This window comes from Ricinus communis, chromosome 4, assembly GCF_019578655.1.
Source record: "Ricinus communis isolate WT05 ecotype wild-type chromosome 4, ASM1957865v1, whole genome shotgun sequence".
Taxonomy (NCBI): domain Eukaryota; kingdom Viridiplantae; phylum Streptophyta; class Magnoliopsida; order Malpighiales; family Euphorbiaceae; genus Ricinus; species Ricinus communis.
In genome coordinates, this window is record NC_063259.1 from 23590561 (window position 1) to 23734739 (window position 144179).

Genomic DNA, 144179 nt, shown 5'->3' on the forward strand with positions numbered 1-144179 from the left:
CTTTGTCTTAGTAGGATTAGTTCTATAAGCTGGTCTATTGGGTAAGGAAGCACCAGGAATGAAGTCAATTTGATGTTCTATGCCTCTAATTGGTGGCAAACCATTGGGCATCTCCTATGAAAACAAATCTTCAAATTCCTGCAAAAGATCAACAAACACACTAAGCAAAGATGAGTTATGATCATTAGTGGCCCCATAAGTTCCTTTGCATAAAAGTACAAATATAGGCTGATTGTTGTACAAAGCATGTCTAACCTCACTTGTCTTAGCTATCAAACTCACATTCTTTTCTTTTCTTTTTCAACAGGCTGAATTTGCGTTCCTTTTTCTTTTTCCTCTTTCTTTTTACTCTTTTTATTTATTTTCACTCTCTTTTTCTTTCTTTACAGCCTCAATTCTCATCCTTTCTATTTTACATTGGTCTTCATACACTTCTTTAGAGGAAAGTGGTGTTAGAATGGTCTTTCGCCCATCCTTTATAAATGAATACCTATTGAGGTACCTATCATGCATAGCTCTTCAGTCATATTGCTATGGTCTACCAAGTAGAATATCTCCAGCATGCATTGGAACCACATCGCACAACACTTCATCATGATATTTACCAATGGAAAATGAAATGATAGATTCTCTATTTACTTTAACCTCACCACAATCATTAAGCCACTGAAGTTTGTATGGCCGTGGGTGTGGTGTAGTAGACAACCCCAATCTATCAACCAAGAGTGTACTCACAACATTGGTGCAACTCCCACTATCCACAATCACACTACAAGCCTTGCCTTGAACATGGCATCTTGTATGAAATAAATTATCTCGTTGCTCCTCATGACTATCCTCCTTCAATTGAGTGTTAAGAGCACGCCTAGTGACCAGCAAATCACCTATAATTGGCTCCTTAATGCTTTCGTCACTACAATCCCCCAATTTTGACATCTCACCATCATCACTCTCATTATTGCCTTCTTCTTCATCAGTCACTATCTCACTATTTCTCAAGGTCATAGCCATCTTATTTGGACATTCTTTGCTAATATGACCTACACATTGGCACTTCCAATATTTAAAATCTCTATTTCTCATCTTAGACTCTTTGACTTTGTATTTATCTTTAGAACCTGAATCTGCCTTCCCCTTTCCACCATCATGAACAGCCTTATTTCTATCCTTAAAATCACTCTTTCCATCCATTTTCCAAGAAGAACTAGGATTGGAATAAGGTTTGGAAACATACCTTGCTGCTCCTCTTCCTTAAAGTTCTTTTTCTACCTTGATGGCAATATGCATCATCTCTTCTAACTCCACATAAGGCTGCAAATCAACTTGATCCGCTATGTCCTTGTTCAAACCAGCCAAGAAACGTGCCATAATAATCTCCATATCTTCATCTATATTAGCTCTAGTCACGATCATTTTTATCTCTTTGTAGTAGTCATCAAAACTCCTACTACCTTGTTTAAGAACTTGAAGTCTTTGCACAAGTTCTCTATGAAAATGTCTAGGCACAAATCTCTTTCTCATGACAGATTTAAGATCATGCCAAATCTCAATTGGATACTCTAAATTTCTTCTTTTATTAGTCACCAATTGGTCCCACCAAGCTATAGCATAATCTGAAAATTGAGTAATGGCAAGTTTGACTTTCTTTTTTTCACTAAATTGATGGCAATCAAAGATAAGCTCAACTTGCTTTTCCCATTGCAAATATGCCTCCGAATTTGATTTACCTCGGAAATTAAGGATTTTCAATTTAGTGCTTCTCAAGTTCCTATCTACAAAGTCATCATCACCATGGTTTCTTCCATAGAATGCATTATCATACATCCTTCCTCAACCTCTACCAGCACCACGACCTCCTCTACCTCCTCCTCTAGGTATAACTCCTCCAACAAGAGTTGCATTATCATCCTGAAACTCGTATTCATCATCCAAATTATTAGTTTGAGGTATTTGATTTCTATCATCTCTTTGCCTCTCATTGCACTCCGGTGTGGCTCTTTCAACAGCTTGCAACCTTACATCCATACGCTCTAATGTTTCCCTCACATTCTCTATAGTGCGGTATAAATGTGCAAATCCAGTTTGTTGAGTCTCACGCAACCTAGCCGCATCAACATGGCTAGCTTCTCTACCTTCACTCTGGTCAGACATTGCTGCAATAAAAGGTTAGAAAATAATAAAAAAAATAATGTAAGGACATCACAATACTCCCTCACGTATTTACACTCAAAAGATGGGGTTGGTCACTCGTGTTTCGCTCAAGTAATTTATTTTGCTCACGACTTTCCTCACACCACTCTAACTAATTTCTTTCATGTTCTTAGGTGAATCACACTTTAGAACAATTCAAATAGCTTGTTTTGTGCAGATCTCAGAATCTGAAATTTTCAAAACAAGTTTGAAGCAAATTGGCTAAAACAAGAAATTTAATACTAGAAGCAAAAGACGTATGAAAAAGAAAATGATGAATTTGATTAGGACAAATTCAGAAGGTGATTTTTTTTTAAGACACCCAAACAGCCCCAAAAGTAATTAATCAATGATTAATAACTATAATAAACACACAAATAATGTAGACAACTAAAGTTCAAATCTGATTAGGAAGATCTAAAACCACAATTCTAGATTTTTTTATTTTTTTATCTTTTTTTTTTGTTTTCTTTTTTTTTCTCAGAGTTGTATTTCTTTTTCTCTTCTAGACAATAAGCTTTTTATCCTTTTTTCTGGATGATTATTTTTTCTTTTTAACCGCAAATACCAAACCTGATTTGAAACAATCAAATAAATTCATAATTCAAAGGGACAATAATAACTCAAATGAAGAGAAAATAAGGAAAACACAAGATCAACAAGAGATAGACTTAGAGGAACAAAAGAAAATCAAGAATTCAGAATCAAAAACAAAAAGAATTGTTAAGGATAAAACCTGATCTAGAGCCAAAGCTCTGATACCAAATGATACGGAACCTCCAAGAATAAGCTTGAGAACCCCTTTGATTATTATGGACCCCCACAACATTAACTTGAAAATCCCAATAACAATTCAATCTCAACCCCTAAAAATGCTAGAATTTAGATTGCTTAGAAAGATAATCAAAGAACTAGAGTAAAGAAAACTTGTTTTCTAAATTCCAGATTTGAAACACTCCACAAGAAGGTGATCAGCCTACTTGAATGTTCCTTTAGCATGTATTCAACTCAAGAACACAAAGACAAAAGCAAACAGCCATTTGGTTGTAATTTATTAAAATCCCTAGTGAAATTCGTTCTTGGCCTTTCTATAGTCTTTACAAGACCTAAAAAACTCATACCTTAAAATAAACAAACTCAACTTATGGGCTTTAACATAAACAAGTTTGGACAGCCTATTATCAAAGCAATAAAACTAATTGGCTTCTAAATTGACATGTTTGAACAGCCCATTATGATAAAAATACAAACATTTAATTTCACTCAATTAAGAAGGCTAAAAACTAAAAAAAAAAAACTTAAGTAGGCCCATTTTGAAGTTGAACTTGAATTAAGTTGTAAATAACTTTATTTGATCTTGTCTCCAAGCCTTGGATTCCTTGCAGCCCATTACAAGCAAAATTCATCAAATCTTGTAGATGACTAATTAATGCTTGCTGAATCTTCTTGGCTCGTGATATTGTTATAGGTCCTTGAGGCAGAATAATTGGATTGACAATCTCCTCAATTTTATTCTTGCTTCCTTAGTCATGGTCATCCTCTTGGTGTGTAGGTTGTTCCATAACAACCTCCATTGTCAACACTCTCTGAACCTCTCGTTTCTCGTCTCTGACCTTCTGCTTTGTACTTGCAAATTGTGACATTATGGAACAATGACACTCGACTAGCGAGTAAGGGAGAATGCCGAAGACCCACCATTATATTGTAAGTACAAGTGCGCCGCTAGTTATTCTATGGTTTTTGAAAGTGTATTTTGCATCTTTCAATGCGTAATGCATGCTGCATTTCTTTGGAAGTTAACAATACAGGGGGCTAGGGTTTTCCTTAATTCCTTTTTATTGGTTGAATGTTGATAATGTTTGTTCATTAATACTACCTATATGTTTAATTAATTTATTTTGCAGTGTAATTCTGACTACTTCAGTTTGTATTGGCATGATTATGGAGTTGATGGTAGAGGTCAACCTAAGCTATGGGATATAGGTATAACACCCCAACTCAAACATCCAATTGTATAGCAATATATATGTAATTAACTTTATAAACATAATTTACTACTTAGTTATAATATACATTCATACAATTTAAGTGACATGACATACTTAATATATACAAGAAATATTTATACATTATTTTAATTCACACAAGTTTCCAAAATGCCCCAATGCTTTAGATAACTCCTCTGACCCACCTGATAATATTGACTGATGCAAAGAGAGCAATGCACAGCTAAGGCTATCTACAACTGCACTAACCTGAAAAAAAAAATTGCTAAGGAATGAGCTAGCAACTCAATAAGCATTTAATTTACTAAACTATAGTATATTAGGCTAGAATTATCAAGTCTTTATCAATACAGAAAATTATACCAACACTTAACTAACAATCACAAAATCAACTATTTCAATTATTCTCATAAACAAATAATTTCATCTCACATAATGCAAATAATCTCAAACTCAACCAAGTCAAATAATTCAATTCCACATTATTTCTATCAAATTAGGATCAAATGACTCATCCTTACATTTCCTCACATTTTCAAATTTCAGTAACCACTTGACAAGACTATCCGCCCTACCGGCCTTGCCATCTCACATACTCGGGTAGCTATCCGCCTACCGACTTTCCGATCACACAATATCCATTCAAGAGTCATCAATCCTTAATCACAATCAATTCACTTCACAACACATCACAATCAATTCACTTTATAACAAGCCAAAAACATAACCAATATCAACTCAGTCAACCAAGAAATTATCAAGTAATCAAACAGTAGTTCCTACTCAATATACACAAAGTTTAGTCTATTAAATACTTACCAAAATTTATAGGATAACAAAGTAATCCTATTCTTTTTCTCTTACCACTTCCTTTCCTTTGGATGAACCTATTCACATATTCAATACAAATATAATTCAATCACAAGGCATAAATATACATATCTTTACTATCAATAAAACATCATATTTCAACAAAATAACATATATTCTAGATATTAATATGATACATGAGATGAATGACAACAAATCAACATATTTGTTGATGAAGGCAGCTTGTAGGTACTGACTTAGAAATTACACCAAAACTTATGTACAATTAATAAAAATCTCATCTTTTCCATAATTATAATTCCATTTTTATAGAAACCATAGCAGAAAGAATCACTTCAAAATCATTGGTATAGAAATAGTTCTGGCATTTTCTATACAGCTGCCCCAATTTCCATCTAAACAGAACAGCAAAAAGTTTCTTGTTAAATGTCCAGCCAAAAGAATAAATTTTCTGATGAAACTCTGCAGATATAAAGTTAACATTCTAAAGCTTCTATAGACACTAATTTTACTCAATTGGACTTCTCTAGCTCAAGTTGTGAAACACACAATTAGCAACAAATTTTTGAATTCTAAGTCTGATTTCTGCTTAAAACAGTTTCGAGCAGGCCATATTAAGTTCAACATATCTCACGTTATACTCAACCAAAAATTATGAAATTTTGCAGACATATACTAGATATATAAATGAACAACTTTCATGTTTAATTCTCTGCTTGTTCGGCCTCTAAATGCCTCAAAATGTTAGCACAAAAACCAGGTCACCTGCTGAACCACAAATAGAGTAGCAGCAAAACGAACCTTATAAGTTCATACTCACTCAACGATCTGCAAAACCATTTTACAGAGATATTTCTGAAATATATACCTACAACTTCCATGTTTGGAAATTTTTGAGATTAAGCCTCTAAGGTCACGAAATCAGAGGTGAAAAATCTGCCTAGAGATTTCAGCTTCAAGATCACAAGTAATATGTTCACTCTTGATTAAACAATTTCAAAATACATAATCATCAATAATTTCATATCATTAATCCTAATTTACAGCAAAACCAAGAAATTAAAATTACTCACATTTGTTTCCCTTGATTAAGAAAGCCCAAAACTTTCAAACTTAAAAGAAGAATTAGATTCTCACTTACTAAAAGTTTGTAGAGTTTGATTAGGAAATCAAGGTTTGAAGAAGAAAATGAGAAGAATGAGAGAGATAAAGAAGAAGAGGAAATAGAAAATGCATGCGTAGAAATGAAGAAATGAAAGAGGTGGTAAATTGGTGTAAAAATAGGTAATTTTATAATTTAATCCTCTTTTTTTCTAACTTTCCAATTTAGTCCAAAATTATTACTTTTCAATTAAATCAATATGTAACTAAATAATTTATTTATCTACCACATAATATAATAAAATAGGTCATACATAATCATGATACAAATGACATGTTTAATGACATGCTAATGAATATTAGTTATTTATAAAAAAAATTAAATTTGGTTGTGACAATAGGAGCTGTGGATTTTTATAGTTTAGATAAGATCTCTAGGATAGAAATAGATTCAATGCCTAGAGAGCTAGGACTTAAATTTGAAACAAAGCTTATTATGTGGAAGGATCCTACAAAGAGTATTAGTGATGGGTTGAGAAGCCTTGAAACTAATAGGGATGCTTTAGAAATGACAATGGCTGTGGAGGGTTCTAAATTAATGCATATATTTAGTAGGGATAAGTTTGAAATAAAAGAAGAAGCTGGGGAAGAAGCTGGGGAAGAAGATGGGGAAGAAGATGGGGAAGAAGTTGGGGAAGAAGCTAGGGATGAGGCTGTGAAAAATATGGATGATGACAGCTATAAGGATACTGAGAATAGTGATGCAGATTCAGAGGATAATGAGTTTGTGGACTCTGATTATGACCTGAGGGATGAAGATGTTGATGATGATGATGCCATGTTTGATAAGTTTGTTAATATGGAGCTTGAGAGGGACAGACCATCTGATTCTAAAAGTGCTAGGCAACCTGCTGAGGAGTTGTCTGAAGAAACAGATGCCACAGTATATGCTCCATCAGATGAGTTGTTGTTATGCTCCTCATCTGAAGACAGTGATGCAGATTCAAGGAAGCAAAAGTGGCCTGTGTTTAATGAGGAGACTGACATGGCAAATCCCAGTTTCAAGATTGGAATGCTATTCAGTTCCTTCAAACAAGTCAAGGATGCTGTTAAGAGCTCATCAATCAAAAGTAGAAACCATGTTATATTTGGTTCAAATACAAGACAGAAATGCAAGGCTAGATGCAAGAAAAGATGCCAGTTTTTTATTTGGGTTTACCTGCTGAACTCAGACAAACAAACAGTGATCAAGTCAGTTTCTTTCACTCACAACTGTTTAAGAGAGGCATACAATAGGCATGTTAATGCCAATTGGATAGCTCAACATTATGTTGAAAGGTTTAGAGCTAATTCCAGTTGGGCAATTCAATGGATCATACAAGCTATGAAAGAAGATTATGGTGTTGATGTGTCCAGACTGAAAGCATGGAGAGCAAGAAATGCTGCTTTGAGATTTATCAACGGTGATGAGACAAAACAGATTTCTAGACTTCATGATTACAAGCTAGAACTGTTGAAAAGTAATCCAAGAAGCACAATAGTTTTTGCTTTGGATAAAGGTGTTTTTAAGAGTATGTATGGGTGTTTTACTGTATTGAGGGAATGATTTAAGTTTTGTAGGCCTTTCATATCTTTGGATGGGTGTTGGCTGAAAGGAGTATTTGAAGGACAGCTTCTCACAGCTGTTGCTTTAGATGCAAATGACTGCATCTATCCAGTGGCATGGTGTGTTGTGCAGAAAGAAAACAATGAGAGCTAGAAATGCTTTTTGGAGCTGCTGGCTGAAGATTTGGGGATAACAAACAGTTATCATTGGGGGTTTATGACTGACAGGCAGAGGTAAATACTCTTCACAATTTCCTTTTCTATTCCTTCATATATTATCATGACTAATTGGCATAATGGTATTAATTATGTGTTTTTATTTTGGAATAGGGTCTTATTCCTGCCATTGAAGAACTATTCCCTAATTCTGAACATAGGTTTTGTGTTAGACATGTGCATAATAATTTTAGAAAGAAATTTAATAGTCTAGGGTTAAAGGAACTTGTGTGGGGTGCTGCTAGGGCAAGTTATGTCTAGATATTTCAAAGGATAATGGAGAAGTTTGCATCAGCATCACATCAAGGACATAACTACATGAATAGCATCCCCTCCATTACTCGTCTAGATCTCATTTTAGGACTGATGCTAAGTGTGACATGTTATTAAACAACTTATGTGAGTGTTTTAACAATTTTATCTTAAATGCTAGAAGCAAGGGTGTGATAGCTATGAATGAGGTTATAAGAACAAAATTAATGAAGAGGATACATAAGAACAGGGATGCTATGAAAAGAGTGGCATCTGCTTAGTGCCCTAAGATCTTGAAAAAACTAGAAAAGTCCAAAGAATTTTGCTGGATGTTTACAACAGAGTGGTGTGGAGGTGAGAGATTTCAAGTGGTTGGGCCAGGAGGATAGTTTATAGTTGACAAACAAGAAATGACATGCACATGTAGATGGTGGGATCTAACTGGAATACCTTATTGTCATGTTGTATGTGCAATTTGATATAACAATGAGAACCCTGAATTTTATATACATGACTTCTATAAGGTTGAAACATACCTAAATTGTTATAGCCATTTGATTAACCCAACCACCAGTAAAGAATTTTGGCCCAAGGCAACTGCCCCACCAGTCTTACCTCCCCAACAAATCAAATCTAGAAAAGGCAGACCTGCTAGAAAGAGAAGGTTAGAGGAAGATGAGATGGAGGGTCTGATAAAGAATGGCAAGGTCACCAAGAAGGGCTCTGTGATGACATGCACAGTTTATGGTGCTAAGGGCCATAACAAGAGGTTTCATGGTGTTGGTGCTTCTACAAGGCAACAACAGAGGAGGGAAAAACTACTTGTAAGTATGTCATTCCTCTCATTTACTTCTGCCTCCACTTATATCCAATTGGTACCAAACATTGGTCACTTATTTCCAATTGGTACCAAACATTGTACACTTATATCCAATTGGTATTAACCCTTCAATTTATTTCTTTCTTATACTAGGTGATGAGGAAAAAAAACAGCAAAAGAACAAGGAATCAAATGCTGAAAATAGTGCACAAAATGTGTTTGAAACACATAAAGATGACTAACCTGATCATGTAGCTCCTACAGGCACAGCTCCTTTAGGGATAGCTTCAACATTTGATAATTTATCACCACTAATACCATTGTCACAGGTAAGTAATATGTCACCTCTAACATTTATTGAGTAATGTCAACTGTATGCTAACTTGAGACTTTATTATACAGTTATTCAATGTAACACCATTAGCAAAAGAAGCACAAAAACCTGCAGTTAAGCTTGGCATACTAGCTCATTTAGTTGATTGTGGTGATTATACTTCATAATGGAAAGCACATATATACTCTACTACATCACCTTCAAAAACTACCAGCAAGAAGACTAAAAGCATTAATGATTTTTTGAGTGAGCTGCCACCAGATCTGGGCATTGGAAGACTTTCACAAACACAAAAAGGAAGAACTGAAGCTAATGGAAAAAAAGACTTTTAAATCTCCAAGATTGTTGAGCAAAGATGTTAAGGCTGAAGGAGTTAGCACAATAACAAAGCTTCAAGACAAAGGAAAACAGAAGCTTGATGGAAGTGTTTCAATAAAGAAGAGAGCTTGGGTGCCTCTAGGAAATGCAAAGAACAAAGGCATTAGAATTGGAAACCTAAACAATAATGTTTATTTTGGTTGGTTGTTGTGTTGTTAATATATGTGTAGGGTTCACGTGGACAGAATTTCCACATCCATTCACATTTTGTTTAAAGATTTCATTATTTAAAGTAATCAACAGCCTCACTTATTTATTAAAGTGTCACTCAATTTGTCTATTGCGAGGGTTGCTCTATATGACATGTTTGTGCATATTTATCATAACAGTAACATTCAAATGAAGCAATAATAAGTAAAAACTACTATGTTTATCATTTTATTCATTCATCATCAACTACTGTAAAAACCAAATACTCATTTATCATTTTATTCATTCATCATTAAAATACATAAGTAACAGTAGTTGTAAATACTATTGTATCCAAAGTACATCTTTAAGTTAAGCTAACAAAAGTATATCTTCTAAATAACAATCCTAGCCACACCATAACAACCAAGCTTAGACAAGTCCATTCTACACTTCATGCTCCTCCTTTCTTCTTTCATTTTCTGCAGCTTTGAATTTAGCAAACTAATCTATTCTTGTACGCATTCAGCAGCTCAATTGTAAGGTCAGATTCACCACTGTCCGTTCTTAAGTTAATAAAATGACAAATGAAGAACCTGTACAAGAAGAAACCTTCATTACAACTAAAAACATATCAATGTAAGCTAAAAGAGCATCCCAAAACTTACTATAAGAGAGCATCCCCAAAACTTGCGCCCAGATTTCCTTTCTGTTCGAGAGACGAAGCTTCACCATTCCACATGCACATATAGATCAGTGGCTCAACTCCAATACTAAACACTCTTTCAGTTGTTTCTTGCTTCATTTATTCGATAAGATAAAGAACAAGGAAGCTACAGAATCGATTATTAGAGAAAGTAAATTGATCCAAATAATAAGAACTAGGTTTCATAAATTGGAAATTTTCCTGATTTAGGGTTATTTATTTGGGGTTGAGATGTTGTTAATTGTTGACTAGGATAAAGTAAAAGAGTCAGCAACATATGTGGCAATAGATCTGTGCTCTTTTATAAATCCGGCAGCCACATCAGCAAATAAGTGTCGGATTCCTCATTGGTACTGACGGAAGAAACAGAAATAATAGGAGTGGTACCAAAAATAAACAAATTGAAGGTGTGATACCAATTGGATATAAGTAACCAAGGTTTGGCACCGGCGGGGCATTTAACCCACTTTAGACATAATCAGTTTCACGCAAGAATCTTAATAATTAGTTGTAAGCAACAATACATAAGCTTATCGGCCTAAAATAATTCCAAGATTTTGGATAATTCACTTTAGGAATAAGCACCACGTTTGTCTTGTTGATGGTAGGATTCAAATCCCACAGCACAGAAATTCATACCAATTACATCCCAATGATGTTGAAGAAAGATGACACCCATCCACTCTTGGAGCTTTAGAGGGAGCCATCCCAAAGAAAGCAATGTTAATTTCCATAGTCAAGATCGGACATCGGACACATAAAACCACTAAGATCATCATCAACCAAATATAAAACCTTGAAGTAATCAACACCTTTCTTGAGAGTTTCCTAGCTACCACACCAACTTCCATCAGTAAGCCGCGACAAGGAAAAATTGGACTTCATTTTAAGCCCTTTAGCCCAAGCATGAAAACTCAATCACCAGAAGACTTGTGTCTCCAAAATAATTATTCGTGCGCCAGAACTAATCCTCCAATTAACACAGCTTCCAATTTAACAAGATTGCGATCCAGACCTTGAATTTGTCCCAACAACCTCTTCTTCTCATAAAAAAAAACCCCACAGCTATGTTATTCCAACAATATATATAAAAAAATATATAGTATACATCTTTTCTAAGTGGACTAACCCCAACTGTCCCTGTCTGTTACAGCATCAATGATGCAACATGCAGCATAAGCACAGATACTTGGCAAAAATGTTTGAAACATTAATTTCGGCAATTTAAGGTTTTAGAACAACATTTTTAAAGCTAAGTTGGCATTGCATGCAGCTATTTGATTCCAAGTGTGTATTGCTTTCAACCCTACACTATACAGACAGGCACTTGATCAATTTAAGGAGCAGCACAAATCTACTTTTCTATCCAACAACTATCGATGAGAATCTCAAAGAAGTTTTTTTTTTTGGGGGGGGGGGGGGGGGGGGGGGGGTAAGGGGAAGAGCAATGATGTCAAGAAGCAGGCTTCCCCATTTTTACTTTTTTAGCATTGCTTCTTCCCTCATCAGATATCAACTTCATATTACTACAGTTATCCCAGAAAAAGTCTGCACTTAGGCAATAAAGCTGTATTTTAAACAGCCCCTCGGTAACTTCTATAAGAGGACAGAAGACTCTAATAAAGAAGTGAGATGGCAAAGACTAGTAAGCTGCAAAAACACCTGAATGGTAAAGAGGCAATCCCTCAAATGAAACAAAATGCTTCTTCATTAGCTCCACTAGAACTGTTAAATGAAAAGGGAACACAAATTAAACAAGATGAAAAAAAAAACCTGTGCGCATCCTACCCTTTATTCGCTAGACAAACAGAAAAACACACTGTGAGCATAGCCCTATTTTTGTCTGTTTCTTCCCAGGCAATTGGGCTCTAAGATTACCTCACTAACAATTTAAAATACCACAATGACTGCCTAAGATGAGCGATTAGGCATGCCCCTGCCTCGGCCCCTCCCGCCATAGCCATAGCCATAGCCATAACCATGGCCATAGTTATTATAGCCATACCCCCTTCCATGATAAGATCCACGAGAACGGCCACCACGTGGAGGCCCATGGCCACCTCGACCTCCCCTGTACCTTGGAAAGTCGCCAAAAGTCTGCAACATCAAATGAAAAAAAAATTAAATAATAGTCCCTAACAATCTTACAGTGGTCACAGAACAGGAAATATGTACCTCAGTGTCTATTTTCAGCTGCTCAGAGAATTTAGGCCTCCCATTCTGGGAGTCATGATCAAGTGCATTGCAGGAGAGAGTATCAAAAAAGTCATCCTTGTTATAAACAGGCTGCAGCGACAAAAATTTCAAAATATATTTAGAAAAGAAAAGCAATTGAAAAAAAGTTTCTTATAAACAAAGAGTTCATCATCACCTTGGTATCAATCTTATTTAACTCATCATCATCTTCTTCTTGTGAATCATCTTCATCACTAGCTTTACCATCTTCTCTGTCCTTTTTGTTACTCTTACCTAGATGACCCCACACCTCATCCTTCTTAAATTTCTCATTCATCGCCATAAAATCAAAATCCTCAGTAAATTTTGTAACAGGGTGGGAATTCTGCACAAGATAGTTTCAGATTTCATGTTGTAAATTTTCTTCATTATCTAACACTGTCAATTACAAAAACATTCTGAGCGCAAAAATCCATCAAATCAATCCTATACCTAAGTCAAAAGAAACAATAAATTGCAAATAACTAGAAACTTTACGAGTCAATCGGCATATAACATGCCGTATGAGATCAATCCCAACCATTAAATTCTTTTAAGCAAATTTAGGATAACGAAACCTCAAGGTCTGTCCAGAGCAGTAGAACACAGAAATTCAACAAGATAAGTCAGAGATAGAGTACTGCCCATCCATGCCTTTGTACAAGCATCAGATGAGAAACCTTCCAACTAAGCACCACCCTTCAGGAAAGGTGGAATATGGCCACAATTTAAGGAAAATGAATGTTTTAGAAATTAGAAGATACACATCTAACAGAGAAGAGAGAGCAAGTGCTGGTATGTGCATGGAGGAAAGAATGTTTAGAAAGAAGCGGATTGCTTCTAAAGTGGTGGAGGAAAAGCAGTGATGACCTTTTTCTGAAGTTCAAAATAACAGACGTATCATCCAAATCGAGCGGTGTGGACAATAGAAAGAAAAACTTTCCAGTGAATTTAAATACTACATCCTGTACAGACGTTTATCAGTTCAGCCGCCCGAATTTCCATTATGTATTGGCCAGCATGTATTTAAAGCTCTACAGCCTACCAATTGCCACTAAATACAGAAACTCATGAAACACTCTTTATCAATTCTTGTTGGAACTTCAGGTTCCTATATTGCCTCAAGTCACATTAATAGCATTTGTATCAAGAAAAATGTAAGTAAAGCATTACCCCAGTTCCTCTTCCTCTTTCACGCCCTCTATAACCTTGACGGGAATGGAATGGAGCTCCATTTGGCTAGCAGAAAGAATAGAAAACATGTGTGAGTCCTCCAAAGTATAGTCAAAAACTTGTACGTAACCACTGAAAGGAGGAACAAAAACTCAAATGCCCATCATGCAGTCAAGCAACTCATATCATTGGCTAGCTAACAGAACATCAGATTAACATAACACCTAATTTATGCACCGTTCTCGTAGAATTTTTCCCACATGATCCTGAATTTAAAAAATATTACTAAATTATCATGGCACATCTGGTCATTTCTGCAAGGCAGAATGAAAATGGTGGACAAGTTTACGCATGCAAGATGAAATTAATAATTAGAAGAGGGACAGGAAGCAAATTAAGAAGCCACAAGGGAAAGATCAGAAGTATGAGATCCAACAGTTTCATTACTTCAAAAAGGCGAGGAGTATACATTCCCCAAAACTAGGACCAGACAAAAAAAATGCAGTCAGGCATAATGGTCTGGAGGCCTATATTCTGTGAGATAAACTGATAAATAATTCCCAACTGGAAATGTGAATTAGCAATCTTGTCTTGTAGCATTAGGGAAATCAAACCCTAGCTTGACTGGAACATAGGGACGGTAAAGATAAGATCAAAGAGGAGCTGGTAGCAAGATATTAGGGCAATACAATGCACTAAGAAAGAGTTCAAAGGAGCTGCAACAGTATTCATGATTAATTTTAAACAGTAAATGAGCATGCTACCCAGCATGTGAACTGAAAACCGTCCATAAATTACTAGCACGAGGAGAAGCTATATTTTCACTCCAGAACTGAACTTCCCAAAATAAACTAGTTTTTACAGAGAATAGTTAGAGGACCACCTTCATGCATTACAGCCAACACATCCTAACAATTCTTCCATCAAAAAATAATAAGGGCAATCCAGAGGAAAACATGTTGACTTTGACCAAAACAACAAGCATACTGGAAACTAGCTTAGTTTGGTTCCAAACAATACCGAACCATGCTTACCGAGTAGGCCAACTTTTTTGTGAATAAAAACTCAACCGAACCTAACTTTAGACCAAACCAAATAACCAAATTTGTATAAATACAAATGGTACCAAACCGAATAAGAGGATAAGCCAAAAAAGCTGAACCAAATAAATTACATAAATTTACTTTAAAAAATTAAACATTGTAATATTTTAATATTTTTACTAATAAATAACAGAAATTCAGTGAATTAAAACTGGACTTTAAAACCGCACCGAGCCAAAATAGATTTGGTTTTCAAAAATACAAACTGAATTATTAAAAGAAAAAAAAAAACCGAACCGAATCATCGGTTCACTTCAGTTTTTTTTGCTTTATTCGGCCTATTGGAAACTTTCGAAAACCATGAATTCTGCATCTTCTGAGCTACAGAAAATGCATAAAATTTAAATGCACATGCAAGTAGAAAATGAAAATTTAAGAATCCAAACGTCAATCCATGTCTGTGGAAAGCACACCTTATGACTTGCCCGAGCTGGGACAGGCAATGGGAGTATTGGTGGCTGAGCTTCTGTAACAACAGGCACCGATGGCTCTGTTGAAGATGTAGATGATACTTGAACAACCTCTACATCCTTATGAACTGTTTGCACAGGTTGCAACGTAGTGACTGTGGTAGGTCCCGACTGCAATAGCTGGCCTGGGGTTACCAATGAAGGTGTGGGTGCTTCTGTACGAAGAGAATTTGACGGCACAACCAAGGCTGTAGGTTGTGCAATGCTCTGATATGGCACTGTTGGACCAGAAATTGCATTAGACTTGTTAGATAGTGGTGGTATAATGGTATTTAATTCTGGGCCAGACGAAGTCAAGGGAGATAGTGCCGGCAAGCTAGGACTTAAATTTGCTGCAGGAAGTGTGGAACTAGGAGTCTTATTAGGAACCAGACTTGGTATTGTTTCAGAAGCCAAAGATGCAGAATGCACTGAGGGTAAAGTTGAAGGTAAAGTTGCAGGCAAAGTTGATGGTGCTGAAGAAGTGGATGCTAAATTAAGGGAACCAGTACTAGCAGAAAGCAAAGGAGATGGAATATCGGGTAAGGGAACTGGCAAGTTTGAAGCTAGTAGGTTGGTAGTCGGCAAGTTTGAAGCTGGTAGGTTGGTAGTCGGCAAGTTTGAAGCTGGTAGGTTGGAAGTCGGCAAGTTTGGAACTGGTAGGTTGGAAGTTGGCAAGTTTGGACCTGGCAAGTTCGGAGCTCCAGTATGCAAAGGTGCATTGTAACTGGAATACTGCATTGGTTGCTGTATGGGAGGAGGCATTGATAGCCCAGGTGGCGGTCGAAGCAAAGATTGCTGGTGTAAATGAGGGAGCCCATTTGGAGGGGCATAATAACCTTGCCAATACATTGGCATAGCAAGCCCATTGCCATTTGCACTTGGTGGAGGAGGTGAAGCCCCCCATGTTCCTATATTCCCTCCGGGTTGATATAAAGGCAAGCCACCTTGAAAATTAGACCCAGTTAATCCTATTTGTGCATTATGGGGTCCAATATCACTCAGAGACCCACTAACAGCTGGTGGCAAGCTTGCAGATGTAGCAACTGGGCGGGGATAGTGAGACTGCACAAGACATTAGAATTTTGAAGGATGAGAATGATAGTAATAGGTCTACATCATGTAATTTGAATTCTCCATTCCATTACCTGTATGATAGCAGGATCATTGTTTATAGGTGGTGTGGGTGTAGGTTGAGCAGGGGGAGAAGACTTAACCTGTAAATCCTGCAAAGGGAGGCAAAATAGAAATTCATGACTCGGGCTGATTAAGTACAATAAAAATCAGCAGCTGGATATTTATGTAAAATCAAAGACACTGTTCAGAAAACTGATAAGCTAAATTAATTAGGCCAGAGATATTGGGGCATGACTATCAGAATAACACATCTGACTTAAGTAGTCTTCATAAATATTAATGTCATCAATTATTCTATGGTAGTCTAAGCAAAACACACTGGATTCATTACAGCAATTTAATATCTAAACGTTTTGTTGATCACATCTTAAAAAGTATAGATTCCCGGTTCTGAATGGTTAGATGTAAATTTATTCAAAGTCTTGAAGTGCCAACTTACTGCAAGAGTAAGTTAACCCTACAGATATTCCCACAAGGATGGAGCAATCTGTAAGATGCTCAACTCGCATGGATCATTAAGAAATTCACCATCTAAAAGATGGCGCTTAATTCTGAATTCTCACTTTTAATTAATTTAACTGCCTATTGGTAAACAACATAGCACATCCAAATCTGCATTTTTACAAAAAATTTACTAGTGTCTGCAGATTATAAAATGAACAGTCACCTTTCATATGCATGTTAAGCTTTCATTGTAAAGTTTGTTGAGAAATTAAACTGTAGTATACTTCACAGATCCAGAAAACAAACTTCGAAAAAATAATAAAAAAACAAGAGGGTCGAGGGTTTTACTAACTGGGGGACATTCCAAATAAATTTCAGTTGTACAGAGATATTAAGCATCGAATAATGGATCCAATAAGGATCCATTCTATACCACAATTACGGTTGGAGAAAAATAGTAGCTATGAGTTGGAAAATTGAAAATCAAAAGGTCATCTATTTAAAGAGAAAAGAAAATCCAAGACACTAGCTAGTGCAACTCAAACTCCAGTTGGAAAGCAATAGCAGCAGCTTAATTAACAATCAACATCCAACAAAAAACATGATACCTTGATGTCACTTCCACGAAACAATATGTACTCATAAACTTTGTCACTAGGTGGGATTTGCGGCCCATCTTTCTTCCGCCCTTCTGTTCCAAATGACCGCACTGCCAACATAAGAAAGAAATAACTTTATAACTACTTTACACCATACAGCTCAAGGTAATATCAGGTGCATTATTTTTTACAAACATGCTTGTTTTGTAGTTTCAAAGTCATTGCATTATGAAAAGAAAAAAAAACTTACAAGACTTGAGTTTCAAAAACCTTTTGACCTCTAATCACGAAGCTAAATTAACTCAAGTGCATATTAGTTATAACAGAAAAAAATTGACTTAAATTATGCTAACAGTACAAAGACATCAAACTGTGCATATAATAACAAATAAAAAGTAAAATATATATATATATATATATATATATATATATATAGTAAAAAAAGTTAGATTAAGTAAACCGCAGGCAACAAAATCAAGTAAAATATTTCATGACGACGCATCAAAACTTTAAAAAAAAAAAGAGAAAAAAAAAAACCCAAAATTAGGGCGAAAAGCAGAAACGGTACCGTTTTTCAAACCGATACTGGACTCCTCGGTGTTAATATTGTAGAGAACGCCTTCATATCTGATCTCACTTTTGGAAGTTAAGCTTATCAAGCTTCCTATGTACGAATCTGCCGTCGAATTCGATCTCGAAGTCGACGCCGTATTGGCACTATTCTCCGTAGCCATATTCTACAAATCTCTAAATCTCTCTTTTTTCACATAAACATATACGTATGCAGTGAGATTGAGAGAGGGTTCGAAAATCAAACTGAACTTAAAGTCGATAGAGGAAAGAGAGGGGACTAGGGTTTCGCTTTTGGGTTATCTCTGTTTTGCGATTACAGGGTTGGTTCCTGATTGTGGGAAGCGAAGATCTAATAATGATATCTGTATATATCAGTTTTATTTCGAGTTTTGGTAAATTCACATGGGCTGTTTTGGAATGACCAATGAACGAGCGGCACGTAAGTAAGAATATGAACTTGGTGGTCTTTTATAGTGGAGAAGTTCGGTCTAAAGAGTGAACAGAATTTGGGATTCACGAGTAAAAATAATATCATAACTTTTTCTACCAATTTATTTATAAGACAATCAGAAATTACCCCCATTTAATTACAGTTTAATCGAAATGTCGAATAAAATTATCATCCCAAACTTTGCCTAAATTATGGAGTGGTGAAAGTCATTTTTTCTTCTGTCGTACCAAAACATCATGCTGTCAAAAGAAAAAATAACAAAATTAGGAAGAGAAAAAATAAAAGAAAACCTCAATTTATTAAGTTGAGTGAAAAGAAACTATAAAGCATTTGTAGGTAGCACTGCACTTTATATTTTTTATTTGATGCGGTACTTTATTTTTATATTTATTTTTATGGATAAACTAATTAGATTAGTAACGCGATATTACGGAACGAATTAAATATAATTATATAAATTATAAATATTATTTTATCAAATGATATTTCTAGTAATCCAATAACCATTTATAATAGGCTTTTCTAATATTTCCAAGAAGAACGAAATGGTAAAGCAACATGCGATATACATGGCTCATGTGTCCCACGTGTTTTTATTTCATTATTTCTTTAGATTTTAAATGACACAAATATCCCTCAATGGGCACTGTTAAAGTCTCTTTTCTTCATTTTCGTAACTGCAACCAAGTAAATCATCATCGCATGTAGTAAGTGTTTATTTTTCTTTAGAAACTACTAGCCTTTCTCTCTTTTCCTCATTCTCATTATCTCTCTAATAAATATATCTTTTTGTGCTTCTTTTTGTACCCTATTTTAGATTTTCCGGTAAGGAAAGCTCTAACCATCAGTAGAGAATCCCATTTTTCCTTTCTTTCTATTGTAATAAATTAGGTTTTATGTTTATTTTTGTCTATTACAATTATTTGTGTTACGTTGGTTGTAGTTGGTTTGGTATTTTTTGTGGTGAATATGCTGCTTTTTTTTATGTTTGGCTCTCCTATCTTCTTTAATCTCGTAGAGAGCTGTCTTTTAATGGTTATTAGTGGAAGGGAGAAGAGATTATTGGTGCTGGTGTTGAACATTCTCGGACAGAAACCTTGCAAAGCTATTTTCCTTTTTTGCCGAGCCTCCTCACATTTGGCAGAGGATCTAACTCTGTCCAACTATGGTTGGATCAATTAAGGGTATTAGATCTGTGTCAACTCTGCCCTGTTCTTGGATTGTTATTTCTGTGATGGGTGTGGCTTAAATCTGATCGATACTATGTATGATGGATTAGTCCAGTTGTAAACTCTCTTGTCTTCTTTGTGCTTACTGCTTCTCGGCCACAAACTGGGCTGAGGAGGAGGCAATAAGAAAAGATGATTTTATTTTAGAAGCGATATATTTTAAGATATTTCCGTAATTTCCTTTCTCGTGTAGGGCCGTGGGCCGATAGTTGAATAGGCTTTGGGCATGTTATTTGTATTTTGGACTTGTGTCTAATCTTAAAGTACATTGGAAGATTAGATTTTATTTGGACCTTTGGTTCTTTTAGCCAGATGTTCTTTAGACGTGTGAGCTTGATTTGTATTGATTTGGGTTTAAGGCTTTTTTAATACTAATATTTCTTCTCATTGCAAAAAATAAAAACATCACATCTACAATAAATATATTATAATATATATATATATATATATATATATAAAGATGACCAAGTTTTTTATATTGTTTAAAATAAAAAAATCACATATGAAATATTTATAAAAATATAATATTTATAAATATATTAAATATAATCTTAAATACTAATAATGAATATAGTAAAAATTTATGATTTATTTAAATATAAGACTATTATTATATTCTTAAAAAAATAATTATTATAGCTAATAAAATTTATAATTTATAATAATATATTAAATATATATATAATAGGTCGAATTTTTCTATAAAATTCTACTCGATAACATTCTATAGAATCATTATCGTGTGAAATTTCAGTAAAAGAATATATGTAGTTTTAACGTAGTTATATAATAATTTATTATTAATATTAAATATTAATTAAATAAAATAATAATATTAAATAATATATAATATCAAAAATAATCAAATAATATATGATATTATTAAATATTTATCAAAATAAAATGATATTTAAATAGAATAAAAGAATTAGTGTCTATACAGTACCACTAATTTTTATATATCTATTATGTTTTTATAATTTTCATAATTATTAATTTTTAAAGTTATCAAATTAAAATAATAATATTAAATGTTTATTAAAAATAAATTATAATTAATAGTTTTTATAATATAATATTTTTATAATCAAAAAATTGAAAATTTAAATTAAAAAATTATTAATAGTTATATGTTATCATAAATAAATTACCGGTGTAGTATAGGAAGGATTTTGAGTTGGACGAAAAATACTATAAGTGACGTTGTCTTTTTATGACTTCTCGGTCGCCAGGGAAGAATGACAAAGTAAATCAATTTGCTAAAATTGATTGGAGAACACGTTTCACGGTGTTTTCTCTTTTTATTATATTACAATAAAATTATATTTACCTAAAAATAATTGATGATGTAGAGTATAAGAAGCTCCATGGAATTGATATATCCTGAACCAGGTATATGTATTTGGAATTACCTACGTGCGTGGCTCACGTGTTTTAAAAGAATATTGAGTTTAATCGACGATTTGTACTCACATTTAAAATAAAAAAAAATCGTCAGCTCAATATACAATTTTTTGCTTTAACTAAAACACATATTTATCTTTTCTAATACTAAAAAATTAATTTTTTTATTTTTTATGTATTTTTATTTTACATACACTCTTCTATTTTTAAAATTACAATCTTTACAATTTTATAGGCTTTCGATTTTAATCTTTTAAAGTTTAAAATTTTTACAAATCTTACTATTTTATAAACATATTCATATTCATTTGAAATAGCATTTCAATACAATCACATAAATTATTTGTAAAAACATTAACAAAAATATTAAAGAATCTACAGTTTAAATTTTATAAAACTAAAGTTTATAATTAAAAAAATAATGTATTAAAATTTATAATTAAAAAATAAACATTTTATATAGATTTTGTTATTATGAATACATTGTTTGTAAAACATCTTATGTATGTATGACGAATTTATTGATTATAAATTAATAAATTTTTATTATATATTTTATGAACCTCGAGTGATACGTTGATGAACCTGTCACTAGTAAATGATGAACTTGTTGATTATAACTTACGAATAATAAATCTAAACTGTAAAATTATGTTATAAATTTAATAAACTTAAAGTAATACTTTAATGAATATATTGTTTGTAGATAATAGATCCATTCATTATTAATTCATGAATACTGATTTATTTGTATGCATATATGGTATTGTTTATTATATAAAACTTTTATATTCATATGTTAATGATACAATGTTTATTGTACTACCAAATAAACCTATTATATTTTTTAAATATTTTTTTTTAAATTATGAACAACATAATGAACCAGTAGTTCGTATATAATGAACCTCTATGATACTTAAATGAATCTGTTGTTTGTAGATAATTGATGAATTTTGGTTTCCGCCTGCTCCAGGTCATCCATAACGGCAGCCAGCTCATCCCTTCCGCTAGGCGGTAGAGTCAGATCCAAATCCACCGGGCACTGTGAAGAATCGAAGCCGCTTCCACCCTTTATTATAACTCATAAATACTGATTTATTTTAATGCACAAATGTTATGTTCATTATGTGAAACGTGTATCTTATTCTCTTAATGATATAAGGTTTATCGTACTACAAAGTGAACTTTTGTTCTATTTCAAAAATAAATTTATTTTCAAAATTATGAATAACATGCGTGTAGTTCATATCTATGAACCTCGAGTGCTATTTTTATGAACCTATTCCATTTCAAAAATAAATTTGTGTTCAAAATTATAAACAACATGATAAACATATAGTTCATATATAATGAACCTTAAGTAATACCAGGTTGTTTATAAATAATGAACCGTTTATTATAACTCATAAATACTGATTTATTTTTATGTACATAATGGCATTTACACTGCGTATATTAAAAAAATTAGTTGGTTAATTATGTATGTACTTAGCTCTTACAGTAAATTAGTTAGTATAGATAGCTTAGAAATAACTATCCTGAGTTGTTCCTGGACACCTGGCATTATTGTTTGATGCCCAAGTTGATTCTCTGCTATATAAGGAGAGCGTTATAAATCACAGTACAATACATGAGAATTATTCTTTCTTGCGAAGTAACGACAATATTTACACAACGTTTCTTGATGTAAAATTTTTATATTCATTTTTAATGATATAAGGTTTATTGTACTATAAAATGAACCTATTTCATTTTAAAAATATATGTTTTCAAAATTATAAATAATACGATAAACCTATAGTTCATATATAAGAACCTCAAATGATACTTTAATGAACCTGTTGTTTGTAGATAATGAATATATATATTATAACTCATAAATACTAATTTATTTTTATGCACACATGACATGTTCATCATGTAAAACTTTTATATTAATCTGCTAGTAGTATAAGGTTCATTATACTACGAAATGAATTTATTCCATTCGAAAATAAATATGTTTTCAAAATTATGAACAACATGATGAACCTGTAGTTCATATATAATGAACCTCAATGTTCTATATAATAAATCTATTATTTTATATGAAATCATTATCATATTTTAAAATAAGAAATTAAAACTTGTAGAATCTGATTTAAAGGTCTAAAGAATAGAGAGAAAATAAAAAATTTCAGCTTGTTGAAAATAAATTTTTAAATTCATAAATATATATAATTTATATATGAGAATGAAAAAAGAATAATAATATTATGCAACAGAGAACAAAAAAGAAAGAAAAAAAACAGTTTATAGAATCTAATTTGAGACTTTAAATGATGGAGTATCGATAATGAAAAAGATAAATAAAACTAAATTATTGAAAAAAAATTTGCTATTTTATTTTAAATTTATAATAATAAATATATATTATATTTGAAATAAATTTTTTTTATGTGTGTATATTTTAAAATTTAATTTTCTCATTTAAATAAAACGCCCATCAGTACATAATGCATAATATAGGCGGATGGAGAATATAATTTACCAGCTTTGCGGCGTTTAATATTCAAAATATCCATTACCTATATTTAACCGCTAGGCGAACAAACCCGATAGAGAACAGTGTGTTTGTGTGCGTTTATTCCTTTTCCACCGCCAGTGTCACAGAACAACAGCAAACAAAGCCTTCCATCCGGATAATTTCTTAAAAAGAAAAAGTAATCAATAAATAAATAAAATGCGAGGACCCGAGTTTTCTTCGCTTTACTGAACAAACAAACAGCACACTCGAATTCCACCCGAAAAAAAAAAAAAGAACATTTCCGTTCATTCACTCCGTTAAACAATCTCACTCCGGTGTACTTCCGTTAATAAAACGACCTTAAACGCCGATTTTAGGGTTTAGAATTTTCGATTCTGTTGTCTTCTAATCGGATTGCGTCATGTTCACGCCACAAAGAAGGTCATCTCCAGCGATTACCACGTTAACACCACGAAGCGAGGTGCGTAAAAGCGGTGCCACCGGAAATGTAGGGAAAGGTAAAGCGATGACGTTTATTGATGGCCCTACTTTGCTGCCTCCTCCTCCTCCTCCGCCTGTGGCGTCGCTGAGTGGAAATGCGGAGGCGGAAACTGAAGATATGGAAGATTGGAGGCGGTTTAAGGAAGCTGGTTTATTAGATGAAGCGGTTATGGAGAGGAAGGACCGACAGGCGCTTATAGAGAAGGCTTCAAGGCTCGAAAAGGAGGTTAGCATTTTTAATTAGTGAATTTTGTGGTTTACATTTCTGTTTTGGGTTTGTTATTTCTTAATGGAAAAGCTAGGGTTTCTAGGTTAGGTATTTGTGTTGATTGCGCTTGTGCTGCAATTTGTTTTATAAATGACGGTTATAATTGCAACTTTTGAGTATATTCTGAGCTTATAATTTAAATTTATGAAGTTCTGCTGTGTTAGATATGATACCTTCTCTCTTCCTTTCCTTTTTTTTTTTCCTGGCACAGCTTTTTGATTATCAGTATAATATGGGGCTTTTACTGATTGAGAAAAAAGAATGGACATCGAAATTTGATGAATTAAGGCAAGCGTTAGCAGAAGCAGAGGAGATTCTCAGGCGAGAGCAGTCAGCGAACATAATTACATTTTCCGAAGCTGAGAAGCGGGAGGAAAATTTAAGGAAAGCTTTGGGTGTCGAGAAACAGTGCGTGATTGATGTATGCCATATTTCCTCTCCTTCTTATTTAGCTTATTGTTATTTATTATTAACAGTGACTGGTGTATGTTATTGCCTACTCTTCATCTGCTTTGCATACACTCTGCAATAGGACTTTCTTCCTTCACCCTTCTTTTTAATGAATATTGGTTATGCATCTGTGGAGCTGTAGCTTGAAAAGGCTTTACGTGACTTGCAAGAGGAGCGTGCACAGATCAAGCATGCTTCTGAATCAAAATTGGCTGATGCAAAAGCTCTATCTGTTGGAATAGAAGAGAAATCGCTGGAGGTAGAAGAAAAGATGCATGCTGCTGAAGCCAAGCTTACAGAAATTAACAGAAGGAGTTTAGAGGTGGATATGAAATTGCAAGAGGTGGAAGCTCGAGACAGCATGCTTCAGAGGGAGCGCCTCTCCTTAAATACTGAGTATTCACTATTTCCAAGTGTTATCTACTGATTGTATTTGCTTGTAAAAGATATGAGGCATATCACTCATAATGTAAAGTATCTTTTACTGATTGCTTTTAGGAGAGAAGCACACCAGGCAACCTTTTACAAACAGAGAGAAGATTTACTTGAGTGGGAGAAAATACTAAAGAAAGGGGAAGAGAGGCTATGTGAGCTTCAGAAAACCCTCAACCAGAGAGAAAATGAAGTTAATGAAAGTGACAGGATTCTTGAGCAGAAAGAAAGGGATCTAGAGAACACTGAAAAGAAGATTGATATTTCATCTGCGAAGTTGAAGGAGAGGGAGGATGATATAAATAATCGGCTATCAGATTTGGCTGCAAAAGAAAAGGTGGACTATTTCTCCAGTTGTATAGCTAATAAAGTGTGTGTACATCTATATATGATGTGATGATTTTTTTTTGGTTTACTTTTTCAGAAAGCTGACTGTACACAAAGCATTTTAGAGGTGAAGGAGAAGAACTTACTTGCACTGGAAGAAAAGCTTAATGCTAGAGAAAAAGTGAGTTTCAGAACTAGTTTTCTTTTTTCTTACTTTTTAAAGTGCAATATAATATTACAATTAATGCAATACATATTTTATTGGATCATGCCATTTTCTGTTGGTGAATGTGTTATTGGTCCTTAAAATGCCTTAAAATGTCTGACTTCTTGTAGCTTTTTTTTCTAATAAGGCAGCCTAAAACCTTACTTCTTTGCGAAATAATATGAATTGAACTTTGGACTAGAGGAGTCTTCAGGGTTCCTCTTGCATCTGTAGAAGCACTACACAGTGTAAATGATGTTGATCGTCAAACTTGTACACCTGTAAGTAATTGGAGTTGAGGTTGTGGGGTTCAACATGTAATTCCTCCTCTTAAAGGACCAAAAAAGGAGTTCATTTTCCGAATCAGTAATGTGATTTTGTAAATTTGAAACCAATAGGAGAAAAAAAGGGAAAAATACTTTATTTTGTTTATATTGAACTACCCAAAGTGAAATTATAAAAGAGAGTTAGTGCAACTCACTTGGTTAATGCTTTCTTTGTTAATCTAAGGTTACATGATCTCATTCTGAACTTGAGCCTCATTACATTTTTTACGCATTCCTACTAGTTAAGAATAGAATTGCTGTCCATGAATAAATGGCCTTGAAGTCATTTACTTATGGACTAGTCACCGAAGTGGGGTTCTAGGTAGATGAAAGTGGAGATAGTTCTTCACTTAACAGTCTTGCGTAAATTGACCACTCTAAAGATTTGAATATGAATCCTTGCAGTTGCAAGAATGAGGCTTCTATTGTATCAAAACTTCAATCTGGCAAACAACTTGTAGCATAGTTATAATTGTACGATTCAAGAGAAGGCAATGAGAGAAAATTCCATTCAAAGTTGAACACGCTAGTAATTAATTGGGTATATGCTCTCTCTCTCTCTCTCTCTCTCATATCAACTTTAGGTGCATTATTGTTATCAGTTTGATGGGCATGCAACTGGTGGCGTACATGGATTGCAGATCTTAAGGATTGAACCATGTTGCAGTGGAAGTCAAGTTTTATGTGCTTTGGATCCCATAATAGAATCGTGCCAATCAATGGGAAATATAGTGTTTATGCTGTGAGGAACAGATTGACTGCTGTTGTTGACACTTGAGTTCATGTGATTTGTAACATTTTCCATTTTCAAGAATTAGACCTTTTCTGGTGCATGTGATATTGGTGTCAAGTATGTGATTATGAAAAAGATTCTTGCTATTGTGGTGATACTGGATATTTGCAAGTGTTGTTTCTCTGTCTTTTTTTTGTTGACGTGATATGTTATCATTTTGAATTGACCTCGAGTTGATTTTAGTTATATGAAGTATAAACATTTATCTGAAGATTCATTTCTTGAATTTCTTCCAGATGGAAATTCAGGAACTCCTGGATGAGCATAGAGCCACTCTAGTTGCTAAAAGGCAGGAGCTTGAGCTGGAACTGGAGGAAAGGAGGAAAATTCTAGATGAAGAATTGAGAAGCAAGGTTGAGGCGTTGGGGCAGCGTGAAGTTGAAGTCCTTCATGGGGAAGAAAAGTTGAGGAAACGAGAGCAAGCTTTGGATAAGAAGGCAGAAAGAGTGAAAGAGAAAGAAAAGGATCTTGATATGAAATTAAAAAATGCAAAGGAGAAAGAGAAGTCTATGAAGGCCGAGCAGAAAAAATTGGAGCTTGAACAGAAAACATTGCTTGCTGAGAGAGATAGCCTGCAGAATCTCAAAGATGACTGTGAGAAGATAAGATCTGAAATTTCTAACCAGGAACAACAGATTGGTGAAAAGAGCGAGAATCTTAAATTAACTAATGACGAGAGGTTAGAGCACCTCCGCTTGCAGGCAGAATTGAAGCAGGAGTTGGAGAAGTGCAGGCATCAGGAGGAATATATTTTGAAAGAAGCTGAAGAATTGAAAGAAGAGAGGAAGAATTTTGAAAAGGAGTTAGAAGTGCTAGAAGAGAAAAGAGCTCAACTTAGTAAGGAGCTGAATGAAATTACTGAAGAGAGAGAGAAATTCAAGCAGTTGCAGTACACGATGGAAGAAAGGCTAAAGAAAGAGGAAAATGCAATGAAAGAGTACACTCAAAAGGAGTTGGAGACTGTTAGAGTGGAAAAGGAATATTTTGAAATGAGAAAGAGGAATGAGCAACAGGTTATATCTAAACAAGCTAAAACAGAGCATGATCAGATGGTGCAAGACTTTGAATCACAGAGAAGCACTTTTGAGGCTGATCTGGTTAGCAGGCGAGAGGAAATGGAGAAAGGCTTGCGAGAAAGGGAGAGGGCATTCCAGTTGCAGAGGGATAGAGAATTGAAGGAAATAAATTACTCAAAAGAAGCTGCTCAAAAAGAATTGGAAGAAATACGCATTGAAAGACATGTTATAGAAAAGGAAAAGCAAGAAGTTGCAAAGAACAAGGAGGAGCTAGATGGACAGCAATTTGGAATGCGAAAAGATATTGATGAGCTCGTAATGCTTAGCAACAAGCTTCGAGACCAACGGGAACAGGTTATCAGGGAAAGGAATCACTTTCTTGCATTTGTTGAGAAGCATAAGAGTTGCAAAAATTGTGGGGATGTCACTGCAGAGTTTATACTTTCTGATCTCCTGCCACCAGACATGGAAGATCGGAAGATCCTTCTCCTGCAGGAGCGAGCTGATGAATTGAGGGATGTTCAAGATAGTCCCGGTGCTCTGAATGTTAAAAAATCGCAAGGTGAACTTGATTTGAATTCTCAAGAATGTGTGTCTTGGTTCCGCAAATGCACTTCAAAGATTTTTAGCATTTCTCCTAAAAAGATTGAGCAGGTTTTAGCTCCCGTATTGGCAGAAGAAAAGACTGATGCATTAGGTACACTTGCCCGCAAAGAAGCTAGCAGGAATGGTGTTCCTGGAGATGAATCTCGACCGTCATTTGGGACAACACATGATTCCGTAGAAATTCAGCAGCTCCAGTTTGACAGCATTAAGGTCGAGGGAGATGGCAATTCCATTTCTTTTGATGACCACAGTAATGTGGACAGTAAGGTAGAGGATTCCGGACCATCGAAGCTGAAGAGTAGTCAGCGTAAACCTGGGAAGAGACGCAAGGGTGGATTAAATAGAACTCGGTCAGTAAAAGCGGTGGTTGAAGATGCAAAGCTTTTCCTTGGGAAGAGCGCAGAAGAGCCTGAATATATCAGCGATGAAAGCCGAGGCATTAGCACTCATACAGAGAAGTTAGCTAGCAACATTCCAAGGAAGAGGGAACGGACACCAGCAGAAAGTGAGCAGAATGCTGGTGATAGCGAAGGATTTTCAGACAGTGTCACAACTGGTGGGCGCAGGAAGAGGCGACAAATGGTGGTTCCAACCATTACTCCAGGGCAAAAGCGATACAATTTGAGGCGGCACAAAGTGTAAGTTCTTAGGCTATGCTTGATATTACGTTGTCATGGTTGTTATGTAATTGTGATTGTCAGGTTATTACTTTCTTGCCTCACTGGAATGCCTAATGTAATATGATGCTGATTACTTTGTATAATCTCATTATTTAGGTAATACACATGGAAACTTGTATGATCATGATCCGAGTACATTTTTTGTTACCCTCACTAACCTTATCTCCAATACCTATTAAAGCTATCAACTTTGTTACTACTGCCGTTGCTACCACCTATCCTCACCACTTTAGTGTCACCACTATCAGCGTTGCCACAATATTTTTCCCCACCATGACTATTAACACCGCCCCTATTAAAATTATTTTCAACATTGCTGTGCCATAACTGACACCATTGTTGTAATTACATCCTCCCTTTCATTCAAGATATCACAAGTACTATATACTTTGATCTGAAAGCTTGAAAAACATTTGATGATGCATGCAGTTATTCTTGTTGAGAAATGGACTAGAGCAAACTGTTAAAAGGGAAAATTAAGACCATTAATTAGTATGCTTTTCTTTTCAGCTTTTTCTTTTCATTTTTCCTTTTTGTTCTTTTGTTGCCCTTACTTCCTCTCTTATTTGGTTTGTATAATTTTCAAAGTCGTAAACTGCAACTTCTGTCTGCGCTGTTAAAATTCCTTAAACTTCTCTGATCATTACGTTAATTGGTCGCTTTATCTCATGTTTGACTAAATTGTGGCCATTTGGAATTCCTTGGGGCAAATATGATGACATTGTTTATATAAGTTTCCATTATTGGTACCCCTTTTATTTAATAAATGATTCTCATGATAATTTTTGTGCATTGGTTTGTATAATAGTAACATGATAAATGTGATCAATGTTGGATATGCTAACATAGCAAGACATTAAAGAAATGCATTTTGATGGATTTTTCTTCTCTCTCTCAACTGTGATCAGTGCAGGAACAACTTCCAGGGACCAAGCATTGTCTGGCTCGGTAAAGACTGGGGAGAAAGAAAGTGATGGTGGTGATGCTGCAGAACCAATACCAAAACCTGAAACTGTTTCTGCTTTGTCGCTTGGAGTTGCTAGTGAAACTGAAAAATCTACTGATTTGGTCAAGGTCACAACAATGAAACATGTGGAATTCTCATTGGATAGGATAGCTAGGGTAACATCCTAGTTCTTTTTCATATCTGGCTGGTTGATTGGTTGTGATTCTCTGAATTTGAATTTGTTTCCTGCATATCATACTAATTTCTCTCATAATTGTTGTATTGCAGTTCAGCACAGAAAACGTTAATGACCAGGCTGATGCCACAAAGTCAGTTGAGATTACAGAGTTGAGTGAGGAAGTAAATGATACATCAGAATATGGGGTTGAAGATGAAAATGGTAGCACAATCCATGAGGACACTCAAGAGGATTGCGATGATGATGATGAGTCAGAGCATCCTGGTGAAGTTTCTATAGGGAAAAAGATCTGGACCTTCTTTACAACATAATTGGTGCTCTGGACTTCATCTTTCGCTTTAAAGTTACTTGCTAAGAGAACCCTTTTTCATTCGATGTCCGGCTAGTTCTGTTTTCATATAACCAATGGTATATGCTTTTTCAGATAACTCATGCATGTTATTCATCCATCATTGGAGTAGCATCTACCAAGTTGTATGGTGGAATCTGCTGTCCTCTATAAAGCAAATAGGGGGAGGCACACTCGGTGGCAATAGGTGAACTTATCAGATAAAATGCTCCGATCCTCTCTTCTTTCACACGCTGAAAAGGATGCATAAGGCTATTTACTTGGCGTTGGGAATGTTTGGCGAAATTAGTAAATGAGTCTGGTTAAAGTTGTAGGAAGTATAGTGAACAGTTCCTTACAGGCTTTTAACCAAACATGTCATCATGCAGCACCGATATTTCATCAAAGACAGGATTTGTTGTTCGTGTCTTATTATGGTTTTGCATGTTATGCCGGATCGGACCTCACTCTTTTATCCCCTGCGAAGGGTCTTAGCTCATTAACATGTATAATGTGAAGTGAATTTTCAAGATGGAGAAAATTCCCATCGTTAACTAGGCATTATACTATTTCTGACTAGAGAGAGGACTGAGATCGGAGAGGAGCAGCTCTTTTCTTTTTGACAGAAAGCAGTGTTAAATGTGTAACATTTTATGTTTTATGAAAAACCAAATATTACTTGAAGAATTCTTTTGAGTTTTTAAAATATTGAACAGTTGGTTATTAGTGTGTTCTCAAATTTGACCCGTTACCAATTTTATGTTCTTTTCTGGACAATTGTTGTATCTGGAGTTCTTTTTTACTTTTACCTTGCCGGTGGTAAGTCTTACCCCTTGATAAAAATGATACCCATAAGGGAAACAAATTTTTTATTACATTTCTTGAAGCTCGGTACCACGTTTTGGATGGTTAGATAATTAATCATTTATGGTATGGTTTAAAATTGAGAGGTTAAGGGCAGTTAAGGATCTTAGTTAAAAACAAAACGAACAGCTGTCAAGCCTCCCTTCTCACATGTAAAGGGTAAAAAATTTGAAAAGGTGAGGCGAGAATGTTTGAAGTAATTTTGACTTTAGATTATATGAATTATATATAGTAATAAACTTGAATAAATATAGATCTAATAACAGACTAAAGCAACATGATGAAAATTAGGATGTCAACTTGATTCCTCCATAGTATTTGGGTACATGGTACATACTTGTTTTTGTGATGGATGAATATTGGAACCAGTTTTATCAACGAAAAAACCCAACAAGAAGAACTATGTAATCAAAGAGATAAGCTTCCTCTAGGAAAGTTTTAAACTTGAAAGCTGAATTAAGTGCATTCCATTGATTATTCACTGTGCACTTATCTCCCCCTTCGTTCACCCTAAAAAAGCAAATAAAGAAAGGGACATATCATACTGAAACAACTACACCCTGTCCAAAAATATATTCAGTAGGGTCTATAGATAGTGGGTTATGCATCTTAGACTCAAGAACCCAACTCGCATGTGTGGTCCATTTCTTGTACACACCAAACCGTAAAGGGCTCCAAAGGACAATTACTATTGTTTTGGTTCTTCTTGTTCTCTTTCTCCTTATGCTTATGCCCTCTCTTTGTGGTTCGCTGGCAACACCTTAACATAATTTTTCTACGTTGTGGATCTATACTGTTTCACCCACAAGATGGCCCCCTCTAGCTTCTGACTTATCCAAGCTGATTAATATCTTATATCATATGGGCTAGGTGCAGTAGCACTTATGTCGTTTTCATTTTTATGGTATTAATAAGTACTGATAAATTCCTGTCTTTTCAATATTACCACCCTATCTTTGCTATTACAGGCACTTGAGTTTATAAAAAGTTGCAAAGTTGTGGTACCAGTAAGTGTCTGGTTTTCTTGGTCAATCAGTGTGTCTGGTTTATCTCATGGTGATTTAAAGCTACATTTATATGCTAATATACAACTAAATTGCTCCAGTTAACCTATCATATGAGTGTATAAGGTAGCTTTCATATTTTTTCTTGTTTGACTTTCGGGTAAATATTCAATTGTCATCGAGCCGATGATTCTAGCTAAGGCCAGACTCTGGCCCAAATGAAAAACTCTGCATGTGATTAAGCTTGGTTTAACAGGTCGTTTTTAATGCGCCTGTGAACACCCTTCTTAAAGACACATGTGAAACAGAACCAATAGTGTCAATTTGGGGAGCAGAACGAAAGCAAAAGCTTTACACAAAAGCTGGGTTATGGCTTCTTGTCTTGAATGAGAAATCACAAAGAGCTAAGTTTCAATTTTCAATCCCCAGCTGCCATTTACTCCAAACCTATTTGCAGGGTAAAAAAGAGTATCATCCACTTTTGTTTTTCTTTTTGGTTATAACCTCAATGCCTTCTTGTCCTTTTTTCTGTGTCTACATCTGACAAATCTTAAGAACCCCAATAGCCCAGAAAGAAAGAATAGAAAAGCAACAGCCAAAACCAAAATTTGTCTTGCATGCATTTACATGCATCTCTTACTTTTTTGCATGGGCAAATGGCAATGAACAATGGTCCCCTCCCTCTCTCTATCTCTCTGTCTTTCTCTCTCTCTCTCTCTCTCTCTCTATCTCTAAATAAACCCTAAAACCCCATTTTAACTAATCTCTCACCTCCCCCAACTATAAATTCTCCAACTGCCACTTCCCTTTAAACTAATTTTAGTAATATAATTATTGTTATATTATATTACAAGGGTGCATAACAAGAACTGTGTAAAGGGTCCCTATTTACCACCTTCCTTTCGCTTTCTAAAGAACCTAACACAACCCAATCTCCTCCACTTGCGATTACTCTGATCTGATCATATATTTACTGTCATTTGCTATTATTATTACTTTATTTCACAGCTTTGAGAAGTGTGCTTAAGCCTTGTGTCCTTTGCTTTGCTATATTACTTTGCTTTCTTTCCTCTTCCACAAGCACATGGAAGCAAACAAGCAAGAAAGTCAAGTTCTTGAATCTTCCTTACTCTGCTTCTGTTTTCTCTTCACCATCACTACTTCTCTTACTCACTAATCTTTGTATCTTTGCCTTTTTTGAAGAGGGTCCCATTTCTAAAAACCTTTTGCACCAATTTGCTGGTCTCAAAGTTCTCTATTTTACTTCTCCTTTTGGTTCTGTTTTTATGCATAGATCTTCTGTTTCTTTTTTAGCATTTTAGTGAACAAATTTAAGAACCCACATCTTTGTCATTGACTAGGATGTTCACCTGCTGTTTTCAACCCATTCCAAGACCAGTACTCACTCTAATTTCCTCTGTTATTCCTCTGTTTTAGGCTATCCAAATATTTGCACTTTCTTTTTCTTGAAAAGCTAATCTTTTTACATTTCAACCCATGAAAATCTTAATTTCTGCAACCATTAAACAAGTCATTTTAGTGTCATCTCTGTTATGTTTGGGTGTGTGGTGCTCTGGTGAAGCAGAGAATGATGCAGCTTCAATGGAGGATGGAGAGCGTGCAGCACTGTATTCTGCCATTCAAGGATTTGTGGGTAACTGGTGGAATGGCTCTGATCTCTATCCTGATCCTTGTGGGTGGACTCCTATTCAGGTAACTTTGTTTTTTTTTTTTTTTTAAGTTTAACCTCCTATGAATTCTTTACTGTTACATTGAAATACAGTCCTAAAAAAGACAAATACCTCACTTTTTTTTTACTTCTTTGGTACTGTTCTTTTCTCCATCTTAGTGTGTACTTGTTAAATTAAAAGATTTTATTCTTTCATTATCAAATTATTGGATTAAATCTATATCTCTAATTTAAATAAAAAATATCTCTAATTGAAGGACTGATTAGTCTTGACTAAATGAACTTTCATGTTAATGTTGCTTATATTTTGTTGTGAAGCACCCTTTACACAGTATAGTGATAATGTTACTGTTTCATATTTAAAATCTTGAAATAGTGAGATTTGTTTAGTAGTAAAACGAAAAAGAAATATAGTGAATAAATGCATGTATTTCTAACATTGTAGTGGATGTAATTATCTGCAACAAATGAGTGATATAAAGCTTCCATTTTTATTCTGCAGGGAGTATCTTGTGATATCTTTGATGGCCTTTGGTATGTGACTGACTTGAGCATTGGACCCATTCATGACAACTCCTTTGATTGTTCCCTAAATGCGGAGTTTAGGCCACACTTGTTTCAGCTTACGCACATAAAATCGTTATCCTTCTTTAATTGCTTTTTGTCACCCTTCAAACATCCAATCACTATCCCTACCAAAAATTGGGAAAAACTTGCAGCCAACTTAGAAAAGTTAGAGTTTAGATCGAATCCTGGTCTTATTGGACGGGTTCCTACTACTTTTGGTGGCCTAATTAAGCTCCAGTCTTTAGTTCTACTAGAAAATGGCTTGACAGGAGAATTACCAAGTAATTTTGGTGCATTAGCAAATTTGAAGAGGCTAGTACTTGCGGGAAACTGGTTTAGTGGTAGGATTCCAGATAGTTTTGGTAGGTTATCTCAGCTTCTAATCTTGGATTTAAGCAGAAATTTACTCTCTGGTCCTTTACCTTCCACTTTTGGAGGCATGTCTTCACTCTTGAAACTTGATTGTAGCAATAATCAGCTAGAGGGTAACTTGCCGGTAGAGATTGGTTACCTGAAAAATTTGACACTTTTGGATCTAAGAAACAACAAATTCTCTGGTGGCTTGACCAAGTCACTTCAGGAGATGTTTTCTTTGGAAGAAATGGCGTTGTCTAACAACCCTATTCATGGAGACCTCCATGCGATAGAGTGGCAAAAGCTACAGAATTTAGTCATTTTAGATCTTTCTAACATGGCTTTGGCTGGGGAAATTCCAATATCCATTACAAAGTTGAAAAAGTTGAGATTTTTGGGTCTTAGTAATAACAATCTTACGGGCAATATCTCAGCAAAGCTAGCAACTTTGCCTTGTGTTAGTGCTCTTTACCTAAATGGAAACAATCTGACAGGAGCGCTCCAATTCTCTGAAGAGTTTTACAAGAACCTCGGCAGCCGTTTTGGGGCATGGAATAATCCCAATCTTTGTTTTCCTGTTTGGTTAATCTCCACAAGCCATGTTCCATATGGGGTAAAGCCATGCCAACAACAGGTCACATTGCTCGAATCCATATCAGATTCCAAGTTGAGCAATGACAAATCGGATCAAAGTTCCCATTTCGTGGTCTCTTTGGGGTTCTCAAGCTATGGTATTGATGGGTTCCTGTGGATTTTTATAGTAGAGATATTTATGGTGCTACTCTTGAATAGCCTCCTATAGACCCTGTAAGAAAATATATGCCAAGCTTAGAGAGTATAACTATTTAAGATGTAAGAAAAAGTTTATTTTACTTCTCCATTGCCTTGTAATTTTCCTTTCTCTCCAACTGGTCGTAACCTTAACATGGTTCTAATTGCTAATGTATTAATACAAATCTTGCATACTCAGTTGGCAGTTATTGATAAAATAAAAGAAGAAATTGGCAGTTGAGATTTGGTTGGTGGATATAACAACATATTAATCTACATCTTTTTCAAATGGCAATGTCTGTTAAATTGTGTTCTAAGGCTTCTTTCTTTACCCATAGTCCTTTTTATTGGTGATGAACCAAAAGCAAGAGCCCAACTAGGTTCAATTATAGGGAATTTTTGTTAGGATGATAAGTGATAACCATGAGCAGATTAGGTAAAATCAAATTAGAATATCAAGGCATGGCACTGGCAGCTGTGACATAAATATATTGAAAGTGAAAGTGTAGGAGAGGAGTAGACCTGTGGCCTCTGCGTGTGGAGGCTGTACTTTGGCATAATGGGGAGTAGGCTGTGCACAGTTGCTTTATGGTTGGACTGGATAGACATATTTACATATGTGATTAAAGCTGATGATGATGATGGCTAAAGATCCATTTGAAGATACACCCAAATATTATTAGCAAAAATAGAAAAACAGAAAAAAGAAAAAGAGCTTCTGGCAAGCTGATATAAGGCTTCACTTTGTTCTAGGTTTGGGTTTCCTTCTTTCTTTCTATTATTTTGAGTCCTCAGGGCATTAATAAGCTCTCAGTCTGTGTCATCTTGTTAGATTGAAGTCAAATTGAATGCTCTTCACTTCACTTCTTTCCTCTGAGTTGCCTTTTGCTATGGTTTTACTTTCAGTTGAATCATTATATGATGAGATTTTGTATTATCATTACCACTTCACTTTTGTTTCTTTTTCTTTACCATTCTTTCCCTTCCCTTTCCTTTCCCAAGAAAAGTACACTATTATTATGAAATCAACACCTCCATCTGAACTAAATAAAGTTAGAATGTAACACAGTAATGAAGATATAGTCAGATAAAAACCAAAATTCATCCTAACATAAACATTTATTTGCAACCTATTGTATTATTAGGATTTATTTATTAATTCAGCCTATTTTTAAAGGTTAACCTAAGTGTTTTAAACTCTCTAAAATACTTTAATCTCTCTGTTAATCAAGTATATGTATGCTACATCATCACATAAGCCAGCCAAATCCTTTGTTTCTATAGTTTGATACAAATATACAATGAAGAAAGCTGCAGGCAATTAACACTATGTTTGGCAAAATTGATGGTAAAGTAAAGTTTATAAAATAAATGGAGGCAAAGGATTTAAAATGTAAGATAGAATTTTTAATTTTATATTATTTGGGAATAATATATAGTAAATAAAGATTTTAAAATTTCTTTAATTTATCAATTTGGTGGGTTGAGATTTGAATATTTCTAAAGGTTTTTAAGAATTTCTAAATACCTTATTTTTTAATTAATACTCATCCCCAAACAGAGATTGAATGCTTTAAAACTCTATAAAACCCTCAAAACCTTAAAAATGAAAAAACCTGTATCCAAACAGAAGAGATAATATTAAGAATGACCCATCATTTTATTGAATAGGCATAGCAGAAAATTGATCTGCTCTAAGTCCAATCTTTTCAGCGTATGAATATTTTTGGATACCAACTTTTTTTAAATATTCTTTTGAGTGCACTCTAGTTTGAAGGTCTTTAAAGCAATTCGTGGTTTTGCTTTACTCGAAAAGAGAAATCTGTGACAAATTAGTAAAGCAAAACTGTAAAATTTACAAACTTATAAAAATAAAATAAAATTAATTAAAAGAATAATCCGGTTAATATTTTTATTTATAAGAATTTTAAAAAAATGAATTTGAATTTTTTTCGACATTCTTAATCTAATAATAATAATTAATGATCTATTTAAAGTTGAGAAATACGTAAAAGAAAATAACTACTTGAAATAGCTATAAATACTATACAAAAATTGATATATTTGTATTGTGTGCAATCTGCAGTCAAAATACCTCTGATACAAAAAGAAAATCAAAAATAGAAAAGTTATACAATCCAATAAATTACTCTTTGAGAGTGTTTGGTTGGTAATAAATTACTCTTTTCAATTGAACTTATAGAATCATTTTATTTAAAAATTTAAAAATGTTAAATAAAACCACTCTAAAAAAGAATGTATATCTCTAATATATTATACGTACAAATATTTATTAGATTTCTTTTCTTATCAATAAAAAGATTGGCATTAATGGATCCACATATAACTAATATAAATACAGCTTGATGCAGACTAACAATATTAAACCTAACAAAGGCCTATAAACATAAAAAAAAATACTCATATTTTCTTTAAATACGGTGTAACTTTTTTTTTTTACTGCGTAAAACTATCAAAAATATTAAGAAATTTAATTTTACTTATTTTTTGGCTTTTCGTTATTTTTTTTATAAAATAATTAAAAACAACCACACTATATTTTTAAACAAATTTAAAAATATAAATATAAAAATAATATTTTTGTAAATAAATTTACACAGTACAAATAATGTATTAATTATAGAGTACTTTTAAAAAGTTTCCAACATCAAAATGGGTCTAAGACCTACTGATATGGGCTTAAAGCCCTAATGGCCTAACAAAGATAAAAGGAAAAGTACAACATTGCCCCTTAATGAAAAGATCTTCATCTTAGAGAGAAATCCTAGAGTACCCACAACCGCCACCTCCTCTCTGGTCAGGAACTGCTCGATCAAGCCTTGTAAATAAACGTTGCACTGATTTGGGTCTAGTTTCCACCATTTACAACAAAACTTGATCACCTTGAAGCTCAAAAGATATAAGAGGGGATTGAGCATATCCTCTGCCAAAGCAGAGATCACCCATTCACAGTCCCTCTACCCTTGCCATTAATCGGAAGAAGCAAAAAACTAGGAGAGAAATTCCTCCATCGCCACTCATGAATCTCCCGTTTAGCCAGCTTTTCTTCTGCTCCTTCATTAACCCCCAACAAAAAATGGCATCCCATAAGATTGAGGCTAAGGAAAGGACATGCCACCACCGCACAAAAAAAAGGATCCACTATGATCGATTATTAAAACCAAAAGAGAAACAGAAGTTCTAATAATAATACCATCAACAAGAAAACTTAGAAGCCTAGACCCAAGAATCCACAAAAAAAAAGGAAAAAAAAAAAGCAAACTAAATCCTAACCACAAAGGGGGCTCGATTTCAATTGTGAAAACCACCAAAAGCAGCCCTGCATATGAACCCTAATTTTGGGTGTTAGAGAGAAAACGAATTCTGTTTTGTACTTAAAAATAATAAATAACATGAGAAGTAAAAATTCAAACTTTAAACTCTTTTCCTATAAATATTTTAATACTACATTGAAAATATTTCATAAATAAAATTTAATAGTAAACTTTTTAACCATACACGCCTATAAAAACTCTTTCCACTAATTATGAAACCACTTTATATAATATAAATTTAATATTGATTATCCTAATTTTTTCTTTTTTTCTTTAAGAAAATAAAATTAAAAATATTTCTATTTTATTTTATTTTTATGGATCGAAATCGACTTAATTATTGAGCGCTAAAGTATGTTTTTTAATGCAATTAAATATTGCATTATTCAGCCATAGAATAAATATCAGAGTACAAAAGATCCTCCAAAATAAACGGAGGATTAGAGATTCAATAATTGGACCAAAACAAAACTTACAGTTTTTAGCTATCCAATCAGCAACAAGATTAGCTTTTCTGCTAATATGTCTAACCGAAGTTTCCTCAAAATCACTTAACAATAATTTTGTATAAGGTTCAATTTTCATTTACAATCTCCAGAACCCTTGTATAGGGCATTTACCACTCCTTTAGTGTCTGTTTTAAACATAACCTTCCTTGCACCAATGTTTAATGCTAGCAAAATAGCTTCCCTTAGAACATAAGCTTCCCCAACCACTGTCATTCCAGTCCTGAATATGAAGGAATGACCGTCCATTATCAGGCTCTTCTCATTACAAAATACAATTGCTCCCCACGCAAAATTCTCCCCTTCCTTCCAAGCCATATCTAAGTTGCACTTGAAGAAATTCTTTAGAGGGAAACCTATGTATTGTCAGATTGAATTAGGGAACGCGTTTCAAAACTCTGGTTTTACTCTTGAGGGTTTAGCCCCTCACCTAAAACTTCAATATCTTTTCTAATATGGGCAACAGTGGACTCAGGCTTAGATTCTTCCTTCTCAAAAACTGCACAATTGAGAAAAATAAAGGTGAGATTATTAATTTATTTTGACATCCTTAACTAAGAAAAAAAAGGTTGAAATAGTCACAAGAAAGCAAGTTAAGAAAAAAAAAATTAAATTAGTAATGTTTTATATTATATTATCATCTTTAATGCAAATAATATTTGAATAATTTAGGTGAAAAGTCCACCGTGGTATAGTAGTGTGGAAGGAAGGTGAAATGAAATTTAAATCTTTGGTAGCTTCTTTTAGACTTGAGCCATACATGGAATTTTGAGGTCTAAAAGTGTCACTCCTGGTCTAATGGCAGTTGCTTACATGATGTTATATTTTGATTTTGGGCAGTCTTTGACCTTCACCCGTAATGATTATTTTATAAGCCTTTCTTTTATTATTTATTTATTTATTCTTACATTGATATAACGGTATAAATTTTATTATTCTAATTGGATGTTACTATGCAATGGGATGGAATTGTGAGACCATCGTAAACTAATTACCAAATATTTAAACCATAAAGCTTTAGATGATGACTACATATTTACTGTCGGAGGTCCCCTTTCTCTAACCTATAATAATAACATGCTAACATTACCTAATCATCGAATGTTAAACAAACATTATCAAATCTTAACAATCATAGTACTTATCTTTAAGAAAATCATAAAAATCTGAATTTGGAATGACATATAATAAAACTAGAAAAATGTAAACTAAATATTTTTCTTAAAAAGAATATTCATTATAATTTTCTAAATAGACAATCTTTTAAAAAAAAAAAAAAAGAAGAAGTTATCATCCAGATCAAAGAATTTGAAATGAGAAATTTCCAAATTCATGAACAAGTACTCTAGCATATTAAATTTGGTCATAGTTATTAGTTCCCTTTCATAATCACAATCCACATTTGGAACATGGAATAAGAGGTTCCTTCAACTTAATAATGGTGACTGATTTGGTCAGATTTTTTGAGGTTGAGGTTTCCATCTTATTTTTCTTTTGAATTGATCATATATTTGGTTTGAAAATTATATAGTGAAAGCGATTAGAGCAATTGAAAGACTAAAACAATTAATTTGATACTAACGAGTCCATGATGTTACAGCCATGGCTTATAAATAATAAGACTAATTGTTAGCAAGAAAAAGAAAATGAAGAAATCACAACTGCAAATTATGAATGTGATTTAACTCCATGCTTCAGCAAATGAGAATTGTTTCCCTTCAACTGGCAATAATTTTTCTTTCCTTGAGTTATAAATTTTTTTTATTTAAATTAAGATATATATTTATTATTAAATTAAATTTATGAGTATTCTAATATTTAATTAATATGACTTTAGTGTTAGTGTGATTGGTTTGATACTATTATAATTTGAATGAGAATTAAATGAATGAGAGAAGGTTAGAGCACAACAAATAGATTTTAGACTTTAGACTTGGGTCCAACTAATAATAAAATGACTAGAACTAGACACTTGGTTGGTTGAATTTTTATCCTTATAAATGGTTTGTATCTCTTATTTTTAAAGATGTGAGATCTCTAATACTTGACCTAAAGTGCAATTGGAATTCAATTTGACGCTACTTGTCACTTGAAATTGAAATTTTTTTTTTGAAATTTAAGATTGAATTCAAAGAAGTGGCAACATTGGACCGGATTTCTAGAACTGAATATCCAGACAGAAAACTGAAAAATTAAGAAACCGGGTCAAACATGTTCTTATATCATATTATAATTTGAATTGATATATTAAATGAGAGTTAAATGAATGAGAGAATATTAAAATCAAACAAAAAGATTTTGAGCTTGAATCTAACCAATACCAAAATGACTAGAATTAGCTATTTGGTTGGATTCATGTTTAAAAATTTTGAGAATCATTTATAAAATTTGCGAAAGTTATTAAAATAATTACCTAGACATAATATATATCATATGGATTTGTAGGTTTTACTTAATAGGATATTTTATTATTTTTTAGATAATATTCAACAAATTAAAGTGTTGTTTTCTCACATAGCACATGCTTTTTCTTTCTTTTATTTTTTTTTTATTTTTCTCACTATTTTTTCTCATAAAATGACTTAAATTAATTCTTGAAGAGTTTGTGTAAATTGTGTTTGTGAAAGAAAATGAAAAATTCGATACACATATCAGACTATTGCTCCATATGGCTACAGATTGATCCTTCCTTTCAGAGATTTGGGATATAAGGTCTTAAATACATTTGATTGTAATTATCTAATAGAATTGAAGGAAAAAAGAAAAGAAAAAAAAAAAAAAATAGACATCTTGGTCATAAAGATTCTAGAACGGTTATCTAATAGCCAATGAAGACAGCACACATAAATGAGTATAGAAAGAAAAATACCACCCTTAATTAAAATCAAAAGTTTATATATTTAAGACAGCAAAAAAAACTACTTATTAAAAAGCTTTAATTGCCGAAAATTTTATAATTTCTAGTACATAATTTTTAAATTTTTTATTTTAATATCATATATTTTAACATTAATCTTAATTTTAATATTTAATGAAATTACAATTCAATTTACTAATAAAATGTCTACTCTAGTGATATCCTTTAAATTTATCGACTCATTTATAAAATTATTATTTATTTTCAGTTTTGAAGTTTTATTAATTCTATATATATTATTAAATAATAATTTATATTTTTTCTAATAAAGAGTAATACTAACATTAATGGAGACTGTAGAGCAGTCAAGAAATAGAAAAACAGATGAAGAGACGAGGAAATTATCACAAAGTTTGTGCACTCTTTTAGGCAACTATGACATTTGTCTTTGTCTTGACAAAGCGACTCAAAGTTAAAAAGACCACTAAAATGACCCCAACGCGTCAAGAATGAGCCCACTTTCAGCTACCCCAACTCATCACAACGGACTCTACTCTACCGCTCGCAGCATTCCTCCAAAAATTCACTGCTTAAATTTCTGATAAATGTGAATAATAATTAGACCGCTTCTTAACCAATTGGAATTATCTTTTTAAAATCATAACAGACGGTTTAATTTTTCTTTAAAAATGTTATATTTTTATATTTAAAGAATATAACTTAATAATAAATATAAGACTGACATATTAGTTTAGAAATTGATGAAAAATATGTAACTAATGTTAAGCCATAATTAGAGGAATTGAATATTGCTTATAATGTAAGAGTAGCATAAGTATTGGGAAACAAAAAATGCAAGAACACTTGGACCCTTTCAAAATCCAACAACTCCATTCCATAATCACCTAGTTAACCAAGAAATCTGCTCTTAAAATGTCGGTCCCAAAAGGTCAAATATTTCCTAATTTTTGCCAAATTAATAGTTGATAAATAAATTATCATAAAAAAGGAAAATGAGATCATCATCCCATACACGTTGACATTTGACATTAGAATCCAACTTGTTCAGAACATGCCATATGTTCAACACGTAATGGTTTTCTTTATTCAAAGTCATTACTCTTCATGACTCATTACTATAATTTTAGTTTAATTTTATTTATTTCTCGCTATATATATGTGTGTGTTTTTTCTACAAGAATCTATCTCAGCTAATTAAAGACTTATTCGCTATTATTTTTATTCTTAAGTTTTAAAAAAATGAATTAAAGGAATCAAATAAATTATTCGTTTATGGTGCTTTTTTTAGCTGTGAAAGTGTCTTTTAATTGAATGAAAATCTATTTTTAATAAAAAGAAATAAAATTATGAATATATATTTTTGAAAATAAAAAGAAAATTAAATTAAAAATCCGTCAGAAAATAGAAACCTAGCGGGTATAAGATTTTTCAGATTTTGTATCGTTTGGTCAATACAAGTTAACAGAAGCAAACTTAAATTGCTCAATCTTTCTTTTACATTCAATCTACTTATTGAAGAAAATTAAGTGTTTTGTCAGGAAATAAATATTGTGATTAGAACTGGGATTTTATTGTTAATGGAGATGTCTATCACTGTCTGATTGAATGTTTTGCAAGTATTATTGGACCCCAATTTGCTCCTTTTCTTAACTGAGCTTCGCACGCAAAAGATCCCTATATTTTATACACTTGATGAATTAACAAAATTCAAACTGTCAAATTTAAGAAAAAAATATGGACTCAGCAAATTAAACTATGCATTTTTTTTTTCCAAGGCATGAAAATTAGTAACCATTACTGCGATGACCCAGAATTTTATAATGTTCCCAGAAGGATAATTTTCTTTCCATGAGACAAACTAATGGCTGTCGAAAAGGAAAGAAAGTTAATGCATAATAATAATAAGAAGAAGAAGAAGGGTTATTTTTCCTTTGCAAAGAGAGCACAATTCAAACGAAGAAATCTCAAGTGACTAAGCAACTCGTAAGCATGCATATACCCTTTCCCTGACAATATCTGATTAGAAAAGGAAACAGTAAATTAAAAAGCTGTCTCCCACGTTTCCAATTCATCATGAAGTACTGATCGGTCCTTTTTCATGAATGTCTGTTTCTTCTATCCCAAACACATACGTATATATCCACATATCAAACATTTTGCCGGTATTGCATATTTGAGGATTAAATTCACTCAAATTTGATATCTGGACTCATATTTACAAAGCTTCGATTTTCTTGGGTCGTTGAACATTGAGATGGGCAAGCTGGAATGCCATGGAGTAGGCAATTTGTGCTTATTAAATGGACACACCGGATGAGTCAGACTGAAAACACTTGAAATTCTTGGTGATGGATGGATGAGCGTAAATTTTAATCCGTTTGAAGGCATGATTCTTGATAAAAGGTTTTTGTTTTGATAAGGGCGAAAGCAGAACCTTTTTTCTTTAAGGGGGAAAATATATATATTACAAATTCTTTTTGGGGTAGGGGGGACGAATATCAACTTAGCTTTATACATATTAAAAAAAAAAAGGACAGAAAGTATAATTAGGTTGTCAAAATCTCGATTTAAGTGTAATTAAGTTTTTTAAAAAAATCAAGTTATGATCCTAAAATTTGGAAAATATAATAATTATATTTATTTCATCCATTTCTACTTCTTAATTAAAGATGGTATTTTTTTTATTAAAGTGAAGAAGAAATTATCACTTTAAAAGTTAAAGAATTGTGGTGTGGGATCATCTCTCTTGAAGGAAATGTAGCTAAAGATAGAGTTAATACTCACATGCAAAAAACGTGAGTTAAGAAACACTTAAAACTAACTGAATTTTCATTGGTATAGTGAAGTAAATATAATTAATTTCAATAATGATATAATTATTTTATTTTTTAAACTTTAAAAATATAAGTAAGCTACTAAAAGTGTTTAAGAATTTAATTCCACTTTGGCTAAAAATTAAGAAATTGCAATTACTTTTTGCCTTAAAAAGAATAAAGAAAAGTTGAAGGACCAAGACTATATAGCTCCACCATGTCCCCTTGCCTCCTCCCCTGTATACGAAAACTCTCTTTAGGGCAACCATGAAGCTCGTTGCTGTTTATTATTTTTCATAAAGTTCGAACATGAAATTGTTTTATATTTATTAATTACTTGTCAGTATAAATAATTCTACGTTTTAATTAAATTGGAAAGGCAAACGTAATAAAAAAAATTAGATAATAATATCATCAAGCTATCAAACGTAAAAAAGATATTCTTTAATGTAGAAATATTTATTTTAATATATTGGAGAGGATATATAAAGTCTATGCCGGCACAGGAATATTAATATTTTTGAAACCGTTGACATATCAAATATCAAAACGGAGAAATACAGTAGTCGTTAGCGTGCGTTTCACTCATTTGGTCTCCCCTCTTTTGCCTTCGATTTTCCGTGCTGTTTACAATTACATTCACACTTTCCTTAAAATTGCGCCCTTGCCATTTCCCATGCACATATTATATATTAACGCCTCTCATCTCTGTAAAAAAACCAGAAATAAAAAAGCGAAAGTATTAGAAACAATCACTACCCACTTCTCATTTCTCTCTAAAACCCTACCAATCATCATCATCCATTAATAATATCTTCTTCCATGGCTTCTTCTTCTTTTCGGTTTAAAGGTGTTTCTTGCAACATGATCTTATGTCTTTTCTTCATATTTTCGGTTCTTGCTGTAAGTTCTTGTGTTAATGCTGCTCGACCTGGTGTGACTCTAATGGTGGATAAAAGGGTGTTGATGCAATCAGAAACTACGAAGCCCGATCACCGGAAATTGTATGACACGAGTTTCATGTACCGGAATCAGATGTTCAACTTCTTGCCTAAAGGTGTCCCTATTCCACCTTCTGGTCCTTCCAAGAGACACAACTCTATCCAAAACTGAAACTAATCCTTTTGTGGTTACAGACTGTGCCTTGATCGGTGAATGAGAATGAGGTCAGATTATAAGCAACTGGGTTTTTTTTTTTCTTTTTCTCTGTTTTTTATAAGTTATTTTATTTACTGTATAGCTTGATTAGGAGAAAGATTTATTCATTTGACAACACATATTAGCATAATTCATTCCCATATGAAGGGAAGAAAGTATTGTATACCTCTTCTTTTTATTATTGTTTCAATTTACATACCAAGTTTGTTGATTTTTTAATGATCAAAATTATAGCAATTTAGTTTGAATTGATTTGATCTGGGTTTTCGTAGATGCAGTTAAAAAGATATTACAGTAGTTAGGTTTGATGTGATCTCTCTCTTTCTCTCTCTCTCTCTCTCTCTCTCTCTCTCTCTCTCTCTCTCTCTCATTGAAAATTGACACTTTGGGTGATACAAGAAAAGCCACCATTTGGATCTACTTTCTTTACTTCTTTATAATAAAATAATTGGTACTGTAGACAGGGAGTCCACAGCCGATACCTAAAAAGTCATTCAACATGGGTGTGCTCTAGAATAAGAGACTAGACTTGGTGACACAGCCCATAAAATGATGATCAATGAAGAGGACAGCCTTCTTTCCTTCACCGAATTCTTTGTTTACTCATATACTACCGAATTACGTTAATTTATTACTAATCAATAGGATTTTGATTAATGTCAAAGGAACTATATATATTATGCATGTTGCTCTTTAATTTTCCATGAATCTGATGCAAGCAAACAAATCAATTTATTTTCCATGGATGACGGGAGCAGTAAGAGACTTGCGTTTTTTTGACATGGAAATCAATTGAAATTAATTGAGTAATTGTGTATTAGATATTTGTCATACATCTACAAGTCTCCTGCAAGACATGTTGATCTCAAAAATTCAACTGTTTCGATATGTCTCATTCTCAAGGCATATTTGTCCTCCTGACTATATTTGTTTATTTTTCTTGATAAGTATATTTATTATTCTAACTATATCTTTATATTATAATATAAGAAATAGATAGCTAAATAATTGTACGGAATGCAGCCTTTGCTGTATGTTCAATTTCCATGTCCCCAAGTTGAGCATATAGTCGCGTCCCAAATGATATAATAATAATTGAAGTATATATATATATATATTAAATTTAGTGAAATTTTAATTTTAATGTTCAGTTGCAAAATATATTACTTATAAATTAAGTCACTAAACTATATAATTACGTAGTAACATCATATTGGTGGGTATAAAATATAAGCATATGTGTAGAAAGAGACATCTTATATTAATATAAACGTGTTCAATGGTCCATATAAAAATGCATTAATAGACCCTTTTCCTTGCAATTCCTGAACATAAACCAAATTGTGCAATTTTCCCTTTTCTTCTATCCTTTATATTTCCCTGAAACAGTAATTGCCCTACAAAGTCAGCAACGAGGAAAAGGCCCGATAAAAGAAATTGAAATTAATTTGGGCTGACTTTTTGAACAAAAAGAAATGATTGTGTAAAGTTGTGCAGTTAAATATGGGTCTAAATTTCTGCAACCATGCAAAGCCATTTCGTCAATGCCTTGCAGAAGATGGAGGCTTTCAAGTTTCAACTTTCCATCACAAAGAGACAAATTGTTTTCTATACTGATTTAATTTAAACAATTTTGCTCTTTCCAGTCCTTTAAATCCAATCTCCTATAGTAAATTAATAATTAATTGTAACTATTAATGGGAAACTTTAAATAATCATTAAATATTTGTTCTAAGAATAATTTTTATATATCTGTTTTTTGTATTATCCATTGAGCTGTTACTTGCAGACAACTGCGTGATTGAGTCTTGAGGGCAACCAAGACCATTAATAATAATGCTTTTGGAAGGGTGTTGCCAGGTTTTGTCTAAAAACCAGAATTTAAATTATTATTACCATAATCTATCCTCATAATAATAGCTTTGATTGTTGAAATGGTCCATCCATTGTGCATTGTACATCCATTTAAAGCACAATCCAAATCTCAATTCCATCAAATATGGAAACTGAATCTCAACCAATGTCATTGTACTTTTTCATTTTAAAAAATTTGAAATTCTTTATTCACTTTTGGTATCCACCAATAAATTAATAATTACATTGATATTTATATTTATAAAAACCTATAATCATTGATTTGACCAGTCTTCTTTCCAAACTTTCTCCCCCTTTTCGATTGGCACTGGAAGCAACAAAAGTTTTGTGTGCGGTGGTGCGAAATTATTAATGGACAGGTGGTACATATTGACTTTTTTTATTTTCCTTCCTCACGTGGGGCTTATTGTACGGTAAAAATAATTCTAAAGAAGGAAATAATAATAATAATAATGACTAATGCTGACATTAACCTCAAGTTATTGGTATCCAGAGTCAGCAAATTCATAGATTAAGGAAAACAAAAGCCAGATTGTGCGCTACGTTGTCCAATTTAAGGTTAAGTTACTCCATGTTCCTCATAAACCCTATCCAGCATGAAACACAAGTGACGCAGAAACCCCTTTTCTCTGCTCTCTCCACTTTTGGAATTCGTATGTAGCTAATCTCCTCTAATTTATCTAGGCTTTCATATTGAAATAAGGAAATAATAACCGAGCAATACATGCCGACTTATTATATCTGAAAAAGATATGATTAACTAAATTTATATTCAACTACAATTGAGAGTTTGAGACTAAATCAATTATCGGACTCTAGTAGAAGAGTCCAACTCAATCTAAGACTTTATTACATAGCTAATAGAATTAGGACGCGTTACATTCACAAAATTTTATTTTTTATAGAATAAAAATAACTTCATTTTTTATATAAGGAACTACGACACAATATATCAAATACATGCTACTTTACGTATTCAATTCACATTAAACCATTATTATTTAATTATTGGTTCATCATCAGAAAGAGTGTCCAGACAACCGCATTTAATATTTTCTAATCATTGTTTCAGGTATTTCGAAAATTAGACCATAAAATTTTATTGATAGCTTGTCTCTTTAACTGATTTCAGTAAATTTAATAATTTGTTTTGTCTTCATCGAACATCTTTTCCGATTTTAATTAAAACTTTTACTTGAATTTCTAGCACGAGTAGCTGAAAAACGGGTTGTAGAACTCAAGTAGAAACAAGTGTGAAATGGTATTCTTATAAAAGACATAAATGCCTCAACAATATTCTTCTCTTAAATTTAATTGGTGATTTTTGTAAATTTTAAAATGTTAATCTAATAAATGCAAAAAGAAATATAGTAAGCGTATCGCATTAGGTTAGGGGAAACTACTTTTAAAGGAATTGTTCAAATACCCAACGCTTCACACACTTTAAGGACACAATGCCACAATTATACATTTGATTTTTAGAATTTTAAGGTCTCCCAAATGAATTTTATTACCACATTTCACGTACTCGTACCCCTGATTTGTGTGCAATTAGTAATTCTTTTGTATCTTTCTAGGAAAAGAAATAAACAAATAATTTTATATATCTTCAAAATGGCAAAAGCAAATCTAAAAGTTTTGGGTAGTTTAATTTTATAATATAAACGTTTATCTTATGCGAGGCTATTGCCATTTCTCCTTTACAGCACGAGATGATGGATGTATTTATGGTATTAATTTTATATATAATTAATTAATATTTAAAATTATTTATATGTTTTTGTATTAATAAAATTTTAAAATATTCGAATTTTTTTAAAAAGACATTTAATAATAATTAAATTATTATTATTATTATTATTATTATTAAAATGTAATGGGTATTTATAAAATATTAAAATTTCTCTTAAAATTTTCTATAAACTCATACAACATGCAAGTAAACAATTATTTTTCCTAATTCCAGCATTTGCAAATACTATAAAATGATAAATATTCCAACAAATGTGAAGAAACAGAAAAGTAATACAGAGAAAATGAACTTCATTGCATACTTCTAGTTCCTTTCTTTTCACATAGAATTTCCTTTTTAAAATTGAAAATTATGTGTTGTTTTGCATCTGTTTATATAAACTTTATTAAAGACACTAATTCCATGCTCAAATATGAATGTTCGTAAGAAAGATAGACCATCCACAATTTTATACTCAAAACTAAAAAAAGAAAAAAAAAAAAAAGAGATTCAAGAAAGAAAACTAATGTCCATTTAGAGATTTTTATTTTAAGAAATTTCATTATTAATCCATTTTTTTTTAAATAATTATAAAAATACCTTTTTTATTTTTATTTTTAAAATTATCCCTTGCTATTTTGAGAAGTATTCATCTTTCCTGCATAATTCACACACATAGAGATTTTAACACTCAGCCCAACCCAACCCAACTCGACCTAATGTCCGAAAGTTTTCATTAGCCTATACCTTCTCATCTTCTGTAACCTTGAGGCCTCCAATGAGAAGTACTCATAATTCAATCCACTTCCCAGAAAAGGATCCTCCAATAAAATTTTGAGTCTAGATGTGGATGGATTCTTTTTAATTGAGCCAAGGAAGTGGAAATTGCTCTAGATACTACAGTACTAATTTACTTAAACAATTATGAATTTAATATCAATGAGATACAATTTGATCAAGCATGAAAACCCTTTAATTTTACTTTTCGTTTATAATATACCCAAATTTCAGTTTTGATTTCAGGCAAAAGGCAATCAGAGAAATGAGGTCTAATCTTGTTGTCCTAAAAATTAGGGCATGAATTGGGTTTTCATGTCAGCATGTTATATAGTATAATAATCCACTAAAAAACTAATACATAAAAAAGTGAATGGTTAATTCTTTTATTATTAATAAGAAGTTAGCGGATAGTTTTTAAAAAATTATTTTCTTGTTTGTTTTATTTATGTCAGTTTTTTAGGAGATTGTTATTCAACACCAACACCAGATGCTTATATATATATATGCACACTAAGCCTTGAAATTAAAATTGAAATTAAAATAATAATAATAATAATAAAAAGAAGAAGAAAATTTGGATGCCATTTGAGCTATGTTAGGCACCATTTATCCGCAACAAAAACAGATGTAGTCTCTAATTGTTTGAAGTGCCACTTTTTGCTGTGTAATGTGAAAACCAAAAACTTCTTGTACTGGGGAGTAGTATCCTTTCTCTCCATTCAAAAGTTTATTTGCTACTTTCCAATGCAATTTCATCGTCTTGTCTTCGATCTAATTAATCACAGTTCACAAGAGATAAATTAAAGCTTTTAGCCTTGAAATCCACAAATGTACTACTAAGATGTGCAAGCAATCGGACAAATATTTCCCTGTATTTCATGCGATGGATCCTAGTCATGCTTCCTTGTATGGCGCAAGACCTCCCACAAGATCAGCTTATGGATTCGATCTTTTACTGTTTGTTCCTTTTACCCTTTCGAATTCATAAAATGGATATGCAGTAAAGCATGAAAAGTAGCAGAGTGGCCTTTGGTTATTTTAAGCCCATTAATTATTTTCATTAGCAGCTCAATTATCAAGAAAAACCAGGCAGTTTGCAAATGAAAGCTCAAAGATTCATTATATTCACCAAAAATACTTCTGATGCTGCAAATGTATCTATCTATGGCTACACTTGACTCAAATGGATCAAGTAGTGTACTAATATTAGAAATTAGAAACCATTCATTAACATAATGATGGCAAACTGTCATACCATCCTATAATAATTGGTCTTTAATTGCAGATCATACTTCGTTTGAATATAAATCTCATCTAAGCCAAGAGCCATCTTCCAAATTAAGTGGAATATTATACACTTCTCAAAAGGCAAAAACCATTTCCACTATCTCTATACATAAATATAACCCAGCAACACCACCCTTCCATTACCTAGAGATTACTAAGCATGGTAGCAGACGACAGCAAAAAAAGAACACATGGAGAAGTTAGAAGTGACCCCCTTCCATTTTTTTTTTTGGACATTGGCTTAACAGCTAAGAACTAAGACATCAGAAAGCAGAAGAAGAACAGCACAGATGGAATGGATATGGATGCTGATACTAGCACCCAAGTACCTACTACATGGGCTGACATAAAAACCTTAAACTCTAAGCAAATAGACACTAAGTTCAGGACCTCCAGATCCATCAGGATTCATCATATAAAATGCTTCTGAATCTTTTGATCCAACAACTCTTTCGAACCTGGCTCTCATATACATGAGTTCACCATCGGACCCAGCTCCATTCCCCGGCAACACACCAGCACCCATTGAAATAGGCTCTACAGCCTTCAGAACCTTCCATTCTTCAGGACCACATTCACGTCTCATTGCATAACCACATTTCTTGCCATTACAATACGTCCTCCAGATAGGTTCATCCAACAATTTCCCTGCTTTCTTTTGCGGCTTCTTTTCACACTCTAATGCAATTCTAACTAACCCAGAAGCCATTTCCCGGACGAGTACACTAGTTGGAGTTGCAAGCTCAATCAAGAAGGGTGGATTCAGTTTGACATCTACTTGAAATGCCAAATGAACGTGACCACGACGATAGCCAAAAATGGTACCTACCAATTTGGTCGCTAAACCAGAATGATAGGCTGATCGGCTCATACCGAATACAGTAAGAGCCGATCGGAGCTTAGACACTGATATAACAGGAAGCTTTTTTTTATGTGATTGCTGTGGCATTATTATTCTAAGCTCCTGATCATCTTTCAACTCCTCCTCACATGAAGAGAAATGTGAGGAGGAGTTGAAAGTTAAGATTTCTTGATCATCATCATCATCTTCAACAATTTTCTTTTTCCAGTTGAAGTATCTCCTGGAGAAAGAAAAGGAAGAGTCTTGAGGAGTCTTGGCCATTATTATTGTCTTCATTTGGGGTATAAAAGATGGGTGTGGACTATATGGAGAGAAAGATACACTCTGGCTATGTTTGCTTATATTTAGTGGTTATGTAGTAGAGGTTTTTATTGATTTTATTTTTTTACTTCTATTACCCCTTCTATTTTTTCCTGTTGGGGCCTAGCAAAAAGAACAGAGAATCCTGACAAAAGGAAGGTGAACAGCCCCACCTAACAGAAGAGGAAAACAAAGAATTGTGTGTGACTTGAAGACAATCAACCGAAAGAAAAGACTAAAAGGAGGCAGATAGAAATGGACGAGAGAGGAGTTTTTTTAAACTGATGGAGCAATAGTGGAATCTGAGCAGACAATACCTTACTGTTATTTCTTAATCAATGCATGAAGAGAGAGGGCTGAATCCTGAAGCAGGAAATAAGGAGGGGTGAGTGGGGTCAATAAAGAGAGAGATATAGAGAGTGTAGAGAGACTGATTACTCTGACTCGCATTGGAAACGGTTAAGCGCAAGTAAGGCTACACCAACCGTACCCACAAAAAGGACCATCGTAGCACAACACACTGCTCTTTTTTTAGTCCTTTCATGCTCTCTCTCTCTCTCTCTATCCCTCTATACCCAATTGCACATGTACCCATAAGCCACCATTAGCCACCTTGGTGTTTTGTATCATAAATGTTTCTTTTCCTTTTCTCTATCTTTTAATCTTGGAGAATGATTAGAGATTCTGATAGTGCTAATTTGGAACAAGCATTGATTTATTATGATAAAGAATAATAATAAATACAGAAGAAGCTTCTAAATTCAGTTTCTAACCAATTAATAATTTTATTTATTTTTCACATACAAAAGAATCATTCCATGAAATGTAATAATAAAAGGTCCAACAGGAATCAACCGAGTGCTATTACATGATGACTAATAGTTCACACCCAAAGAGCATTTATTAAGCTTTTAAGTGATATAGTCATGATGGGTCACCAACCGTTGAGCCAATAAAAACTTAACCTATAAAAGAATCAAGAATGTGCTAAAGAGATAGATAGATAGATAGGGTGGCTACTGAGTTCCATGATTAGATCTAGATATGTTGAATATTTAGTGTGTGTGGTAGATCCCTATGTCCAGAATGAAGACAATATGAGGATTTTGTCTCAATGACATTGCATATATGCTCCACATGTGGCTTGCAGAATTTCTTACAAAGTCAAATCATGTTGAATTTTTAGCCAGCATGAACAATTAGTATATGTATTCACATCAAACTTGTTACAAAATCTTTTTTTTTTTTTAAAAAAAAGTATTTTATTACAAGTTTAATTAAGAGTTTCATGATACCCACCAAACCAACAGATCAACTACCCATGATCTGTAAACACCAATTTGGTAAATCTAATACAAGTATTAAATGTACTTATTATCCCTTCATGACTATTACCTTTCATGTTAACTTAAATCTTTTTTAATCCAAAATCTCACATTCTTAGACTATAATTTAGTTGCCCAAAGATGGAGTAAAGTCAAAAATCAACAACTGCTAACAGAAAGATAAACAACATAGCTAAACAACCAAGACATTGTTGTGTGCACAAAGACTGTTTGACACAAAAAGGCTGGCTGATCAATACTAATATGTACTCAAAATTCAGTCATGCATGAGATTCGGATATGTGTTGAATATATTTTGATTCTGCATATCTCATGCTTTTATTTACATACTGTGCGCACTCAACCAGTAAAGGGCCATCTCTCTTTCTCTGACTGTAAGCAGATACACACTCCAAAAGAACGATGCTGATTCACAAACTCCGTCTGTATATTGGCTTAGCCAAAGATTTCAAAGCAATATATAAACACAGAACTCCCTAAACTACGAAAAGGAAAAATCTTTATGATCTGAAGGACCACTGCATCAGATAATGACCATACAGAGATCGTGCAGGAATAATGCTTGTTGGTGTGGGTGAGACCACCTGCTGCTATTGCCTGGTACAATATAAGCCATCATTACTATATTCCTGGTCCACCCTTTCTCATATTTTATTGCCCTGAAGCAAGAAGTTCAGACTTCAGAACATCAAGTTGATCTGTCATATGTGGATAAACTTCACATATTTTGAAGCTGTAATTTTGGTCCACTCAAAATTTGAGGAGACATTCAATTCAAGATTCACCTGTTACATGCAAAATCTCACTCAACAATTTAGCTAAATTGTAAACACTAACAATTATGTAATAACAGAACCTTCTGATCTTCAAAAGGCATAGAACTACATGGATTTTTTAATGATCAAAGTAGAGAAGAGCAGATTTAGAAACACACAAAGCACCCAGCAATAGGGAGCAAGTACTTGTTGAATTTAATTAGGATTATATTAGCCGTTAGTCCTGATCAAAAGCAACTATCCACACAGGAATGAAAGATTTAGAAAGAAAAGAAATATATCTTAATGTTGTGGTCTAGGCTAGAGAAAAACGATATTTAATAAACTATACTTCTCTTCTCTTGCGATGTGGACTAAGCAGAGTCATTTTTGCCAAATAAATGCATGTAATGTAAATGTTAATAGAACACATTTTAAGCTCATATTCAACTGCCACTGTCTAGTTGTCAAGAAATTCCTGATTGCAACCCATAAATTCCAGATTTTTTTGGTTCTTGAAATTGGAGCAAACAGTCTGGCTTTCATATTAACAAAGTGATTTTGTTTCTGTTCAAGAACATCTCGGACGACATGATTAAGTAGTGATTTTACTCTAAAAAAGTCTCGAAAACAAGATACATTTGTCTAAAATCTCTGTAAGTGCAAGAATAGAATTTAAAATCTGCAACTAGCCTATGATTCATAGGCTATGAATAAAGAATACTAGGCTACTACTATTTGTTCATTTATAATCTTTCGAACTAGATTTGCCGTATAAAATCTATATGGCTATTACTGATCCTGTAAAAAGCACAAGCTAGTTATCTCTTGTGGTTTGCTGCTTCAATTTGGTTTTTGAAGACATGCAGAGAAACTTAGGGAAACATTAACATGATGTTACGTTTTTGTGTTCAGGTGTCGGCAGGGATAATGCAAGTGGCAAGAGATTGATGGTGATGGGATCTGTAGCAGCAACGCCGTGACTGAAGATTAACTCCAGTGGCGTAAATGACTGCAAAAAGAAAAGAAAAAAAAAACAGTCTTGGATAAAACCGTCCTGTGACAATGACAGTAGCGAGGAAAGGGTGAAAGAGCAGTGAACTAATGGTTACTTCACGCAGCTGCAGTATTACAACTGATTATAGTTATTATGGCGGTTCATAATGGTGAAAGTAGTGGCAACTGTGCAGACGGCTGAGTGGCTGGAGTGATCGAGAAATGTAGACAGGTACCAAGCTGACATTGTTCTAAAGCTATAAAAATTTAATGAGTTCAGGCAAGAATAACTCAGACAATAGATTCAGATTGAATCAAGAACAAGCATCAGTTATCATAATTAAAGAATGGTCCTGCTGTTCTCTATAATGCCAAAGAAAAACAAATGACTCTGTAGCTGTGAATTAGGGAACTATTTTTCAGTTTAATGATTAGTCTTTCTAGGATTTCTTCTCCACTTTTACTTATGGTGGGTGCTTGCCACTTGGTTCATTGGTGATTACTGGTTATCATAAAATTTAATTTGGGAATGCTTGAATGTGTACCTCTCTGATAAACTAAAAAATTTGGCAATAATTATTTGTCAAACTGAAAATCATTCTCTAAAGCACTGTAAGACTTGCCTGGTCTAGAATATTACATTCGACTATTGAAAGAGCGATTGGTGTCAAATCTAAAAATTGTTACGCAGAGCCAACCAGTTTATGTGCATTAGGCTATAATCACTCGCTCACTACAAAAGAACATAGTAATAGCAAATTTAAACTCGATACAGCTTTTCAAATCATACAATTGTACAAAAAGATTCGCCATTAGTACTCAACATACCCCATCAAAACCCAGTACAAACCCAAAAGAAAAACTCCCAATTAGTATTGTCACCGGAGACCTGCAAACGGAGCAAGTATTTCCATAACTAGAAAGCAGGAAAAGGATTAAACCCGCTAAGTACCATTTTCTCTAACGGCCAAAACAATGGTTCAGGAAGATTATCCCATTCATACCAACCCCAACCATAACATTTATCAGGCTCAAGATTTTGTGCAACTTGATCAGAATCAGCCGAGACAGCACGGAGAAATATAGTAACATAGTGAGATGGCTTAGGTTGTTGTTCAAGAAAAACATTATTAGTCGCTGTTAGATATTCTATTTTAGTTATCTCTAAGCCAGTCTCTTCCTTCACTTCTCTTGCCCCACATTCTTCAAAACTCTCACCTTCAAACGAAAAAAAAAATTATAAAACATACATCATTAGATCAGTGAGAATCGATTAACAAAAGAAGAAGAAAAAAAACAAAGAAAGACGGAGAGACCGACCGAACTCCAGGTGGCCGCCGGGAAGGGCAAAGGTGGAGTCGCCGACGGAAGAGCGGCGGCGACCTAGTAATACTGATTTTCCTTTCAATAAGAAGACTACTACAGCTACCCTTGGTATTGGCTTTGGCGTCTCTACATTTTTCTTTTGGTTTTCCATTTCTTTTCTTTTGGTTTTGGAATTTGCATAGTCTGAACTCTAATAAAGTGGAAGAAGGTGAAACGGCGTCTATCTGTTCCGTTTTGCACCCGCTCGGCTTGACCAGTGCTTTAAGGTCTTCCCGCCAAGAATGAAGGGAAGGGTTACCCTGTTGTTGTTGCAGGTGTAATTCGATGTCCTTGTGCAATTGGAGAAAGCCGCATCACTGAAATGAATGTGAATCACGAATATACCCTTTCCCGTTTTACATGAGTGGATTTTATTTTTCAAATGAAAGGAGACGGAACTCGGTGGTTCAATTTTAAGAAGATTGGGTTTGAATGGCATCATTCATTTTATTATATAATAAAATCAAAAATTTTATGTTCATCACATAGAGAAAATAATTAAAATATTACCATATTTAACATGAACATAAAATACCTGAAATTCATTTTTAATTGTATTGATACTTATAGTTAAAAGGAAAAATAAAAAAGAAATCATCACCCTATTGTGCTTTTGTTTGCACTTTGGACTTGGGGTACAAGAAAAGAATTTGGGATATTGTCCAAGTCAATTCCACTATGGTTGGCTGTAAGCCAATCAACAAACTTAAAAAGATTGCTCCCAATGGCCAGTAACATGTTAAAATAATGAAATTAAATTATATGGTTAGCATTTTATAATAGTTTAAATTGTAATTTAGGACTCTACTAACTGAGAAATCTAGAGAGAATAGACTAATAAATCAGCCAATCTAAAGATTACTTACGAATTAGGACATTTAGACAAATGTATGGATCAAAAGACAGCAGCCTGTCCAATTTATTGAAACGGGCCTGCTATTGGTTGAGATTCAACTAAATCAACAATGGGTTGCCCATTAACAATAACTTGCAATCAAATGCCAACAAGGCCCCTGTGTTCCTCCTGCTCTTTATGTAGCTATTTTAAAAAAAAGAATAATTTTTCAATGTTGAACTCTTTTATTAATTTAGATTATTAATAAATTTAATTTAATTTATATTACAATAATATAAATAAATTTCATAATTATAAATACTATTTATTAATAGATAAAAAGACAGAAATTTGTGATAAATAAAAGTAATATATAATTTATCACTAAATAATTGTTATATATAAACAACTAATTTAAGATATAAATTATTAAATATATTAAATTATATTAGTTGTTATAAATGTGTAAGACGGTATACCCTCATAGAATATTAAAATGACCTATTATTGCAATACTGTATTGGTTTCCATTTAAAACTTATTCGTGGAATGTAATCATTTCATCTTTTATTTTATATTGCACGCTTAAAGTGATTTGTGATTAGTGTGCATTACTATGATACCATCCCGTGAGCAGTGATAAATTATTAACACTAAAAGTTATCACCATTTAATTTAAATTAAATCTATGTGCTTTCATAATTCAATAATTTTTTTATTTATATTATTTTTTTCATAGACAAAGTGATTAAGAATTATAATAAAAAAAATCTATCATTAAAAAAAATTAATATATAAATATTTAATTATATTTATTTAAATCAGTCGTTATTATCATATTATAGGTGTCTAATAATGTAAATTTAGAGTTTAGCAACTCATAAATTTATTACTCAATTATTAAATCACGGTTAAAGTCATTAATCCGATAAAATAATTTTAACGACCAAATACTAACATTTTGAATTGTTAAATATTAAATCTATATTATTAAACAAAAATAATATGATAATAATGATTGATCATATTATAAATAATTAAATTTTTAATAATTAAATATATTTTTTCATCGCAATTTATAACTATATATATTTTTATATTAATAAAATAACATATATTTAAAATTGTAAAATAGCTAAAATCATGATATAATTTTTTTTTATTTATTCATAGTAAAAATTAGCTATATTCATAATTAAATATTGTATAATAATATTGTTTGTTTCATAATCTTTTTACTGATTATTTAGCAGCCTCTATAATTATTTAATTCTAAATCCATATAAATTATATTTAGGAATGGCTGTATTAAAATTGGGAAATTGAAACTTATTTCTATTAATCTGATATTAATATAGATTTATTTCTAGTAACGAATCGTACGTACTAAGTTTCAAAATAAATAATTATTTAATTTACACAGTAATAAAGTATTATTAGACCGTGTCAAAAATGTGGTTAATTTAATTAATGGTTATTTCAGCGGCGAAGGCTTTGCATCAGTGTTCTCGTGCCTGATATTTAAATATTCTAATTTTTTAAGAGATAAACAAAAATGATTTAACTCAAGGAGATAAGATGAGCTAACATAATATATGATTAGGCTCTTATCAACTTCAAAATTAAGAATTATGTTTTGCGACAAATTATTTTTGTCGTCACGTAATTAGTGTTGACAGCAAGTCAAGGTTGGTTCTACAATCTACATAGGTGCACTCAACACGTCATTATAATACTCTGATTTTTCTTTTAAAACAAATACTAAATATTCCTCTCTTATTCATTTTAATGTTTTTCTTTAAGTAGTTTATAATAAATTTATATATATTTTTTAAATATTAACCAACAATTTAATAAATTATTATATATATTTCAGGTGAATAGAAATTAAAATAAATTATATAACTCATTTTTTTTTTTATGATTCACATTTATAGATTGTATTTCTATATAAAGATAAGTATTCGGTTGGTTCGTTAGATTTATTGAATAAATCAAAATAATTTTAAAAATAAACTGAATTGAAATTGATTTTTCTAATAAATTAAAATAATTGGATTATATTATATGAATCGAATCGAACTAAATAAATCAAACCGAATCTAGAATCATTTTAAAAATTAAAGTTTAAATTAAAATAAAAATAAAATTTCATAAACAATTAAATTGATATTTCAGAATAAAATTAACACTATATTATTTTAAATTTAAAAAAAAAAATGAATCGAACAAATTGATAATCTAATCAAATTGAACAAAAATGAGCTCGTTTAACTTTCGATTCTTTTCAGAATTTTGCTAACTTCTATTTGTGCATATAAAGAAAGAAAGCAAAAGCAAATTATTATTTCATTGATAGACAATATTATTGTTTAGTTTATAGAACTATTACTTCGCGACATATAATATCAAATGTCAGTGATTGATAGTGCCTGATTCGACCATTGTCGGCCCATTCATCTGTCATTAACTTCCTTCCTTTTTTTTTAGAAGAATCTACATAAATAAAAAGGATCATATAATCTAAACACTTCATATTTATTATAAAAACATAATTTAACTAAAGAAAAATAATATATGTTTATATAAATTAAACTAAATTGATACTCACTTTAATTTGGATATTTTATAAATCATTTATTTTGCTTTAATATTTTAAAATTAAATTAAATTTGATGCAGTTTAATTTTAAGTAAGAAAATTTAGTTCAACTAACTTATCTTAGTCGAGACTAAAAGAAAAATAAGAAACTTACTCGAACTAATTGAATTCCAATTATTAATAAAAAAATAAATTAATCTAAATAATCTATATATAAGATTTGAATTTTTTTCTATGTATGTTTAATTTTTGACACATAAATTTTGTATTATGATAATTTATTTATTTTTAAACATTAAATTTAAGTTTATGTGTAATTTTATAGGTTTTTATTAATTTATTAATTTATAAATTATATTTTTAATTAAAAAAATTGAATTTTATATTTTATTTTTAAATTTATTTAGCACTTTTACATTTTATCCTCAACAATGCTATTTATTTTAAAGAGTATATGTAAAGTATTATGTACAAACATAATATAAAGAGCATAATTTTTATAATAAAAAATATCTTAAGAAATATTCAAATATAAAGAGTAAAATATTTTGTTTAAATTAAATAAAGTCTTTATATTTTTTTATCTTGCTTTTATTATTATAAATATTTTTTTTACTAATAGAAAAATAAAATTAATAATTTTCAATTAAATTAAATACATAGAAATTTTTAGTGCCTTTATTAAATATAGAATGTAGAGTAAAATTTAGCTTTCCATATATGAAAAATTAAATTATCTTTCTAATTTATATTTGCAAAATGAGTAATACATTTAACTGTTCTTTTATAATATATTAATTATTTATTTATGCGTTATATTCCTTCGCTACAAAGCAAAATTTTAAGTCAAAAGGTCCGCGAACGGTAATACAAAAGACCAAGGATTGATTGATTCAAGGTTCTCGCCTGGCCTTTATTGGTCTTGTTCTAAAGGTTAATGCCTCCCCGGCTAGGCAAAATCCATATTTTTCCATCTCTATTTTTGCTAAACTTGCTTACTTTCATAAAGTCGACCTTAACAGACATCTCTTCTATTTTCGTAGATGAAAGATCCAGTGCATCAATTAAATTAGATGTGGTGCTTCTCCCTCAAAGTGAAGGTCAAAACCAAGACATTGGGGATTTTGAATATGACCGTACTTACCTCGTGTGGAGCACTATCGATCTTGGCCTGATGAGAAAAGGGTTGAACTCATGTTTGCCTTAACCTAATCTACTTGGATCTCTGATTCAATTCCATTAAGGCATTTACTCCCTTCATGTAAAGGAAGAGTTCAACAGAAGTCATCTCTCTCACACTAGCTGTTCTTTCTTCCTAAATTTTCTTTTTGGCTTCTTTGGTACCATTATTATTATATATGATTATAAAGTTAAATTTATAAATCAAGTTTAATAAAATTTAAATATTTAAAATTTATTCATTATATTTTAAAAATAATCGCAAATTAAATATTTTTAACTTTTCTTGTTAATTTTTTCTAATATTTTAAGATTTTATTAGTGTATTAATATAAAAATTATTTTAATATTATTTATTAATTAATATTAATATTATGAGTGTAATTGATATTACTATTTTTTAGAATTACAAATTATTATATAATAAAAATTAATTTATTAATAAATATAATATTTAAGATATTATTTTCTATAATTAAAATGATTATCTAATTAAAAAACGAATTTATTAGTTGACATAATATTAAAATAAAATTAATATGCTATTTTAGAATAATTATTATTTAAAATTAATTTATTATTAATATATTATTTTTTAAAATTAAAATTAATATTTAATTAAAAATTTAACTTATTAATTAAGAATATAATTTATTAATTAATAAATTAATAAGAAAATTATATAATTATAAAATGGTTAGATTCTATAAATTAATATAATATTATTAAAATATATAAAAAAATATATTGAAAATGCTCTAAACTAAGAAAAAGCCTGCTTTTTCCACCCCTAGACTGCGATCCCAGACGGGGTCATACTTGTTGCGTGGTTAGAAGGTATTTACGGGCTTTTGGCGCTTCTATTAATTTTGTGGGTGCGACCAAATTCACTTATACACTCTCTTTCCTCGAATACAGAATGAGAGAAGGAAGACATGCCTGAATTACATGTTTGGGTGAGAGCAAATTCTTGCCTATGACCCTGCTACTCAGGATAATTACAAATACACTTTTATTTAAGGGCTCGACACTTCCGTTCTTGTATTTTTTAAATAATATATTTTATCTTCATTGATGTATTAATTGAAAAAATATGAAATAATCAGAATAGATAAATTAAATATTGGCACAACATACACTATCTTACATTTTGATATATTATATATATCTATTTTATGTAACGAATTAACCTCTAATATTTTTATTGTAAAATATATATAATCCTCGATAAAAATGATATATTAATTCCATTATCTAGTTTTATATGTATACTTTGACACAGTAAATGACTAATGAGAAGTTTAGTTTGTGGAATAGCATATAAATGTAAGAAATAAAAAATACTATTTTTCTAAAAAATAAAAATGAAAATACATATTAGAGCAAACTCTAAAGTATATTTGATTTGTGATCATCCCTCGCTTATACACTCTTTTATGAATGAGGAAATAGAGGATCCCAATTTGGTATTTTCCCACCTGAAGTATGCATTTATTCTTAAAATAATATATGATTGCATGTATTATTTAGATAGATCCTTAAGTATCAACAGAGTTAAATAATATGTTATAAAAAAATCACTATTTGATATTGATAATGCATTCTAATTGTCTTCAATCGAATTAATAAATTTGGGGTAACTTACAAGAGAGAATGAGGAGGAGATTGAGGTATTGGTTGCATTTGGCACTACAATTTGAAATAGTGCGTGAGGGGTGGAGCAAACAGTCAAAAGCTCTTTCATTTTCAAGTTTGCTGTCAAACCTCAGCCCAAACAAATACAAAAGGGAGACAGACAGGCTAACTAAAGTGTTACACGAGTGGAGACCACACTTATAAAAATGGCTCTACATGCAACCTAAAAGACCAAAATCTAAAGCCAGTTCTGTACCATCAACCATCTGAGCTTGAAATTTCCAATACGATTTTTAATAAGTTTAGAACGATATGAATTTCCCAAAAGTTAGTGGTACCCATTACAGGATAAAGCCTTTGTATTTGTATATTTTGTGGGTCTACAGGCATATATTTGCTCTTTGATGATGTCCCTCCAAAATTATTACCACGTACAATGTTGTTCCCAATATATTTTAGCTACAATACGGATTGCAATAGGACATGATTCTCTATTTTATGGTGGAGATCTACTCAAATAGAGGGGCGAGTTTTCATTTTTGTTCCTTGCTAGATCTTTTACGTGCAGTTTAATAATTTTTTAAAATCTAATTTATTAATATAATCATAACAAAGACGCAGATATTTATGAGAAATTAAAAAATGATTATTTTTATTATGTTATTATATAATGCTTGTTTTTATTTAAATAAAATAATATATCAATATTTATTTACGTAACTTAATATAATAGAAATTTTTAAAAATTACCATGACAAATATGTTAAAATGTAGAAAGAAAAAAAAAAAAAATTTTGTGGATGGAAATTCCATGGAGTCTCCCAGTAAATTTTGTGCGGCTATAATGAGAAACGGGTCCTCCTTCTTGGCTTGCCCTGCTATTATGAGACCCTAAGGAGATCCTTACAGGTTCGGGGAAAGGCCCTGTTGTCATCCCTGGCAACAGAAAGAAGAGGGACAGGGAGAGGGAGATGGAAACATCTTCCTCACTCTGCTTTTGGATCTCCAGGATTGAGACATTGAGATCTTTGCTAGATTGCCCTTATACAACAAGAGAAGTCATGGGACCATCACCCTCTGTGTCTATGCGGTCTCACTCATTACTTCTCCAATAAATTTTGCAATATACAAAAAATAAATTGTTGCAAGTTATAATTCTAAAGTTTGCCTTTTCTGTCACTTTATGCGACTGAACATCAAATGCTGCACTAGTTGGAATTAGTTAGTCACAATCTTATGCATGTAGCTTTATTATTTATTTCATCACTTATTATGAAATTTGTTTCTGCTAATAATGAAATGTATTATAGATTAAAAAATTCAAATTATACCAAATTTATGTTTTTAAAGTCTGCCATAATTTATTGTTTTCTTGTAAATAAAATATCTGATTCATTTATTTAGTATGCAATCATTCTTTTATCTTTTTAATAAATATGGAGTGAATAAATATAGAGAAGAGTATCCGTGTCGGTCTCTGCTTGCACATGACATGGCTGTAATGCTTTGCATCCCGACTGACCAATGTTTCAAAATGACGAAAAGCACCACTCCACACACCCAAAACCGTGACGCCCATCACAAGAAAGGCAATGGGAATCACACACATCATATTACCATTGCCCCCTCGAAACTCAATTTCACGGAATCTAACCAGTCTACCAAACTCCTTTTAATCCTACCTATTAAATGCTTTTATTTTACAAAAATATAGTGGTTTTATATTTCAATGAACTTTATATAGTTGCATACCAACTGCAAATTGACTTTTTTTTTTTTAATATTTATGGAGGTTCACTTAATTGCATAGTATATAATAAGAGTAGCCACTCCTCTACCCCCGTTATAAAATATATAATATAAAAAAATAAAAATTTAAATTTAACACATCTACTTCTTTATTGCTACTTGATTTAAATTATATATGTAAAATCATGCTTTTACAGTGACTTACATAAATTAATATTAAACCTAAGATGATTAAATTTTAAAAGTGGCTCTGCTCGAGAATTCTTATGAAGGGAGAGTTGGTGACTCACTTGAATTAATAAATCCCAGCTGAGCGAATCTTCATAAACATGAAATAATAACCAAATATAGATTTAATAAGACAGTGAGACATATTTTAATTGAAATAAGATTTTCTTTATTTAAAAAATAAGAAAAACTTGAAAAGGGAAATACATTATAAGGAAAGATTACCAAGAATAATTCAAATTAATTACTATATATAATACAATTTATTAGGTAATGAAACAGTATTTTGAATTTGAAAAAAGAGCAGATTCCTTTCTTTTCCAACTTCCTTTAAAAGCAAAACAAATGCAAAAGGAATCAAATTTGCGCATCCAAAAGAATCTTCAAGAATGATTCCATTTCTAAAATTTTCCACTGTGCCAAACAGAAATCAAAAGAAAACATTAGAAGGCAAATGCTCTTCACAAACAAGCAAATGCAAAATACCATGTTTGTCTCACTGAAATACACGTGTCATAACATGCATGGCCGTGCTATTCCGTAAAAAAATACTGGACCCTACAATTAACAGAAGTTTTCGTACACAGAATACAAATAAGGACTCTCTGCTCCATTTTCATTGCTACACTTCGAGCAAACAAAAACAGAAAAAAAAAATTACTTTTTTTTTTTTTTTTTGGTTTTGTTTTGATATTCAAGTTTCTGTAATTTGAGTGTATGCAGTGCGTGTTTGTGGGGGTGTGATAGTAGAAATCAGAAAAAAAAAATGACGGACACAACAGATGATATAGCAGAGGAAATCTCATTTCAGAGTTTTGATGATGATTGTAAGCTTCTTGGCAATTTGTTAAACGATGTTTTGCAGAGAGAAGTTGGTTCTAAATTCATGGAGAAGCTTGAACGCAATCGCATCCTAGCTCAGGTTTTGAATTTTTTTTTTTTTTTAAATTTTTTCTTAATTTTTTTTTTCTGTTGCATGGTGTTGTTTGCTTGCTGAGAGAACGGAAGAAATGCTATGAACTGATGTATGATATTTTTGTTGGTATGTTTTTTTTTTTTTGGGGCTATTCTCTCTTTGGATACTGAGAAAACAGAAGAAATCTAGCTTTCCCTTTTTTTTTTTAATGCTCTTTTTATTTGCTTTTAACAATGATATTTTTTTATGCTGTACATCAGATTTCAGATCATGAATACTGTCTATTTGTTTTTAAAACACGAAAAACCATAATAGCTGCTAATGGTAAACCTAACAGTTTATATGATGTGAAATCAGTCATTTACGAGTAAATCACTACTCATTTTATTCTCTTATTAAAGAAGAAATTATAGTATTGATATTGAATAAAAATTGGCATGGGGTTTTGTTTGATTATAGAGTGCTTGTAATATGAGATTGGCGGGGATAGAAGATACCGCTGAATTGCTGGAGAAGCAGCTGGCATTGGAGATATCAAGGATGACATTAGAGGAAGCATTGACACTTGCTCGTGCCTTTAGTCATTACCTTAATTTGATGGGCATTGCTGAGACCCATCACAGGTAAAAGTTGCTCTTTGCTGTAGTTATATGCTTAATCAGTTCACTGATGTGTGTTGATACTTTGTTATTGTGCTCAAATTATTACAAGTAAGAAAATTATGATGAATGAAAGGCTTTACTTTGAAAAGAATAAATTGCATTACTGGCAGGTTGTTCTTTTAGGTATTTTAGGACTAGGGAGGAAAGAGAAAAGGGAAAGGAGAAGAAATTGTAATTAAGACTTACATTCTTGAGTTTTATTATTGTTTTACTTTCTATTGATTTACGGTGATTTGGTTGATGATGATACCGCATAGCCTTCTATTTTTACATTTTCTTATCTCATATTTTTTCATATTTATAAAAGCGTACAGTTTTGAATGCGTTAAATTCTTTTTAGATTAATTATTGACAAATATTGCATTTTGCAGGGTTCGTAAGGCACGGAGTATGACACATCTATCAAAATCTTGTGATGACATATTTAATCAGCTGCTGCAGAGTGGCATATCTGCAGAGGAGCTTTATGACACAGTTTGCAAGCAGGTTCATTCATTCTTGAATGTCTTCTTTGATATTGTTTTTGCATTTTTTCCCCCTCAATGTCACAGTCTTGCGGGATACTTATTTTGACAACTAAGACAACAAATCGAAACAGTACATTATGTTCAGGTTTCTGAAAAATACAAGAAACTCAATTCAGCTAAACTAAAATGTAATGGTTTCATTTTAACTATTAAAGGGCATTCCAAAGATTGAGTCCGTAAGATTATAATTGGTTTACTCAAATTTTCTCATCAGTTTGCAAGCCTAGCACATGTTTGTTATGGAATCATTAACTATTTTATGAATTTTGTATTTACTAGTCAAACTATTGCTGTTGCAGGAGGTTGAAATTGTGCTCACTGCACATCCTACTCAAATTAATCGTCGTACCTTGCAATATAAGCACATCAGAATTGCTGTAAGCATTTTTTAGGATTGATGTCAATCAGTGTAATCTCAATGCTGATTTTGTATGATGTATCTGAATATGAACTTGGTCTTTCTTGCAGCATCTTTTAGATTATAATGACCGGCCTGATCTTACTCATGAAGATCGAGAAATGCTGATTGAAGATCTGGTATGGTACCCATCCTTAAAATAAATCCCTCTCTTGCAAAAGGATTTATAGAGGGTGTGGGTGATGATCAAGTGAAAGTCGTGCTTTTCTGGTCTTTTTGTGGTTTACATTTTACTCTTGCTTTTGCAGGTGAGAGAAATTACTTCAATATGGCAGACAGATGAGCTTAGGCGCCACAAGCCTACACCAGTAGATGAAGCTAGGGCTGGTGGGAATTATACTCTTCAATATGATTCAAATTGCATGCTTTCATCCTTTGCAAAAACCCTGCTCTCTCTGTCTCTGTGACAGGACTGATGATTTTATTGTGTAATCCTCTCAGGCTTGAACATTGTGGAGCAGTCCCTGTGGAAAGCTCTTCCCCATTATTTACGTCGTGTCAGTACTGCCCTAAAGAAGGTTTGTGACCATTTTATGTTTTACTGTATCATTTGAATTTAAAGAGTTTGCTGGTTTTCTGGCTCTGACATGGTTCTCACTACTGCTTTGCTTCTCTGTTTTATTCACTTCTTTTCCTCCAATAGCATACAGGAAAGCCACTTCCTTTGACTTGCACGCCAATAAGGTTTGGGTCTTGGATGGGGGGTGATAGAGATGGTAATCCGAATGTAACAGCAAAGGTGAGACATCTAAAATTCTTCTGTGTGGCTTGTTAGTCAATAACAAATCTTCCACTGCTAAAGTTATGAAGAACTTTGATGTTGGGATATGCCTTGTTCTAAAGATTATGCATTTGTCTTTTGTAAACTTATTTTACTTTCACATCCCACTGATTCTTTAAGGTACATAATATTAACAAGCATCCTCCTTTTATTATTTCAGGTCACAAGAGATGTTTCTCTTTTATCTAGGTGGATGGCTGTTGACCTTTACATTCGAGAAGTTGATAGCCTGAGATTTGAACTATCCATGGTTCAATGCAGTGATAGATTGTTGAAAGTGGCAAATGACATTTTAATAGAAGGTTTGGCATTAGCATGTCTTAAAGTTTTTGTAAGATCAAATGGATTCTTTTGTAGTTTGTGCTTGTTTACATTGCCCATAAAAAGATATCAAACAAGCTGGGCAGTAAGACAATTTTCGTGTAAAATTATTGTTAGGTGGCTGGTCTTCAGTAAAACCCCAGTACGCATGTTAATTTGTGTGCTCTCAGGAGCAGTAATCCTTAAGTATTTGATTCTATAATTGGATAATGTAATGTGAGAGTGTTGGTCAATGAAGATATGTCGTGAAATACAAGTAATAGATCTAAATATTGAGAAGTTTTAATTATATGCCAGACAACTGTTATTTCATTGCTAGTATATATATGGATCTTACACCTTAATAACATTTTTCTTGTGGTTATGAGTGCTAGGAACTGTAGCGTGTTATGAAATTCCTGCTCTAAGTTTGTTTATGTTGGTGTTGCTCTTTATGCGTAACAATTAGTGAATAAAGAACTCATGTGTGCTTCTGTGATGTCATTAGGAAATTTTCATTTATTCTCGACCTTCTTCTCTAGCTAAATATTTGACATGAGAAGTTGTAGAATTTATGCATTTCCTGGTTTTCTTTTGTTCTGACGAGCTTTGAAAACTATATGATCTGCAAAGAACCTGGTTCAGTGGTTACCTTATGTTCTTTTTCTTCTCGAATAGTTGGTTTATTGATGTTTTCTTTGGTTTCAGTATCTATTCCGATAATTCAGTCTATGTGGGACATCATCCTTTAACAGGTTGAGGGATGCATGTGTAAATGGTCATCCTTGATAATAGTCTCTTTGCAACTCAATAACTAAAGCAAGAAATAATAACTGATAGATGAACCATATAGTTATCCTGTGAAGCAATTATTTGCAGATTTTGATAATTTATGTTGTGTTCCTTTTGGAAAGCTTTTATATTTATGTGCCTTTCCTCTAGATAACCAAGGTACAAATCTGATGAATGTTAATCTCAGAGTCTTCCATGTAAATAATTTATGGGTGATATCTCTTGATATTTATGAAGCTCATATAGTAGCTATGTTCTTCACATTAGATCTGAATGTTGGTCAACATTCTGTACAGAAACTTCATCTGAAGATCACCATGAGAGTTGGAATCAACCTGCAAGCAGAAGTCAAACAAAGTTTCCTAGAAAATCTCTTCCTACACAACTTCCACCTAGAGCTGATCTTCCTGCTTGCACTGGTAAAAGAAATTTCTTTATAAAGTTTCCCGTTTAAAGTGTCTAATTTATTTGTACAAAGTATCTGATTTATCTATATAATTGTGGTTAGACTTCAGTATTACCACTGAGTTTTGTTTTTCTAAGGTAATCCAGAAATTTGACCAAGAGAATGTAAAATTTATTTGACCAGTTACATAATATGTCAAGTTCTCTATAGGGTTCCATCCTACTGCCACGACCTTTAGGTCTCAAGTTTGAACTCCAGTCAGAGCCAATTACCTGCTATTTCCTGCGTCGAATGATTTTAATCATTTGTTTTGTCTAAACAATGTGTTGCAGTGGCTAATCAGCTTTTTGCATTTTTTATGATTCCTTATTGACCTTTTATTATTTTTGTAGAATGTAATGATGGTGAATCTCAGTATCCCAAACTAGAACTTCCAGGAACTGATTACATGCCCTTTAATCGCCAGGTGAATCAAACATTTGCAGTTTGAAAATCGTTTTCTATAGCTAGAGTTCATTGAAAAAGTTTACTACAGTTAGAGTTCATTGAAATAGTTTAATATTTTCTTGTCCATCCTTTTGTTTTTATTATAGGAAGCTCTAGGTTCTTCATATTCAGAATCTTCATCCCAGGATATCAATCATGGTTTACCTAAAACAACTGGAAATGGAAGTGTTGCTAATTCTAGTGGATCTCCGCGGGCATCTTTCAGCTCTGCTCAACTGGTTGCACAGAGGAAACTATTTGCAGAATCCAAGATAGGAAGATCTAGCTTCCAGAAGCTTCTAGAACCAAGTCTGCCTCAACGTCCTGGAATTGCTCCTTATAGAATTGTTCTTGGAAATGTAAAAGATAAGGTATTCCTCCTTTCCGCTCCTTCAAAGTTGTCAAATGTTAAATTTGAAGCATATATATTTGTTAGTAAATGGTGAATGAGGTAGCAGAAACACTTGACTAATGCAACAAAGATGGCCACTTCGAGAACGGGTCTCATATTCCTAATCAGTATCAATCTTTTCCAAATTCTCAGTTTGATCAGTATAATTGCCATGCCTGATATATTTGGCTTTTTGAGCTTAGTGGACTAATTTTTGGCCAAGATCAGGAATGTTCACTGAGAAGCCAATGGTTGCGAGTAAAAGTTTAATAATCTAATACAGTTGAAAGCTTAAAAGTTTTGATCAATCAATACAGTTGAAGTATGGGAAGCCTTTAAATCTGTGAAGTGGGAAATGATTAAAGGAAGAATAGAAACAACTACTATAATTAAGTTATTATTCATCATAGCTTCTGATGAAGGGAACGTATAATTTTTTAATCAGTATACTAATTGGTTTCATTTTTATTTTTCATCACCCATAATCCTCTTCGATTTGCCAATTTGTTTGACATGAGATGTGGTTTATATCATGTTCATTGATTCCATTTTTACTATTCATGATAAAATTGTGATTTTCTGTATGTGATGTGTGATATCAGCTTATGAGGACAAGAAGACGTCTGGAACTTCTTCTAGAGGATCTTCCTTGTGAATATGATCAATGGGATTACTATGAGACAACAGATCAATTATTGGATCCACTGCTTCTGTGCTACGAGTCTCTTGTAATATCTTATGACTCTTTTTTTTTTAACAACTCTTTTCTCCAAATAATAGTAAGAAAAGGAAAATGCTTGTGATTTTAGTTGCAATTGATATTCACTAATAAACTTCTGCAGCAATCATGTGGAGCTGGGGTTCTAGCTGATGGTCGGCTAGCTGACCTGATAAGAAGAGTTGCTACATTTGGGATGGTGTTAATGAAGCTAGACTTGCGCCAGGTGCTATCTTGTTTGGGGTTATTCCCTATAGTTATGTACCTTAGTAAAGTTCTTTTGTACTGAATTTTTCTGATGTAACAGGAATCTGGTAGACATGCTGATACTCTTGATGCAATCACCAAATATTTGGAAATGGGCACGTATAGTGAGTGGGATGAAGAAAAGAAGCTGGAATTTCTGACAAGAGAACTGAAAGGAAAACGGCCACTGGTTCCTCCTACTATTGAGGTAACACATTCAAACATTCTATGACCACCAAACTGAAATCTAGAAAGTATCACACTTCTAGGGGCCATTATATGTTTCTATCCTAATATACCCAGTTCTTATGATATTATTTTATGATCTGCTGCTTCTTTGTTGCCCAACACTTATTACTATACAAGTGTAGCTAGCCAAATTACTAAATCTTTTTTTTTTTTTTTTTTTTTTTAACTTAATAAGGATGTTATTGATTGCAATTCGATTGGACTTCTCCATTTCAAACATTTTACTTCAATGCTGCGAGTGTTCTTAACATCCCAGTTCATATGATGTTGTTTGTTCCTTCATACATATTTAAGATATTAACACCAGATTAAAAAGTTGATACCATTAGAGTCAGATGGTATTTGTAATCTTCTACAGCCAAGGGTATGGAAAGGCATACAAACATGCTTAACACTTCATTCAGATAACAATCATTCCTCTCTAAATTAATACGAGTCATTGCACAATAATTTATTAATTAGTAGAGGTTATTAATTTGGAGAACATCTATCTAAACAAAATATTACACTCACTTATATAAGGTCACTGCATACTTCTAGATAATTAGAAAGTCTTCATGATGCTAATTTAGTCTTATATATTTATTGTTTGTATGTTCCCAGTGAGCTGATGCACATATCCAATAAAAGGCTAAATGCAAGCATGATACATAATGCAAGAATATGAGAAGTTATTAATTCTTGGGTATACATCTCCAATAAAAAAATGAAATATTTTTTATATTCTGTACTAATTACTAGATAGCAGAAATGTTAAGTTAATACCTACAGTACATGGTTTATTTGGTTATTAGGATAATTTAGAGACATATTACTGTAGCATTATCTTTAGTTCAAATTTTGCAATTACAGTAGAACAGAACATTAAGCAATGATTGGATATTAGTTTAAAAATAGTTCAACCCTATACCTTAAAGTACACGCAAACCAAAAAGAAAAGGAAACTGAAAAGAAGATTACTTGTGTGCACACAATTTTCAAATGTGGAAATCCCAATGGAGGTGATTAAATGTTTTCTTTTTCTTTTCTCAAGATGGCATTGCAAAGAATTGAGCGGTGTGTTTTTTTGAAAATTGCTGTTTCTTTTTCTTCTTAGTATTCTTTTTATGTGACATGTTTAATCGAGCTTTCAGGTTGCTCCTGATGTTAAAGAAGTCTTGGATGCTTTCCGTGTTGCTGCTGAGCTGGGGAGTGATTCACTTGGAGCTTATGTGATTTCTATGGCATCCAATGTATGATTGCCTACTGCTACTGATTCTTCTGAATTCAATTTTCTTTTGAAAAAATTACCTAATGCCTTGAATTTAAGCTGATTATCTGGAAATTAATTTTTGAGCACAAAAAATTGTTATTATCTTGAATTTGCTGTTTGGCAGGCAAGTGATGTCCTTGCTGTGGAGCTTCTGCAGAAGGATGCCCGGCTTGCTGTTAGTGGGGAGCTAGGAAGACCATGCCCTGGTGGAACGTGAGTTTATATTTCCTAGTTTGTAGTGCTCTGAGCAAATGTATTTCAGTTGTGCTGTCTTATGTTATGTGATACATGCTGAAATAGGTTGCGAGTAGTTCCGTTGTTTGAAACTGTGAAAGACCTGAGAGGTGCTGGTTCGGTGATCAGAAAACTGTTATCAATTGACTGGTATAGAGAACACATAATTAAGAACCATAACGGGCATCAGGAGGTATTCATTTTAAAATGCCACTTAGTTTGGTAGGATTTTTCTGAAATTTTTTGTAGCTTAATCACTTCTTGTTGACAGGTGATGGTTGGCTATTCTGATTCTGGTAAAGATGCTGGACGCTTTACTGCTGCATGGGAACTTTACAAAGCCCAAGAGGATGTTGTGGCAGCCTGTAATGATTTTGGTATCAAAGTAACACTATTCCATGGGCGTGGAGGGAGTATTGGTCGTGGTGGTGGCCCCACATATCTTGCCATTCAATCCCAACCACCTGGTTCAGTTATGGTGAGTTATGCATCTCTACAAGCTGGGAAATATTTAGTCAGTTAGCTTGGTCTTTAGCATGCCTCCTATTATTTTCTGAAATCAGTAAATTTAGATATTTTGTGGTGAATTTGATTTTCATCTTGCTCCATGCCATCTGTCTCACTTTAGTTATAATGCGTGTGTTATCAATAATTTAGAAATATTTAGTCAGTTAGCTTGGTCTTTAGCTGTTTATGACCCTGCCATTTGTCTCACTTTAGTTATAATGCGTGTGTTATCAATAATTTGTGTGAACTGAGTCAAAAAATGGGAAAAGAAGACATTCTGACGTTAGACTTTGAATGCAAATCAATTGGCAGGGTACTCTTCGGTCAACTGAGCAAGGAGAAATGGTGCAGGCCAAGTTTGGGCTGCCACATACTGCCATCAGACAACTAGAGATATACACAACTGCTGTGCTGCTTGCAACCCTTCGTCCTCCACATCCACCTCGAGAAGAAAAATGGCGCAATGTCATGGAGGAGATTTCAAAAATCAGTTGCCAGAATTACCGGAGCACAGTCTATGAAAACCCAGAATTCCTCGCCTACTTCCATGAGGCTACTCCCCAGGCTGAGCTTGGCTTTCTTAACATAGGAAGCCGCCCCACAAGAAGAAAGAGCTCAACTGGTATTGGACATCTTCGTGCCATTCCATGGGTATTCGCATGGACCCAGACCAGATTTGTTCTTCCTGCTTGGCTTGGAGTTGGAGCAGGTTTAAAGGGTGCTTGTGAGAAGGGATTTACTGAAGACTTGAAAGCAATGTACAAAGAATGGCCTTTCTTCCAATCTACTATTGATCTTATAGAGATGGTACTAGGGAAGGCAGACATTCCTATAGCCAAGCACTATGATGAAGTTCTTGTATCTGAGAGCAGGCGAGAGCTTGGAGCTGAGCTTAGGAGTGAGCTCTTAACAACAGAAAAGTATGTGTTGGTGGTTAGTGGGCATGAGAAACTATCTCAGAACAACCGCAGCCTGCGGAGGCTAATAGAGAGCAGGCTGCCTTATCTCAATCCTATGAATATGTTGCAGGTGGAGGTTCTAAAGAGGTTGAGGCGGGACGACGACAACAATAAGCTCAGAGATGCCCTGCTTATTACCATAAATGGGATTGCTGCTGGAATGAGGAACACAGGCTGAACATACTCTTTCGAGTTCTATGAAGTGCGACTTGTAGACTGAAGGCTATGCCTTTTCCTTCTTATCTTATGGGGTTACCATATGATGACTCCGGTCATGAATATGACTACTATATTTAGGATCAGGATTTCGTGAAACTTTTATAGATAATGGCATTTTCTGGATTTTGGTCTTTGCAATGGAAATAGGGTTGGTCTCTGGATGTAGTTTTTGTTATGGAGCTCCTGTCACCTTGCTAGATTTTGATATTGAATGATGATTGTATGTTTTCATCTACTTCACAAGTCTGGATGATCACTTCACTACCTGCTGCAAGACATTGAAAAACATTGCATGCAACTTCTGTTGTACCATAAACCTGATTGCCAGAGAATCATGCCATGACGTAGCAATCTTCCTTTGATGTCGAAGGTCAAAGATTGTATGTATGTAGAAATGCAGCATGATGCATGAGGACAGATGGTTTCTATGCATCACTTCGAGTTAACCTTATGTTATGCATGTGAACTCGATTAAAGGGCAGATGGTGCAATATCCTGTTTTACATACAGCGTTAAAACTGTTATTGGGGCCTGGTAACAGTTCAAATTTTTAGGTGAAATGTTTAAATTTGGGTGGATTAGTTTCTTAGTATGATATATATTAAGTTGTTGAAATTCAAAAGTTTATGGAATTTATATATATGTGTTAAAATTCATATATTTATGGAATTTATATATATGTGTTATATTATATTGATTGAAATTCATAAAATTTATATTATGTTTGGTTGAAATTTATAAAAGAATTTATTTCATTTAAGAAAAAAAATAAAAAAGATAATAGAATAAAAATGATAAAATTGAAAGAGATATTTTGATGTTTTAGAATCTATTGACTTAATAATGTGAAATTTATTTGGAAATTCTATATATTTTGTTAGAATTTAGTTTTAGTCATAACTACTTTATACAAATTTAATTATGTAATCTTTAATTAATTTCCACTTCATTTAAAGTACATAAACTTTGAATTTATAAATAAATTTTATGAATTTCAATCAAATATAAAAATATTATGAAATTCATATGAAATTTAAAATTTATGTCTTAAATAAAATAAAAATTAATTTTAAAATTTTATATAATCAAATTTATATAGAATTAGTTATAATTAAATTAAATTTTAATAAAATAAATATATTTTTAAATAAATTTTAAATTAATAGATCAATGTATTTCATAATACCAAAATATCTCTTTCAGCTTTTATCATTTCTATTTTTTTATGTCATTTTCTTAATAAAATAAAATAAATTAAACATAATATTAAAGTTTTTATGATGGAAAACATTAAAAGATTTATTTTTATTAATTAAATATTTAAGTATAAAATAAAATATATATGTATTTATTTATTTTTCAAATCTAATACACATTAGGATGCGGAGTATGTTACAGTTATAAAACTATTCTTAAAGTTTTATTTAATAATTTGTCTTTTCGGTGTGGCTTGAATTTCAGGGTAGAATGATTTTTTATTTTTTATTTTTATTCTTATACGCGGAAGGTCAACTTATGTCTCTGCAGACCAAATTCTGGGCCCAATAGCTCATGAAATAAATTAGACACTATCGAATTAAATGCTTTGATAAAATTTAAATTTCAGATTCATTTAATAAATAATCTTTAAAATATTTATATAAATCATGAAATATTTCTGAATTTTAAAGAAATTTATCAAAATTAAGAAATATTCAATTATAATTCTTATAAAATTTATAAAAATAGATTAATATTCAAAACATTATTGACTTTTATACATATAATTTTTTTATATATTTTGAATGATTTTTTACACAGTAATATAAATAAAAAATTTTAAAATATTTTTTTTTTCTTTAAGATTTTAATAGATTTTTTAGAAACTCATCTCAAATTCTCTTGTATTATCATTACCATTCTGCATTATATTCTCCATTTAAAAAAAGAGATTGATTAAAATTTAAAAGCTAAAAGTTATTTACTAATAATATTTTTTTTAAACTCGTAAATATAAAAAATAATTAATACAAAATTTTTAAGAAGATTATCTAAATAATTGTTTTCATTGATAAGGGAAATTTTTTTTGGTTTTGATATTTATTAAATAGATAATGAATAAAATATAACGGGTATAATATGAATTTAGTAGTTTAATAGGAAAAAAATCATGCTATGATAATTTTTTTGATCAAAAAATTTATATTCTTAACAAAAATAATAGTGTTTATGCCGTGAGATATAAGATTTAAAAGTGGGTGTGAATTTGACACAACAATAAAATAAAATTTATTATTTATACATGGAGTTACATATAATGTGGAATAACGTTTAAAGTAAATATAAAAAAATATTAAAAATAGAATAATTAATTTTAATTTTAAATAATTAAACAGTAAAAAATAATAATATGTAAAAACTAATAAAGGTTTATCCATATATATAAACTTTTTTAAAATAAAGTTAAAAATCATTAATAAATTTATGAATTCCACAAAATAATTAAAATTTTATAAACTCTCTAAATATAACTTATTTAAATTATAAAGAATTATAAAAATATTAGTAGAATACACGGTTCTGAGAGAAGAATGGATAGTTAACCCAAAGAAATTATTGGAGAAAAGAGGTTCGTCGTGTTGGCAAAGAACTTTTATTTATTTATTTCTTGTATTGTTACCAACACATATACACACAACATTATGGGATCACCTGGTCAAACTTTTTGCTTTCTAGGAAGAAGTATTTATTCTAAATTTCATTTTGCCATGTAACATATTTTACATTAAGAAATGAAATCGAGTTAATAAATAGTAAAAGACAATAGTAAAGAATTACATTTTCTTTTATCATATAAATTACTTATTTCTCAAATACTAGTTTTTCTTTCTTGGGTACATTTGGAACTTCTATAGGAGAATAGGGTTGTCAAGGTTTGTTCTAAATTTGCTTTGAATCTAATTAATATTGCTTGTTTAACTTTGCTGTCAGAATTGCAAAAAATTATAGTTTAAGAAATAAAATAAGGAAAAGAAGATCATGCAGATTAACGTTTGATCATTAGGACCTATAAAATCCAATATTAGAAGCATATGGCATTTGTTGCCTCATCTCATGCCCAAATTGCCAAAGAATTGAAAGCCATCGGAACGATTTTCGGCATTGACCAATTGTACAATAACATTTCAAAATCAAGATATTAGAAGCAATTAATGGAAGCAAGGCATCTTTGTGTTCCAATTTATTCGTTTATTGATTGATTCTTTTGTTTTTTTTGTAGTGCAGATTCTGCTCAACATATTGGGTTTTGTTTTTTCTTTAGAAATCCTTTTTCTTCAGGATTCTATTGCACCCTCCACCAAACAAAATATGAAACATAATATCCCAAAATCTACTACCTGACATTTACCTACTGATTTTTCTCCTCCTTTCTATTAGGCAACCTTTTCGAAAGAACAAAATATATTGTTAAAGAAACGAACAAAATTTAAAGTATGAAGTCATGATGATTAGTCCGAATAATAGGTGACTGTCTCCCATTTTATCACAGCCAAATTTAGAGATAAGTTCTAACACGTGTAGATAAAATTGTAAAAGTCTCTTTTAGCTTAACTAAAATTTTGAATACATAGCTGTCCATAAAAACATATACGATAGCTCTGAATTAGTTAGATTAACTCTAAATACTAGATAAAAAAAACTGACTCAAACGCTATTTGATTTCAAAAACAGATTACCTAACTAAAAACATACCGCCTAATTATAAGAATATTCGATCGACTATGATTTAGTATTGCTCTCTGAATTTGACAAAAGAAAATTAAAAAAAGAAAAAAGAAGAAAAAGAAAGAGAGAAAGAAAGAAAAGAAAAGAGAAGATGCCAAATGTTGTTTAAAAGAGAGATACCGTGCTCTGCAACTATGGAAGTGAGGTTCAATCAAACATGTCTATTAGCAAACTTGCTACATATATTTGGAGCAATTACTTCAGCCAAAGTTAAGCAAAGCATCCACATGTTTCCTCTTAGTGATGTCCAGCTTATATTTGAATCTTATAACTTGTTCAAGTTTCTCGAATGACCTTATAAATATCAGAATTTCCAGTACTCTAATTTTCTTTTCCATTTCTCTTGAGTGGAGGTCACATCATTTTTTTCTTCTTCTTTATCTTCTCTTTGGATTCTCACTTCCATTACATTAGACATGGCTAAGAAAAATCAAAGTACGTATGTGATTTTGTAAAATTTTCTTAGGTGCAAAGCCGTACTGATCTGGCTTGTACACGTAGTGATGGTGCATTGCTACCCTGCCTAACTTAATTATTCGAAACCCTAGCCAGATATTTTCTATATAGTTAGCTATTCCTCACTATTTATCATTTCTGTGGTGGAAATATCATAATGGTTTCTCATTAGACATAAAGAAATCATAACATATATTATATACTATAATAAGAATTTGTTGGCTAAGAGGCTGCCAGCTTTGCTAAGATGTGCCGATGTTCAATTCCTTCAAAGTTTACCAAAAAGAGAAGAAGAAGAAGAAGAAGAAGAAGAAGAATTTATTCATTCCATTATAGATTCTTGCTGCCATTTCTGTCACGAAAATATATAATGTCCCCGACTCCTACTTTATAATATACACCTTTTTATTTAAATTAAAAAGTTGTGATTAGTGAGATGGTTTTAATATTTCATATACTTGGTTTAGCTTAAGCATTTAATGTAGCACTTTTTTTTACCTTTTTCTTTTGTGGGTTTATCATCTTTTCACCATTCTTTTATATGATGGAAAGAGTCACATGCATATATCTATAAACTCATCAAGCAACAAAAAAATTTAGATGAAATGATAAAAAGTTTAAAATTCGAGATTTTAATATAAAATTTTGCTAAATTTTTTGATGTATCCTACCTAACATGCTCTAGACAAATAGACTAACTCTAATACATGTATTAAAAAAAAATAAAAAAAAAACTCATCAGAGCAACCTTTAATTGTTCCTAGTGAATTGCGTAGCCTGCAAAGGACAGAAGTTAAAGATATTGAACTTCTAATAACACAAGGGGGACAGTGGAGTTTGATTTTTACATGAAGCTGTAGTGACTATCAAAACCTACCACATCAAGTCTTACAGAGATCCCACATAACATTTGAAAAGTCATGAAAATAGACCTGTCCTCCCTTGCCAGAGAAATTGATAAATCATGTTTCGACAATGTCGTACATCATCATCTCATAGTGAGTTAGATTTGCCCACTAGAACTAAGCTGCTTTTCTATTTTGGCAGTAAGCCCGAAAAATTTGGAAAGAATTGTAATAGATATATAATACCTTAAGAAGTATATACACAACAAAAAGTTTGAAAGTAACACATGAATGAGTTGTTTTTTTTATTTTAGTATTAAATAATTGAGACATACTCAATTATTTAAAATTTATAAATATATATTAAGTCTTATATATAAGTGGAAACATACATTTAAACTAGCGACCCGCTATAGTCATACCTTTAGTATTTTATTAACTAACCATAACATCAACAGTCCATAAACCACCCACTACAAATGCACTAATGGTCGGTTTCAATTCGTTGCAAGGTCAAAGAAAGTAATAGTACAAAGTATATAGATGACATACCAAGAGTACACGCATTAACAAGTGAATAGCAGTGCAGTTTATACATGTAATACCATGGATATAAGTATTTCCAAATTTGTAGCTCCCCTATCTACTTAACAATTTTGATTTCTCCCAATAGAGGAATGGGAAACGATTGGAATTCATCTACTTCCCCTCTATTTCTGTTGGGTGTTCAAGACTTTTTCTTTTAATATTATTAACCTTCTACTTTTAAACGATAATTGAAATGATATTTTTGAAAAAGAATGTTAAATTCTCAAACAATCTCTCATAAATGCATATCTCAACTTCGGTAACTTTTCAAGTTATCATTCTTTTTCTCATTTTATATAATTTCTTTTAACAAAAGAAAAACTAAACATTATTATTATTGTTGTTAAGTGACCACAATGTGCATTACACTTAAGCTGGCAAAAGGTGAAGGTGCTAGGGACTTGTAGTTCTGATCACGTGTGATGCATGATAATGACACTGCACCATGCACCTTATCACACCGTCAATCTTATAAAGTGGGACCTTTCTGGAAGTCAAAAAAGTCTTCTGTCGGCCCTTTCAGTAAACATCCCCGCATCCTATCCTACGCTTTTCTCGTAGCAGATGCATTTTCTCCTTTACACAATAAATTTTTCGTGAATTACTTTCTCGTGCTGGAAACATATTCATTTTTCTCCTTTTTATGCAGAATTCAATAAAAATATTTTAGCAAAATAGTAGTAAAAAACTGATAATATTAAGTAGAACTTAATCTCTTTTTAATCATGTATAAAATATATATTAAAATATTCTAATTTTAGTCAACTAGTGATTTTAATATTTTAATTTTATTACAAATACATTAATCCTTTAAAAAAATTGATATATTGATATGCGGTTTTATTTAATACATCGATTAATAGTAACTCTATATATTTAATAAAAGGCAGAATTCTTGTATATTTTAAATATAATAAAATAATTATATAAAAATAAAATATAAGTATTCATCTAAATTAAATTAAAAATTAAAATATCAAGAAAGTTTAATTACATAAATGTTTTAGATATCCAGACTGAAATAACAAAAAAGTGAGGCCTTGATGTTGCCTGGAGAGATGGATTAGTGGCATAAAGTTAGTTTGAATACCACCCAACCTTTGATTAAACAAAAATAAAAACTGGAAAATACATTTACTTGGATGCATCCTTGTGACTCCCTAAAAGTGTTGAGGTGTGCATACACTACCTGACCCTGAATCCTTTTTTTATTAGATTAACTTCAATTAGTTGGATTAACTATGTCATTTGATTACTAAATTTTATACTGATCTCATGATAATTAAAAGGTTTAATTTGTTTTGATAATGTCAATTTTAATTTCTTTATAAAATAAGAAAAAAAGAAACCAATTAAATCTTTAGTTACCAGGAATTATCCAAAATTTTAATTATAGTGGAATTGTCTTGTTAACTTAACTAAATGGCATGTGTAATACCTCTTCTTCTTCTTCTTCTTTTCAATATTCTTTTAGTACTGCATTCTCTAAAAGAAAACGTTTATCCATATATATATAGAAGTGAGGAATTTCAAGATACTAACTTTGTCTTTTTTAATATAGTTCTAATTTAATAATGTGCTTAGTTATGGCCATGGCCATGATAGGCACATTAGACTTATCATGTTTTCTGATGTCAACCCAAAATCTGAAAAGTGGAGCATAATGATTCAAGCACGACAGAAGGGAAAGGTATGCACACTGCTAAGAAAGATGTGCATGCCGACACTTAATTAGCTACATTTTAAAAAGCGTCGCCCAAAATAGTTTATTTGCTGACAATACAGTAAAGTGTGTTTTAGATTTTTTATATTTATCAATATTTATTTAAAAAAATTTATACTTTTAACAGAGTTTGTAATTGAAGGCTTGAATATAAAATTAGGCTAAAACAACTGTTAAAATAAAATTATCTTAAATAGTTTTGTTAATATTATTAATAATTATTAGAATTCTATCTGATTTTAAAATATTTTGTCGTATTATAAATTTTATATAATTTTATTTATATTAACAAAAAGGAATTATTAGAAAAATTATCATCTTACTAGAACTTCTTAATTGTTCTTTTTAGAGTTATATGTCACGAAACTTCGGCTTAGAGGTTAGCCAAGTCGCTTGGCACTTAGTTAACTTGCTTGTCAAAGTCGAACTAAGTAAGCCTAAATGAGAGTTGGGAGCGATTTTAGGTGAGCAAAGTAGGCAGCAAGAGTGTAAGACTTGGATAGAGTGGAGAGTTGAGAGCACTTGAACTTGAAAGTATATAGAGCTTTATTGATGGCTCCAACCTTCCTATTGTATCTTACAAATGAGGAATGGAGGGCCACCCCCTCAACATGTGACTAGGAATCATTCATCTAGAATTCTCTACACACATCACATGTACATGTCTATACATGTCTAGAATATTCTAGAGTAACCTACATGGGTCTAGAATATTCTAGACTAATCTAGTATGTACAAGAATTGTCCCCACTCTTCTAGAATATTCTAGAAGTATCTACGCCATTCTAGATTATTCTAGAAGTGTCTAGACCATTCTAGAAAGTTATAGACTATTCTAGAGTGTTTTAGAGAATTCTACGTTATTCAAGAGTGTTCTAGGAGAATTCCGCATTACTCTAGCACTCTTGGCACTGTGTGTCGCATGGACAGGCCTTGCTCGCCCAAGGATGAGGCGGGCCATGACATTCTCCCCCACTCAATCTCGCGACGTCCTCGTCACCCCTTGAGCCTTGTACTTTTGGATGTGTTCGGAGAATTGCCATAGAAAATCTTCACGTTCCCACATAACCTCAGTGTCGGGCAGATTTTTCCACCTCACCAAGTATTCGGTGTAGTTGGGAACTGCTCTTCTTCTTATCACTCTATCCGCAAGGATGCATTCAATTTCCTTGTCGAACTCGGTGACAACGGCTGTTAGAGCTCTTCTAGATTCACCACGGCTGGGGTCTTCCTTGTCTTTGTGGTATGGGTTAAGCATACTCTCATGGAAGACATTATGGATTTTTAATCTTGAGGGCAGTTGAAGCTGGTAGGCAGCAGCACCAACGTGTTTCATGACTGGGAACGGGCCTTCATATTGCCATACCAAGCCTTTGTGCACTTGGCAGAGGGACTTGAATTGATTAGGCAGCAGCTTCACCATCACCAAGTCGCCAGCGCTATATTCCTTGGGGCGTCTCTTCACGTCAGCCCACTTCTTCATGTGCTTTGCTGCTTTGTCGAGGCATACCCTTGTTATGTCTGCCTCTTCGTGCCATTCCCTTGCAAACTTATAGGCGGAAGGGTTGGCTCTTCCATAGCCAGTAGCAATAGCATTTGGCGTCAATGGCTGCTGTCCCATAATGACTTCGAAGGGACTTTTGATCAAAGCCCGATAGTTTAAGCATATGTGCAACGAACCGTCGTTCTTCTTTTGAAAGAGGACTGGCGCACCGTATGGGGCCTTAGATGGCTGGGTGTAGCCTGAATCAAGTAGATCTTGGAGTTGTTTCCTCAATTCAGCCAGCTCTAGAGGTGCCATGCGGTAGGGTGCCATAGCAGGAGGTTTAGCACCAGGCTCGAGCTCAATGTGGTGATCCACATCTCGCTTTGGTGGAAACTTTTGCGGCAGCTTCGGTGGCATCACGTCCTTGTATTCGTCAAGGACTGCTTCGATGGATGGTGGCAAAGTCGGGACAGATTGCTCAACATCGTCCTCCTCGTTGAGTTCTCTCATAGTTGCGACGCAACACTCCCCGTTCTTAAGACCCCACTTGAATTGCAAGGCAGAAATCACAATGGGTTTTGATTTCGCCATGCTCTTTAAGGGAATCACTCGAAGCTTGGAAGCGTCGAGGATCACTAGAGAGCTCATGGAAGGGACCGAAATGGCATAGGCTTTGTAGAAGAATACTAGACCAAAGACAACCTTAAAATCATCCATAGGCACAACAGTAAAGTCTAGCGTACCTTGCCAATCACCAACTTGCACCTTTACATTTTCCGCAATGCCATGCACAGGCTTTGCCTCCGAATTGACAGCCTTAATCATGCCGACTCCTTTGGATAGCTTCAGGCCTAGGCGCTTCGCCTCGTGCACGTCCATGAAGTTGTGCGTAGCACCCGTATCGAGCATGGGGCAGGCAGCTTTGCCCTTAATGAAAGCATCGACGTAAAGCAGGCCTCTCTCCTTAGAGACTGAGCGAGAGAGGAGCTTTAACAGCGCACCTAAGTGTTGTAGAGAACCCATGCCGGCTTGGGGTTCTTCTTGGCATTTATCTTTATTGAATTCTGCCACGATGGCATTCATCGCCTTTCGATTTGGGCAGTCCCTCACCTAGTGTGGTCCATTGCAAATAAAGTAAGGCTTGGGCGGCTTAGAGGCAACAGGTTTTTCTTTGTGAGACGAGCCTTTGCCGTGCTTTGAGTTGCTGCCAGAGGACTTCTGGTAGCCACTCTCCTTGCCTTTGTTGAAGTCCCTCTTTTAGCCTCCCTCATTCTTGGAATAGCTAGGCTTCTTACCCTTATCTTGAGTAGAGTAGTCCTTGAGGTTCTCCACCGCGGCAATTGCTACATCAAGGGTCTGCACTCCGTGTCGCTCAAGCTCCATCTTCACCCAATCCTTCGACCCATCCTTGAAATTAAAGAGGAGTTGATCGTCGGTTAGGTCTGAAATCTCTAGCATGAGAGTCGTGAACTCCTTGACGTACTCGGCAATGCTCCCGGTTTGCCTTAGCCTACGCAGCCTACTTCGTACCTCATCGTTGGCGTTGTGAGGCACAAATTGTTTGCAGAGTTCAGTCTTGAACTGTACCCACGTGTTAATAATGCAAAACCCCTTCTCCCTTTCGGAATGTTTTCTTCTCCACCATAGTTGGGCAGAATCCCTTAGGAAGATGGCAGCATTGCTAATCTTCAAGAAGTCATCCGTGACATTCCTCGCATCGTAGTATTATTCAAGCCCGAATAAGAAGTTTTCCACCATAGTGGCATTGCGTGTGCCATTGTACACAGTAGGCTTAGGGACTTTCAATCCGTGTGGGGCAGCGGAACTAGTAGTGGCAGCTGTGCTTGTCGAGGGTGGACTACCTCGACGGAGAGCATCCATCTCCCTACAAAGCTCTTTCAGCTCATCTCGTAGGGTCTTTTGCTGGTCGGCGAACTCCTCCCTAAGGGAGCATAGTTCTCCCTGAAAGGCTTTGCCAAGATCTTCGATCATGGCCTTGGCAGCCCTTGTGATCTCCATATTTTCGTGGATGAGGTTGTCAACCTAATCACTAATCTCGCCAATAATCGAAGTCACGCTAGCCAAATCTTTCTCAAGGCTAGTAACTCTGGACTCCACAAGCTCACGCGTTGGAGCCTTGGATGCGCTTTCGGTCGTTGCTCTTCCACCGCAACAGCCACAATTCCTTCATCGCTTGCCGTCACTCGAATCACTTCCACCAGCGGTACCTAGGATTCAAATCGTTGCTCTGATACCACTTGTCACGAACCTTCGGCTTAGAGGTTAGCCAAGTCGCGCGATACTTAGTTAACTTGCTTGTCAAAGTCGAATTAAGTAAGCCTAAATGAGAGTTGGGAGCGATTTTAGGTGAGGAAAGTAGGCAACAAGGGTGTAGGACTTGGGTAAAGTGGAGAGTTGAGAGCACTTGAGCTTGAAAGTATGGAGAGCTTTATTGATGGTTCCAACCTTCCTATTGTATCTTACAAATGATGAATGGAGGGGGTATTTATAGGCTTCCCACCTTCTCAACATGTGGCTAGGAATCATTCATCTAGAATTCTCTACACACATCACATGTACATGTCTATATATGTCTAGAATATTTTAGAGTAGCCTACATGGGTCTAGAATATTCTAGACTAATCTAGTATGTACAAGAATTGTCTCAACTCTTCTAGAATATTCTAAAAGTATCTACACTTTTTTAGATTATTCTAGAAGTGTCTAGACCATTCTAGATTATTCTAGAAAGTTCTAGACTATTCTAGAGTATTCTAGAGCGTTCTAGAGAATTCTACGTTATTCAAGAGTGTTTTAGGAGAATTCCGCATTACTCCAGCGCTCTTGGCATTGTGTGTGGCATGGACAGGCTTTGCTCGCCCAAGGATGAGACGGGCATATCTATGTAAATGAACGGTTTTCTTTTTCTTATAATAAGTCTGAAATATATTGCATCAAGAAACTAAGACTTCCAAATCCTTACAAGTAGCAGCATGAGAGCATGGGACGGCCATCCTATTAAAAGATTTTTATTAGAAAAACATGATAATATTGGTTTTAGAAAATCAATATTACAAAGAGGAAGAGCAATCCCTTCTTTAGAACCCCCAAATGTCTATGGAAGCAACCAATTCCAACTAAAGATCCTTTACTTTTATTTTGTCCACATTTTCCCTGAACTGAAAGTAGCTATTAACAAAATAAATACAACGTCTTCAGGAGTCCTTACCTTTTAGGAAAAAGTGAAGTGATAATGACTTCTCAAGGGTGACATAAGTCCCCATCTTCAGGAGTCCTTACCTTTTATTTTGTCCACACTATTAAGTTTTTCTTTTAACTTTCCCTTAGAACGTATAATACAACTTATGGTTCAAAACAAGAGCGAAATGAAAGGCAAAAAGAAATTCAGACATGATTGATAATGAAAATGCATTAAGTTATAAGGTATAGGAGAAAAAAAAATATATAAATAGAAATCCATTAGAATAAGTATATGAAGAAGCTCAAATGGAATGTCATCAAAATGTGGAGTATACACATACATCCAAATGGGAAGATCGAATTGATGGATTATTCGATGTACAATGTATTGGAGAGTGAAGGTTGGGAGATAGCTTGAAAAGGAGGGCACCAAATAAATGCTACATAATAAGATGCACTAAGAATTTCTTAGCTCAAACTCAACCACAATAACACGAACTATAGTGTGGATGCTTCACTTTAGCACAACATTGCCAAATAATTTTGGGCATTATATATCAACCCATTTACTAGCTATGTTTAGTGGAAGCAAAGATCATATATACATGAAATAGAAAGAAGGGGCAGACAGTGGTGCTGCCTCTCTTTAACTTTGTGTTCCAAGCTGGATTTTCTGTCCCTTGTATTTGCTTTCACTTTATGTAAATGCCGGTCGTCCCTGCATAGTATTATTTTTTTATTATTATTATTATTATTTGAGATTGTTTTCAACAGGGGTCAAAAATATGTTAAAAGGAGATTAAATAATAAACTTAAAAGTGAGTTTATCCTTTTTTTTTTATAATTATTATTAAAGATTCTAGTTGTATCAAAAGTGCTTAAATTTTGCTTTGAGATAAACTGTTTGTCCCATAAAATTTAGCATCTTCACACTCTACCATCCAATAAAATTCAAATTATTTCTCATTATTTAAATTTACATCCTAATATTTTGTGTTTTGTTTTAAGGAAATACCATTTTTTTTCTTTATAATATTCTTATCATTAAAGCTTGATTTGACCCGTCAATAAAATTTCTAGCTCTGTGCCTGTCAAGATTAAGTATATATATATATATATATATATATATATATATATATACACGTATATATTGCTTTGTTGTTGTTAATTCCATAGTTGCCCAAGAAAGGATAAGCATCCTAAGAAGTTATGACACGAGTGCCGTGGCCACTACAATTTTACAGAAAGCTAGAAAAAAGAAACAATCTTGGAAAAGACAGGCAAGCAAAAAGAGAAGAGAGATAGAGAAGCAGTGACTGAGGGAATTGTACTGCTTCTTGTGGTGGTGGTGGTGGTTGTACTGGCTAATTGGGAAATGCATTTGGTATCTTTCTTTCTCAAAATGTTTCACCCCACATGTTTCCTTGGATTTTCTTATTCAAACGGAACCTTACATGATTTTTACACCATTGCCATTTCTATTAGAGGTGAACATGTAATATAACATTTTACTATGTAGTTATTAAAGACAAGAGTGTAATATATGATTTTTCATCAACATGACAAAGAACCCTTATTGGCTTCATAACCTTATATTAGCTAAGCGTCGTTATAACTGAAAGTTTTCTTATATTGGATCACTTTTTTTTTTTTTCTTTACCAAGAATTTTCCACATGTAGTTTACTTAGTAAGGTTTTTTAATAAAGCAACTAGACTTTGTTTTCTATTTTTAATAATGATATAAGTTTTTATCTTTTCTAAAAATGCATGTAGTATGTAATTTACTAATTTTTATTTTTATATTTAATTTAAGTTTATAATTCTAGTGGCAACTAAGGGATAGTGAATTTGTTGAAATTAAAAACCAAAAACAATATAAACCAAAGATGGAAAATAAAGCACAACTCACAACATCAATAAATTATAGTGATTCGGTCAACTCTTGTCTACATCCACTCTTCAAGAATTCTCTTAAGATTTTCACAATTAAATAAAAATTCTATTTGTGTTCTTTTACAAGGCTAAGAACAAACCTAAGTATTTTCTAAAAGCTTACACTTTAACTCAAATATTTTTCTAGGCTCATACTCTAACCCGATCTAAGATTTTCAATCTTAGTTAGAAGATCTTTTAATCCTTATCCAAACACTCGATCTCACCTTTTGAGCTTTGAATACAAGAACTAAATACCCAATTACCCAAAAGATTTAATCCCAAGTTTGAATCTTTTAATAAAAGATGAAAAATATAAAGATTTGAAGTTGATGAAAGTAAATGCACAATGGGGGCTCAAAATAAAAGCTCTTGCTTGACCTAGAATATTTATAAATGATGTATAAATAATTCTAAGTGAAATAGAGATGTTGCGCCCTCATTAGATGCAAAAATAACCCTTTCAACAATTTTCATAAAGTAGCTTCATGGGCGTGAACAATTCTTCACAGTCGTGAATCATCAGCACCAAAAGCATATTTGAAAAAACTAGAACCCGTCATGGCTGTAAATAATTCTTTATGAATTCTTCTCTGGTTTCTGCAAGTTTTAAGGAGGAGATAATTTTTCAAGAGCGTGAATATTTTTTCACCACTTTGGATGCTACTGTCTTTTTTGCTGTTTGAGGCGAGAATCCTTCATGTTTGGAAAACTGAAGTTTCACGACCATGAATAAAAGTTCACGAGTGTAAATCTACCCTATTTTAGAAGAACTAACTTTTTTCCTTACACATAAAAATTTAAACATAAAATTAATCATTCTTAATTATTTATAACTATTAAAATAGAATTAGTAACCTCAAGGTTCAACAATTTTATTTTTAAAAAATCTTTAAATTCATTATACATTATTTAAGCTAAAAAAATTTAATGTTTTATAAAAGACTGCTAGAATTGTTGAATGAATCACACTATCTTTCATTTAGATTGATAAAATATATATACAACTAGAGTGCTGCAGCAACAACTAACTAACAGCTGCCAAGTTTGAACAATTCAAAATGATTTGAATGAAACTTAAAGAGTAGTTACAATAAAAAATTAAGGATAAGAAATCAAATTTGAAATATATAACAAAATATTCACAGCCTGTATTATGGGCCCTCAAGATGGAGGTCTGTCCAAGATTCCAATCTTGTCTCGCAGAAAAAGTAATCTGGTTCTTGTCAACGGTTTGGTTAGAGCATCAACTAGTTGATCAATTATGGAGACATATGAAACACGAAGTGTACCATTCTGAACTTGATCTCGCACAAAATTAAAGTCAATGGCCAAATGCTTCATTCTTGAATAAAAAACTAGATTAGAATATAGTTCATTGGCACCTAAATTGTCATAATATATAACTGGAGCAGAATTGATTTGCTGGCCAAGATCACGTAAAAGAGAAATGATCCAATTGATTTCTGCAGCAGTATTTGCAACTGACCTATACTTAGCTTCTGTGGAGGATCTTGCTACTGTATGTTGTTTCTTGGAGCTCCATGAAATAGGATTTCTGCCAAGATAAATCATATAAGCACCAATTGAATAATAGCTATCTTTATCTCCACCCCAATCTGCATCTGAGAAGGCATGTAAGGTGACATCTGAACTCCGATGAAGTTGTAAGGATTTGTTTTGAGTGGTGGGAGTATCATTAGTGGTGGTCATTGTTTTAGAGGCGAATTAGGGGAAATTTTTTTTTGCTCTGATACCATAAAAGACTGCCAGAATTGTTGAATGAATCACACTATCTTTCATTTAGACTGATAGAATATATATACAACTAGAGTACTGCAGCAACAATTAACTAACAGCTGCCAAGTTTGAACAATTCAAAATAATTTGAATAAAACTTAAAGAGTAGTTACACAGAAAATTAAGGATAAGGAATCAAATTTGAAATATATAATAGAATATTTACAGGCTGTTTTATTCCACAAATAGTAAAATTTTCTGAATTTTCATTTCCCTGTCTTACAACGTACTGTTATGTTAGATTCAGATCTCTAAATCGAACTTTCAAAACATTAAAACAGTTAAACACAAAATTTATTATATTAGAATTACGATTCTAAATATTTAATTTTAAAATTCTTAAAATTCAATATAAATTTTAGAAATTCTTTAATCTCTATCCTTGAATTTCAGCAAACCCTCCTCGCCCCTATCCACTTTCCCCCAAAAACTAGAGACGTGGTTTTCTTTGCTTTGCTTTACCACTTTTTTCTTTAAAAGAATCTCGAAATTATGCACCTCAAATCAACAACTTATTATAAACATCTAGAGTTCACCGCTCTTAATTAAGTAATCTATTGCTATTAATACCGCCTCAAAAGGACTCAATTATATTCAGTTAGCTTGGAATTTATTTTTTGATGGATTTGACAATGAAGAATTACTGACAAGACTCAATTCCATAACAAATATTCTTAATTAGGAAAATAAAATATAACAAAGGCGATATCATTAATAATTTGGAGGCGTCTTCAAAATTCACTTCTATTTTTCTTCATATATTATGTGCACAAAAGTATTTAGATTAATTTTAATCCAAATCTAAAATACATATAATATATAATTTGGAAAAGCAAAAAAGAAGTTGCATACAGCTGAAAGATTATGTATATGTGTTTGGTTAGTCGAAGATGATAAAGATTTTGTCGACATATTTTCAACCATAACTTTACTATGTTTTCTAAAGGCCAAAAGCAGATTTGTCGAGCTAATTAACAGCACTCATCTATCTTCTCTGTATATGCCTTTTTATGGTTGGAGTAAACCAGTTTGCAACGCCAGTTCTATTTTTGTTTTATTTATCAGATTGTAGATTTAGTTTTTAGTTTACTTTATTACTCTAAATTGTTATTTTGACAAACTATTACACCCTCATAATAATAATAATAATAATAATAATAATAATAATAATAATAATAATAATAATAGGTCTATTATCTAATTTCCAAATATCATTAAAATGTTTAAGAATATGGGTATTCAATTCTTTAATAAAATCATTGACACCGATGAAACCAATCTTTTAGGTTCAAAATTTTACATTTAAATTCTAAAAGGACAATTTCTTTTTAAAATATTTTATCTAGAACATTCAGAATTTCACTTTGGTTGAATTATTTTATATAGTTTTTTTAATTGCGTGATAACAATTTTACTATTTTACCGTGAAGAAGAAGCTCTACTATTTTACCGTGAGAATGATCTCCTTTTTGCCAGAGCTTTCTACCGGTAGTTTACCATCCACCATAACTTCATTCGGGGGTTAAAACCTAGACCTGAAATAGAAAAATTAGAGTGGGCGGAGCCATGTGGATTCCACCAAAGATAAGAATTTGCAAATGAAGCCCCAGTGATAGGAGTGAGTGTTGATCCGGTCATCATGTTGACAAATTCCTTTGCCGATGAGCCATGTAACTCCCATCCTCGATGATAAGAGGCACAATAAGGTTAACAAGTTTTAGAAGCCTCATCCGCCACTTCTCCTTCCAGATCACCAGCAATCTTGTTTTTCTCCCTCCAACCACCATTCAGGATGGCGTTCCACGGGGAAATGACTGTTGAGAGATCCGAACACCCGCTTTAGGGATGTGTATGGCGTTATCAAACTTCAGTCTCATAGATTGAGCGCTAACCTAGTCAGTCATGGATAATTTACAAATTAAAGTAAGGTTGACCATGCATCAAATATACCCTGATTACGTTACGTATTGTACACTTTCTTTAATCATTTCTTTTTAATTTCGTCCCATTTGTAATGATTAGTTATTGCTTTGTGACACCTCGATTCTCTCCTTTATGAAAGAGATGCATACTTTTCAGACCCAGAAGAGGAAATAAATTCCATTCTATTGAAGCTTCAATTGTTTATCTGAATATTAACTTTTCAGAAACCATTATCTATTTTATTATTCCCTCACTTATTCGTTTTTCTTTTTTCTATTTAAGACAATAAAGAACAACAGTGGTAAGAAGCTGGCACGCAACCGACTTAATTAATTTCGCACACTGGAAAATCTTAAGGAGGAAAAGAAAGATGTTAAAAATTGAAGTTCTAATTTGTTGGAGAATAAGATAAATATTTGTCCAATGAATCACTTAGTAGTACGATATCGTGAAATTCTTTTGACACTTTGGTTTTGGTACACCAGAAAGAGTAGTTTGATACTATCATAACTTTTATTAATATTATTATATAAAGAATATTTTACAAAATTTTGAAGTGAAATGAACCCTCTATAGAGTTGAATTTATAGTGTATTTAGCATGATGAGTAGTTGAGCACCAGAAACACTGTCATACAGCAGTAAAACTATATCTATAACCACTAATTACAATATAAACACCCCCTCTCATTATACTTTACTCTTGAAAAAAGAAATCTTGAATTATATATTTTGCTTATTTTCAAGATTAAATGGTTATTGCTTTTATAAATGCAAATAAAAATTAGGATTAAATAATATTTATTTTTCAAGATTTGTTTTAATATATAAGTCAATTCCGTATATTTTTACTACACTGAAACCTTCTTGAGTTTTAATGAAACCATTTACTACTCCTTTATGTTTTAGTCGAAGGCCTAAATTGGTAATTTAAAATTACAGTTTAATTTTTAAATTTATTATCAAGTATCAGACTTCTCTAAAATTAATTTTATTATTAAAATAGAGTAAAATTTTTTTAACACAAATTAATTTTAATATCTAATTAAAATAAATAAATAAATAACATTTATTTTTTATTCTATTTTTTATTTTTAATACAATTAATTCAAGTAAATTTAAATATTTTAAAATTACTTATATGTACAACAATGTTATTAAATATCTATTTCTGCTAATATTTCACGTGTCTCTATTTATGGTTCCTATGGAGCTACATTGCAACAAATCTTCTTTTTCTGCCGCATTAATATTTCTAGTTAAAAAGTATTATTCAATTGTTATTTTTATTATACATTATAATAAATTATATTAAAAGTAAAAATTAAATTGAATAATTATGTTTTAATCTGGTGAAATAATCTAGATATCAATTAATTTCACAGAAGAAATGTTAAAGTTGACTAGTTCATTATCAATGAAGAAAATCATATGATAATCTTTTATGTTAAAAATGAAACTTTTTAATATAGTGTAATTGTAGTAGCTAATAAAAGTAATATAATTTAATTTTTGTATCTAATAAAAATAGATATTTTTAACAATTTATTTCATTTAAAAATTTTAAAATTAAACTACATAATAATTTAATAATATTAAATAAAAAGTAAATATTTGTAATACGTTTAAATTTTTTAAGAATTAGATTATGCTAAAAAATAATAGATATAATAAAAGATATTAAAATTATTATTTCTATTAAATACTAAAATCAACTTTTATTAGAAATAAAATTTTATTCTAATTTAATAATAAAATTAATTTTAGACGAGTTTGATATTTGATAATAAATTTTATGATTAAGTTGTAATGTACAATTACATAGTTTAGTATTTTGACTAATATGGAAAGAAATAATAGTTAGTTTTATTAAATTTTAAAGTTGTTTTAATGTAATAAAAAATATAAAATTGAATTATATATTAGATCAATTAATATGAGTTGCTATTGAACCCTAAAAATTATCTTTGGCTTTACAGTTTCCGCCAATCAGCTTCGAAATAATTCTAAAAGACATAGTTACATGAGAAAGCCAAAAAGTAATGAATCTCATTTGCCAATCCAATCGATCCAGATATGCACACACAAAGCAATCCTAAAGAAGAAAAGGATATAAATTGAAAGGCACTAAGAAAGAAAGAAATGTCAGGAGCAACGTGGGAAAGTTACTATCTTCCACTTTGATGGCAAAGTGGAAAGAAAGTCTTGCCAAAGAGAGAGCCTCCAAGAAAAAAGCAGCGGACACCTGGCAGAATTACTTTGGCAAATGTCGTCGACGAGAATCCAGTTTACTGTAGGATATAGTAGAAAGTGTGCACTGAAAACACTAATCACAGATATATTTTCAGCCACAGTGAGAATCCGAGGCTTCTTACTGTTTACCTGATCTTTTTGATTTCCCTTCTGAAAACATCCACTTTTGAGTTTGTTCTTTGCTGAAGATAACACATAATTTATAATTGCAAAAATATTTATGTATATATAATTTATTTGTAAAGCCAGAAAGTCATTCATCTGATACGTACAATGGTCAATAGCCACTTCAAAATGGCAGATCCATATATATTTGCGTTGCATCATAACAGTAGCATCACGAAAGCTCTTCTCAAGTTCATTTGACGACACCATCAACAAAGGGAACAAACGCATCGAAGCAAAAGTGCCAGGAAACCTGTTTCGCAATTGTCGACAGTAATGCTAAGATCTAATCAGCGTTACCAGCTTTCAATTTGGTAAAACATTGAGCCGAAAACATTTAGCCTAATCCATATACTTACATTGTACTATATAGTGTTAATAGATATAGTTGTCCAAGACTGGATAAAATATGAAAGAGTGTATAATTTAAACGGCAAGCTCATTAATAGTTAAATTTAAATTAATTTAATTATTTAGAACGTTCACTATTTCTTTTATTCAATTGGGTTTAGCCAAGGTTAGTTTGGGTCTGAAATCGGATTGAAATAGGTTTTGAACTGGAGGACTAGTTTAGAGCCGGTTTCTCTTTAGCTGAAATTAGAACTATCGGTTCTAGTTTTAACCCGAAAGAGAACACAATAATATAATTTTAATGAACAAATTACTTTTTCTACTTTGGTTGGAATCGTTTGGAACTGGAATCCACTGGTTCCAAATTGGTTCAGAATTGCCGCCAATTCTAAGAGCCATAATACCATGAACCGACCATTTTTTATTAGAACAGCTAGTTCATAAACTATTCAACTTTTTAATTCTATTAAGTTATTATTCTACGATCGCTTTTCTTATGTTTAACGCTTGTAGAATAGTTAATAAGTACATATATTAAACCACTATGGCGAGCAAATTAAAATTAATCCAAAAACAACGGAGATTATCTTAAAAGTATAACTCATAACCACACGTACACAAAATGAATGTGAGGTGCAACCTGAATATAATCCGAAATGATGAGATTATTTGAAAAATGTACAAGGTTATTTGGACACTTGTATAATGTCAAATACAATTTAAAAAAAAAAAATGAGATGCCCTTTTGGCAATATAAATGATATTGGCAAGCTATATATATCTATAGGGGTTCCTATAGAATAAGGCATGTTATTGGATACATATCATATAATACATGCCCCCAAGTGTCCAAAATTAGGCATTGATAGGCTCTATAATTATATGCTTGAAGTGAACAAACACATTAGTTAAGAATATTAGGGCAAGAGCATCGAATATATGCACATATATTTTCTGCAAAAGATCTTGCGTAAAAAGTTTGATATTTCTGCCCAAAATAAATTGTTATGGAAATTCGCTGATTTCATTTCTTTTTAAAGATAACAATTGGAATCGATTTTTTCCCCTTCCTTTTGCTTTTGTGATTTCGTCAAAAACATATGTTGGCTCCATCTAAATGCAAATGCAAATCAATTCTATTTTGAACGGCTATAAATTCCTTGTCGCATCACATGCAAGAAGCGTGTTGAAATTCTAATATTTCTCCGTCTGTAATATGTAAAGACGTCCGGTCCCATTCAATATGCCTACGAATTCTATTTCATTTTTTAGGACTTCAATTCCTTTTATATATCAGAGTACATGCAAGAAGTGTGTTAAAATTTAAACTCGGTATGCATGATGAGTAACGCTAATAATTAATCTTTTATAGTTTCTTCCTAATTGTAAAATTAGGGTTGTCTAAATACATTGTTCTTTTGAAATTCTTAACTGAATTTAGTGTATATATTATAATTAATAGAAAAATGACAAGTATGTATGAATATTTTATATTTTGATATTTCATAATTAACATATATTTTATTATTTAAAATTAATAAATATATATTAATCGTCTATTGATTTAATATATAAGGAGACATATATTAAACTTATACATCAAATTTTTCTTATAAAGTTAAAAACTCACATAATAGCAAGTTAAAAATACACATGCAGTTGTTGAGTTGGTAATATGATCATCAAGATTATTAACTTTTTTATTAGAATAATTTGCCGACAAAACGTGGGTAAAACTTCAACATTAGACCTACTTAACAACTTATAGTTTATTAAGAAACAACAGCTTATAGTTAAGTAAGAAAAAATTAATATAATCACCATTCCTAATCCTAACATAATATTAAGAAAAAGTAACGAAGGAATTTACGATTAGCTGGAAAGTAAAGTAATTAACATTTCTTGAAAATTTGAGAAACTTTAACTTCAAGTATCTCTCTTATATCTTTTAATATAAAATTACATTCCATTGTATAGCCGGTGATTACTGAGTATCAAACCAATGAATAAGGAAAAACAGAAAAAAGAAAAGAAAAAGAATTACATTTATACAGCTAGAAGAGACAGATAAATGATGCCACCTAAGGCTTTTTTCTTTTTAATTTTCTTTTTAAATTTTTAAAGCAAAGAGGACGCTTTCTCAGCCACAGCCTCTTAATATCAATTAGGCATTTTGACACCTATAAAAGGCACGAGGAACCCACCTTTTTATTGTAGGCGCCCTTTATAAATAAAAAAAGAAAAAGAGAAAAAGAATATAAAAGATAAAAAAGAAAATTTGGGTTCGCTGGTTTCAGATTGCTCTCTTATTCCAACACATAGTGGACGATGATTATAAACCTTTTTTAAAAAGGATTTAAATATAGATGAAGTTTATAATTTGCAAACATCTTTATTTAGTAGTGTGTGATATAATTAAGAATTCAGCTGGGAATTTTATTTTATGTATTTCTTTGAATTGCTTATTGTAATTAAGTTAAATTATATTCATTTATTATAATTTTAAAATCTTTTAGTTTTACAATTTTTATTATGATAATTTATAGGAATAATCTAACTCATTTTTGGAATGTAAAAAATAATTCAAACTTACATTCAATGTTTCTTTATAATTGTTGAATCTTAAATTTATATTACATCAAGTTTTATATTTAAATTAAACATAAGATTTTCTATTTGTTACTTAGCATATCAAATATAAAATTTAATTTTTAACTAAATTTTACAAAAAATTTGTTTATAAAAAAAAAACCAGTTGACAATGAATTTCAACTAAACATTATATAACATTTTATTTATGAAATCATTATAGTTAATGGGTAATAAGATAATATTAAAACAAATGAAAATATTGCATATATATTCTTTGTTCTATATTATATACCAAAGCATGATATTGTTGTACATTTCTTGGTTGTCATGGCCATTTGGATGACCTACACTAATAAAAAAACCATTGACCATAAAAGTACAAGTTCTTCATGGTCCACTAATTAAGGATATGTATGAGATTTTTTTTTTTTTTTCCTTCTAAGTCAAATTCATTTAAATCCTCTTACTACCTTGCTTTTAATTCTTAACCTATCAGGTAACCTCATTTGCAGAAAATAAATAAATAAATAATAATAAAAAGAAAAGAAGAGAAAACAACTAGTGAACCACAATGAATTACTATATAACATCATCCTCTACAGTGAAGAATATCTATTTCTGTTAGTTTCTCTACTTCATGTATTGATTATTTAATTTTCTACAGTTTAATTGACACATGTATAAAATTCCACGAGGGAATTTGAGTGTGCATTATACATATGATATTAGTATTTTCATGGTCACCTGAGAGAGGGAGACCTACATTGGCTATTTAATTTCTTCTTCAAGCAAGCTGATTTAATGGCGGAACTGACTTCTTTGTATGTTGTTAATAATGCCCTTTTCTTTTTTCTTCACTCAAATTTAATGGCGGATTGGACCTCTTTGTGTGTTGTTAATATGGCTGTCTGTTCTTTCTCCTATTTGGATTCAGTTGCAGCTGTTCATATATAGGCTTTTGCGGCAGAAACATTTCATTAAGGAGACATTAATTCAGATGTATGTTTGCGGTATTCTCAGTAGAACACAAGTTAAAATTGTCTCTTAACCTAATAATAAAATAAAATCATATTTTTTATTCATATTTATTTTTACATAAATGAAAAGTAAGAAGGTTTACTTTTTATCTGGAGTTCAAATTTTCAGCGAATATAATCACAACTCATTGAGCCTGTCATGAATTAAAAAATAATAATAATAATAAAAAATGAGTTGGTTGGACTAGAACGTTTAAGTATTTCCCACTTTTATCATTTTGGATTGCTAATGTTAAGAAGATAACTTTTGAACATAGAAATTGAATACAATAAATGTATTGTTTATTCAGGAAAAGAAAAGAAAAGAAAAGAAAATGGTTACATATTTTGAAACAATAATCATAACAATAATTGTTATTATTACTTCACCACCACCACTAAGATGGTGGCCTAGTTAGTAATAAGTCACTTCCATCCATTTATGTATCTAGATGATCTGTATTTGATGTGTAAATATTAAATATCTTGTTAGAGCCAAATTATATAAAGAAATCTTTTAAATAAATCCTATTCCACACAGAGAATTATAAAATAAGAATAATCTGTTATTAAGTGGTAACAGTACCTGAGGTGCATTTAACTAGTTAATGACTGTCCATATAATTACTATCGACCAATCATGTTTAGAAACTACACAATGTAAATATACTTTTTCATACTTAATGCTATTGTGAAACGATATTACCTCACCGGCGGCTCCCTAATGGAAAGACACTAGCCATCTTTTTCTGCTAAAAATGGAGATTGAGTAATTTATGTGTCTTCTCCTATTCTATTGACCTTATTGGATGGAGAGTCCGGGTGCAGCAGAGTATGAAATACTTGTACAGCCACGTGGCAGACGCAAGCACTCTCCAGCGAATGACCCAGTAATAACACATAGTATATCCAGTTCATCAATACATCTCCCCTGTGATCTAAGACTGACCCAATATAGCAACAGTAGTTTGTTTGGTGCGTACACCTTATTATAATATATTGCTACCGTATTGTGTATTCTGCAGCAGTAGTGGTAGTTGCTCAGGCTATATCATGGATCACACCCAAGTCCACTTCTCGTGCCCTCTTCTTCACTTTATAAACCATCACATGTTCTGTTCTTGCATGTGACCGCTCCTCTTCTTCTTCTTCCTATTTCCCTCTTTGCTTCTTTCTCTTCTCCTCTTCCCTTATTCACTTTCTTTTAATTAATCATTCAATTGTTTCTTTTCTTTTCTATCTCAGATGATGCCCCCTCTGCAAGAAAATAACCTTACGAACAATTGTCCACCTAACCATATCGCGCTTAACAATTGGACAGAAACTGTTCCTGTTTATGCTGAACCTTCTGTTTCATCAATTAATCTCAACCCATGTTCGCAGGAACATCAGCTACCTGATGAAGAAGAGCAAACCCAATCAAGATTCTCGATTTTACGTGAATCTTTACGTCCCATAACACTCAAGGTATATATTGTTATTACTCAAATTATTAATCGCACATGTTTCTGCATTCAACTGTTCTATAATTTTTTCTTTGAAGTTTGGTTAATTGGGCTCTAGCTAGATGGAGTTCTGACGTGATTTCAACTCACAGACGAATCCAATACTACTCGGCCAAAAAGCCCATTGTTCATTTAACTGGTTGACAAATTAAAGATGTACGTATACTTAAAACTGTTAAATGTTGTATTGCAGTTTGAAGATGTTGAATACAGTGTTAATTTTTCTACAAACGGAAGCAGCTGCTGCTCTCGAAATGAACCAAAATCAAAAAGAACCGTACTCAATGGTGTCAGTGGCATAGTTCGTCCTGGCGAGCTATTAGCAATGCTAGGCCCATCAGGAAGCGGCAAGACGACCCTTTTAACGGCTCTTTCAGGCCGGCTACCAGTCAAAGTATCAGGCACGATAACCTACAATGGCCTGCCTTACTCTAGCTCTATGAAGCGCAATACAGGTTTTGTAGGACAAGACGATATCTTATATCCGCACTTAACAGTGATAGAGACTTTAACATATGCTGCTCTATTGAGGCTACCTAAGAAGTTGAGTAAACAAGAGAAAATAGAGCAAGCTGAGATGGTAATCATGGAGCTTGGACTAAACAGGTGCAGAAATAGTATAATAGGTGGGCCTTTACTCCGAGGTGTATCGGGTGGGGAACGCAAGCGGGTCAGTATCGGGCAAGAATTGTTGGTGAACCCGAGTTTGTTGTTGCTTGATGAACCCACTTCAGGTCTTGATTCCACCACCGCTCAACGTATTGTTGCTACCTTAAAAGGACTTGCACGAGGTGGTAGGACTATCATAACCACAATTCATCAGCCTTCCAGTAGGCTGTATAGAATGTTTGACAAACTGGTGGTGTTGTCGGACGGTTGCCCCATTTACAGCGGGCTTGCAGATCCGGTTATGGAATATTTCGGGTCAATTGGCTATGTACCCGGGTTCAATTTCGTCAATCCTGCTGATTTTCTGCTTGATCTTGCTAATGGTGAGTTATTTCACATTTCAATGCTTATTTATTTGATCCATTAAACAATTTACATCACATTAAACGGAAATGGGACAAGCTTTCCTGCATAAACCACTTATTTTATTTACTTTTCTTTTATTCGGATAAAGTTGTGTTTATTTGGAAGAAGTAACTTTCAGTGTAAAGCAAGCGAGTCATAGAAAAAAATGGGATATGACAGGGACCAGATATAGTCACAGTACAAATATTATTGTTACATGAGCTGTATATGCAAAATTTCGGTTTTGATTTCTTGACTCTTAAACTATATATGCCATGAAGCTCACGATTTTATGATCATTGTCAACCTCATATCTTGTCTGACAACTAACCATTAAAAGCTTTTGCCATTTATATTACATATATAGGTAGAACAGGAAATTAAATGATATAGGAACCAACCCTTTTATGCGAAATGTTTTGTTTCTTAACTAAATTAGCCAATTGCAACTTGTTAACTTTTCAACATTTCTTTGATAAAGATAGACGAACTAATGTCACTGGTCGCCTTTTTTTGTCTTAACCATGAGGTGAAATTAATTTGTAAAATTAACCCAAAGATAGAACTTTCAACTTCCGGATGCATTAAACGCATTGCATTTCAAAGTTGAAAAGAAGTCTACTGAGCTAAATCTAAGGATGACTTGAATTTGTCTTATTCACATGGTTCGCAATCTTTAGCAGTCTTATCCTGACAAGAATGGTGAGTTCTTGTTAATAATTAATAACTTTTAACTTTATCTTCTTTAGATCTGTCATGCAGTAGTTCTCTTAATTAGATCAAATAAGCACGAATATATGCAAATTTCAAATGGCCTGCTTAGTGAAATCTCTTAGTATTATTAGATGTAATGTTTTAGCTGGAACTTTTGCCTTTTTCTACTCTGTTTTATTTAATTTTCGAGTCTCTATGGAAATGCAGGTATAGTTCCTGGCACAAAACAAGATGATCAATTGGAGGTTCATGGCAGATTAGACCACCCTGATGATCAAAGTTCAATAAAACAATCTCTAATATCATCTTATAAGAAGAACCTGTATCCTGCATTGAAAGCTGAAATCCGTAGAAATTCTCAGGACCCAGTTCTTCCTTCATCAACAGGAACTTCATCACTAAGAAGTATGGAAAAAGATATCTCCTCATCAAAGTTTCAATGACTTAGTGAACCTGTAATGATAACCTGTTAATATGTCTTTGTAGATTCTGAGAATCAATGGGCCACTACCTGGTGGCAGCAATTCAAGGTGTTGCTGAGAAGGGGTTTGCAAGAAAGGAAGCATGAATCGTATTCAGGCTTAAGGATTTTCCAAGTGATGTCAGTTTCCATTCTTTCAGGGCTTTTATGGTGGCATTCTGATACTTCACACATACAAGATCAGGTATTTTAAACCCTGCATTTTGTAATTTCATTAAAAGCTCAAATTTGTAAACTCGTAATAGGCAAATAGCCATCCGCCAATTCTCTTGATGACAAAAAATTTTAACAGGTTGGACTACTGTTCTTCTTCTCCATCTTCTGGGGCTTTTTCCCTCTGTTCAATGCTATATTTGCTTTTCCTCAAGAGCGGCCAATACTGATAAAAGAACGTTCCTCGGGCATGTACCGCCTGTCCTCCTATTACTTTGCACGAATGGCAGGCGATTTGCCAATGGAGCTTGTCATGCCTATAATTTTTGTGACTGTCGCGTACTGGATGGGTGGCCTCAAGCCTTCCCTAATCACATTTGTACTAACACTCCTGATCATCCTTTTCAATGTGTTAGTATCACAGGGACTAGGACTAGCCCTTGGTGCCGTTTTAATGGATGTAAAACAAGGGACGACATTAGCTTCTGTGACTATGCTTGTGTTTCTACTCGCCGGCGGATACTACATTCAGCATATTCCAGCATTCATAGCTTGGTTGAAATACATATCTTTTAGTCACTACTGTTACAAGCTACTCGTAGGGGTTCAGTACTCAGTGAATGAGGTTTATGAGTGTGAGGCGGGTATGCACTGCAGGGTAATGGATTTTCCGGCGATCCGGTATTTGGGTCTTGATAATATGTGGTGGGATGTGGCCGCTCTGCTAATCATGCTGGTGGGGTATAGGTTTTTGGCTTATGTTGCTCTAAGAATGGGGCAGCCTCATTGACCATGTTAATGTAATGAGAAATAATTGTTCAATTAATTTGATCGGTTATATATAGGAACTAAGAAAATTGTTTTTGTTATTAGGTCAATGATCTTGAACTCTTGATGGAAAAGCTTGACAAAGCAAAACCTTGAAGGGCTCGTAGTTTACATAAGTGTAAATGGGATTCAGGTCACCTGAATCATTGTTACATTTATTGTGACAAGGCAGTGGAGTAAATATGGTTTATGAGAACTCTTTTATATGCTTGTACAGTTTTATATAAGATCTGATGATGAAGAGTTCCTCCCTTTCATTACAACTAGCAATCAATTTTAACATAAGGTGATTTGAGATATATCCTCAATCTCCTGATATTATTGAAAGGAAAAATCCTGAATATTATTATCCTCTGTATCCCAATTCGATAACTCCTTTTGTTTTTTGGTCAAATGTTCCCAAAGTATAATCCACTTTTCTTTTTTCTTATGTTAGTTCAGTAAGCAATTGGCAGATTAATTTACATAGATATTACCACATACATTTAATTGCTAAAATTATAGCTTCTACAAAAAGGTAATTAAAGATTTTTTAGAGAAATTTATAGTAATATAATATATATATTTCTGGGGCCTATCTTTTTGGATGGCCAGAATATTAGTTTAGTGATTAATTTTTTATTAAATATATTCTTCATTAATTACCACAAGTTTTATCATATGTAATAATTTTCATATTTTTATACTTTATACTTTGAAATTGGAATTTTTACAAAAAAATTTAATGAATTTAATTCAGAGAAATTATGATAAAAATTAAAGATATTAACAAAATAATTTATATTATTAAAAATAAAATAATTTCTTTTTTGACAAAAATGAGTGTGCATTCCGACAAAAACTCTAGAAAATTATGATATAAACGGTAGGAAAATGGGCCCTGGCAATTTCTTAGGTCACCGTCCTGCTGTCCTGATTTACTTGCCCCCATTAAATTTGTCCCGCTACAAGTTCCACTGGATTATGAAAGGACACTTTAAATCCGCTTCCTCTTTCGGTACATATTTATTGCCCTCATTCAATTTTGTGCCCTAATAATCAAAGATGTTCCCTCTTTCTTGGGCCAATTTTACACCTTCAGGAGTCAGTTTTCCATCCAAAACTGACAGAATGCTCCTCTTTCCTTTCCATATTTTCTTTTTCGTTCTCTCTTTAATTTATTTTAATTTTTAGAAAAGAATTGCATCTTGCTTTTGTTAATTTGCCCACTATTTTTAGTAATAAAATATATTTCATAATATTACAAAATATATAAAAGAATTTGTGATTATGATTCATACCAACAGAAGTCAAGGCGGGCCAGATTTTAAAAAGGAAACAATAAGTAAAACATTCATTACATTAAGAATTCATATTTATATTCTGAGTTTCGTAATGGAGCTGACCTAAGTTTATTGATCCATATGAGGAGTCAATTAATTTGAATAGTATTAGATGCTCATGCATTGACAAGTCTTCTAATAAAGGTATGGAGTAGTCATATTTTAAAAATTCAATTGTGATTAAACTGGTCAAGATGGATCGAATCAATTGTACCACTAATCCAATTAATTTATTAAAATACTTTTAATTCTTAATTTTTATATTCTTTTAAGATATTTTTTGACATTCATCAAACAATTGGTCCAACAATCAAACCAGTTAGATCAATTTAACTTTGACTGATTTTTTTTTATTTGGAGTACCATATGGATTGGACTGACTAATTGTTTAGTAAGATTAAGTTGAAAAAAGAAAAGGAAAAAGAAAAGCTTATTTTAGTTTAGAAGCCCAATTGGCCTAAAGAGAGGCAACCTCGTGGACAATATTTCTCGTCAAAAAACCAACGACCAAAAATTAAAACATTTACGTTTAGGATTATATATAAAAAAATCTTTTAATACTACACATCTATAACATAGATATATAAATTAGTATTTATGAAACAAAATATTCTTTTCAAAATTACATACTGCTATTAACACAATTGATAATTAATAAAATAAATATTTTTATATATTTTTTATTTTTATACTTAATATATTAAAATATATTTATTAATTTTCATTAATAAAATATTATATATATATATATATATATATATATATATATATTTCTTCATTAAATAAAAAACGGTAATTGATTAATTAATTCTTTTTATTAACAGAAAAATAATAATTATTTTATTCAAAAAATCTGCAATTGAATCCAATAAATTATTTATTTTAAGTGGTACTCGTCAGTTAACTGCGGTGCTCAGTCAACATGAACTATTCACAGAAAGTGAATTTTCTTTTGCTTTTTATAGAAAAAAGAATTCTGATTCAAGAAAGATGCTTATGTCGATAATGGACAACTTTTTTTATTTTTTATTTTTTTTTCCTGTTGCTTTTCAGTTGTGATGGTATTGCAATGCTGAAACACAACATCGATGTTAGTATTAGGAAGTAGAAATACTTTTTTCTGACAAAGAAATACTTTTAGATCAAACCTTGATATTGTACTTTCAGCTGGATTATACATTGTTTTATTGCTTAATATGAATTAATGTTTTGTTAATAACTTCTATAAAAGACCATATCTATGTTAAATAATGCAATTCTTTGTACATTGTAAGGGTAGTTTAGTCTTTTATATATGTTTAGTGTAGGAGTATATATAGCTCTCTTTTGTATTAGGGTTACATCCTTTTTTTGTTTTGATGTTCTCCTTTTTCTTTTAATTAATAAAACGCTATTTTTCTTCAATCCTAACATGGTATCAGAGCCTATCGACTGCTGTGTATCGATTTGTGGCATTCTCGCCTTGGTCATGGCTCTGTGTCTCGTTTGCAATTTTTAGTCTCTATAAGAGCTTTAGAAAATTTGAAAACTCGTGATATTTCTGATTGCAGTGGTTGTAAACTAGCAAAGTTTACTGCATTGCCTTTTTCTAAAAATACTACTATTTCTGTTACTCCTTTTGAACTTATTCATTCTGATGTATGGGGACCCTTTCCTATCTCTACAAAAGAGGGTTCTCGTTATTATGTATCTTTTATTGATGATTGCACTCGTTATTCTTGGGTTTATTTTATGAAACGTCGTTCAGACTTTTTTGGCATTTATAATAAATTTCAATCTCTTGTGAAAACCCAACATTCAACTACCATTAAATACTTTAGATGTGACATGGGAGGAGAATATACTTCTCATGCTTTTAAAAACCTACTTGCTTTAGATGGTACAATTTACCAGACTTCTTACACTGATACTCCTGAACAAAATGGAGTTGCTGAAAGAAAACATAGGCACATTCTTGAGACTGCTTGATCCCTCTTGTTGTCGGCTAGAATTCCTAGTGAATTTTGGGGGGAAGAAATTCTTACTTCTGTTTACTTAATTAACAGAATTCCTATTTCTCATAATTCCGGTTTGTTTCCCTATGAAAGATTGTATGGTTGTCCTCCAGATTACTTTTCTCTTCGTGTCTTTGGTTCTACATGCTTTGTCCTTCTTCCTCATGTTGAACGTAGTAAGTTAACATCTCGCTCTACTGTATGTGTTTTTCTTGGTTATGGTGCAGGTAAAAAAGGATATCGTTGTTTTAATCCAGTCAGTCATAAATTATGTCTCTCGTCATGTTGTTTTTCTTGAACATATTCCTTATTTTACCATTCCTGATCGTTCTCATAATATATCTATGCCTGATCTTGTCCACATTGATCCTTTTGCTATTGATATTGATGAGTTACCCTCTGCTAGCATTCCTAACACTTCTACTGGCTCTTCTCCCATATCATCTCTTGAGACTGCGGATACTATCGAACCTTAATATCCTGTAAGAAATCGTAAATCCACTAAACAACCTGATTTTGATTATTCTTGTTATTCGAGTTCATTTGCTTCTTTTCTAGCTTCTATTCATCGTCTTTCTGAGCCTTCATCTTTCAAAGAAGCCATTTTTGATCCGCTCTGGCAGCGTGCTATGACTGAGGAGCTAACTGCTATTCATCAAACCCATACTTGGGATCTAGTGTCCCTTCCTACAGGTAAACGTTCTATTGACTCTCGCTGGATTTATAAGATTAAAACTAAGTCTGATGGATCTATTGAAAGGTATAAAGCTCGTCTAGTGGCTAAGGGTTATTTTCAGGAATATGGTCTGGATTATGAGGAGACTTTTGCTCCCGTTGCTAAAATGACCATAGTTCAAACACTCATTGCTGTTGCTTCTATTCGTCACTGGGATATAACTCAAATAGATGTTAAAAATGCCTTTTTGAATGGCGATCTTCACGAAGAAGTTTATATGATTCCTCCTCCTGACCTTGATCATCAGCCTGGTGAAGTTTGCAAACTCAGGAAGGCTCTCTATGGTCTCAAATAGGCTCCTCGTGCCTGGCTTGAGAAGTTTTCTACTGTGATTACTTCACTTGGTTTTCATCCTAGCAACCATGACTCTGCTCTATTTGTCAAATGTACTTCGGCTGGTCGAATTTTGCTTTCTTTATATGTTGATGATATGATTATTATAGGTGATGATGCTGTCGGAATTAGTCTATTAAAGTCCGAACTGACTTGTTGTTTTGCTATGAAGGACTTGGGTTCCCTTCGTTACTTCTTGGGTATTGAAGTTGCTTCCTCTCCAAAAAGGTATCTTCTTTCTCAATCTAAGTATATTTTTTATATTTTTTAGCGTGCTCGACTTTCCGATAATAAGGACCTGATACTCGATTGAGCTCAACGCTCGTTACTCGCCCGATGGTTCTCATCACGGATCCGAGTCTCAGACGGACTGTTGTTGGAAGTCTGGTTTATCTCACTATCACTCATCCTGATATCGCATATGCTGTTCATATAGCCAGTCAGTTTGTTACTTCTTCTACTACAGTTCATTGGGCTACTGTTCTTTGCAGTTTGAGATACCTCCGCGGCACTCAGTTTCAGACTCTTCTACTTTCATCTACTTCATCATTAGAGTTATGTGCTTACTTTGATGCTGATTAGGCCGGTGATCCTACTGACCGCAAATCTACTACTGGATTTTGTATTTTTCTAGGTGATTCCCTTATCTCTTAGAAAAGTAAGAAGCAGGACGTCATTTCTCGATCCTCAACGGAGGTTGAATATCGAGCTATGGCTTCCACTACTTGTGAAATAGTTTGGTTGCGATGGTTGCTTGCTGATATGGGTGTCCTTTTGCAGCAACCAACTCCTTTACATTATGATAATAAGAGTGCTATTCGGATTGCTCAAAATTTGGTTTTTCACGAACGGACCAAATATATCGAAATCGACTGTCGTATTACCCGCCATCACCTTCAGAATGGCACCTTGACATTGCCTTTTGCTTCTTCTTCCTTACAGCTTGCAGACTTATTTACAAAATGTTTAACTGCTTCACGGTTTCGTTTTCTGTCTGACAAACTCTCAATGCTTGTTGCCATCGTCTCGTGAGTTTGAGGAGGATGTTAAATAATGTAATTCTTTGTATATTGTAATGATAGTTTAGTCTTTTCTATATTCTTAGTGTAGAAGTATATATAGCTCTATTTTGTATTAGGGTTACATCCTTTTTTTTTTGTTTTGATGTTCTCCTTTTTCTTCTAATCAATAAAATGGTATAAACCTTTCTTAAATCTTAACAATCTAATCTAACCAGAATTACTAATTTTCATTAATAAGAAATTGGAACCAATAAATCTAATCATGGAACTTCAGAAGAACATTATGATAATTATGTTGCTGAAATGGCGCCTATGTTTAATTTATGAATAGTAGACTGCCCCAAGAGTGGTTCAGTTCATTTTGGATTAAGAAAAGGAGATTACTAATTGAGGTCGACTAATATACTTTATGTCTAATGAGGATAAGTAGATGTTTATTTTTTTATTATTTATTAAGAAAATATAATGTTACTTTTTTATTTTTATTGTATTAAAATATCAAAAATATAATTTTGGTTGTTTTTAATTTTCTTAATAAAAAAATAACTGAAAAATGACTATACCTATTCTAAAAAAATTAAAAAAAAAATAATTTTTTTTTGAATTTTGTACAATTAAAATAATTTTTTTTATTGATTAAGGAATACTTATTAAAATTTCAAGTTTTGTTTCTATTTCTGTGTACCTTTGGGCTATTTTGGCCAAGTCCATCCTAACCATTGGTTGAGTGAGAAATGAAGGGTCTATATTTTATTTAACATCGCAGTCTTATCAGTTATGCATTTTTTAATTATAAACAAATCCTCAAAGAAATTCTTTTATTTTATTTTTTCGTTAAATATATGGTCTTAAAAGTGCATTAAACATAAAACATATTACTGTTAGTCAACCTATAAATCATCTCTCTTCCCCTTCGTTATGTTTTTTAATTAATTAATTAATTATTATAAGCAGAGATTAGAAGGATTGTTCAGCTTCTTTCTTTTTGTTTCTTTTTTCTTGCTTCGTTTATAATATCAACAAGTTAGTTAACTAACTAATTCTTCCGATCCCTTTATTCTATTCCTTTCACCTTCATAATATTATCAGTGATCAACCCATCAAACAAAGCCAATTCATATCTCAAAAACAGCAGCAAACCCCAAATGATTTTTTAATCTCAGCATGTTAATTGAGATGGGTCTCTAAATATAACATTAAACAGATCTTGACATCAGAGAGACTTAGTGGAGATAGATTTTTAAGAATATGGTTCTAAATTTTGTAATTTAGGAACGAATGTTCTTCTAATTTCTATTTCTTTAATTGAAAAAAAAAATGTTATTCTTTGCTTCTTCTTTTTTCTTGTTGTGATTTTGTATTAGGTATTTAATTTTTGAAAAAGGAATTGGTTGTGATAATTTAATTTAATTTCTTTTCTTCTTTGAATTTGAAAGAGTAATTTTTGTAATTTTTCTTAAGAATTCACACATACTGTAGATAGTTTCAATTAACAGAAATCTCTTATCTAGGTTTTGTATATATACCATAATAAATAGAAGAATAACACATATTATGAGTGTTTTACATTTAATATTGGATGATTGACGCATATTTTTATTATTTAGAACTAATGAAATATAAATTAACCATTTATCAATTTAATATATAATAAGGAGGAGACACAAACTTAAAACCTTTGTAATTCTCAAAAGCTTGTCACTCATGTAAGAACAGTAATTATGTCATTTCTTAATTGGGGATCAACTTGTTCTTCTGATGTGGAATATATTTTGCTTATGTAGCTTATTTCAATGTTAATGTGATAGAAGGATTCCACCAAAAGAATATCTTTTGAGGAGGATAGCATGGGCACATATTTTACTAGATCAACAAGCATTGGATTTGAAGACGTAGGATGGCCAACTTTTTATTACAGAGCCAGGAACTGCGTTCAGGTCTGTTTCTCTTGGTTGAGGATCTATCCGTTTCTTGATTTGGTCCACCACTATAATTATTCCACTCCTATGATACTCCTTAAACCCCCAAAAGTACTAAATTGTTATATATTATCTCAAAAAAATTATTTGAAACTTTGTACTTTATCTAAGCTTGCATTGTAAATAAGTCCATCAATGATTAATTTTATCCGGAAATTCTTAAGACTTGGTGCATACACCATGATAAATAGAAAAGTGATATGAATATTTGATTGATTTATATTTTCGTATTAGATGACTGACACATATTTTATTATTTAAAATTAATAAATATGTATTAATCATATTAGGTTTAATGTATAAGTGAAGACATATACCAATACCGAGACTAGGCAAGAATTAATTCAAACTTTACATTTAGCTTGGTACACTTCCAATAGTGTTGTTTCCTCTTTACTTTTCACAAAATTCTTGAAACGAAATATTTAGAACTAGTGGCGTAAGCATGCTCGGATACAAATATCTAGCTTTTCTAGTACTGAGAATAAGAACCTAATAAGAACATCATTTGACATATATATTCCTTTAGCATGGCATCCGATGCAGCATATCTCTCATAAGAGCCCTTCTTGTTTAGTTATTATTCTATTCCCTAAGACCCACCATCTATAATATCTATCACTTCATCCATTTGATGTATAATGTACGATTCCAATTCCATGTCAAACGCTTCTATAAATATGGACTTGCCCCATGCAGCTACACAACTCATACACTGCTTTCTAGAGCTTCAAGCGTTTGAGGGTATAAAGAAGGAGAAGAAGAATGGCATCACTCAAGGCTGAGAAACCTGCTCACCAGGCCGCACTGGTCAAGAAAGAGCCAACCAAAGCTAGCACCGGTGCACCCAAAGCTCCAGCCTCTAAGCCGGCCCCTAAAAGGGCCGAGCAGAAGCCCCGGGAGCCTAGGAAGAAGGTATCTCGCAATGCTAAATCCGTTGTTTGAGCTAGTTAATATTAAGAGGTCAAAATCAAGATTTTGCTAATCAGTATGTGCAGTGTCTAATGGACATTTTCTTTTTTAATGATTGAACAGGTAACCGGAAGCAAGCCAACAACAAAATGAAGACATTCAACAATATGAAGAATCCATGAATTAGTCTTAATTCATGGTGATCATATTGAATCATATCTATCCATATTAATGTATTTAACTTTTGTTGCTACTTGTCAATGTCTCTCCTTTTAGGCTTCGCCTAATCATGAATAAACTATATACTTAGAGGTGTTGATTGGTTTGAGGATTGCCCACTTTAATCTCAGAGTTTGTCTGTATTTGAAATTTATTATTTTCTAAAACATTGGATTAAGAAAAATACTATTGATAGACGTGCACCAATAAAATGATTTTTTTTTTTTTTACATATAAAAGACAAAAAGTCTGTAAATCAATATTTAATCTACATATTAACGGTTCTTAAATTTTATTTACCAACAATTCAAATCATACTAAATTGGATCTTCCCCGTCAAGTGAACAAAATTAATACTGAATACTTTAATTTTGACTTTGAGTAATCATCTCAAATTAAGTTATGGCTTATCGAACATTTTCACTTTGAAAAAGTGTTTATTTGGTTACATCTAGTAAAAATTTATATTGCTTGTTTCCCTGGTCTCTCCATTTAGCAGGTAAAAAAAAAAGAAACTGGTTAAATTGGCACAAATTGCTACAAGGAGCAAAGGGTCAGATTGTTACAGTCGGGAAAAATTGATTATATTAAAAATAATGGCAATTAAAAGAACAAGGTAATAATATATTCCAATGATAACCTCCACACAACTGTTGAGCACTAAATATTGCCTTTTCTTTCTTGAAACAACATAATCTTAGTAAATAAAGAAGGTTACTCTTGTCACATCACACTTTGTTTTCCTTATTGTCTTTCCTAATTGGGCTGCAACATCAAACTTCAAGCAATTTAATAGCTGCATTATTGGCCTAATTAACTTATAATGATTGGTAACCTTTATAGCTAGATATGTGCTCTCAAATAGGTTGTCATAGGTTTCCTGCTGCCCCGCAATATATTTTGTACTGCTTCCGCGAATTCTAGAGGTATCACATGGAATTGAAATTGAAATGGTTGTGTTCTTTACCATTTATGCACTTTAGACTAATTCTTATTCTTATACAAGAGTTATATATAGTAATTTAAGTCTAGATTTTGTTTAAAGTAGTTAATCTAAATTTATATATGCATCAAAAAATTAAAATAAAACTAATTTTACAAATAACTGTTTTACTCCATTATTTATTCTATTAAGTATTCTAATATCTTTGTTTGCCACAGATAGGTAACGATAACAATGTAACATGACATTCTCTCAGAAAAAGACATAGTTATTATATTAAGTACCGGAAATCTTGACGTGTTAAATGCTATTTGTAAATGTAATTATTCTAAATAAATGCATACATTGTAAAAGAAATAACTCAGGCAGAGGAAAGTTTGAAATGATAAGTAAAATTATAATTCAACTAATTACTCTTGAAATAAATATAGCTAAATGAAGCTGTCATATGGGCAGCAGGTCCTCCTTAAATTTCCAAGACACGAGGCTGTTTCTATGAGGTATGGATTTCTGCCCTCTCTTCATCTGCATCTTGAATTGCTTCATCTTCTTACTTTTGATATTGTACATGCACGTGAGACCCTTTTCTTGCTTATGCTTAAACATTATTACTTCCCCATTCCGCAAAGTGGCAATTGCAATCAGTTTAACCAGTTTTGGCAGAGGTTTTCAATTCCCTTGTAGGTTTCTATAATGTATAAACTCTGCAAAAATAGTATCTTTCTTGATACATACCTGTTTGTGAAAATTCTTCAAAATCCACACATCAATTTTGGTATGATCAACATTAATGATACAAGAAAGTTTTCCTCCCAGCTCTGACAATGCATATGCACCCTTCTTCATTCCCAACCCATGATTAGGAAGATATGTTTTGACAGATTTTTCTTCGCTCACATCCATAGATATAATGTATCTGTTTGATTCGACATACCAGTGCATATACCGCCCATCTACCAACACTGGATCATTCCAGTGAAAGTTTGACAAAACATCATAAGGTCTACCGTCTGGGTCCTCAAGGAAAGGTCCTGGAAGCAATTTCCAAGCATTGTTAGAGCTAGCCAGGGCGAATAACTCAATTCCGACACCATCGGCATAAATATGCACCACTTTGTACTGTTTGGAGCGAGGGTAGAATCCTACAGCTGAACCGCAAGCTTTGTGCGGACAATTGGTTGGGCATGGAGGTAGAATTATGTGACACTTGGTAACTAAATTGATAACATATAGCCATCCATCCTCATGTGTATTGTTCACCAACAAGACACCGTTGCAACTGGAACTAATCCGTCCAATTCGGGGTAAAACATAAAAGGATCGTGGCATTTGAGGAGTATAGAAATAGTTCAGACTGTAATCAAGTTCCTTGTCATCCATGTCAGGCGATTTAATACTGAACATGGGACTCTTATGATGGGTAGGAACTTGTATCAGCAATTCAGATTTATTTCGCATAGCATTCTGAACTATGAATTGGCTATCAGACATATTGAAGCCATGTTTTGCTTACGGTCCTGAAATTCTTGGCAAGTAGTCCTGCAGGTATTCTTGTAAGAATGTCAAAAATTAATATGTTCAGGAAGTTCTGGGACAGGAATTGTTTTCTTCGTCCTGGTCTTTTCTCAATGTGTCTGCCGTCACTTTTTCCCGTGTTCGTCTTTCTACAGGCTTTACGGCAAAGAGAAGGCCGTCCAAAAATTCCTAAAGGAGAGAAAATTAGTTATTCTACTTAAATTGATCATTATCAAAGTTCTTCTTTTTTGGTTGAAAATTATTATCGAAGTTAAAAAGTAACTTTAAAATTTTATGATTTAATAGTTCGATCTTTTAAGTTTTTAATAGACTTCTTTATCCAGCCTTATTACTTTCTGAATTAGTTAATTAATTCTGAAGCAATTTAGATTAATTTTTTTTAATTCCTATATCAACTTTTATCATATTGTTTAATTTTTTCTTTTTTTGAGAAAAATTTAAATTGTTTAGTTAATATATTAAATAATTTACTTTTTAAAACACCATATTATTCCTTGTACCGATCAACTTTGATATATCAATATGATTATTATTATTATTATTAGGAATGTTCAGCGTGTGTATCACAGTAGCACCTAGCACTCCAAATATTTCTCATTTTTATCCAAAATAGAAAAGTTCTTTGGTTTTTTTTTTTTTGAAAAAATAAAAAGAATATTTATGTTTTTTATATTTTATAAAAAATTCGATGTAAATTTTTTTTCTTTTTATTTTTACTACATAAAAATATCAAAAACAAGATTTTTAAATTTTTTTTAGTTGTTTTTTTAGTAAAATAATCACAAAAATAAATAAAAATAAAAAAATAAATACACTATATTTAAAAAATATATATTTTTCTAAAAAATTTACATAATATTTTTTATATATTTTAAAATAGTTCTCATTTCTTTTCTAGTAAATATAATTACTAAAGCACCTCCGAACTCTTACCATAAATGATACTCCAAATCCTTGATGCGACGCTGTTTTAAAATTAAAAAGTTTAATCCTCATAAAATCATACATGAAAATTGTATGATCTCCGGGGACCAAAATAGAGTGATTCTGGGCCCATGATCCCATGTTGCATCCATATCCATTGTTGGAGTCCAGATCCATTTGGAGCACGAGGAACCTTTCCGATTTCCCTTATTATTTGGGAAAATATAAGAAACACCCTTTTTCTTTTTTATCATATTTACAGTTTTATTGAATTTTTAATTTTTTTTTATGTTGTTTTTGGGTAAAAAAAAATAACTGAAAAGCAACTAAAAATAATCACACTTTAAATTTAAAAGAAATTTAGAAAAAAACATATTTATGAAAAAAAAATAGACACAGTAAAAATAGTTTTTTTAAAATGAATTTAGCATATTTTTGAAAATTGTCCTTATTATTTTTCCGATAAAGAATTTTCCAGATAGTAACTAGCATACTTAAAGTTTTCATAAATTTCAAAAACTGGGAGGCACAAAAATCAGATATGCTTCAGATTGATATGGTACCCAATAATATGAGTGATGCATCTAATGCCATAATCCTATGGTTGCAATCCAAATCATTTATTCCATTCTGCCACCATCCTCTTCTCATCTTTTATCCTTTTGAGTTTTGATTCTAATTCCTTTGTCATAACAGTTCATTTACTCTCCTCTCTCTCTCTATATATATATATATATATGAAGACCATGCTAGAAAAATTATAAACCAAAGCAAATTAAGATACAGACCAAATCCATATCTTAATTTGTGAGAAGATAGAAAATGGCATCATTGAAGGCTGAAAAACCTGCTGGCACTCAGCTCTTTGGGCATGCCAAAAAGGAAGCTGCACCAAAGGCTAGTGATGGTGCCTCCAAGTCTTCAGGTTCCAAGTCAGCTGCATCCAAGAAAGCTGCTCCAAAAGAATCCAAGAAGAAGGTAATATACACAGTCGCATCATTCATATCTTATTTAGTTAAATTTTACTTGAAGAATTTAATACTGTTATTGTTGTTGTTGTTGTTGTTGTTATTGCAGGGAAAAGGCAACAAATCAGTGAAGAATTGATGGTCACGCATCTGCAGAGCGATAAATTCAGAACATATGAATTGTTACTTGTTTTATGCTTTAATGTCTCACCCTTTTCCCTGGGAAAAAAAAAATTATGTAGGATCATGATCTTCTGGTGTGTTGGGGTGTAAGCTCATTTCTTAGACTTGAGCTACTGAAATAAATTTGGTGTTTTATTTTTCTTTTATGGTGCTGTAAAATAATATGTATGACCATGCTGATGTGTTTCTCCTACTTAAGTATAGGGATGGATGTTGTTTCCTCTACTGCTGCCACATGCATGGATTCATTTGTATTATGAAATTGATTAAGTTGGAGATAAATGAAAGAGACAAGTAGAGTTGAGTTTAGATCCAACTAGTAATATCAGAATAATTAAAATTAACTACTTGCTTGGTTGGATTTTAGTGGTGTAGAATCTCTAACGCTCCTCTCAAGCATATAACGCCTGATTATTAATTTTTTCCATGAAAAAGTTATGGGAGTTACAAAGTAATTATAATCTATTAAATTATAAAATTGGAATAATACTCACATATATATTAAAATAATTAACCAATAAAAAATATCTAAGGATTAAGATATATATCAATATCCGAATAAATTCTTAATAAATAAATATTAGATTACTAAAATATTCCTAAAAATTTAAAGTATTTTATTAGTTGAATGATGAGAGGTATGATTTATATTTTATTGATTTTTTTTTGTTTATTTTCTAATTTATAATTTTTTATTTTTAATTTTATTAAAAATTTATTTATTTTATTTATTTAATACCTTTTTAACTAGATAATTTTTTAATTTTTAGTTAATTTGTAATTTTTAGATTTTTTTTATACCGTTGATGTTTAGTTAAATTTTAGGCATATTTTTATAAAAATATTTTTAAAAAAAAAAGTATTTTTGCAATCTTTTTTTTTTTAAGATAAAAAATACAACTATTTTTATAAAAAAATATGTTTCTATTAAGAACCAAATATATATACCTACATAAATATTATTCCTCCATTAAGTGGAACTATAGAGAAGTTCTATTATATCATTATAATTCTTACAAGACAATCCAATTTATTTCTAAAACTACAATCAAATTAGAGTTAATTAAAAGGACATCAGTTTAATATTCAACAAATATCAACTTTTTATTTATTTAAAAAAATTAACCAAGCCACTGAATATTATAATATAGTTAAAATTGAACAGTTACACCAAGCACTTGTTAGCATGCGATTACGTGAAGGCAACGTTGCATAATCGCTATTTTATGGGTCTCATGTCAGACTAAATTGACTGTCTTAATTTGATTATATGCGTAAACTATCCACATCAAACTAAATAACTTAATAAATTTGGACTGCACTGGAATAGTTGGTCAATGTTGACGAACCCATTTATAATTCAAATCCTCTTAAAATAAGTTGCTTTAAGACAGTCAGTATCAAAATCTCTCAAGTCATTGAACAATTGAGCATTAGCTCAATAAATTAAAATAAAAGGGTTGCTAATAATCTAAAGCCTTCAAATTTGAGCATTAGCTCAATAACAATTAAAAAATAAAGGGTTTTCAATAATGGTGGTCATCATTGGTGTAGTTTCAAGACATTAGACTTTTTAAGGGATATATATATATATATATATATATATATATATATATATATATTTGGGGTCAACGCCAAAAGGCTTGCATGAAAACAAAGCAAAATTTCTATTTTTGTAATCCTATTTGTAAACATTGGTTATGGACATACTTTAGTACTTTTAGGCCACATTCAATTTGGGCATGTTAGTTCCTTTGATTTGGTGGATCAGTCATGTTCCGTAGATCCTGATACATTTCTCAATATTACTATATCATTTCATTTTATTTTTTTTCTTTAATTCATGCTTATTATCACAACATTTTGAAATAATTATGATAATTTGACTGTTCTGCATTGTAAACTTGGTCCTTTTGACAATTGATTCAACAATCCTACAACCTGTTTTAAGTCTTTAAGACAGTTAGCAAAAACCTAGCATATGAAAGGAATAAGCCAGTGAATACTTTTCTAAGGAAATTGAAAGAAAGGATTCGTCAAGACAGGCGGCAGTCCAATATTGCTACTTAGCAGGAAAACGAACAAAAAAATTGCAAAGTCTACTAATTGATTCGTTCCAAGTCATTCCAATTAATTAAGCAAAACGGTCCAACTATCTTATCCCTAATTATTATGTTTTTTAATCTTTAAATTCAGAATCAGTGGGCGGACGAGAGCTAGTAACTATAGTATTTATAGAAGATCTTGCATGCTTTCTTCATATCCACAAAAAAGAACTGCAATCTGTGTTTTTAAGTGTTCATTGGTCATTCTTTATAGCTCCCTCATTAAGCATTTCTCAAGCTTTTCCTTCTTTTTGCCCTCTTTTCTAAATGGATACTAGTAATGGAGAAATCGCAAATGCAACTCCCGCCTTGCATGAAGAGAAGAAAGGAGGACAGCAAATTTCCCTGCCTCAGAGCAAGTACAGTGAGTTTATCTCAACCTTACCCATAAGAAATGATTGGAAGTTCATGCCTCTTCACCAATATCAAGGGCATTGGTACTTCACCGTTTACCTCGAGGCAATATTGGCTGCTCAAGAAAAATTTGAAGCTCAAGCTGGTGACCTTATCTTATGTACTTATCCTAAAACTGGTACAACTTGGCTTAAGGCTTTAGCTTTTGCTATTACTACTCGCTCTCGTTATAGCATTTCTGAGAGTCCTTTGCTGACATCCACACCACATGATTGTGTTCCTTTTATGGAAGTTGAAATCGGTACAAAAAAAATGTATCCTCGTGACCCAAAAAATCCACTTATAGCTACACATATTCCTTATGATTCCTTGCCAACTTCTGTAGGAACATTGGGATGTAAAATAGTATACTTCTGCAGGGATCCTAAGGATGTTTTGGTATCAATGTGGCACTTCTTGAGAGCAAGATTACCTGAAGGAATTGACAAAGATGCATATTGCAACATGGACGATTCCTTCGAAGCATTTTGCGAAGGAGTTGCTCTAAATGGACCTTACTGGGATCATGTTGCTGGATTTTGGAAGGCAAGTCAAAAATATCCTGAAAAGGTCTTATTTTTAAAGTATGAAGATTTGAAGGAGGACACAGTTTCTAATGTTAAGAAGCTAGCTGATTTTCTTGGATATCCCTTTACTCCACATGAAGAGAATCAAGGAGTAGTGCAACAGATCATTGATTTGTGTAGTTTTGAGAGTTTAAAGAATTCAAAGGCGACTAAAGATGGTGCTTATGCTGAAAACTCAGCATTTGTCATGAAAAATAGTCTGTTCTATAGAAAAGGTAAAACCGGAGATTGGAAGAATTATTATACTGAAGAAATGGGAGCTCATTTGGATCAAATTGTTGAAGAGAAATTGAGTGGTTCTGGCTTCTCTTTTCTATCTCAGTAATCAAGTGATTAGTTTTAAAAAAAAAATAAAACAAAAACTAATCTATCAAAATAAGAATAAAAATTGATGTAGGCGTGCACAGCTCTTTATGTATGCTCCCTTAGGAGTTATTTGGCTTTTTTAATCTTTCTGTTTTTCATCTTATTTGATATTTGTTGTTTTGAAATTGTCGTGCAAGTGAAAATAAGAATTTTATTTTGATATTTCTTCCTGTTTCCATATTTTTTTGCTTTTTTTGTAAGAATTGATGCTAGAGCATGTTAGAAGTATGTGATAATTAATTAAGTGAATTGATGTGTACGTATTTGACTTCTAATAAAATGATTGATGAACTACAGAAAAATCTAAATAGCATTCTGATTTTGGTTAAATGTGCTGAAAAATAAATTAATCAAATTTTTTACTAAAAAATTTGACAAGAAAAGAAATTAAAAATGCATAAGGAACTTGGAAACTAAAAGAAAGAAAATCAAAGTTTAAAACATAAGGGGATTGAATGTTAATGCTGGAAAATGAAAGTAAATAGAGCAAGAGTAGTTGTTGCTATTGGAATTAACCATTCCCCCACGATTCTATGTTTGGGTATATTTCCCCATTTCCCTTGCAAGATTGTCCTTGCTAAGCTATAACCTTACAATGCACAATTTGTCCTCCCACTTTTTTTTTTAATCTTTTACCCGCCTGATATACTATTTAATACTATTATAAATATATTTATTGCTTTTAAAATATGAATATTAATTGCCATATTATATAGATAAAAAAAAAAAAGATAAACAAAGTTGAATTTCATAGCATTACTCCCCAGAAAGTAAACCTTAATTCCTTCACGTCACGTCTGCGAAGCTTCCTCCACTTCTATCTAACTTTCCTGTTTTAATTTTCTCTGAAAGAGCTCCAAGGTGTGAATTGGGTCTTGGCATATTGCAAACAATTTGAATTTGAAGATATCAATTAGAACGAAATGTAATTTAAGGAGAAATATCAGCAACAAACATATATTAGTTCAGTCCTATATCTATGTTTCGCACTAAAACTTTTTAGAATTAATTACTGATTTTAAAACTGTGCATTTAAAAGAACTGTAGTCAATGAAAGCCCAATTAACCCAATGTTACAAAATGTACAATCAGTCAGCATCCAAATAAATAACTAACTAATTACATTTCTTTAATTTACATTCTTTTCTCCCTTACTGTTTTATTTCAACTAATAAATTATCAAGATCTTTAAAATGAATAAATCATCAAGATAAATCATTCAAAATAATTTGGTGTCGGCCATGATCTATTGAATCATTCACAAGGCGATCTCCAAAAATTGTCAAATTGACTAATGAGTAATCGAGCCGGCAAACAATAAGGAAGATGTATGATTCGTTTCAAATATAGACCTGCTCAAGATTTAACAATAAAATATATTCTAAAATATAATATTTGAATGGTTTACTTTGACTTTTTTAGGTCAATGAAGAATTTTATTTTAATTAATGTATTTGATCCAAAAATATTATACCATTAAAAGGAAAAAAAAAAAAAAAGAAGAATTTTGTCAAGTTTATGAGCTAAAAAACCTTAACATTTACGAACTTGAACAAAAAGACTACAATTAATATTTGGTTAACAGAGAAAATCGAATTCTTTTTATGTTTTATTTTAAATGGTTCAGATTTATGTTGAGAGGCTATCACTGGGAAGAACAAAAAAAATTGTATATTTTTGCAATAAAGTTTATAAAGAGGAAAATAAAAAATAGAAAAGAGGGAGAGATGAAATTGCTATTAGTAGCATGAAAGAGAGGTATCATAAATAAAGAAAAGAGAAACCCAGTCAAGATTATGCAATCAACTATGCATTATAATTAATAACAACTTACACTTCTTCTTTTTTTTTTTTTACTTTTTCTAATGACAGGTTGATTGACGGCGACAATGGGCCCTTCAGAAGTTTGAAAATTCATTACAGTTCGTACCAAAATTGGTTCTATAGAATATGATGGAGCCTCAGGAAAGATTGGAAGGAAGTATCCAAGCGGTTGACGAACTTTCATTATTTTATAAGTCGTTTCTCATTCAATTAAGGCGGCCTGAAGTCTAAAAAGGATCTGCCACTAGAAAAAAGAGAGGCTGTGGCTGCAATATAAATATAGGATCCTTTCAGACTCCGTTCTCACAACCTCCATTAATCATTTGCTTCCTATTTCATCAAAGCTTACTACCTTAAATTTCTTTTTCTCTTGTTCCCAAATGGATCTTGTTTATGGCCGAGTCATAAATGTAGCCCCAAGAAATATCGTAGCTTCATCACAACCCTCGAAAAATATTGCCATACGCCCTATGTCGGTTCCACAATGGGGGGGTTCCCAACAGAGGGTGTCTAGTATTGTGCAATCTCGACAGTCGAGATTACCCAATGCGCTCCCACTTGTCCATGAAGACAAGGAAGGAGGACCACAAATTTCCATGCCTCAAAGCAAGTACAGCGAGCTTATCTCAACCCTACCCACAAGAAATGACTGGAAATTCATGCCTCTTCACCAATACCAAGGGTTTTGGTACTTCACCATTTACCTAGAGGCAATATTAGCTGCCCAGGAAAAATTTCAAGCTCAGCCTGATGATATTATCCTATGTACTTACCCTAAAACTGGCACAACTTGGCTTAAGGCTTTAGCTTTTGCTATTACTACACGTTCTCGTTATAGCATTTCTGAAACCCCTTTATTAACATCTACACCACATGATTGTGTACCTTTTATAGAAATTGAAATTGGTACAAGAGAAACTTACTCTCGTGATACAGAAAATCCACTTGTTGCTACACATATTCCTTATAATTCCTTGCCAACTTCTATAACAACATTGGGATGCAAAATGGTGTATTTTTGCAGGGATCCTAAGGATGTGTTAGTATCAATGTGGCATTTCTTGAGGGCAAGGTTACCCGAAGGAATCGACAAAGATGCATATTGCAATATGGGCGATTCTTTTGAGTCATTTTGCGAAGGAGTTGCTCTAAATGGACCTTACTGGGATCATGTTGCAGGGTACTGGAATGCAAGTCAAGAATATCCTGAAAAGGTCTTATTCTTGAAGTATGAAGATTTGAAGGAGGATACTATTTCTAATGTCAAGAAGCTAGCTGACTTTCTTGGATATCCTTTTACTCCAGAGGAAGAGAGCCAAGGAGTAGTGCAACAAATTATTGATTTATGTAGTTTTGAGAGTTTGAAGAATTCAAAGGCGACAAAAGATGGTGCTTTCCGTCCAGATTCTCAATTTATCATAAAAAATAGTTTGTTCTATCGAAAAGGTACAAGTGGAGATTGGAAAAATTATTTTACTGAAGAAATGGGCGCTCGTTTGGATCAGATTGTTGAACAGAAATTGAGTGGCTCCGGATTTTCTTTTTTGTCCCGACAATCAAGTAATTAAAGTAAAATAAAAAAATATTATCTACATAGTTAATCTATTAAAATAAGAATAAAAACTGATACAGAAGGTATAGTGCACAACTTTGTGTAAGCTCAATTAAGAATGTAATTGCTCTCATTTTCTTTACATCTCTTGTTACTGGTATTTGTTATTTTAAAATTATTATACAAGTGAAATAAGAGTTTTTGTTATTCGGAAACATAACTCATAAGTTGTTTTTTTCGGTATATATCTTTCTTTTTAATTTATTTATTTATATATTTTTCTTTCTTCAATTAGAATAAATATGATTCCATTAATGAGCAATATTAGCATTAAGAATATAGTAAAAGACAATAATTACCTTTTCAATTATGTGTATATACATACATCATCAGTCTTTTGAATAAGATTTCAACATAAAGAAAAATTAAAAATAAAAAGTTTTGTTTTAAAGGAACTTTTAAGAAATAGAATTGTAATAGGAAGGCCCGACCCAATAAAGAAAAGGAGACTCTACATAAGAAAGTAAAAGTCTGCATTAAAAAGAAAATCAATTTCAGATTGGATCTTTTGGAATTTCCTTTTTCTGGCCTGGAAGAAAAAAAGAAATTCTTTAATAGTTGAAAGGAAAGGTCTAAGGCAATTCGTTTTTCAAAAATGGCGGTTATCAACGGTTGATTTTAACGACTTTAGACTTCTGTTTTTAATAAAAAACCTAATTATAGACTTGGACCCATTTTACACGTTACCAGCGCTTGATTTTGACCTTAATGTTTATCGGTTGCTATAAGGTTTATTTAGTGCAGTTCTTTATAAAGGTCACCTCTCTCTCTCTCTCAAATTACTATATGGTCAATTTCCTTATAATTCATTAAAAAAATATTATCATATTTCACTAATCTTTTTTAACTATTCACTCATACTTCATATTTTTTTCTTATATTATTTGTTTATTTCACAATAATCTTTTCCTTATTTACTATTTTTCGTTTTTAATCTTTTTTTTTTCACTTATGTTCAATTTCTTTTTTACATAAAAATTCTTCACACAAATACTATCTTATTTTTCTATTAACATTGTCTTTTATATTCTAATTTCTATAAATTTTTTAAAATAAATTAATAATTAATATCTCTTTCTATTTTATATTTAATAGGCTAATTATAGTTATAGTAGTAGAAGCCAATATTTTGGTGAATCACAATATGATTATTCAACTCAAGAAAGTGAAGAAAGATTGGAAAGAATAGTGGATGATCAAGAAGAAGCAATAAATTTACAACAAAAGCAAGAGGGAGGAAGAGGAGAGAATATACAATATAAATCCGAAATATTTCAAGTACATTTTAAAAAAAATAAATGCAAAGTTCGATTCATTCATGGTAATTAATTTATGAGATTAATTAATTGATATTGATAGAATTATCGATGATATTAAAAAAACAGTAGTTGATTTATTTATGAAATTTAATTTAATTTATCAATTATCATCTATCGATATTACTACATCTTCTATTACTAGTCAAGTTCAAAGTGAACCAACTAAAATTAGTAAGGGTAATAGTATTTTGATGCAAAGACATAAAAGACCTAAGGAATCATCTGATTCACCTTCTGAACTTGACATATGTTTAACAACTATATTTGAGTTTAAAGATAGCGAAATAGGTAAAGAGTTTTCAGTTTTTAAGTGGTGGAGTCGATACCAAAATATTTTTCTTGTCCTATCACAAATTGCTAAACAAATTTTAGCAAGTCCAGTCTCAACAGTTGCTCTAGAACAAGCTTTTAGTGTAGGAGGAAATATATTGGATGATATACGATCTTCCATGACCCTGAATTATTGGAAGCTCAAGCATGTATTGATGATTGGACTAAAGCAGTATTAAGGCAATAAGAATTTGTAAAGAAAGAAAATGAAGAATTATTAGACCTCACGACCAATGAAACTTCAACTTTCGGCTTAAGCAGTGATTAATGATAAGGAGGTAAATAAAAAGTTTCGGTATGTTCAAGCCAATTAATTCGTTTTCTTTTACACTGATTAGAACCAACCGGACTGACTCTAAGAGTTATGGAATCATGAACCCGTGGTTCCTAAATCGGAATCGATGGTTCATGAACTGTGACCAAGTCTACTTCTATAACTCTATATGCACAAGAAGAATGTATGCTGTCTAAGTGCTCATTGATCTTCCTTCCAGTGGTGATTCTATTCAAGATAGTGAGGCATTTGCGCAAATTTTCTTCAACATTACCTTCTAAAGTTTGGATTTCAAACTTCTATTTTCTTTTGGTACAAAACCAGTGTCTTGTTTTCTCAAAGCTACAAGTCTAAATATTTTCTTCTCATGCTGCTGTAATCAGGGCTTTATTTTCTTCTTTCGACTCGGTAGGCATATATTTGGGCTTATAATTTGTCCCTAAACTAAGCAAAGGATAGGCTCAATTGAGGAAAAAAGAAAAACAGTTATAATATTATAGGAGAATCAACTACCAACTATTAATTATTAGCCGTTAAATCCCTCAAGATTTTAGCATATTACATTAATGTCCCACTGATTTTCTTAAAATAAATTATTTCTATTTTTATTTTTTATAATAATAGCTATATCCACTCCATTAAATTATAACATATTATACTAATATCCTATTGATGTTCTTAAATTATATTATTTCTCTTTTAATCTATGTAATAATAACTATATTCAGTCTTCCATTAATTTTTATGGTTAGTCAACTGTTAAATCAAATAGAATTAATATATATATTCTATAAGTTGCTGCTAATGGATCAATTTTGAAAATTAAAAGTTAAATTATCAAAACATTCTTAATAACCGACACAAAAATCAATTGGTGGATGAAATATTTGGATTTAGTGATGACAACAGTTTGATGGAAGGTGGTGATGGAAGCCATGGTAAGCCAAATGCAATGAACAATGAAGAAGGAGAAGGAGAAGACAAAAGTACTGGCTACGTAAGGAAAGATATACTAGATTACCGATTTTGAAGAAGATAAAATAGAAAATGATTTCATTAAAGATTTAAATGACCCAATGAGTTAATTTTCATTTCAAAAATAAATCAGAAAAGTGCACACACAAAAAAATTAGAAAAAATTCATATATCTTAAAGAACATAAAAATATTTAGTGACAGAGAAGAAGAGAGAATGGATAAGAAAAGTCGAAGAGGGAAAAATAGAGAGAAAGAGAAAATAAAACAATAGAATAAAAGAAAGAGAGAATCTAGATGTTGTATGAACAATATCTCTACTTGAAAAGGATTATTCTTTAATTTTTAATTTTTAAATTTTATAACAAAATCCTAACTCTAAACTCAAATTTTATTAAGAGGAGCCAAGTCATTGTATATTAGCATTATTCCATATGACTCCATAAAAAATCAAAAAATTTAAAACGCCTCTCGGATTCAATCAAACAGATTTGAGTAGATTTATTATATTCTTTAATAGTTAAAATATTGCTTATCCTTAAAATTACATTAATTGACCAAAATATTTTAGAACTTATTGAACATTATCCTTTTTTTAAAATAACTCTTCCATTCAAGAATGACACAATCTCAACCATTAGATGGTATTTGCAGCCGAGCATGATGTTGAATTTATCTTCAGTACCTCCTTATCCTACATCTCCATTAATTTCATTTTGAATTATGTTTGAGTTTCAAGATTTATATAATTCTGTTCAATTTATTGGGCATTTGGGTGATGATATAATTTTCACATATTCCACTAATTTAATTTATGTTTTTTTTTTTCCCTTTTTTGGTTTCATTTTCAAATAAAACTTGATGATATTGATTCAATTTATTATATTAATAGGTTTTTTTGTTGATGAATTCATTTTTGGTGAACATATTGTTAATGGGTTTTTTATTATCAACAAACACATTTCATTAATGGGAAACAAAAACATCAAAGGACAATAGCTCACTAACAAAGGAGGGCGGCTCTTCCCAATCAACGCCACTACCAAACAAATGGGATGCTCTGGCTAGCTTATGAGCAACCACATTAGCTTGTTGTTTAACAAACCACACTTGGAAACTTAAATTATCAGCTAAAAAAGATAAACAGTCCTTGATGAAAACACCAAATTCAGAAACGTCAGACGATCTAGACTGAATAACATCCACCACAGCTTTAGCATCCACATCAAAAATTACATTTTGCAACTCTAGTAAAACATCCCAGTTGAGAGGTTCCCTTAAGACAATGCATTCAACTTCCTTGACTTCCCATATACCAGAAAACCACCGAGTAGATCCCTTAATAAACCTGCTTGCACTGTCTCTAATAACCATATCAATCCCAGAAATAGCCCTATCAGCAAATAAGGCAGTATCAACGTTGCACTTTAAATACCCATCAGGAGGACGAATCCAATGTAACGGCAAAATAGCAACAAGAAGAGATATTGCTCACCATGTTTCTGGCAGCCATCCAGTCATATAATACAACTTAGCTGCAAAGATGGATTCCAAGCTGTCTCACAAGAACCTGACCAAAGTTTAGCATTACGCTGATTCCAAATAGACCACATTGTGAGAGCAATTATACCTATTCCAGCAGCATCATGATAACCAACTTTCTAAAGAACCAATGTTTGATTGTTGTAGCAGAAACACAATGTACATCAACATTAACAAGACTCTAACAGTCTTTAGTAAACTGACATTAAAACTGTGCTAAATTGATTCTACTAACCCCTGCAAAGAACACAGGAAGGTTGAAGAGGAATACCTCGATTATGCAGCTGTTCTCTAGTAGGTATGACATCTTTACACACTCACCATAGGAAATTCCTGATTTTAGGAAGGAGATTCAACCTCCAAAGTCTTTTCTAGTCACCAGGGCAACTATAAGCAGCCTCTAGGTTGTTTTGTTCCATAGCAATTCTATAACCTGATTTGACAGCATACAGACCATTCTTAGACAAGTGCCAGATATACCTGTTCTCAACCACTCTATTAGACAGCAAAATTCTCACAATAGTTGAGACATGAGCGGAATTAAAGAAATCCTCAATAAGCTCATAATGTCATTCAAGACAGCCAGGGATATATCAGCAATCTGCAAATCCTTCATCACCTGAATTACCGTTTTAGAGACTCTGAAATTACTCAAGCTTCTAATCCATGCATCAGACCAAACATTAATCCGCTGCCCATTTCCTACTTTCGATCAACAACTTTTCTCTAGCAATGAACGAGAACTCTGAATGCTCCTCCAAGTATAACTTGGGTTAAACCCAAGTTGTGAAGTTAAAAACTCCCATCTAGGGAAGTATCTTGCTTTGAGAATCTGAGAAACAAGAGCATTAGGGTTAGTAATGAGTTTCCAACCCTGTTTCCCCAACATTGCTAGATTAAAACAATGGAAATTCCGGAACCCCATTCTTCCAAACACATAATATGTCCCAACTTTGCCAGTTGATACCTCTAACTCCACTTTTCTTAGTTCTCCACCAATATGAGTTTAACATACGTTGGAGTTCATCAGCTAGGGATTAGAAACGCACTCATACAATGAATGGGAACTGCTTGAGCAACTGTTTTTATCAGGATTTCCTTGCCTGCTCCCATTCCAGCCACTAATTCTTTTCCAAACTTGATCCCTCAAATAAGCAAAAATAGCTTACTTGTTACGCCCAATCAAGGACGGAGCTCTCAAATACCTCCCCATATTTAAAGGATTCGATACTTCCAAGCAAGCAGAAATATCAGCCCGATAAGAAATAGAAACGTTGGAACTGAAGAAAATCCCAGATTTAGAAAAATTTTGCTGCTTGGCCTGAAGCTGCCTCAACAGCATTAAGTATATTTTTCATAGCTTGACACTTACCAATATCAGCTCTGAAGAAGAAGAAGCTGTCTTTCTCTAACAGTAAATGAGAGGCCCGCAGAGCGCCTCTACCAATCTTTACGACCATGAATTAATCCAGTCCTTTCGGTCCTCAATCAACGAGGACAAACCTTCCGTACACAGAATAAATAGATTGGGTGATAATGGGTCACCTTGATCGGACCCGCCTCCCTGCCATTTACTAGTACAGAATATGAAACTGTTGAAACACAAAGCATAATCACACCAACCCATTTTGGAGCAAAACCAAGTTTTAACAATATAGCCTCCAAAAAGCTCCAATCAACACGATCGTAAGCCTTCTTAGAGATTGTTTACTGCAAAATTCTTGTCTAGAGTTAGATGTATGTCCCACCTATATAACAAATGAATAATTATTAATTTTTTTTATTTTTTTATTAATTGTAGCGTATACATCAAACCTAGGTAAGAATCTCTCGTATGTACTAATATGGAAGTGGGTGTAGAGATGGCAGCAAGCGACGTAGGTAATATATGTCTCTAAATTTGGTGGTTATTTTATAGACTTTATTATCCACTTAGATCGTCTAATTTTTTCTGAGATGTAGGTTCGTTCGAATTCAAGCTTAAAAAAATTAAGTAATATTTGAACGAATTTAAAAAATATTAACTTTTTCTAAAATTTATCTAATAAATATGACCTAATCTAATAATTATAAAACAAAATTTTTATAATTTTTAAAGCAGACCGAATTTAATCAAAATTTTAAGCTGGATAGTTAAACCAGACTAAACTTAAATTAAAAAATATATTTTATTTTTTTTCAATTGTCACATTGTACCCAAAAAGAAATTAAAGGAGGAACATAGCAGTATATTACTGTAAACATTTTCTATTGTTACAAGTTTTATAAGAACTCTAGTCCTCATCCAATACAAATGTCGAGAGAATTATATATTTATTGCTGCCGATGTTCTCCAATTTGATGAGAAATAAGTTGCAGTTCGCTTAATCCTTTGATTGGCAAATTAGTCGCAGAAGTATTCAGTGATATAACGAAGATGGTTCGTATTAAAATGAAATGTATTTATTTTTTAGTTTACAGTTAAAGTGGTGTTCACTTTATTTGTAATCTTAAACTTGACATTTCTACTTAAAGTAAAGGTTGACTATAAAAAAAAATGTAACATTAAAGAGTCGGAAATAAAATTTATTTAGTTAGGTACTGGCGGTGATCGATAGTTAATAATTATTGAATAATAATAAATAAATTAAATTATTTAATAATATTTTATTAATTGTTATTTTTAGTATGTTAAATGACTATAAGAAATATAATTTATTTATAATAATTAATTTTATTTAATTCAGTTATAGTTAATAAAAAATTATCCTAGAAATAGATAATTATAATTTTAAAACTTTGTATTTAAAAAAATATTTTAAATAATGAAAGTCTAATTAACCATGTCAGGAAAAGTACAATCAGTGAATCGAAATAAACAACTAACTAATTACATTTCATTAATAAATTTTCATGGACCATCTGTTGCTTTTACATTATGTTCTTTCTTAATGTTCGATTTCAATTGATAAATCATATACAAATGCTTAAATCATCTTTGAAAATAATTCAGTGGCCATCAATATCATGATGGGTGGATCAAAAGATTCAACAATATTAATACATAAACAAAAACGCTAAGATTTTTCAACTCCTGAAAAGCAAGAATTAGAATATTTTGGAGTTTTGCTGACTGCTTTTTTGATCCGAGATGGTCCAAAAATAATAGCCGTTGACCAAGAATAACATTTAAAGATATTGTTAATTATTTAATATTAAAATAAAATTATTTTTATAGATATCACTCTTATATTAGCTGTAATATATGTATTAAATTTAAATAAAAAAATTTAAAAATATAATTTTAATTTTTTTATATTAATATTGAAGGATACAAATAAAAAATTTTATTCCGATTTAAAATATATGTAATGGTCTAAAATATTTTATTGTTAAGAAAAATAAACAATACATAATTCATCAAAACTTATCAATCAAAACATTCAATTTACATGAAATTATACTATAGGCTATTAAAAGAAATTAACTGAGAAAATGAATTAAATTCATCTTTTAAAAATTTAATTATTGTTTTATATTTAATTTATACGTTTATTTTTGTATGCTTGTCATACCTTTTAGCTTCTTTTCTGATATTTTTTTTTATGATATTCTAAGTATTTTATAATTAATGAAAAACCGGTAGTAATCCTATTGATTTTTTTAGTTAGCTAAATTAACTATTTTGCTTTTCTGTTTTGTTCTTCAATTAGGATTCTAAAACATTGTGGAATAACCTAATGCTTAACATTTTGTATTTTTACTTTTTTTTCGGATTTGGTTCTTATACTTTCATTCTATGATTTTGAGTCCTTATATTTTTATATTTATAAAATTTAAACCTTTTACTAACAGTAGTTAGAAGTGTATATTACATTCATTCTTAATGCATATAACAATAATTTTTAAATTTTAAATTTTAAATTTTAAATTTTTGGACATTTATTTTATGAGATTGAATCCGTATATTTTTATTTGCATAACATCAAATTCCTGTACTTTTATTTTGTTGACATTAACTCTCTGATTAATAATAAACTATTAATTTAAATAAAATGATACGAATTAATTTTAATTTTAATTATAATTTTTAAATTAAATCAGTTATATTGATTAAGATAATGTGTTTTAATTGATAAAAATTAATAGAAAGAAAGATATAAGCTATTTTTTAAAAAAAATACTTATAAAAAATCCTAAATTTTTACAAATAATAAAAGACTAAGACAAAACTATAACTATAACTATATATATATATATAAACTTATAATATTAGTAAAAATTTAAATTACATAAAAATAAAAATGTAAAGATTTAATTTTGAAAAAAACAAAAGAAAGGACAAAACGCCAAATATGAGTTGTTTTCAAGAATTGTAAACCAAACTTAATGAGTTAGTTCTTTCGAATGGCGCGCGCGTGCTTAGCTTTCATACATACGCTTGGTTTGATTCTACAAAATAGCTCATATCATTTTTATTTAGTTTACAAAATAATCCAATTTATTTTATGATCTGATATTGAATTAGCATGATATCTACGTGTCGCTGCAAGTTATTTAATTTGATTATAAATTAATCATAGAAATAAATTTGATGAATGAGTAACAAAGAAATATAAACTTCCTTTTCGTTTTTTACTCCTTATTTTTAAGGAAATACCTTTTATTTGTTTTTTATATACGAGAGGGGTCATATGAATTGAAAATATATTAAAAATAAACCTATAAAATAATAAAATAATATTATTTTTAATTTATATATTATAAATTTAATTTAATTTAAACTTTCTTTTAGAATTTTATCAAAAAAATATCTAAAAATAGGCCTATACATGCTTTTAAAAAAAGAGATCGTCCGAGATTCTCCTTACGGGAGGGAAAGAAACTCCAACAGGCTCGAAGCCAGATTATCTAGATTGGCTTGCTCGAAGAACAATTAGTTTATGCAACCGGAGAGAAGGTAAAAGCGCCTAGGACTTGCAATGGCTTATAACGCCTTTTATTTTGATCTAGTAGATCCATATCCAACCAAGGGAACTCAAACAGCTTAAAGAAGCTTTGCACACAACGGAACAATCTAATATGAAAAATAAGATAAAGTATTTTTTTTTTCCCTTTTCAACAATATATTTCAAAAATATCAAAAATTTATTTTATTTTAACTTATGTTATTATGAATTTATCTTTTAGAAGTTCATAACGAAAAAATATTAAAAATATACCTATAAAATACTGATAGAATGAATTATTATTTTTATTTTATATTTTTATGGTATTTAATCAATTAAATATGTTTATAGTAATTAGTGTCTTTTGATAATACGAGTATGTATATTTTAAAAAATAATATCATATAATATTATTAAAATATAATAAAAATATATTTAAAATAAAATCTAAAAATATAGTTAATGGTATAAAAATATACTAAAAAATATCAAAACAATACTATAATGGAGCATTAAAAAGTTTATATAAATAAAATCTAAAAATATAAAAAATAAAATTATAAGAAAAAAGCTATAAAATAAAATTTTGGGCGCGCTTGCCATTGGATATGTAGGGGTCCCTTTAGACAATCCAAAACAAACTGGTTCACAATTCAGTTCAGCTCCTTACGTCAGTCAAAATTATGCAACCTATATATATATATATATATATATATATATATATATCATAATATAACAATAATAATAATAATAATAATAATAAATTATTATATTATTTAACTTTCCTTTCTACTATATTTAACTAAACTTTTCACTTATTTCTAATTTATTTTATTGAATATACTGATATATTATAAAATCAGATTACTTTATATATAAAATAATAAGTAAAATAAAATATTTATTTATTTTTAATGCTACTGTATTTAGTGTATACATTAACTACTGACTTAGTTTTTTATTGAATAATTATTTTTTGATTTCTCATTAAATAATTATTTTAATTTTGAAAATAGAAAATTAATTATTTTATATTATTAATTCATAAATATGATCTATCTACTAACTGATAATATTGAAAAAATAATTTAATTAAAAATAGTTATAAAATATTAAATAATACCGTTTATTAAAGTTTTGTTACATGCATTTAATATATTATTATTTTTTATATATAGTTTTTTAAAATAGAAAAGTACTAGTTTTTATATTTATTATTAAATTAATAACAACTCGTGCCAATTAATTACCATTTATTATTATCTTTCTGTTTCTCGGGACAATTCAACAATTTGACAACCTCGATTCACGGGGAAAGACGCACGCACCCGAGAAATTTGAAAATTCCATGCGGTTCCAAGAAAAGTTGGTTCTACAGCCTCAGGAAAGAACAAGCAGAGGAAAGGACAGAGGCCTGATTGAGCGAGCAAGTCAATTGAAAGGCGGGTTGTTAATATTGACGAATTGATTTCACTATTTCAATCGAGGCGACCTGAATGAACCGGCACTAAGTACTATAAATATGGGATCCTTCAATCTCCATTTTCACAAACTCCATTCATCATACGCTCAGCGCACCACAAAAACATTCCAACTTAACATTTCCTTCATCTTCTTATTTCCTACCTTCGCCACTTCTCTAAATGGATATGCATAATGGAGAAATGACAAATGCAGCTCTCGTTGTCCATGAAGACCACAAGAATGGAGGGCAGCAAATTTCACTGCCTCAGAGCAAGTACAGTGAGCTCATCTCAACCCTGCCCGCAAGAAATGATTGGAAATTCATGCCTCTTCACCAATACCAAGGCTCTTGGTACTTCACCGTTTACCTAGAGGCATTATTAGCTGCTCAAGAAAAATTCCAAGCTCAGCCCGATGATATTATCTTATGTACTTACCCTAAAACTGGCACAACTTGGATTAAAGCTTTAGCTTTTGCTATTGTTACACGCTCTCGTTACAGCATTTCTAAAAGCCCTTTGCTGACATCTACACCACATGATTGTGTTCCTTTTCTTGAAATTGATATTGGTACAAAAGACACTTGTGTTCGTGACCCAGAAAACCCACTTGTAGCTACACATATTCCTTATAATTCCTTGCCAATTTCTATAACAACATTGGGATGTAAAATAGTGTATTTATGCAGGGATCCTAAAGATGTGTTAGTATCAATGTGGCATTTCTTAAGAGCAAGATTACCAGAAGGAATCGACAAAGATGCATATTGCAACATGGCTGATTCTTTCGAGTCGTTTTGTGAAGGAGTTGCTTTAAATGGACCTTATTGGGATCATGTTGCAGGGTATTGGAAGGCAAGCCAAGAGTATCCTGAGAAGGTTTTATTCTTGCAATACGAAGATTTGAAGGAGGACATTGTTTTCAATGTTAAGAAACTAGCTAACTTTCTTGGATATCCCTTTACTTTAGAGGAAGAGAAACAAGGAGTAGTGCACCAAATCATTGATTTATGCAGTTTTGAGAGTTTAAAAAATTCAAAAGTAACAGAAAACGGTGTTTACAGTCCAGACTCTCCATTTACTATGAAAAATAGTTTATACTATCGGAAAGGTAAGAGTGGAGATTGGAAGAATTATTTTACTGAAGAAATGGGTGCTCGTTTAGATCAAATTGTTGAAGAAAAACTAAATGATTCCGGCTTCTCCTTTCTTTCTCGACATTCAAGTAACTGAGGTTTGAAAGAAAATTAATAAAATCTTTATCTACATAGCTAGACTATGAAAATAAGAGCGAAAACTAATATAGGAAATATGGTGCAGAAGCATGCGCAACTTGTTATGTAGGTTCGATTAATTTTGCCTTTTCTTTCCTTTGATTTTTCTGTTGTTTTATATTTATTGTTGTAACATTATTATGCAAGTGAAATAAGAGTTCTGCTATTAAGAAATATGGCTCATAACTAATTCAATTTGCTTTCATATGGTACACATATTTCTTTCTTCTTTTTCCTTCTTTTTCAATAGAATGAAATATGATTCTTTTACTTTGCATTTGATATTAACAAATTCTATAAATTTTTATAAAATTTGTTTTTCAAAAAAAATTAAGATATTTTCTTATTAAATTTATAAAAATTAATTATTAATTAAATTAAATTTTATAAAATTTAAAATATCTTCTAATGAATTCTAAACTTATTAATTTTTGTTATAAATAATTTTAATCTAAATATTTTACTTCTCTTATTTTCTCTCTTTCTGATTAACGTTACATATGTAAGAAAAAGTTATTAACGATATTCATGATATAAAATTTTAGTAAATCATTTTCTTTTGATGAAAAGAAAACTTTATTTATATTAATTAATTAAAAGGAAAAATATACTATTTGATGGTAAAATATGGGAAGAAATATTTCTCACGTAGCAAAATGAGAAGTTTTACGGTGTATTTATATTTATAGATTATATTTATTTTATAAAAATAATTTTAAATAAAAATAACAACAGAATTTTAAATTTACTTATATTATTTTTTGAAATAAAATAATTTTTTTTGTATTTTCAGAATTTATAAGTAAACTTTGAAAAAATTTTATATATTTTTATTTATATAAAAGATCACTAGTTTTTAAATAATAAAGAATTTTTATTTGATTTATAATTTACTTTTTATACTTAAAATATTATTTAAATAAAAAATGAATATATTTTATAATAATAATAAATAAATATATTATAGAAATCTTATATAGAAAATATAAAAACTTTTATTTTCTTAAAAATAAAAAAATAAGAAAAAAAATTATCTACTATTGTTTGTTATTTTACTTTTCAAAGTGGGAGGAACTGTTAGGATTATTTTTGGCTTATGAATGTAATGTTGACTTGGTACATTGCATGTGGTATTTTAATACTCATATTAATTTTGCATATAACAGACGGTTCATAGGTTCCTGGCAAGATGCCTACGGTTAAAAACCACCAACATGTCAAGATCCAAATTTGAATTGGTTCCTGGTCCTGGTCAGAGACCACTGTGTTCGCGCCGGCGGTCCAACAAAGAGGCCAAGTAGTGGTATCTTTCTTTCCATTACGAACGACACTAATATATATATCTTGGTTTGTAAAAATATAGAGTCATTTGTCCGCTTGGCTAGTCAAATACGTATTGGTTCATAAATCTTTAGATTTTAATTACTAAGGAATAGAGACTTTTTAAATTAAGCCCACAGATTGGCATTCCATTAAAGTCATTTTATATGTATATGGTTACATGGTTACAATTATCAATGAGAAAAAGAGATAGAATTCTTTGATCGGTTAGACGAATTCTTTTGTGAAACTTTTTGCTCCTGCTATTTTTTTTTATTAGTTAAAGTGAAATCAATCAAGGCTCAGTTTTCGATTCATATTTAATCGATCAATCCTTTTTAATATTTAATATTATTATATATAAATATTATAAAATATATATTTAAAGTTTAACGTCCATCTAAATCCATCATTAAATGAATATAATTCATTTAAAATTTATATAATTATCCAATCATATAACTCATATAAATTTTTAGTAGCTTATTTAATAAATTATTATTAATCTAATTATTTTAATATTTTCTTAAGAAACTAGTTTTAATATATTATATTATTACTATAGATCTTATTTTCACTAAGTAATATATTTTTCAATTTAATTCTTTTTGAGCTGATTCTTTTTTACAAGTTTTCGGGCCGATTTTTATTTTAAGGTTTCTTCACTTTTGGGTTTGTTGGTGTTTTTACACTAATTAAAGTTTGAATTATTTTAAATATAAACTGTTCAAAAACTAAAAGAAAAGAAAGTTTGAATTCCTAGTATACCAACAAAAGCCGCATTTGATTCTTAATCAAAATTGAAAAATTTAAGAAGAATGTGAGTGATCGTTTCTACAGAGTACCCTATTAAATTAAAAATATTGAGTAAGCACTAATCAAAGAGACATCAACACACTTTAAAAAGAAAAAAAAAAAAACAAATCAAAAAACTGCAAGAAGACAACTCAAAATGAGGTGCATGTTCAAGAACAACAAAAATAATAATAATAACAATTCTGCTAATATATATATATATATATATATATATATATATATATATATATATATATATATATATGTATATAACAGAAGTGGAAAATAGTATCAAAAGTTTTTATCAATTATAGAAATCTTGAAGCAAGAGCAAGAAATGATAATCCCAATTACGAATCTAGAACAATACAGAAGTAAGATTAGTTTATCAGGTGTTTGATGATGTCTATTGATAAATGAGTGTTGGATTTGTATTCAATTTTAGGAAAATAAATTAATAAGATGGTTTATTAGTGAGTATTTATTTCTGATGCGATCTAAATCATGTAAATAATGATGATTATTTTTTATTTTTTATAATTTATTTAAATTTTATATATTATTTATTTATATAATAAAATTGGATTAAAATGGATAAATATAAATAAGTAGAATTTGCCACCTTTAATAATAGAAGACTTTTTCAAAGGCAATAAATGTGTTATCGACAACTGATGTTTTAGTAACTTTAATATGAGAAATTCTTATCTAAGCTTAGTTCACCACAATAAAAAGAAAAATGATATATATTATAAATGTTTTACACTTTAGTATTAGAAGATTGATATATATTTTATTATTTAAAACTAATTAATTTGTGTCAATTATTTATCAGTTTGGTATATAGATGAGGAGGTACACCAAACTTAAGAAATAAGAGTGTGTTGCCGAAGTAAGGTCCATGGTCGAGCATTGCTCTCTGAGCACCGACTTATTTAAAAATTTAAGTGACCAGATTGAATTTAAGGACTCTGGTCGAGCTTCGCTCTTTAGGCGCCAGTCTTATTAGAGTAAGAGAACCGAAAGGCTAAAGACTATTAGTGATAATTAAGTGACCGGACTAGATTTAAGGATCCTGGTCGAGCTTCACTCTCTGGACATCAATTCTGTTGGAATGAGAGAGTAGAAACCGTTAGTGTTGGAGCTAAGGTTATGCTGAGGTACTCCGTCCGGTAATATGCAATAAAATTTATTTTATTTTACAAAAGCATAACATGACACGTATTTTTATTTTAATTAAACAAATATTTTATTGAAGTATTTATATTCGTTGTGAGATATATGATTTTAACTCACTCTCGAGACTGACAGTCTCAATTTTATAGTTTTCAGGTGTAGTTAGTTTTTTGCAGTTTTTTTCTCTAGCAGCCCGACTTCTTTATTATCGGGTTAGATGTAACTAAATTTATTTGTATGTTAACTTCTAAAATTCTAGATTCTCCACAGTAGAAATTTTAGACTTATTAGTTTGTAATTTCATGTAAATTAGGGTCTTGCCTAATTATGCTGGCATACCAAATTAAATATGTAGAATTTGATATTAAGGTTAATTGTGAATTAGTATTTTGAGTTGAGTCCGAGTTTCAATTTGATTAAGTTAGTGAATGGTCGGGCTTACTACGAGATTCAGTGGCCTTACGCCTACCCATTTCCTAGTACCGGTCACGGGCCCACAGATCGAGTTGTGACATGTATTATTCATATCTATAGATGTTGAGATAGAATAGTTTACTAGCGATATGTTTCTTTCATTATCAGAGATAGAGTTATCATAAGTGGGATAAAGTCCTTTATTTACTGAATAACAACTATTAGAGTCCTCTTTCAAGTTTGTAGGAGATGAAGTCGTGCTGGAGTAGGCTTCTATTATCTTGCGCTAGCTCTAAACACGACTGATCTAAGGGTCCGCTCGACATGTCTTCCTGTGGCGAGCTCTTGCTCGCATGGAGGTATCTTTTCGAGTGAGTTCGTATTAATAACTAAGCAGGCATGGAAATTCGGGGCTCATGCTAACGCTTTAGCTCCAAATGCTTAAAGCCAAGTATTATAATGGATTATCAATCTTAGTTTTCAGAAAAATTACTTCGTTGATATCAAATCGTTGGTCATTATATCCAATTGGTATAGATATTTTTTTGGTACGAATTATTAAAATAAAAATAAAAATAGTAGCACCCAAAAAAAGTTAAGCAAATCATCCGAATTTTCCTTTGGTGAAGTCTTTTGGCTTCAGCTGATTATGAAAGGAACAACTCTTTGTTAACAACTGCCAATGCCAGATATTTAACAAGTACCCCTGATCCCATTTGGCGAATTCAAGTACCACCCAGAATTAGACAGTTTACTTGGAGAGCCGATTCCTCTTTCTCCCATTTATTCATTTTTCTCACTAGGCTTGCAGCCTTACCTCGTTTATGCTGCTCAGACAGGACTTTGAGTCTTTGCGCTTCATGTTTCACAACACTAGGAGGTGGATAAGAACAGATAAGAATCCTACCTTATTGGAACAACGGTAATACCAGAGAAATTTATCTTAATGAATGGCCACTTATCTGCCTGAAAGTCTTCCATTTGTACAGTGAAAGAAATGCTCGTCAGATTGCTCCAAGAAATTCTCGGTGCTTGCCCTAGTTGCCAGCTTCAGTGCTGTATTCTCACTTGAAGATCACTTATAATTAAACTTTTCACCAGTTTTTAACGTGTTTTCTTAAGCATTAGTTTTAATGATATTTCTTTTTCAGCATCTTTAACTTTTAAAAGTCTAAGCTGAACCTCGATGTTTTAATCTGATAAATTTTTTTTTTTCATCTATCTATATATTACCAGTATCATCATTATTCATCATTATATTCGGTTACTGCTAACACAAGACTCTATTTTAGCTCTTAACAACAAATACAGTGATAACGAATAGTAATGCAATGTCAAAGCCTTCAAGCCAAAAATAGATGCAAAAGAATATGTATCAAAATATTCGATAATAAAGAAAATCTTTTATTTATTATTAATTGGTGTGAGGAAAAACATATGATGAAAAGATGCATTTACCTGAAGTGGAGACAAGCCACTTTTTTGCGGTACTGTAATTACATACATCCGATCTACTGAATACAGAAGAGAAACATGCATTGAATGTATAATGCCTTGGAAGAGATTTTAAGGGAAGTATTACCAAGTTAAAATAAGAAAATCTGGAAAATACCTGCAAATTGCATAAAATTTAAAAATCAACCATTCAATCAACAACTACTACACTAGAACAGCAAGGACATATATGAATAATTAATTCTAACCAAGGCCATCATAGAAAAAAAAAAAAAGAATAAGAAGATATTCAATAATGAAACAGATGTATCTGTGCAAATATAGAATAATATCAGATAATTATATTATATCAAGAAGGTACCGATATTGACCATACCAAATGATAGATGTAAACTAAAATTAAATTAAATCAGATTTAGTCAGAATCAAAACTAAATAATTCAGAAAAAAAAATTAATTAATCAATTACCTCTTACTTCGAAGGGACTACCGAGGGTGTAGTATACTATTTTTTTTATCAATCCAAGTCTACTGAAAGAGCGCCCAATTTTTTTTTGTTAATTGAAATTAAGGCGGCCTGAAATCTTTAAATTAGGGATTAATTTATCTACTTCAATCTAGGCGGCATGAAGTCTGATTTAGCTGCCACTAGTTAATTGTTTTATTTTATTTTATTTTATTTTAAAAGAGCTGTTACTTGTATTATAAATATAGGATCCTTTCATCCTCCATTGTCACCAGCTCGATCCATTTATCATTTGGCTATTACTCCATCAAAGCATTCTTACTTAAATTTGCTTCTTTTTTTTCTTTCATTCCCAAATGGATCTTGTTTATGGACGAATTGTGAATGGAGTCCCAACAAATGTGATAACCTCACAGTCCTCGAAAAACATTGGTGTACGCCCTATGTTGGTTCCACAATGGGGTGGTTCACAACAAAGGGTGTCCAGCATCGTGCAACTGCGGCAGTCGAGATTGAACAAAGCACTCCCCCTTGTCCATGAAGACAAGGAAGGAGGACCACAAATTTCCCTGCCTCAAAGCAACTACAGTGAGCTTATCTCCACCCTACCCGCAAGAAATGATTGGAAATTCATGCCTCTTCACCAATACCAAGGCTTTTGGTACTTCACTGTTTATCTAGAGGCATTGTTAGCTGCTCAAGAAAAATTTCAAGCTCAACCTGATGATCTTGTCTTATGTACTTATCCTAAAACCGGCACAACTTGGCTTAAGGCCTTAGCTTTTGCAATTACTACACGTTCTCGTTATAGCATTAGCGAAAGCCCTTTGTTGACATCTACACCACACGATTGTGTTCCTTTTCTGGAAGTTGAAATTGGTACAAAAAAAGCTTGTATTCGTGATCCAGAAAATCCACTTGTAGCTACACATATTCCTTATGGTTCCCTGCCAACTTCTATAACAGCATTGGGATGTAAAATGGTGTATTTTTGCAGGGATCCTAAGGATGTGTTAGTATCAATGTGGCATTTCTTGAGAGCAAGATTACCTGAAGGAATCGATAAAGACGCATATTGCAGCATGGATGATTCCTTCGAGTCATTTTGCGAAGGAATTGCTTTAAATGGACCTTATTGGGATCATGTTGCAGGATATTGGAAGGCAAGCCAAGAACATCCTGAAAAGGTCTTATTCTTGAAGTATGAAGATTTGAAGGAGGACACTGTTTCCAATGTTAGGA

General features: G+C 31.9%; 11 protein-coding genes and 2 long non-coding RNA genes across 15 annotated transcripts in view; 9 read left to right on the plus strand and 4 right to left on the minus strand.

Annotated features, from left to right (window-relative positions):
- Positions 1–10135: 10135 nt before the first annotated feature.
- Positions 10136–11994, minus strand: LOC125369763. The gene is made up of 2 exons (XR_007215465.1): positions 10531–11994; positions 10136–10458 (listed from the first exon to the last, which is right to left on the minus strand). It is a non-coding gene; the product is annotated as an uncharacterized LOC125369763 (long non-coding RNA).
- A 264-nt stretch (positions 11995–12258) lies between these two features.
- LOC8269498 (protein decapping 5) lies at positions 12259–18618 on the minus strand. The gene is made up of 8 exons (XM_002524343.4): positions 18256–18618; positions 17697–17797; positions 16656–16733; positions 15472–16572; positions 13956–14021; positions 12940–13128; positions 12744–12854; positions 12259–12665 (listed from the first exon to the last, which is right to left on the minus strand). The coding sequence occupies exons 1-8, from the start codon at positions 18419–18421 to the stop codon at positions 12480–12482; spliced, it is 1998 nt and encodes a 665-aa protein (XP_002524389.2). The 5' UTR covers positions 18422–18618; the 3' UTR covers positions 12259–12479.
- Positions 18619–23914: 5296 nt separating this feature from the next.
- On the plus strand, positions 23915–31656 carry LOC8269497 (nuclear matrix constituent protein 1). 3 transcript variants are annotated; one of them, XM_015722509.3, is made up of 9 exons: positions 23915–24580; positions 24834–25043; positions 25215–25468; positions 25571–25841; positions 25929–26012; positions 27392–29415; positions 30366–30579; positions 30692–30945; positions 31027–31656. In XM_015722509.3, the coding sequence occupies exons 1-8, from the start codon at positions 24275–24277 to the stop codon at positions 30911–30913; spliced, it is 3585 nt and encodes a 1194-aa protein (XP_015577995.2). In that variant the 5' UTR covers positions 23915–24274; the 3' UTR covers positions 30914–30945; positions 31027–31656. The 3 variants fall into 3 exon arrangements, with proteins under 3 accessions (XP_015577995.2, XP_015577996.2, XP_015577994.2); XM_015722510.3 differs by having other exon boundaries at positions 30692–30916; XM_015722508.3 differs by having other exon boundaries at positions 30692–31656.
- Positions 31657–33458: 1802 nt separating this feature from the next.
- LOC8269496 (piriformospora indica-insensitive protein 2) lies at positions 33459–36421 on the plus strand. The gene is made up of 2 exons (XM_002524341.4): positions 33459–34511; positions 34991–36421. The coding sequence occupies exons 1-2, from the start codon at positions 34296–34298 to the stop codon at positions 36209–36211; spliced, it is 1437 nt and encodes a 478-aa protein (XP_002524387.2). The 5' UTR covers positions 33459–34295; the 3' UTR covers positions 36212–36421.
- A 16174-nt stretch (positions 36422–52595) lies between these two features.
- Positions 52596–54059, minus strand: LOC8269493 (protein MIZU-KUSSEI 1). Its single transcript, XM_002524338.4, has one exon. It carries the CDS (start codon positions 53680–53682, stop codon positions 52900–52902), a length of 783 nt encoding a protein of 260 aa, XP_002524384.3. The 5' UTR covers positions 53683–54059; the 3' UTR covers positions 52596–52899.
- Positions 54060–57533: 3474 nt separating this feature from the next.
- LOC8269492 (nudix hydrolase 1) lies at positions 57534–58538 on the minus strand. The gene is made up of 2 exons (XM_015722505.3): positions 58124–58538; positions 57534–58021 (listed from the first exon to the last, which is right to left on the minus strand). Exons 1-2 carry the CDS (start codon positions 58278–58280, stop codon positions 57720–57722), a joined length of 459 nt encoding a protein of 152 aa, XP_015577991.2. The 5' UTR covers positions 58281–58538; the 3' UTR covers positions 57534–57719.
- Positions 58539–67161: 8623 nt separating this feature from the next.
- LOC8269491 (phosphoenolpyruvate carboxylase 4) lies at positions 67162–76417 on the plus strand. Its single transcript, NM_001323722.1, is given in 20 exon segments — positions 67162–67317; positions 67771–67934; positions 68345–68459; positions 68800–68877; positions 68969–69037; positions 69167–69245; positions 69360–69436; positions 69562–69657; positions 69860–70001; positions 71088–71210; positions 71590–71663; positions 71791–72054; positions 72677–72802; positions 72917–73018; positions 73100–73246; positions 74421–74519; positions 74664–74752; positions 74840–74966; positions 75045–75251; positions 75593–76417. Coding segments are annotated over 20 exon segments (3159 nt in total).
- Positions 76418–101594: 25177 nt separating this feature from the next.
- LOC8269490 (ABC transporter G family member 21) lies at positions 101595–105471 on the plus strand. Its single transcript, XM_015722515.3, has 5 exons — positions 101595–102021; positions 102253–103051; positions 103995–104192; positions 104274–104452; positions 104561–105471. The coding sequence occupies exons 1-5, from the start codon at positions 101800–101802 to the stop codon at positions 105209–105211; spliced, it is 2049 nt and encodes a 682-aa protein (XP_015578001.2). The 5' UTR covers positions 101595–101799; the 3' UTR covers positions 105212–105471.
- Positions 105472–113192: 7721 nt separating this feature from the next.
- LOC8269489 lies at positions 113193–113872 on the plus strand. Its single transcript, XR_001535579.2, has 2 exons — positions 113193–113550; positions 113671–113872. It is a non-coding gene; the product is annotated as an uncharacterized LOC8269489 (long non-coding RNA).
- Positions 113873–120692: 6820 nt separating this feature from the next.
- LOC8269486 (flavonol 3-sulfotransferase) lies at positions 120693–121730 on the plus strand. Its single transcript, XM_002524331.2, has one exon. It carries the CDS (start codon positions 120693–120695, stop codon positions 121728–121730), a length of 1038 nt encoding a protein of 345 aa, XP_002524377.2.
- Positions 121731–123888: 2158 nt separating this feature from the next.
- Positions 123889–125367, plus strand: LOC8269485 (flavonol 3-sulfotransferase). The gene has a single exon (XM_002524330.3). It carries the CDS (start codon positions 123976–123978, stop codon positions 125161–125163), a length of 1188 nt encoding a protein of 395 aa, XP_002524376.1. The 5' UTR covers positions 123889–123975; the 3' UTR covers positions 125164–125367.
- A 10850-nt stretch (positions 125368–136217) lies between these two features.
- LOC8269482 (flavonol 3-sulfotransferase) lies at positions 136218–137270 on the plus strand. Its single transcript, XM_002524327.4, has one exon. It carries the CDS (start codon positions 136218–136220, stop codon positions 137268–137270), a length of 1053 nt encoding a protein of 350 aa, XP_002524373.2.
- Positions 137271–143293: 6023 nt separating this feature from the next.
- The window catches only part of LOC8269481 (flavonol sulfotransferase-like), a 1173-nt gene continuing 287 nt past the window's right edge, over positions 143294–144179 (plus strand). Inside the window, exon 1 of the mRNA XM_002524326.2 lies at positions 143294–144179. This exon is cut by the window's right edge and continues 287 nt beyond it. Within this exon, the coding sequence (XP_002524372.1) occupies positions 143294–144179 (886 nt within the window).

Bases quoted from the DNA above. Each gene is read 5' to 3' on its own strand.
- LOC8269496 (XM_002524341.4), top strand. From the start codon at position 34,296: ATGAAAATCTTAATTTCTGCAACCATTAAACAAGTCATTTTAGTGTCA. The intron at 34,512-34,990 runs GTAACTTTGTTT...TTTATTCTGCAG, and splicing joins GTGGGTGGACTCCTATTCAG to GGAGTATCTTGTGATATCTT.
- LOC8269492 (XM_015722505.3), bottom strand. From the start codon at position 58,280: ATGGAAAACCAAAAGAAAAATGTAGAGACGCCAAAGCCAATACCAAGG. The intron at 58,022-58,123 runs GTCGGTCTCTCC...TTTCGTTTGAAG, and splicing joins CGGCGGCCACCTGGAGTTCG to GTGAGAGTTTTGAAGAATGT.
- LOC8269493 (XM_002524338.4), bottom strand. From the start codon at position 53,682: ATGAAGACAATAATAATGGCCAAGACTCCTCAAGACTCTTCCTTTTCT.
- LOC8269490 (XM_015722515.3), top strand. From the start codon at position 101,800: ATGATGCCCCCTCTGCAAGAAAATAACCTTACGAACAATTGTCCACCT. The intron at 103,052-103,994 runs GTGAGTTATTTC...ATGGAAATGCAG, and splicing joins TCTGCTTGATCTTGCTAATG to GTATAGTTCCTGGCACAAAA. The intron at 104,193-104,273 runs GTATGGAAAAAG...ATGTCTTTGTAG, and splicing joins AGGAACTTCATCACTAAGAA to ATTCTGAGAATCAATGGGCC.
- LOC8269486 (XM_002524331.2), top strand. From the start codon at position 120,693: ATGGATACTAGTAATGGAGAAATCGCAAATGCAACTCCCGCCTTGCAT.
- LOC8269498 (XM_002524343.4), bottom strand. From the start codon at position 18,421: ATGGCTACGGAGAATAGTGCCAATACGGCGTCGACTTCGAGATCGAAT. The intron at 17,798-18,255 runs GTACCGTTTCTG...TTATGTTGGCAG, and splicing joins CAGTATCGGTTTGAAAAACG to TGCGGTCATTTGGAACAGAA. The intron at 13,129-13,955 runs GTAATGCTTTAC...TATCTTGTGCAG, and splicing joins AAAGAGGAAGAGGAACTGGG to AATTCCCACCCTGTTACAAA.
- LOC8269482 (XM_002524327.4), top strand. From the start codon at position 136,218: ATGGATATGCATAATGGAGAAATGACAAATGCAGCTCTCGTTGTCCAT.
- LOC8269485 (XM_002524330.3), top strand. From the start codon at position 123,976: ATGGATCTTGTTTATGGCCGAGTCATAAATGTAGCCCCAAGAAATATC.
- LOC8269497 (XM_015722508.3), top strand. From the start codon at position 24,275: ATGTTCACGCCACAAAGAAGGTCATCTCCAGCGATTACCACGTTAACA. The intron at 25,842-25,928 runs GTGGACTATTTC...TTACTTTTTCAG, and splicing joins ATTTGGCTGCAAAAGAAAAG to AAAGCTGACTGTACACAAAG. The intron at 29,416-30,365 runs GTAAGTTCTTAG...AACTGTGATCAG, and splicing joins AATTTGAGGCGGCACAAAGT to TGCAGGAACAACTTCCAGGG.